Source organism: Zeugodacus cucurbitae, chromosome 4 (genome assembly GCF_028554725.1).
Source record: "Zeugodacus cucurbitae isolate PBARC_wt_2022May chromosome 4, idZeuCucr1.2, whole genome shotgun sequence".
In the NCBI taxonomy this organism is placed as follows: domain Eukaryota; kingdom Metazoa; phylum Arthropoda; class Insecta; order Diptera; family Tephritidae; genus Zeugodacus; species Zeugodacus cucurbitae.
The window spans coordinates 62,381,717-62,503,612 of record NC_071669.1 but is presented as its reverse complement, the minus strand read 5'-3'; the positions used below and the strand labels follow the sequence as shown (position 1 = coordinate 62,503,612).

Below are 121,896 nucleotides of genomic sequence, written 5' to 3'. Positions count from 1 at the left end.
AAATTTTATTTTAATAACTTTATTTATAGCTTAGTTATGGCACTTTATGTGTTTTCGGTTTTCGCCATTTTGTGGGCGTGGCAGTGGTCCGATTTTGCCATTTTCGAAACCACCCTTCCTATGGTGCCAAGAAATAAGTGTGCCAAGTTTCATCAAGATAACTTAATTTTTACTCAAGTTACAGCTTGCACAGACGGACGGACAGACAGACATTCGGATTTGAACTCCACTCTTCACCCTGATCACTTTGGTATATATAACCCTATATCTAACTCGTTTAGTTTTGGGTGTTACAAACAACCGTTATGTGAACAAAACTATAATACTCTCTTTAGCAACATTTGTTGCGAGAGTATAATAATAGTAATAAAATAAAAAAATATATCATTTGAGTAGCACCAACAGGGGCAACTTGATAAGCTTGTCACTTTTTATAGTCCAGATTTTGAGTAAAAATTTAAAAAAAAGTTTTCTTTGCAACATAAGACATTTTTTCAGCTCAATAAACTTCATTTATATTCTCACAATATTAAGAAAAAATCTAAATAGTTTTAGGATTAATTAATTAAATTAAAACAATAAATGTATTAAAAATTTATAAGTACAAAAAATTATAACGTTTTTCATTTCATAAAGATTGCTGAAACTCCTGTCTTGCTCAAAAATCGTAGTTATTTGAAAATGAAGAAAACTCAGTTAGCAGTTATGCTAAAAATAGTTTTACATATGCCCATGGAAAATAGGGTGTGGGTCTCTTTTAAAAAGTTTAATAGCATTTAAATGTATGAATGTTATATAATATGTAATATCAGCCAATATATTATATATTCCAATATAATTAAGTGCGTATGTTCTAGTTATCGTTAAAGGGTTCAATATGTTAAATGAGTACCATCGTTTCATACCTTGCAAATATTTATAATATGTCGCCCATATAACGGATAATATTAGATATATGATAAAGGACTTTTATACCTTATCTGAAAATCACTATGGTCCTCCAGTTGTCTTTATTCTATGTAGATTGGCGATTAGTCTTAAAAAAAAATACATCCGATAGTAATCTATCACATCCACGAAACACGGTATTTTTACAACTTCGTCTTATATGGAATATAAATATATAATTTCCTTTAACTCCCGTTGGAGCGTCGGGCCAAAATCCTCCTCGGGATTGTTATCTTGTCGCGATAAGAAAGCTCAGTTGGGTACAATGATCCTATGAGCTATGCAGGCGGGAACCTTGCTACCGGTAGGGCCCCCAAGCCGATAAGACCAAATCACCGAACAATCCATACAACCAAATTGTAGTCTGTCCACAGGTCAGTAGCGGCTACTTCGGACAATGCGGCTGGCTTTATAAATGTGATTGCAACGGTATGTCCATATGCCTGCCAATTGCATTGGACTAGGTGGGCTAATCACAATACCCGATTACTGAAACCATAAAAAAAATAAGAAAAATATTTCATGTTTGGTTGCTTCAAACTGGTTTTGAAAGTAAATATTTTTTCCTATGTCAAAGAAGCACTTGGGTATTAGTCGTACTTCCATTTTAATTTGCCTTATGTTATATTTGGTGATTAATGCCACATTAATTAAGTTCTTCTAAATACTGAACGATTTCGATACCAAGAAATCTAGTGATGCTAATAATTTTTTTTGGAGAATTTTCGATTTTTTTTTGTCTCATAAAAATTATATTATGTTTCCATTTTTAAACATATCTGCAAAAGAACTTGGTATTATTTAGTAGTGGACGTTACCTGCTCGACAAGTGAATATCCCTAATCGATTTTCCAGAGATTCTAGCTTTGTTATTGCATATATAAGTGTATCTATTTCTGGTAGATGCTCTCGAAAGCGCTATAAAATTTAAATTGTTCATTTAAGTTTTTATTCATAAACATAAAAATATTTTCAGAAAAATCTGAGCTATTCAGGAAAATAGTGGTAGAATTGAAGTTGCTGGTATTGGAAAAAGTAAAAGATATAATTTTTATTAAAACACATACCATTTCTGCTTTTTCAAATAAAATATTTTCTATAAATATATGCAAAGTTCAATAATTCACAGGAATGTATCTAAAAATATGCAACTTAAAAACATGAATAAAAATAATTTCGCAAAAAAATAATATCACGCTAAAAACCTGCCGTGCACCACTTTAAACAAGTGTAAAATAAAATTTAAGTGCCAACACAAAAAAAAAATAAATAAAATGCGGAAAAAAATGTGCAGAAAAAAAATATTTTGCAGCAACATTGGAGTGTTTAGGTTTATAAAATATTCAGTTCATTGCCACAGGATGCATGCGAAATGCAACAATTTATGTAAACTCGTGCCAGCGGAAGTTTACAGCAAACAAACACATACACGTCCACGTGCACATGTAATTGCAAACATTCACCTACCAGGTGCATATGTGGACTTGCATATACATATATATTTATTTGTGCGCGCTGCCGACACGTGTTTTTTTTTTTCTAAGTGCACAAAACACCCAAACCACCTATCGTGCATATAATATGAATATACAGTTTATACTATGTATGTGCTCAAATATTTATACAGCACATGGGCAGCGCCGTTTGAAAGCTTTCGCCAAAGGCCGCAGCTCAAATTGATTGGTTTTAGCTTACTTCACACTCTTTTTTTCTTTATTCAATTTTTTTTCTCTCACTTGAATGGTCATTTATTTATTCATCCTTGCATTCCTTTTGCCTGCAATTGCCTTGCACTTTGCAAAAAATTCACTTTGAGTGCACTTCTTCGAGTTATTTACACGGCTGTAGAGTCTACTAAAATGTGCGCTTCAATTGCATGGAATTTATTTATAATTTTTGGTAAAGCTGTAATTTGCAGAAAAGCCTTTTTGGAGCACTTGAAATAAATTTGAATCAAAAACTCGCATGCATTATTATTTTGAAATGCTGTGCTTCTGATTAGTTTTTGATGCTGGTATGAGTGGTTAAATTCAAAAAAGATGTAAATAACGCTAAAATTTTGAAGAAAAAAATTTCGCATGGCATTTTAAAGCTCGCTTAAAAATTTAAAAATCGCATGCAAATTTAAAAAATCGCATGAAAATTTAAAAATCTCATGATATATTAAAAGTCTTTCATATAAAAATTCAGAGATTATTTGAAATAAAGCACCCTATACCGCGATTTTGTCATATGTTTAAAAAAAATTATATTCAAAGCTGATTATAGAATTGTTTTTAGCACTACAACAACAACAACAAATATCGACCACTAATCTGAACTAAATTTCTTTCTGAAAAAAATATCGCGATAAAACCTTCATATAAAATATTACGTATACGCCCCATCGACTTACATGCTATGCACCTTGCCAGCAGTGTTTTAATAGCAAAAAAGAAAATAATTACTTACATATGACTCACACAAAAATACTTTTCAATAAAACAGGAACATTTTATTCATTTTCTTAATCATTTTATTTAGCCTTCATTTACAGTGGTTTAATTTTATTAATTTTTTTTTTTCATTTTCAATTTAACATATTTAATCTAAATTTAAGTTTATTATTATTATATCAATCTTATTATCCAGTTTACATATTTATAATATTTTTTCATTATACTATATATATGTACGCATATAAATCACTAGTTTTTCTTTTTATTTTAAGTAATGCTCTTTATCTTCGGTTGAAGCACGCGAATATAGTTTGGTTACATATACATATGCATATATACTTACGATTTATATCTATAATGTCATACTTTGATTTTGTAACAGTTTAGTTTTCAGTTCGTTTATGTTGATTTTTACAATTTTTTTTTTTTTTGCATTTGCTTTTTCTAAATTGAATAATATATTTTTTTAAACAGTAAAGTACAAATTTAAGAAACAAATGGTGCTGCCGTATTTTTCCAGTATTTCACTACCACCAATTCCATTGTTGCAACTTAGGAACATAAGAAATAACTTAAAAAAGTTACGGTAATTTTTGTTTAAAAAATATATTTTTTATTATTAAACTATACTTTGTATACACTTGATATAATTGCTGTATAAAATAAATTGAAAGCTTTCTATAAATACATATTTCCTATGTAATATTTAATATAAAATAGATAAATATTGAATAAATAGAAAAATAAAATGTAATATTAGGTTGGCAAATATCTCCCTTCCGCCTTTTTGTATCTGGTAACACTATACATCTTTGAAAGGTCTTGACATAACTTACAGTTATGAACGTGTAAACACGGAGTTCACTAACACCGAAATTTGCGCTTTTTTTAAGTTTTCCTTCGTTAAAGGCAAATCAGCTAGAGAAACGTTCATGAGATTAATGGTGTTTTGGTGGATAGTACTCGATCACTTCGAGCTGCGGAGGAATGGTTTCGATGATTCAGAGCGGATGAAAACGACACCATGGATAAGCGAGCCGGCGGAAGACCTGTGAAGACGAATACCGATCAAATCATGAAACACCATAACCAAACCATTTTAAACCATCTGCAGAAGGATGGATACACAAAAAAGCTTGATGTTTTTGATTTGACACAAAAAAGCCTTCTGGACCGAATCAACGCCTACGATATGCTGCTGAAACGGAACGAACTCGGGCATTTCTGAAGCGGATGGTGACTTGCGACGAAAAATGGATCGCATACGACAATATCAAACGAAAACGTTCGTGGTCGAACACCGATGAATTGTCCTAAACAGTGGCCAAGCCGGTATTAACGGTCAGGAAGGTTTTGCTGTGTGTTTGGTGGGATTGGAAGGGAATCATCCACTATGAACTGCTCCCATATGGCCAGTTGCTTAATTCTATCATCTACTGCGAATAACTGAACCGCTTGAAGCAAGCGATCGACCAGAAGCGTCCATAATTTGCCAACAGGAAGAGTGTAGTGTTCCAGCAGGATAACGCCAGACCATACACTTCGTTGATGACTCGTCAGAAGCTACGGGAGCTCGGATGGGAGGTAAATCCGATCACTGTAACACTTATTATAAAGCATTGAATAAAGAGCAAAAAAGCGAAAGGGAGATTTTTGCCAACCTAATATAATTAAAACTTAAAAAAAAATGTCCAACAAATGTTTACTGAAACTACTAAAATATTAATTTTTTTCTTCAGCAAGTCAATGTTTTTTTTAATTTTTTTTTTTAATTTTTTTCCACAACTTGTTAACACGAAATCTTAAAATAAATTTTTACTTTTAAGCTTTCCACTTTGCAGAAAATCAGATTTGATGTATTATGTGGTAGTTTGAAAAATGTAAAAACATATTCGATTGGATACTCAAAAAAAATGAAGAAATGCATTTCAATAAAAGCCTCTAAAGATCTCATTTTCAACACACAATCAGTTTTTTGGTTGCTGCCATAGTTATTTTTGTCAATGAATATTTATTAAATGCCACGTGAAATACTCAATGAAATACTCAATGAAATAATATCTTAATGAAATAATATCTTAATAATTTTACTACTAACACAGCGCAAAAATGGAAAAATATTTATAAATATACTCACTGTACATCAATGCCTTGCATGCCTTACATTATTAAATGCATAAAATACAACTTTGTTGTATTACTACTTACGCACACACTCTCATATATTTAAGTACAAACATCTGTGTGTATAATTAGTTGAAGCCTACTCTCGTTCTGTCTCTGAAGCCCGCCTCAACACAAATACACTTTGCTGTTTGTATTGCGCCACTTTTAACAGTTAAACAGTTAAATAGCTAATGCTTTTGTTTTCAATTATGTTCTTTCCTGCTTTTTGTATGCGTATTTATTTATAAGCATCTCACATTATGCCATTGTTTTATGGTTTGTGCTTTTATCTACATTGCAAATCTGATTTATCGCTTAAATTATATTATATATTTGCTTAACTTATTATCCTCAATTTGTTTTAATTTCAATACTTTTCGCTTTTGATCTTCCATTATTTATAGTTTAATTATTTATTTTTTCCTTTTTAATTTTTTGTCACTAAGTATTTGCTCATAAGCGCGCTAATATAATTTTCACGAAACTTTTTTTACATTTTCCTTTTTTCACACGCAGTATATCATTTATTGTACACCTGCTAATTTGCTATAAATGCTTTATTTATTCTTTTATTTTATTGATGATTGCAGCGTTGCGAATTTCAGTTTAATTTATTTATCTTAGCAATACAATTATTTACATTCGTTATCACTAAATATATTTACAAGTGTGTTTAGTATGTCAAGCAGGGTTTTGATAAACATTTAAATGAATATAAATTCAATTTGAACAGCTGAGCTTACAAAACTAATTGGCGTTAAAGCTGGTGAGCCTAAATGGATAAAGATAAATTTTGCTCTGCTTAGCTGAAGCTGATGCTCAGAGAGTCTGAAGTCATGGTCATCCAGTATTATCAGAAGGAACCACCACCAAACACCATGTATGAAATTATCATGAAGTTAATAAATGCCCAATATCATTTAAAAAATGTGCCTATTGAATCATGCGAAGGTATGGTGAAGACCTGATGGGATTTTCTTTATAAGATGCTTCACTTTCGAAAGTTCAGAAATGCTTTCAAGTTCAAACATAAGCTGATATGAATTTCAGAAATTGTTAAGTCAAGCAAGAGACTTAAGCTGGTAGATGAACTCATGAAAGTTAATGTTAAACACTATACTCCTATAGGAAATGTTGGATAGAACTGAATAATATTGATTATAATGTAATTTGGGTTATTAGGGGCGTTCATAACATTCATATTACCATTGTTCTAATTTAAAGAGTATTTTTTATAGTTAGGGGTTGTAAACAACATCAAGAGCCGGGTTGGGGTATGACTCTTAATACTCTTATGTTCTTAATATGATTGACCGATGTTGGAGAAATAAACTCTTGAACTTAGAGGAATTTTTCATGAAATATATTCCACAAAAAAAAAACTAAAAAACAAAAACAATAAATTCGCATTAATATAAATGTTCCATCTAAAAAAAACCGGATTTAATTGTCAAAAAATAAAAATTTCAAAAATAGCTACTTTTCTTATCCACTTTTCCCTCCAAGGAAATAAGTTTTTCCCTCACATTTTTGCTTTTATGTATTTGGAAATATTTATGTAAAGTATGTTCTTATCAATGTATTTATCCTACATCTTAGCAGCTAAATTACACTCATACATATATATAATTTCTTTGTAAATACTTATGCATATGCTATAAATATAACTGATAAGCTTTGCTTACATACATACATACATGTATATATAATATATATGCTAATAACATTTATGCCTTTTCAAAGTCTATATACAAAACATTTAATATATGCATGTAAAAAAATTCTTTACGAAATTAAGCGGCTTAAGAATAAATATCAAATACTGAGCAAATTAATTATTGCCATGCCTTGAGACCACGCAAAATGAGGTGGAGTTTAGGGAAAATCATTAGAGAGAATAGATTCAATAATATCAATCGATATAAAGGAATGATATTTTGTGAGTTGATATATAAAGCTGACCGACTAGATGAGCTTTGAAATATTGAAAACAAAGCTCGTACAAAGCTAAAGAATATTATATTTTGAATGCTACTGATCTAAATTCATTTCGAAATTATTTATTTCTCGTTCTTTGTCTGTGATTGGCTGTATTTTTTAATAAAATAAGCTACGGTTATCGGGTAGCCGGCAGTATAAAAGGCAAAAAATGGTTTCTCAATAAAAATTTTGACTGATCAATTAATTTGGCTGTCTAAAAACGATATTACATCTGCTGATTAAGTTATCGTAGCAGTAAATTTTTGAACTTTGGAAAGTACTAATATTGCGCAAGTCACAATTATTAGCTTTTTATAAAAAAGCACATAATGATTTTCCCTTTACCCAACTAATAGTTTTTTAGCAAACACTGCGGTCATAAAAAATATGATCATATATATCTTTACTATTTAATTAAATTATAACATAGCCAACTTTTCAACGCGTGTTTGCATATCTAAAACAATATAAATATTTAATATACCATATGTTACAATTATGTTATATCTAATGCTTTAATAATCTCATTCGTTATTTTTTATAATATTTAAATACCCTTAACACCATAAATTTTATGATTGATTTCTTAGTAGTAAGAATATTAACGCAAATCTACACAAGTAGAAGATACTTGGTGATTTATGTAAAGTGCCAGCTGGAAATTATTACAAGAAGGTAGGAAAACTTGAATAAAATTTTAATAACCAAATTGTATACATAATTTTCATTAACAATAATAAAAGTAATTAATAGTAATAATATAGTTTTTATGAATTATTCAAAATAAGTCTTGACTAGTACTAAAATCGTAAAAAAAAAATAATAAAATAGTTTGATCTTTCTATGAGATATTTAAAAAAAATAAAATTCAAAAAATTATTTTGTGTTTTAACTACTCACCCGCTGAACCATCCAATTCCTTCGGTGGCTGCTCTGTGTAGTACATACTTTTGCCAATGGCCAACGTGCCTTTTCGATCAATGGCATTTATACCGGAGCCTCCCAGCGCTGACAGACTATTACCATTTCCTCCAGACATAGATGCAGTGGCGGAGTGTGAAGAGGAAGCTGATGATGAGCCACTACCCAGTAAATCTGCTTTCATCAGCGATATATCCTTTTGTATAGCATTAAGTGAGTCGTTGCGTGTGGGTATGATGTTGTCTGGAAGCGTTGATTGAGAAAAGCATTAATATTAAATTAAAAATAAATGATTATGTATGACTTCTCACTAAATTAAAATATTTTCAGAAGGCGACAATATATATTTTTATATAATTATTTTTAGATAAGATATACTCACTTTCTCTGGTTTCAATTGTGGTATGTGTCACCTGCTTTGAGGGCGTTGATGGCAGTGGAATTTCTAAAATAAGGAATACAGATTGTTTTTATTAGTAAAATATTAAAATTTAGAACGGATCGTGTTGCATTCAATATTTTCATAATCCGCTAGATGGCGCTGTGATAGAAAATTTAATATTCCTTAATTTAAGAAAGCTAAGCAATATTTTGACTTGATTTTGAACAGAATTTTAAGTATATATACAAGGTCGTCGCTGCTGCCTTTTTTAGACTAAAAAGACTTTCTCTCGTTCCAATTTTGTACCTTTTTTTTTCTGCAAAACCGGTCTTATATTGTGAATAGCTGGACGAATATAGGTTTCCAATAGCACATTGATTTGAAGTATAATATTAAAATATTATTATTATTATTATTATTATTCTAAGTCAAATCACTTGACTATGGTGATTAATTGATAGAATATTTTACTGAGAATCTATATATGACTGCTTGATGTGAACTTCGAGAGATATACATTTTCATATAAATACATAAATATAAATATTCAGAACCCCAACAAGGACTTGTATCCTACAACAAAAGGTCAATTCAACGCCATTATTACAACATGTTGTATTTTGTTTTCTATCCCACACACACACAACATTTTATTACCACCAACACAAGCACAGCACAATTGCTCTCTTATAAAACTTGCAACAATTGCTATGTCCTTCTACATATGATTCTGCACTTACTGCTACACATTTTCTATGTAAATAAATGTGCATTTATTTATTTTTTTTTTTTTTTTTTGCTTACCGTAAACACGTATGGATCCTTCCGTTTCACCAAGCGAATTCTTAGATATGCATCGATAGTTGCCAAAGTCACCGTATTGTAAATTTCTTATTGTCAGTTTCATGTGAGCGCTGTGATGCAGTTATTTTTATTGTTGCACAGAATTTGTTTTGTTGCACATTGCATAAATGCATGTTTGAGTAAAAGAAACCAGAATAAAGCAATAATAATAAATAGTTTAGAGTTGATACCTATAAGGGTTGCGGTAGAAATAACTTTATTTAAAAATGAAAAGATATATTTTGCTCAGTTTCAGTTGAAGCGGAATGTGTATGCGTCTTTGAAATTACTAAAATATTTTTTGCAGTTATTTAAAATTATTTGGAAAAATTTAACTTAGATTGAATGCTTTAGTAAGTCCGAAATTTTTTATTTTTTAATATGAAATATATTTTATTTCAGAAACTTGAACTGGAGAAATTTTTTTTTATTTATCAATTGGGATATTTAATATTTTTAAATATTTATTTAAGCTTGAGCTTTCGGTAAGATTATAATGCGAACACCATTTAAAATATATTTTAATAAAATTTAATTATTTTTTGGTCAAAATTTCGAACAAAAAAATTTTTTTTTAACTCCTTTTTATCTGCACTTCCGAAGGAGCAAATCTTACTGTATAATTTCAAATAATCAACCTTGTTTAAAAAAATGATGTTCTATAATATTTTTTGAAAGCACCAAACTTACCGATAGGAATTCTCCGTATAGTCCGTTTTATACTTCTTACTTGGCAGAACCATGACTGAATTATATACCCAATAAATGATTGCTCTGTGGAGAAAAATAGTTTAAATTTTTTTATTGTTTTATTTCAAAATTTTTATTTACTCAGATATACAATTGGTGAATATAAACAGCTGCAAAATTAAAGACACAATTTCGGATTAAATAAGGTGTAACTGTGAGTAAAGTATTTATTAAATACAATCACTTATTCAAAAAAGTTCCTAATATTTATATACTTATACAGTTAGTCCAAATGATCCTTAAAACTATAGAAGAAAACAATAAGTAAAAAATTCCAAAGCCCGCAACATGGTTTAACATATATAAAATATGAATTTCTGATTTAAATAGTTCGTGGAAGCGGCACCCCCGCTCTCCGTTTTAGTTATATATCAAGCTAAATCTCCCTTTTTTGTTTTAAATTATTCAAAAGTACTAACAAATAACTGCAAAAAGGATAACTTTATTTTATGAACAAAAAATCTAAAATTAAAAAAAAAATGTTATAGTTATTTTTAGATAAATTATACACTTCTAACTTAGAGGAGAATTTTATTTTTAATAAACATTTCTAAATCATAAAATATTGCTAATTTACCAATATCAATTACCCATACTAGTTTTAAGAAAATGATATACCGTACTCATTTCTTGAGTAGATTCTATTTATTATTTATATGATTCATAAACTTACTTTGGATGTGCCTCCGTATGACAGTCAATTGTGACATCGGTACCAGCTGGTGCGCCAACAAGTTGATTTGGTACCCAAATCATAGGAGAAACTTTAAAGGAAAAAGTAAATAAAAATTAGAAGATTAGTTTATTTTTCATGTAGGCGAATGAGTGGGTTTCATTATTCAAAATATACTAAGAGTTATTTTATTAGTTCATGAATAATTCAAGTATATATTTTTATATTAATATTTGATTTTAGTTAATATATTTTTTATTATAAATATTATACATATAATCCGAAAAAAATCTATCAACAAATGCAAAAATATGCATATCTACTCACATTCAACATCCAGTATGATTCGTTTAGACACCGAGGGCGGTACACCATTTGTGGCAATGCATAGATACGCGCCCATTTCATTGCGACTAACTTTGGTCAAGGGTAAGACTTCGCCATCGTAGACCAAAACTAAGCGGTACAAAGAATGATAGGGAGAGAGAGATATAAAGATATTTTTTAAATCTTTTATAAAACAAAAAGCCCAAGGTTGTTGCTTAAACCTTTCTATTTATATAGTGCTTACCTTTCTTCTTCTTTTCCACGGCAATTTCCTCGCCATCTTCGCGACGCCAAATGATTTTCGGTGTTGGAAAGCCATCAGCACGGCAAGTCATATTAATATTTTGATTTTCACGCACAGCCACGGATGAGGGTGTGCTTTCGATGTCTAAGATATTCGGTGGTACTGTGAAGAGAGATAAACAAAAATAATATATTTCTCCAAATATTAGAATAACAATATTAGCCAACAAAGTAAATAAATATTAAATAATTTAATTATTTTTTAAACATTTTGCATTAAATAGTCAACAAAGGGAATCTGATAATTCCTTAGTAGACCATGTGGTATGAGTAACATAATATAAAAAAATACTGTATAAGGTACAATATGAGAAAAAAATATATTACATACATGCATAAATGAATGAGTAAATTTGAAAAAAACTAAATTACTTTCAATTATCTTTAAAATTTTAAATAATAGCAAATTTATGAACTATTTGGAACTCCACGTGGTATGAGCAATATATTATTAGTTGGTAGAGTATTTAATTTTAAAAAATAAATTAATATGAGTAAACTAAATAATAATAATACTAAAAGTAAATTTATAATGAAGACATAGTTTCATTAAAATATTATTTCAAATAAATTTCACCCACCCACAACCTGCAAGTAGCCCACTTGGCTAATCATTGGATTCGTATTTACTTGGCACATATAATAGCCGCGATCATCTTGATGCGCTTGATTTACATGCAACAACCATGTGTTGGCATTGTCATAGGTAATACTATAGCGTGGTATCCGTGAGATCACGTGCCGGTGTATTGTGAGTATCATTTGGCGATCGATATGTATCCAAGCGACCTAAAAAGAAGAAATTATAGAGATTATGATAAATTATAAGTTGCATGCTTAATTAAAAATACTTATGTATATTATATATATAAAAATACTATATGTATACACCAACTAACCTTATAGCCACCCAAGTGCTCAACAACACATGGCAAATTGGCGTCTCGTCCAACAGCAACTGTTACATTCGGTATCGGCTGTGCAAAGCGTGGCTCATCCATCATCACTGCAAGAAATTTAATTTTGTTTTTCAGACAGTGAATTATATTAATACGATCTATATGTGAAATGTGTACTTAATTGAAGCAAGCGCTCTTACTTTTGTGGCATGTGGCATGAGTTATACATATTTGAAGCAATTTGATATAATTTTATAAACTTCCATAAATTGTTTGTTTTGTATTATATTTTTGTTTTATATTATATTTTTTGATAAAAATTAATTCAATTAAGTGGTTATTCCACCCTGAACGCATGAAAATCTGATGGTTTCTTAGGAATTTTTTTTTGAGGTAAGACATTTATTGCGAATTTAATACATATTTTAAGCTTTATAAATATAAAATTGTTTTTTTTTTTTTTTTTAAATGGCAGAGATATAAGCATTGGCGTGGATCTTTTTTTCTGGAGCACTCCTTGATGATATACCAAAAATTGAAATTTGTATGAAACAAGTAGAGGGACGTGGCATTTTTTTAAAACACAAATATTTACGTAATTGGAAGCACTTCAAAAATTGATTTTATATTTTGGGCTGCAAATACCGTATAAAAAATTTGAAAAAAAAAATCAAATTATTCAATCAAAAAAATCCCACGTCACTCTGTGGAAATCTATTCAGAAAGATGTATTGTAATATTCAAGTCAATCGGTTGAATAGTTAAAAAAAAAACGAAGCACTAAATGTACTCCTCTCTGCCAACGCACTGACTTCTAATGATCATAACTTTATTGAGACATTGTTTTCGGAGACATCTCAATACTCGTTAGAATATAGACATTGAAATTAAGCAAAAAAATTAAATTTTTTGAAAATTTCAGGGTGGCGTATTTAACAATTATTGGTATTATTAACAATTTTAAATTTAAAGAAAAACTTAACGCAAGTATACATAATTATTCAAGATTGCTTGTAACCTATCTAATTACTATTGACTGCATTCCAAATAATTCTAACGTACTCACTTATGGTTTTTTTACCTCTAGAAGAGCTTTCACATAAGACTTTGAAAAAGCTTTCATAAAAACTTTTATCAATCCATCATTCTTAGCTTTCATATGAGCTTTTTAATTACTCTAGCGAACTCACTTATGGTTTTTTAACCTCTAAAAGAGCTTTCACATAAGATTTTGAAAAAGCTTTCATAAAAACTTTTATAAATCCATCATTCTTAGCTTTCATATGAGCTTTTTAATTACTCTAGCGAACTCACTTGAGATCACATTGTTTTTTTTTATCCTCAAAAAAGCTTTTGAAAAAGCTTTAATAAAAACTTTTATAAATCTATCATTCTTAGCTTTCATATAAAATTTTTAGAAAGCGCAAAAAAATTCCTATGGGACTTTTTCATTACTTTCCAGAATCTCATATTTCAGTCATATTATACTAATTATATTAAATTTAATTTTTTAGAGTAATCTATAAACCAATTATTTACAATACAAATGTATTTTTATATTAATGACAAAGAAATTTAATTTTCATTTACTTAAAAAATTGTATGCCTTACTATTGTGGGATATTTTTTAAATATAAATGTTGGAGAATAAAGTAAAAAAATATATAACAACTGTGTAAAATAATTTGATTATGATGTATTAATAACACAAACTATAATTTTTTTTAAGAGTTTGACCAAAACTATTTGTCGAGAGATTTAGTCATAAGTAAAAAATAATTTCACCTTTTTTCGAAGTTAGTATATATTAAAGTATTATTTGTCTAGAAATTTCGAAAATATGCGTATAGAAAAACCGTATTATTAATTACAAGATATAGTTATATTTTTCTTACGAAATAAAGTTTAAACATTATTTTGCATAATTGATATTCCTCGGCACACTATCTATTACAGAAGCATTTTTTTCTTAAATTTTTTAGGTCTTCATCAAGAGATTTTTTTTGGATCAAACCCGATTTTAAATGTAAATATTACATTTTCATATAAATACACATAAATATCTCAAAATTTTTGTCATATTACGTCAAAGTTACAAAAAAGTGTAATCACTCAAGCAATTAGCGCAACACCATAAAAAAAAAAAAAAACAAAGCAAACCATTTTGCATTTGATGCAAAATTTTTCATTTCGAACAAAACAACAAAAAAAACTGATACTAATTTGCCATGAAATTTCGCACTACTCACCATGTGTCACCAGATTTGTTAGATAGATGAGGAACATCACTTTCCGATTCGTCCAGCGGCTGGGGAAGAGGTTCAGCGCAATTAGCAGCAACTTAATGACCGTAATTATGAACATTTTAACAGCTGGCCGTCGTTGTGTTGCGTTGCGTTCAAATGCAATAGAAGCCAACTAATTTTGGGCTATGCAATTATTATTTTTTAAATTATTGTATAATTTTTTGTTGTTGCTTACGCAAGCGACCCGCATGCGTTTTGATATGCTTACTGTGGCGAGATAATGGCTTTGTTGCGCTAGGTCGCTTGCTGCTGATTATGTCGATTTGATATGTGTTGGAAGTGGTTGATATTGGTAATGAGCATGTTTTTATATTATTTCTTTTTTTTTTTAATGTCATTACATTCCGTGGCAGAAAATTATAATTTAGTTGGAGTTTTCATAAATATTTCATAATTAGTGCGTTGGAAATTGATATATCTGAAAAAAAAATGCACATTCATTTGATACTCTTACTCTATCATTATTATTAATTTTTAACTACACTTCAAAGCATTTCGGTTTTTATTGCAGCCACAGCATAACTTCGTTTCGCAAAATTTCACAACATTTTCAGTTTTTTATGCTTCTTTTGAAACATGATATACAATATTTACCATTTTTAATTATTTTAAAATCATTTTGTGCATTTTTTTGCTGATTTGCATATTTCTGTGCATTTATGGCTTATCATTATTTTAGTTTAAAAAATGCCTCTCTGTTTTTTTGGCATGGTTCGCAATATTTTTGGCATTCAGTATTTTGTTATTTTTTATTACCACTTTTTTTTGTATTCTTGTTTTTCCATCACTAAAATTATTTTCATGCTTATTCTACAAAATCAAAAAGTTTGTCGAAAAAATATTTTACGCGCTACCTCTAAAATTTTATTGAATTATTTTAAAATATTTTTTTATTGCTAAACGACCAACAGTTATTTTTCGTTAATTAAAAATTTTAAAGCTAATTTGCAAACCAAAACTTTTGGATAAATCCATGTATCTTTCTGCTTTAGTGCACCCGGTAAATGTAATTAATATTTGCTAACAAGCGAAGTTTTCAGAACTCCCCATTCATATAGTTAAAAAAAGCTAAATTATTTTGTTTTTAAAAACATAACTCACAGTTATAACATTTTTACTAATGAGAAACGTTTTACGTTTTTGTTTAACTCTATCATACGTTTATAAGATTACGAATGAATGTACATGATTGTTAGAAGCAAAAAGGAAATTGAAATACTAGGGAGATTATTGGTTGGAGCTTCTTCCGAACAATACTTAGACAAATGTTAAGTATTTAGTGTAAAATATCCAGTTCAATTGTAAAGAATCATCTTATTTGGTCCTTGAAAAAGGTCAATTTCAAATAAATCAAGTAAGGAAGGGCCAAGTTCGGGTGCAACCCAACTCTCACAGTTTTTTTATGTAATTCTATTATGACAATACCATATTTTCGGCATTAACCCATTTATTCACATTGTTATTCTGGTGGACTTAACCCATTCCCTCCCATTGTACTCACTTGGTTAAAAAAAAACACAATTTTTTTCTGTTCCCAAGCGAGTACAATGGGAGGGAATGGGTTAAGTCCATCAGAATAAGGAAACTCATTTTATATAAGTTAGAAGATCAGTATATCAGGTATAGGTAGTATTGAACCGATTTTATCCATTTTCAGCACAGAGACACAATATCATAAGGGAAAACTTCTATCGGAATATCTTTAGAATAGCTGAGAGTTTTACAGATATTTTAAGTAAAAAAGCACTGAGGTTCTCATGTTCGGTATATGTGGCCTTGAAAACGAATAGTCCGATTCCGGCGATTTTTGGGCGGGGATAGTAACTCTCTTCGAATTTTATTCAGTATGTGGTGTCTTAAACCACCATATCTCGTTTGTTTGTCGATTTCTTTTGTGGCAGTTCTTTGCTTCGAGTGTGATTATTTGATGATTAATGAGCGACACAACATTGCATGAAATATCGTGAGTTCGCGGTATGATTGTAGATTGATTTCAGTCGTATAATCTCAATGACCGTTGGAAAGTTCTATTCACATTAAACACTAATTTTTTGAAAATTGTTGATAAAATATTGTAATTATTGCTGGAGAGAACACATATGAAATGTATTTTACTTCAAAAGTATATAGAAGATAAAGAAAGTAAAACATGAGCATGAAAAAAAATTATAAGGAAACAACTATAAGAAAACATGTGTATATAGTCAAACAGAACTCACGCTTATTCTAGTTTGTTATTATTATGCTTAAAGAATATGAAGGCTTGGACGTGGTTCGGCCCACTTATGGGTAAAAAAACCCATACTACTCGACCAATTTCAATGAAATGCGGTGTGTAATATTTCCCTTACATCCCAATAATATTTTGTGAAAATTGGCCAAATCTCTTCACAACTACGCCTACTTCCTATATACCAGAACTTTGTAGACGATCTAAATCGTTTACTTTACAATATATAAAGTAAGCACTAGTGAAGATATCGGTGCAGAACTTTGCACAAATACTACATCGGCATCGCTCTTCTAAAAATCGCCAAAATCGGTCCATAAGAATTCAAGGCCTCATATATCGGAAATGAGGACCTCAGAGCTTCGAATAAATTTTTTAACGAAAATATAGGTGAGTCTCTCACATATTTTGAAGAAATTCAGAGGAAATTTTTTTCTTCTAATAATATGTATCTGTGCAATGAGTTAAATCAGATCATAACTACCCCCAGCTCCCATGTACCTAATGTTAGGGGTTTGAAATTTTCAATGGATTTTATACCATATACATATATGACGAATATGTGGGTCAATTGTGTGTTATATTAATAAAATTAAATAAATTAATTGCGAGAGTATAAAATGGTCGGTTACAACCCAACTTAGCCCTTCCTTACTTCTTAAATATCTAAATATCCAATACAATTGTTGGTCAATCAAATGGCAATTATTAATTGAAAAGATTCTTCTAAGTGTCAAAAAGAATGGTTATTCAAGCACCTTTTATAAATAATCTACATTGATGAGAAACATTGCTTACATTGCTTTGAGAGCTGTAGATATGAACTGTAAATTTTGCAAAACATTTTTCGGCAAACTTTGAGTTAGATATCATCTTAAAAATAGCTTGTAGTGTCTTTGGCAATGTGAAATTTAAATAAACAACATATCAATCTTTACTAAAAATAAAGCACGTTGAAGCATATCGATTCTAACGATTTGCTAGAATTAGATAAAGCATGTAAAAGCTATAAACTGTGCACAAAATGAAAGATGAAATTTAAAATGACGAAAGCAAACGACCGAAAAGCATGTTTTGGTCTTTGTCTATGTCAGCAACATATTGATTCGTTGAAGTCTCCATGTGCATGGCAAAACAAGCCAGTCAGTAAACAAGAATAAGCACAAACTGGATATTTGTATCGATACAACAGAATTGGAAATTCCACACAGTTTGCCAATGACAAACTACTGCAATACAAAAATCCATTTGTGACAAAGTAAACCACGAAATTGAGATAACAATGAACCGAAAATAATGTTTGATGGTAAACAAAAATTTACGACGGTTGGCTTTGTCTGCCTGCGCTAAGTGCGCTGACCGCATACATAAGCTCACTCTAACTCTCGCTCTGAAAGCACAAACAAAAGCAGTTAATCGTGTGTGTGTGTGTGACACACAAATTGTTGTCAACCCAACTCATGTAGGACACGTGAGTTTAAAAAAGGATACAGATTATGATATTTTAGGTCGACTGTGGGGCAAAAGGTTAACAGACAATATGTGCTTGGCTTTAAAATGCTTTGTTTTCAGGAATTTATGCAAACGTGCGCACTGTCAAACACATGTGAATACCGAGATATGCCGTTAAACGTTTGTCGTTTGTAGGCTTGTGTAAATAATATATGTAGGCATGCAAGGATTTTATTTCGGTTAGATACGAGCACGTCTGCTATGCAGACAACATTATGCAAACAAAGGCGAAGAATTTCAATTACCAAGTGTTGGATTTGATTCACTCATAAGACGCACGTTTTAACTGAATATTTCTAGCTGACATTTGAAATATTTGCCTATCTGATGTGTAAGGATTAATGATGAGGGGAAGAGACATATGTATGATATGTATGTGCCAACTATAAAGTTTCTTCCAGAGATATTCTCTAAGTGAAACGCGTTGCTATTTAACCGCTGTCCTGCTACTAAACATCTACTCCAATTGTCAGTCAATCGTTTGGGAATCATTAGAATGAGGAGTTTCTTCTAAGAATACCAAATAGTTTCGTGTTAAAAAAAGGCTAATGGTAATGACAATTTATTTCTGTATTTACTGCCTATAGACCTATTCTGTCGAAATCGGCACTCAGACTCAGAATCTTACCTACTATTCAGTTGCAACAAGGGACATTCTAATATACTCATATATTTCTCACAAATTTCACGGACTTTAGTAATCCTTTAGAAGTGAATCAAAATTCTGCCCTAAATATAGCATTCCTTTTGTAGAGAGGAGTGCAAGGTGGACTAAAATTGAGAGATAAGTATCCATACAGACAGATCCAAACCAGACAAAGGAGTGGGAATTTTCAAAAAAATTAGATATCAGTATCGGTTTCCGTCTACCGGCTTCCGGCTACTGGATGATTGCAGTGTCTTCCAACGAAGTTTACTGCAATAAAGCCTTCTCGTTCTGTCAAAGATAGTGTTAACTACTAGAAATATATTTACAAATATTCAAACAGTTTTCAAATCACCAAAGACTCTTAGAATATTCGTCGAAGATAGTGACAGAATTTTGAAGCTATTAGTGACACTTACTTCATATTTCACTATAAACCTGCCATGGAATATAGTATATTCCTGTAAACTGCGAAGCAGATGAACTAGCCATACTGGACACTACCTTACAGTTAGATGCCAATAAATAGGCAATTTACATACCTCTGGAGACGTGCAGACATTTCAGCGACAAATATGCTGTAGATATAGCTGAGTCTCGGTGGGAGTAAACACTGACATGCTCAATAAGCAGACAAACGTTGCCTGAGTGGAATACGAGACACGCATGCCGACTATTGAAATTTTACGGGGATTGGCAAAAGAACACTAGAAGGAGTGTCAACAGGTCACTATCTTATTTGAAGGCATATCAGTAGACAGGGGATGCCTTACACGCTGCCAAGAAGTAGAAGAAAAAGATGCTATAATACACAAAAAAGAATCGTAACTATCGGATTAAAACTTTGTGAGTTATTTTATTTTTTCAAGACCACAGTTAAGTGAGAACATAATAGTGTGAGGGGTTAAGCCTGCCAAAGGAATGGATACGTCGACAGACAATCACTAAACCTATCCTAACCTAATGATAATTTCAGAGGAGCTTTAAATATCACTGAAAAGTTTCAACTCAACTTTGAACAAAAGATCTTCTTGAAACTGACAAATGTCGGAGCTTTTCTCCTAATTCTAAGTTTCCACCTTAACCATAAAGTTGAAACTTAGACCGTTTCATTTTATGACAAAAAATTTCTTCTTTCCAAACAAAGAAACTGAAAAAAATTGAGACTACGTTTTGATTAATAATGAAATAATAACGCGATGTTTTTGTCCAATTCCTCAACATGCTAAGTATGCTTCGAAAATAATGTGACCCATCATTTCATTAATTACAAGGTAATTCGTCCCAGATATAATGATGATGGACGACATGGGAAGTTTTCTCTCTAATTCCCCTAGAGTTCTTCCAGCGCAGCTACAAAGACTCTGAAGAGACCTACTATATCAGCAACTCCTCCGATATCGTTTTAATAACTTTTTCCATATTTTCACTATTTTTTATAACAGTTAATTTATATATTGAGTTTTTAGAAAAGTATTACACGGTTTGAATCAAATCGCAGTACTCCTACGAAACATAAATATAAAATTATCTCCAAAACAGTATATAAATAATAATCACCAAATATAAATTATGCTTACAAAAGTCCTAAAACACGCGCTACCTATAAACAGCTTTATCTTGTGACAGTGACTAAGTGCCGCTGCGACTCTTTTAACAACTCAATATTACCGACAAAATTATGTGACACTTATGGCTAATTATTATGTCTACAGCAACAGCGAAAAGCGCAATAATTTGCATGTATTTAAAACAGGCTTTAAGCGCCTACAAGTATGCAATGAGCACATAAGTAAAGTTAAGTATGTAAATTGGCAGCAACAAACAAACACACCTGCGTCATATACCACACATACATATTTAGAGATGGAAACAAATATACATCCGAGTGTGTAAGTAGCGGTACAAACACTTGTAAGTAAAAGCAGCAACAAGTCGGTTAAGTACGGCTGTTGACTTTGACTTTTACGCTGCGAGCATAAGCAAGCACTCACAATCACTTCAGCTGTCATAATATGCCTAGCTCATGCATATACCAGTATTTCGTAGGCGAAGCGCTTTTCAGGCATTTTGGTTGGGCACAGTGGGGAGAGCAGTTGACTAGGATGTTACCAAAAGCAATGGAAGGTGGAAGGGAAATATTTTAAGAACATCGAAATTTTTGTTTTGTTGTGAAAAATCGACTGTCAAAGGATAGGAGATATACATTTTTGTAGAGCTAGCTATAAGGAAATATCCCAAAGAACTTTTGTACAGTAGTTTTCACTATAAATTTACGATTTTAGCTGAATTTTCAAAAAATACTTGAAATATATTTCCACAAAATTTTTGAACATTATTTCTGATTTTAATTCAGTATTATTATCACTTTTCATATAATTTGTATACTCTCGCAACAAAAGTTGCTAAGAGAGTATTATAGTTTTGCCCACATAACGGTTGTTTGTAAGTCATAAAACTAAACGAGTTAGATATAGAGTCATATATACCAAAGTGATCAGGGTGACGAGACGAGTCAAAATCCGAATGTCTGTCTGTCCGTCCGTCTGTTCAAACCAAACTTTCTGCAGTCGTTTCTTTTAGCCACTTCTTAATACAATCAAAAAATCGGATAATAACCACGCTCACCTCCCATACAAAGGTTAGGTTGAAAATTACTAAAAGTGAGTTAACTCACTAAAGGAAAATATCAGAAACACTAAATTTTACAGAAGAAATAGCAAAAAGAAGCTGCACACAGCTTTTTTACAAAATGGAAAATGGGCGTGGCATCGCCCACTTATGGGTCAAAAACCATATCTCAGGAAGTACTCGACAGATTTCAATGAAATCCGGTTTATAATATTTTCTTGACACACTGATGACACGTGTGGAAAATAAGTGAAATTGGTTCACAGACACGACGACTTCCAATTTAACTTAGTTTTGAATTCCATCAATATATAAGATATACATAAGGAACCAATGATGACAGCGAAATAAAACTTTACACAAATACTGTATATGATCCGTGGCATCACTTGTGAAAAAATTGTCGAAATTGGACTATAACTTTTCAATGCCCCGGATAGCGAATATGACGAACTCAGTGTCCCATGGTAATTTTTCACCGAAAATTTCGGTAAACCTCTCAGGTATCTTAATCTAATTCAAATGAAATCTGTTTCTTATAATAGTGTGTCTCTGTACCAGAAATGGTTGAAATCGGGCCAAAACTTCCCCTAGCTCTCATATACCTAATTATAGGATTTTCAAAAATACAAAGGGCTTAATAGTTTATAAATCGGTTAATATGTGAAAAATCTTAGCCAAATTAAGTGAACATATAATCTTAGATATAATGTTTGTTGGGGATGAAAATGAGTGAAACCGGTTCAGGAATTACATCAGCCCTCATATACCATTTATGATGATTTTCGTTATTCTATTGGACTTTATGCCGAATGTATGGGTCAAATTATGTGTTATCTTAATAAAAATATAGCAATATATTGCAAGAGTATAAAATGTGCGGTTGCAGCCGAACCTTTCTTTACTTGTTTATTTCTTATTTATTTTTTTTTTGTACCCAGAAACCTCTCAACCATCCCACTGTGCGAAAACCGTCAATGTGCAAAAGTCAACAACATAATGTATGCAACATACATCACCTCTTATGAGACATATTTTTCACATTTTTTCTGGTTCCACTCTTACACACCCCCATGCCGCTTTGCCACCACTTAACGACCAGCTCTCTCTCACACAACTCAGACTTCTTTTGCATTTTGTTACTTTGACTTGTGGTTGTGCTGCTGTCAACAACATAACGGCACACAGTCAACAGCTAACGGCTAACGACAATAAGAGCAACAACAATGAATTTTAAGGATGAACGGTACATTTGCCACAAAACGCTCACAGCTGTTGCACACAAAGCATGTCGTCTCGTCTCATTTATGTAAATTTGAACGAAGGCACTGTATGTATGTATGTTTTATAGTACATATACATACATATATATTATATATGAATATATATCTACTTTCCATTGCGTCCTTGCTGTTGCCACTGTTATTATGAATTGTTGTGCATATTTGCATTTCTTTTGTGTTTCTTTTACTTCAGTCATTTGCCTTACAAACACACACACACAGCGCAAGCTGCTCATGTGTTTAAGCACATGCATATGTACATATATCTATGCTCACACATGTTAAAAGCTTTGTTTGTATGCATAATCGTGATTTGCATTACTCGCTGTGTGTGTGTTTGCAGGTGTTGTTGTCATAACGTTGCAGTTTAGCAGTGCTGTGCTGTGTCCTTATTTACCCTTATTGCCCTCATTTTATTGCGCCTGCATCGTAAAATGCACTAATTGTTGTTTTTACCCGTCATTACATTGGCTTTATTGTTGTTGCTGTGCTGTGTTGTGTTGATTTTGTGGTTTCCATTTTATTTTACTTTCATTCTTTTTGTTGTTTACTTAATTTGCTTTTTTGCTCTCTTTTCCATATTTACCTGCAATTTAGCTCTTCACCTAATGCTTGTGTTCGTCTATACACATGTGTGTGTCTGTATGCCTGTGTGTTTGAATATGTAAATGCGTTGCAGTTATTATCGAAAGTACAATCTAACCGGTAATTTGCGGTGAAGCTTTTAATTGTTGTAAAAAAGAGCAGCTTTGGTTTTTTTTTCATACTAAAAATTTGTTTTTTTTTATTTCCAGCTCAAATTTTGTGGTTAAACTCATTTATCAAAATTGGTAATCAATTTAAATTTATTTTGAATGATAAAATATTATTTAGTTATGTGTAGTTGATAAAGCAGAGATATACTTTTAATTTCACAGAATTCATACTTCTTCAAATTTTAATTTTCTTTTTCGTGAAATGATATGGCAGCTGTATGTTAAATTAACTTTTATACTCAGCCATTTAAAACATTGCAACATTCATATAATAATAGAAAACAACAAGTAAGGACAGGCTAAGTTCGGGTGCAACCGAACATTTTATACTCTCGCAATTTATTGAATAAATTTTATTAAGATAACACACAATTTAACCCATATATTCGGCATAAAGTCCAATAGAAAAACGAAAATCATCATATATGGTATATAGGCTGAAGTAATTCTTGAACCGATTCCACTCATTTTCATCACCAACATACATTATATCTAAGATTATTCACATATAAGATATTTCACATATTAACCGATTTATAAGCTATTAAGCCCATCGTATTTTTGAAAAAGAGACATACTATTAGAAGAAAACGATTTCCTCTGAATTAAATTGAGATATCTAAGAGATAAGGCACTGAGTTCTTCATATTCGATATAAGGGGCATTGAAAAGTTATGGTCCGATTTCGACAATTTTTTCACAAGTGATGCCACGGATCATATACAGTATTTGTGTAATCTTTTATTTCGCTATCTTCATTGCTTCCTTATGTATATCTTATAAAGTGAAGGAATCAGATGGTATTCAAAATTGAGTTATATAGGAATTTGTCGTGATTGTGAACCGATTTCATCTATTTTCCACATGTGTCATCAGTGTGTCAAGAAACTATTATATACCGAATTTAATTGAAATCTGTCGAGTAGTTCCGGAGATATGGTTTTTGAACCATAAGTGGGCGATGCCACGCCCATTTTCCATTTTGTAAAAAAATCTGTGTGCAGCTTCTTTCTGCTATTTCTTCTGTAAAATTTAGTGTTTCTGACGTGTTTCGTTAGTGAGTTAACGCACTTTTAGTAATTTTCAACATAACCTTTATATGGGAGGTGGGCGTGGTTACTATCCGATTTCACTCATTTTCATGGGGTACTTAAAGTTTATATAGCTTTTCAAGATGTAGAAGTCTACAAACACCATATTAGGGGGCAGACCCCGACTACTTTAATTATGGCTCCCACAATATCAACATTCTTATGGTGCTAAGAAATATGAGTCCTAAACTATATTTCAGGAACCACTAGATCAATTTTCTTGACGTCGTGATGTTATATCAAAAAAATTGTTGAAATCGGTTCACAACCATATTTAATCTCCATATAAGACAATTTTCGATATCATTTCATTTCCCTTTGCATTATATAAATCAAGAAACAATAAAGTTATCGGAATAAAACTCTGCACTATTACTTCATTAAAAGTGTGGTATTGCTTGTCTAAAAATTGTCCAAATCGGATTAAAATTTTGAGGGACCCAGATACCGAACATGAGGGCCTCAGTGCCTATATACAATTATTTTTTATCGAAAATACCCAAATCGGAATCATAGACCATAACGACATTACTTGCATTGGGATTTGTCGACCGTAAAATTCCTATTAAGAAAAATTTCGTTCTTTGGAGTGATCTAATAAAAAACTTATTTTTATAAATTTTTGAAAGTTTCTAAAACAATTCTATATCCTATCCTTTCATACTTTTTAAAGCCTATTGAACCACTCATCATATATCTCAAGTTCCCTCTTTAACTGCAATACAAAATTTGCATAACTTATCAATTTAACACACTGAGTGTCGACAACCCTCCATTGCAAATAGTGTGCAAACGTATAAAAGGGGTTACCTAAATCCAAATGAGTTTGCACAAAGCGTTTAAGCCCGCATTTACATTCCCCACTAATGTTATTTTTGCATGAATTTCAAATCACTGCCACATTACAGCGAAGCATTACTTTGCATATTCATGTGCGGAAATTTGCATGTGTGTGTGTGTGTGAGTGAGTGAAGACCCAGCGTTTAATGGCGCAAATGTGCGTGACAAAGGGTAATTAAAAGGTTGTGTGTGTGTGCGCGTTTGTGTTTTAGATAAATTTTAATAAACGTTTATTATTTGATTATGTTGTGTGAAATGTTAAACACATGTAATGTTTATTTCCACATTTAGTAAACAGGCATTTTGATATTAATACAAAAGAGGTTAACTGGTTACAAAAACACAACTAAACTTTGAAAAAAAAATCGAACAGTTGTTTAATAAAAAAGTTAGAGGATTATGGTTAATGTAAATATTTATATTTATATATTTTGTTTTTAATTAGCGTATTTAATGCAAATATGAACAAAAAGTTAAAGTCTTGAAAAAATTAATACATTCATGGGTTGTTTTTTGAAATTATAGAATTTGTAGTTAAATTAAAAAACGGAAAAATAATTTAAATTGTTGATATTTGGCGCAATTAATTCGCAAATTATACGGAATTTAATTTAATCATGGTTTTCGGCCCCTTTTTTACCAGAGTGCCCTCTGATTGCCCCACGAGGCTAATAGACCGAACCTTTCCTTGGTTTTATTCGACAAAAAGTTAAAGTTTCTTCAAATAAAGTGGTGGACCCAAGAGCTATAAGACTTTTTACACAACCCTGATCAAAACATTCAGCACTTAGAAGATTGATATTGACTTGCAATCGCTTCCAAAAATATCAGAGATTCCTTGATTTTGCTATCAGAGTAATATTTACATGGCAATTGGAAACAATACTAAACACATGTATTAACTTTGTCAAACCAGCTGTCCTAACTTGTAAGAAGAATCAACTGGCAGCTAACCTATAAGAAAGTGCATACAGTGTTTGAAGATAGGTGTTATAAACGCAACTAACTATATAGTAGTTAAACTGAGTAAGCTGATGTTATTAATACACATAAAACCAAATTGTTGGATTTCTGTTGGAAGGGCAAAATCGTCTCAATTTGATGGAACTTCTTTTATCCCTTTTTAACCAACTGAAGGCAAGGCATTCTCAATGATAATGTTCTGGCGTATTATCATTACTCGCGTATACCCTGCAACCTACCGCTTCTAACACCAAGGTTTTTAGATGGAATCTTAGAGCTAAGTGCCCCGTGATGATCGTTACTACGTCTCTATTTTCTAGAAGCATGCGTTTTTTATGGTCCAGCTACTGTCAACATTACACCAAAGAAGTTTTGTGTTGCGCCTCGTGATACACATATTCTAAGACCAGACTTATTCCTTTAGAATCTGAAAGTTCTAGGGCACTTATGGGAACAGTGCTTCCGGCTACGCCTGAGTGGCGCCAACTCGTTCGCCTTTTACCCAAGTGATATTAACCGATTTTCCAATTGTTAGTCTATTTATTGCCACTTTGTCGTTAACTAACTTCGTGTTAGGGTTGCAGGCAGCCTTATTCTAAAACATATTAATTATGACAATAAGTGAGTTTCTGACCCAGTTCTTCAAATTAATATATATATACGTATATGATGGATTTAGTTTATATCCAAAACGTTCAAATTTTATTTAAAAAAAATTAAGATAAAGTTTTTCCTAAGATGAAAAACATGTTTTCAATTAATAAAATTTAGAATAATGAAACCCCCATAAACAACAAGTAAGGAAAGGCTAAGTTCGGATACAACCGAACATTTTATATTCCCGCAGTTTACTTCTTTAATTCTATTAAGATAACACCCAATTTTACCCATATATTCGGCATAAAGTCCAATAGAATAACGTAAATTATCATATATAGTATATGAGGGCTGAGGTAATTCCTGAACCAATTACACTAATTTTCTCCACCAAGATACACTACATCCAAGACTACACACTCCCTTAATTTGGCTATGATATTTACCAAATTTACCGATTTATAAGGTATAAAGCCCATCATATTTTTGAAATAATTAGATATATGGGAGGTATATATCCCGATTTTAACCACTAATACAAAAAAATATTACTTCTGAATTACATTAAAATAACTGAGATATTTACGGTTTTTTTTCGTAAAAATACCTTTAGGCCCAGAGTTTTTCTTATTCGATATCCGTGCCTTGAAAAGTTATATTCCGATTTCGACAATTTTTCCACAAGTGATGTCACTGCTCAAATACAGTATTGTGTAAAGTTTTATTACGTCATCTTCATTGGTTCTTAATGTATGTACTATAAAGTGAACGAATCATAGGGAATTTAAAATTGTCAGTATGTTGAAAAAATCGTATGTACCGAATTTCATTGAAATCGGTCTAGTAGTTTCGGAGATATGGTTTTCTACCCTCAATACGAAAAACCTATTTGGGGGCGGACCACGCACACTTTAAAAAAAAAAATTACTTCCAAATATACCTCTCCCTAGTGTGATTCTTGTACTAAATACTAATTTCATAAATTTATTTATGGCTTAGTTATAGCTTTTACGCAATATCAATACCTCCTCAGGATGCCAATGAATAATCTGTACCAAGTTCGTTCAAATATTTAAATTTTTACTAAAGTTGTCGCTTGCACGGACAGACAGAGAAAAGGACGGCGGACAAACTTCAGGATTTCTCTCCTAGTCATCATGATAATATAACCTTTTAGGTGACACAAACATCTACAACATTTACTTAAGGGTTAAAGTCCAATTCTTAACACTGAGATTTGTAAACATTAAGTTCTTTTGCAAACTTCAGGAGGATTGGACTGGATTACTATCTACGAATAAAGTACTACTCTAAGACAAGAACAGAGTTTTAATGTATTTTTATGTAACTTGATCTCACCTAGAATTCAAGTTACTTACATATAGTATTATCTTTTGTGCTATGAGTATTGTAAGATTTTAAAAGAAGTTTCTCAACACATCTATGATAAACACACCTGAAATTGCTTGAATTTTATTTGCTTTTAAAGTTTTTTCTCTGATCACCAAGCCAAAGTTGATAAACGCATTTTGTGATACATAAGAATAATTCAGTTATTAAGGTACTTAAGGCACATCATTGCTAAGAGAACTATTTTTGGTCAAAATTTTGCTACACACTTACTGATTCCCTGTGCAATCAGAAGCAAGTTCCTTCACTACTACTTTCGAAACTACATAAGTCATTTCTGCTAATTAATGTCAGTGTAAAGCCTTTCTATGATTTTTCTCCTATATCTGAACTTAAATTAAATTAACCTATTTACATCTTCCATAGTGCTCAAATCTTCTTCATGATACATATCAGTATTTAAAAGGAAAATAAGCCTGCCAGTTTTCATATTTTCACATGCTTTGCTTCGTTTCCTTTGATTTTTTGCTTTAACAACAACAGCAAATTGCAAAATTTTTCTTTTTATCAACTTTTCCTTCGCATACACTCAGTTGCCAGTAAATGTTGTTATTTACTGCCGGTTGCTTTTATTCCACCATTTATGTTTGCCCAACTCCCCCTACCGTTCGCTGTTTTATGTCTTTGTTATTTCAGTGCTCGCTTGTCGTGTCAAACTGTAAGCGATCGTTGCTTGCTTGCTTGCTTGTGGCGAAGTTGAGGTTTTTATTCAAAATTATGTTAGAGTATATACTTCCTTTTATGACATTCCCCCAACGCCTATTGGCCACAACAACAGCGCCAAAGTGAATGAGAAGCTGAGTGTTGCAAGTGTGGTGTTGTTACTGTTGTTGTAGACAAAAGAAAGCTGACGGCAACAAGCGAAGTCTGCATAGGCTGCTTGCCACCTTTGCTGTCATTTGTGTTGTTGTGGTGTGTGTGTGTGTAGTGTGCATTTAAGTGTAATTTATGTTGCAATTAAATAAACATGAGCTACTTTACACAACAACAACACGAACAAAGAATAAAGAAAAAAGAAAAGTGGCAACCACAACTGTTGTGACATGGCTGGCATGTTGCTTAAATTGAAAGCAATAAGTTATCATTATTTTTATGCACACACACTTCGTCTCTACCTCTCCCCTGGCATCCAGGCAATATGTATGCTTTCACTTTTACGGTGGTATTATATAAATGAATGTGTGGCAAGTGTCTATATGCCATCATACAAGCATTTCGGACATCACCGTTGGCTCAGCGCCCATAAACATAGTTATGCGGTTTTCATTTCATCCTTCTCACTAAACTCACTTTTCTCGTGCCCATAAAGCGTTGTGCTGCCGGTAGCAGCGCTTACGAATTGCCAGCTGGCGCATAAAATTAAGTGCACCGTTAGACCGACTAACGGCACTTTACTGCTTCACGTTGCAATGCGCTGCATGCATAAAACGGCACATATACACGGCTATTGGTGAGCACAACCATTACTGGGGCAGCTATGCATTTTCAAGCAGTAAACTCGTCTTTATTTGATTACCCTTCGGCTTTTGCCATTGCAGCGATGATATGCACTTGCCACACAGCTGCAACACATAAATATCACTCACATCAGAAGCAATCTCACTTTGACTTTTATTTAACTTTTATAATTTTATCACACACAGAATATTTACTATCGCCAGATATTACACAAACACAAACAACAAAAAAGTTATGCGCTTCACCGCAACGCTCGCCAAATCGCATACGCAAAAGCAATAAAAGTAGTCAAGCACTGCACCGCAATACCGTGTTAGACCGTAACGCAGCGTCTCTAGAGCACTTAAGCACTTAACGTTACTTAACTGACACACGTCTACTTCCGGCGCTAGTTGATTTTGAACTGAATTTGGCTTTTGCCGAGCCACGAAGCTGTAGCATCGTTAGCATGTTGTGCACCAATGCGACTGTTGCTGCTGACACGAGGCCGTCAAGGAGCAACACTCGCGCTCCAATTGGTTTAATTCGTTGTGAGTGGTTGAACTTCGGCTTTTCGACATTGGGAGTAAATGTAATGCGCTCCTGTCAAAGGAAGTTTGCAGCTTACTACAGAGCAAGAGTGAGCGCTCAGCAATTTAGTGTAACTGTAGTTAATATATGCATTTAGTCTTTTCGAAAATGCAATTTTTTACATTATGTCTTCGAAAATCGCATTTTGATTGCTCTATTCAACAGTGTTCGGCTTGAAGAGCGGCAATGAATTTGTCACTGATTTTTTAATCGTAATGTTGCCCTATTTTCGAAAAGTAAAATTTATGGTAAAATATCTACAAAGGAAGGATATATAAATACACAGATATACTAGCATTTTTCGAAATTGCACTAATAGTGATCAGATATTTAATTAATTACCAACCTACTCACTAAATTATTAAGAAAGGTTAAAGTTTTCTTTTGAAATGGAAGTAGTTGAGACTCTAAACAAAGACAAGCTATATTATTCCAAATATCTCTCTAAATATACCATATACACTAAATATATACTAAATATACTAAAAGACACCATGGTTAGCCTGCCTGATCCTAAAGTTTCAAGTGTTTAAACTACATTAGGATACTTTATAAGAAAAAGGCTCTCAAACATTCTCCAAATAAACGTACTATAAAGTATTACCATAAAATATGCCCTGTTACCAAAGTCCTTGTTTGCCATAAAATTAAAATTATAGCCATAATTTAGTACTAAGCTCTCGTGAAAAATTAGTAGCAGTCACACTCTTGAGTGAAATTCATATTAAATACTCATTTATGCTCTTCGCTCACTGCGCCTGCGCATTAATTCGATATCGAAATCGTATTATAGTCAAACAGCACGTGCTTCGCCACTAGCATTGTCATTCAATAAACAAAAGCAGATCTCGCAGATAAACAATTTTTAATGCCAGTTTTTAGTGTATAATATTCATGCATACTCATGCATACATATATGTATGTCATATGACAGCAATGTGAGCAACATGCAAAGGAAACTAATAACGGGAGAATAAAATTTATATCAATAAATTCTGTAAACCAAAGCATCGTACAAAGAAGAATATATTAAATACTTGAGTTGATTAATAAGCTGTTTATGCTGATCTTTAAATTTAATTTAGCAACTGAGATATCATAGACATGGGATTCATGTGATATCTTAATATTTTATTTTTTTGTGACACATTGTACAATTATTAAAAGCTTTTATCAAATCGAGGATGATTTTGTAAAAAAATTTACATATTCTTTGTCTTCTGTTCAGTTTTAGATTTATGAAAAATATAGAATTAAAATTATTTTTTTGAAATACTAATTTCTAACTATTAACTATTTCCTTAGAACCGTTTTAGAATATTCAAGTACCGAGAAACAGGGGATGGATGGCGGATTAAGCTTTTCAAAAGAGCGGTTATTTTATTAGAGATCTTAATATGTACTTGCACCTGACTATAGTAACAACACAAATTATTGAAGTCGCCATGTAACATGGGCAAAACAAGTTTTAACAATACATCAATTAATCTTCCCAGAACTCCAAAATTTCAATAATTGACTATGTAAAACTTTATAACGCTCAGTAAACTATTTTCGTTGCACTGACATTACAATTTGTAGTCTTAAAATCTCTGATCAATTGCCAATATTTTCCTACATGAATTTCATTTAAGCAATTTAACATATATTAAGGTACATATTTACATACAACAGTATTATATTTTTATTAAAAACATCCCAAAACTCAGCCGTTGGTAACGTGTACAATAAAAATTCTAGCCTGGACAGCAAACTCATCATTTATCCAAAATCAATAAACCAAAATTATTTCTATAGTAAGTTGATAAGTTTATTACTTTAAGGGGTTACATGGGTTTTGTCGCGTAAAAAATGGCCTTTTTTCAATATTTTCTTTTCAACGTAAAAAATTATTTATTTAATTCAAACTTTTTTCTGTCTTATAGATACATACTATTTAAAGAATAATTTCTGAAATTTACAAAAAAATAAAATTAAAACTCTTCCATTGTGACGTAATTTCTAGTGAACCCTCGGAAAAAAGGTGCGCCCGCGTTGTCAGTATAACTACTGACAGGATCAGCCAAAATGAAAAAGATAAGAATAACTGTGTTAGGTAAACTTGTGCCTAAACGAAAGAAAGTCAAAAAAAGTAAAAATTGGAATTTGGGCAGAAATTTTTTCAAAAAAATAATAATGTCAATCAAAATTGCTTGATATTTTTTTTTTAAATAGTTGTAATTGAAAAAAAAAATCCTTCATTCAAGCACGAGCACTCTATACATCATATATACAGCCGATCTTCCAACTGCTAATAATGTTTTGACATCAACTTTTGCGGATGACACAGCTTTAGTGAGTCGTAACAAATGCCCCATTATAGCATTAAAAATATTAGCGAAGCCCTTAAGTTCTGTCGAAGAGTGGCTAGCAAACTGGCGTATAAATGTAAATGAACAAAAGTGCAAGCATGTTACATTTTCCCTAAGACCAAAAACGTGCCCGGCAGTAAAAATGAACAATATTCTAGTGCCTCAAGCGAATGAAGTTACCTATCTTGGTATTCACCTAAATAGAAGGCTTACGTGGAGAAAACATATATCTAGTAAAATAAATTTAAATTGGCTTTTAAATAAAAACTCTAAACTAAGCTTAGACAACAAAGTGCTTTTATACAATGCGGTCATAAAGCCGATTTGGACGTATGGCATTCAACTGTGGGGTACGACCTGTGCAATAATACAAAGGTTCCAATCGAAAATGCTTAGATCAATCACGTGCTCACCATGGTACATGCGCAATGAAAATATCCATAAAGATCTTGGTATCCCTATGGTAAAGAAAGAAGTAGAGGACAGCAGATTGAAATATTTATCTAAACTCCGTGATCACCCAAACCCATTGGCTAATGCTTTAGTACATTCCTGCGATCAAACATGCCTAATAAGAAGGGATATGCCTGCATATTAAAGAGCAACGTTTCACCAATACAGCTCAATCACTTGGTTGAGCTTGTCTGGTTTTTAAATAGATTTAAGATTTTAAAACTTGTTGTTAGGCTTAAAAACAAGCAGATTCAATAAATAAGGAAATGCTGAAAAAAAGAACGAGTAAATTGTATTATCTCGAACACCTGTGCAAAATTTCATCAAGATCGGTTGAGTAGTTTTCGAAAAATTTGACAACCGACTTTCAAAACACGGTTCCGAGAAAATCGCTTTTAAAGTTTTGAGTAACAATAATACCTGACTTGGAGCGCACAATTTCCAAAAGCTGTATTTACGAAACTATTGTTCTGATCGACTTGAAAATTTAGGATAATATTCTTTCTTTGTTGTAGAAATTAATAAGCCAAAAAAAGCCATGTAACCCCATAGGTAGTTTTAAGAAAATAATAAATGGTCTATTTCTTCGAATTTTACCCGGATCAATTTCATGTTTTTCGATAATATTTTAATATTTTAAACAAATTGTACTATTTAATAAAACTAAAAAAAACTTAAAATTTTATAACATAAAAACTTATCGAATTCTTTTTTATGTAGTAACATAGACTACCCCTCATACAACGGTTATGTATTTAAACTACTTTTTTTAACACAGTTTTAACCTTAAAATTTGTATGTTTATACAATTGTATCTCTTTAAATTTAATTTTATCAAATCGTTCGAAAATTATGTTTTATTTAAAATTAGCCTAGTTTGGTAAATCACAATGCTTCAACATACCTTTAACATAATTCTCTGTTTGATAATCATAAAAACTGTTTCAACACCGCCTCAAGCGCATATAAATCATTTACACATAAAAGTTGAACATTATATTTATCCATCATTTGTATACACATACATATGTACATATGTATTTGTAAATTCCATAAATACATAAATAAGTGCAGTAAAAAAATGGATTTGTACAAATTGTACTATTGTTAAGTTACCGCTTAATTGCTAACACTTAATTGCTGAAATTGCGAACAATTGCAAAGCACGTACAATTCATTAGTTGTTGTTATTTATTGTATTCGTGTATGCGTGTTTGTGCGAGTGTGCGTGTGTGCGTTCGCAGCCCGCAAACTATGCCATGATTAATTATTGTTATTGGCCCAATTTGCCAACGCGTTAACCTGCTCCACCACAAAATGCATTATTATTATTATTTAAAATTAATGAATGCCGGTGAAAAGAGCGATAATGAAATATGGCATTTGTAAATAAAATAGAGTGAATTTTCAGTTTTATATTTTTTTGCAGAGCCAGAACAAGTGCACGCATACTATATTTATTTACCAATTTCCACACATTTAATAAATTATATTTACCGTGGATGTAAGTACAGGGGCGTTGGTGGAGTAAAAGAGATGATAGTTATCGACATTTGCCTAACGAAATACTAGTTTTGAGAAATTAATAACAGTAAAGTGAACTTTTAGATGATTTTCAAAACCTTTTAACCGTAAATATGTATATTCCAAAAGATAAAAAATATAAAAATATAGAAATTTTTTTTGTTAGAAAAAGAGTTTATTATATGCTTAGCTTCCTCTCGTAAATATAAATATCCACAAAATATTAAAAGAAAAATATTAAAAAAAAATGTCGGCCCAAATATTTCTTTCCCTCCATCCATATGAATGTGCTCCTGTATACCAGCATAATATACCGCCTCTGAATAAATGTTACAATTTAACTTGTTATTTACAGTAACTTCCTGTCATTTGTATTGATTTGATGCGGTAAATTGCATAATTAAATTTTGGTAATTTTATTCAACGGAAATGGTATTTATAAACAATTAGTGACTTTTTATGAAATGTAAACCGCTTACTAATACAATGTAATATGGGCGAATGCAATTTTGATGTGAAAAAATATTATGAAATATTCAATTGAGTTGCTTACTAAACGGATTATAGGATAATGCAAGGATAAACTGGTAGATTATGATAGTTTAATTACTGGTTTTTTAATTTAAATTGAAAAAAAATGATTTTTTATTTATTTAGCAAATTTTAAATATATTTGGATTTACTTTTACAGTGATATACTGACTTTTTGGGACCACCAGCATTATTAAATTGAATAAACCAAGAATTTATGTATATTTTATGAATGAAAAATTTAATATACTCTTAAATACAAATAATTATACTTATATTAAAGCATCACCTTTCATAGCACTCCTGCTATCAACGAAAGCAAACTCCACACAAAGTTTCTCAACAAAAAAGTCCTAGCTTCTAAATACATATACTTTTCTAATTAGTCTGAAACATTTTGCAATACATATGTACATACGCACATAATATCCATAAACAACAACGGTTTTTTTTCTACTTTATATTTCTTTAAACTCAATTAATTACCTTTGACTGTAAATAACATAAGAGTTTTAAATCGCTTGTGAAGTGGGAAGTGATTAATTTGAATTCTGCTGAATGCAGGATTAAAGGATCTTAATATAATTGAATTTGGTTACGTTTAAAAAATTACGAAATAATACATCATTAATTAAGAATGTCAATTTAATCAACTGAATTTGTGAGAAAATCATGAAAATCATCATATGAATTTGAAATTTTTATAAATTATCGCATTTGATCTTTTGAATGAAATTATGTTGTATGCAATTTTAACTTTATTTTATATCAACTACAACTACACAGATTTTGTCCTATGTTCATTTAACTAAATGTTCCTCATACGCCGTGTACAATAATTTAATGTAAGAGAATGCAATAAATTTAATTTTCAGAAAAAAATGTATTCAGTTCAGTGGCAATAAGATATTCGCGATTCATAATATGTATACGAATATTAAAATAACCGATTTTTAGTAAACGTATTTAATATATTTCATCCCACAAAATGTTACTCATACGACATACCCTATTGCTTAAGAGTATTTCGGAAAAATTGGTAGATGGGCAGAAGAAAGTGGATAAGGTTTTATAATAAAAATTTAATATTTGCTTAAGGGGCTATACCAGTGCGACATTTTCAAAAAATTGAATTTTTCAATTTTTGCTATATTTGATACTTTCAAAAATATCCTGTGAAAGTGGTAAGATCGTATATTGAATAGTTTTTGAATGGTATCGTTCTAAAAAGCGACCGTCAGCAGGTGTAAGCAGCTATAGTCGAAACTTTAAAGGCGTTTTACTCGAAACTACATTTCTTAAAAGTGCTGACATCATAACTCAAGGAGAAATTGACCGATCGACTTCAAGTTTAAACTGAGTATTCTTGACTATGTTTACTATACAATGACCTACGATCATTTTGATTGGTTGAAAATTGTCAATTTGGCATTTAAAAAAAGGCCAAAAAATTGAAATTTTGTTTTTCAAAACTACGCCATTTTGTAATTTTTTTATATTTTTCAAAAATCGTAGGTCATTGTATAGAAAATATATTTAACTTTAATATCCTTTTGAAATTTTTTGTTTCAGCAAATCATTCGGCCGGAATCATGCCAGCAGGTGGAGAACTTTTTTTTTGGCACCTCCGAAAATAGCATATAACTCCGTTATTTTGCAATATTTTTGTAAAAAAAAATTGAAATGTAGCTGAAAATGTACCTTATCATGTGCAAAAAAAATTCGAAACATTCGATCGAGTACTTTCTTAAAAACGAAAATCGCCTAATTTTTCATATGTTGCACTGGTATAGCCCCATAACGATTTTCGAAAACTTGCAAAAAAAAAAATTAACATCCCTTTGAGAAAATATTACTCATACGACATGGACCTTTAGTGAAGTTATGTATACCAAAGGTATTTCTTGTTAGAAGATATCAACTCTAGAAATATTTTTATTGTGTAACACTTTAATTCTTCCTCAAATAAAACACTCAACACCAAATTTCCTTTAATACGCTTATCTTTTATTTTAGTAGTCCCACTTCAACTCACATTGATATGCTTATGAGGTAATGAACAAATAATTTCCTTTTGAAATTAAACTTTTCACCTAGGTTATGTTACTCAATGTAAAAGCGATATCAAAATGTATTTTTGAACTCCTTAGCTGACGAAATTTCAGTGAAAGTGCATTCTACTCAGCGTCTCTCGAGTTAAAGTGCAATTTTCGGTATAATCTTAAAAGTTTTGAAGTACATCTTCATAAGGCACGCAATCAAGGCAAGTCCGAATGTACTTTTAAGTAGCTGATGTAAGATTTGTAGTCTGCGAAAAGAAAGTAAAAAAGGTGTTAAAAATGAAATACTTTCAAATGATTTTATGCATAATTTAAGTAAAATTTGAGTAATATATGTACTTATATAAGATGGGATCATGTGTAGAAGTTCACGCAAGTGAGGAAAGTTTTTGATTGTCATTCACTTGGGAGTGGCCAGAAACGATTCTTCTCCACATGGTTCAAGCAGCTCACGACTTCCGGTTTTAGACCAAGTATCCTCTGGGTAGCCAACAGACATCCGTTTGAAGGCGAGCTAAAGTGAGAAGGCGAAGCCCGCTTATGCGGTTGTGCGTAGGGCTTGGGACCCACCACATAAAAACTAAGTACCAATGAAAAACATCAAGCTACTTGGCTGTCTCCTGATCGAAACACGCGGAACCAAATCGATCACGTTGTGATAGACGGAAGACATGTCTCCTGTGTTTTAGACGTGCGTACGCTCCGAGGTCCAAATATAGACTCGGACCATTATCTGGTCGCAGCGAAGATACGCACCCGCCTCTGTGCAGCAAAGAATGCCCGTCAACAAACACAAGGAAGGTTCGACGTCGAAAAGCTGCAATCGCGACAGCCACGAAATACTCTACTCGACTTGCACTCCTGCTCTCTGAGAGCACTCATCAGCATCTCGGTATAAGGGAACTGTGGAACGGCATCTCAAACTCACTCCGTACCGCTGCAGCCGAAACAATTGGTTTTCGGCAACGACAAAAAACAAGCTGGTACGATGAGGAGTGCCGTCTCGCAGCGGAGAGAAAACAGACTGCCTACCTCGCAACGTTGCAAACGACCACAACACGTGCGGGATGGGATAGATACCGAGAGCTGAAGAGGGAAGCGAGACGCATCTGCAGACAAAAAAAGAAAGAGGCCGAAATGCGTGAGTACGAAGAGCTTGAGAAGCTGGCAGACAGAGGGAATGCTCGGAAATTTTATGAAAAAATGAAGCGACTTAACGAAGGTTTCAAGACCGGAGCATCCTCATGTAAAGACCAAGGTGGTAATCTGGTAACCGATGTCCAGGGCATACTGGGATTATGGAGGGAACACTTCTCCGACCTGCTGAATGGCAGTGAGAGTACAACACCAGGAGATGGCGAACCCGATCCCCCAATCGATGACGATGGAACAGATGTTCCATTACCCGACCATGAAGAAATTCGAATAGCAATTACCCGCTTGAAGAACAACAAAGCAGCGGGAGCCGATAGATTACCGGCAGAACTATTCAAATACGGCGGCTAAGAACTGATAAGGTGCATGCATCAGCTTCTTTGCAGAATATGGTCGGAAGAAAGCATGCCTGACGATTGGAATCTCAGTGTGCTCTGCCCAATCCATAAAAAGGGAGATCCCACAATCTGCGCCAATTACCGTGGGATCAGCCTCCTAAATATCGCATACAAGGTTCTATCGAGCGTATTGTGTGAAAGACTAAAGCCCACCGTCAACAAACTGATTGGACCTTATCAGTGTGGCTTTAGACCTGGAAAATCGACAACTGACCAGATATTCACCATGCGCCAAATCTTGGAAAAGACCCGAGAAAAGAGGATCGACACACACCACCTTTTTGTCGATTTTAAAGCTGCTTTCGACAGCACGAAAAGGAGTTGCCTTTACGCCGCGATGTCTGAATTTGGTATCCCCGCAAAACTAATACGCCTGTGTAAATTGACGTTGAGCAACACCAAAAGCTCCGTCATGATTGGGAAGGACCTCTCCGAGCCGTTCGATACCAAACGAGGTTTCAGACAAGGTGACTCACTATCGTGCGACTTCTTTAACCTGATGCTGGAAAAAATTATAAGAGCTGCAGAGCTAAACCGAGAAGGTACAATCTTCTACAAGAGTGTACAGCTCCTGGCGTACGCCGATGATATTGATATCATCGGAAGCAACAACCGCGCCGTTTGTTCTGCTTTTTCCCGCATGGATAAGGAGGCGAAGCGAATGGGTCTGGAGGTGAATGAGGACAAGACGAAATATCTCCTGTCATCAAACAAACAGTCGGCGCATTCCACGTCACTGTTGACAGTCATAACTTCGAGGTCGTAGATAATTTCGTATACCTGGGAACCAGCATCAACAACACGAACAATGTCAGCCTCGAAATCCAGCGCAGAATAACTTTTGCCAACAGGTGCTACTTTGGACTGAGTAGGCAATTGAACAGTAAAGTCCTCTCTCGACGAACCAAAATCAAGCTCTACAAGTCGCTTATAATTCCCGTCCTGCTTTACGGTGCAGAAGCTTGGACGATGTCAACATCAGATGAGACGACACTAGGAGTTTTCGAGAGGAAAATTTTGCGTAAGATTTATGGTCCTCAGAACATTGGCAACGGCGAATACTGCAGACGATGGAACGATGAGCTGTACGAGTTATACGACGACATTGACATAGTTCAGCGAATAAAAAGACAGCGGCTACGCTGGCTAGGTCATGTTGTCCGAATGGACGAAAACACTCCAGCCCTGAAAGTGTTCGATGCAGTACCCGCCGGAGGAATCCGAGGAAGGGGAAGGCCTCCACTCCGTTGGAGGGACCAGGTGGAGAGCGACCTGGTTAAACTTGGGATCTCCAACTGGCGCCGAATTGCGAAGGAGAGAGAGAGGTGGCGCACTATCGTCGATTCGGCTATAACCGGCTAAACGGTTGCAACGCCAATCACATACATACATATATTTCAGTTTAAGAAACTATAAATATTACTCTTTACAAGAAAAAATTTGCTCAATAACACTAAGAAATAATAAAGTTTTTTTTTTAAACATATTTCAAAATCTATTTTAAATTCCTTCGAACTTAGAAAAATTACTTAAACTTGAAATAAATGCCTCAACTTTACTTAGTACACTACCACATCTTGGTTTACTCTGGGCCAGAAGCCAAAGTGAATAGCACTGCTCATAAAGTAATTAAAAACTACTTAAGATAGAGAAAAATAATAACTCACACACACACACACTCACAGTACCAAATAAACGGTTTTATATGCTCGCACACTTACACACGCCCTTATAAACATATATACATTTAAATACACTCAACTGCGCAAAGTTATAGTTAGTTAGTATTCGCTGCTCATACCTGCGATAAAATGCACGCCGCTTCTGCAATTTATTATCATTATCCTTGAAGAAATAACGCCGTATACCACTTAGATATGAGCGAAAATATTCCCGCCAATTAATCGTGGCCATATTGAATTGCAATAAATTCCGCTCTTGTGTCTTGCAAACCATCGCATCCAATTCATCAATATTATTGTGGGCGAAACGCCAGTCCTTCAGACCAAACCAAGACATCATATAAATGACACGCGAGATTTTACGATACGCCTTTATATAGCTGATGATATAGTAATGGCGCACACAGGCGTAAGTAATAATGGAAGACAATAGAAGGTGCAGGAGATTAGTTGTGATGGTTGAGAGTTATTATGGTTTATATGTTTATATAAAAATATTTATAGATTTAAAGTAGAAAATCTTAAATAGTACAATTATCTCTTACAATTTCAGTATTATCAAAAATATATGCAACAAAAAATATTTACATTTTCTACCACAAAACAGGTAAATATTTCCAAATTTCAAATAAGTAATCTAAGCATAGTAAATATGGGCTCAACTTCTAATAAAATTCAAAAATAAGTAAATAAATGCTATTTCACAAATATTTTACAAACATCAGCAAACCACAGCCAAAACTGCCTCCTCACACCACCCACATACTTACATGCGTTTACGTCCCGTTAGCATGGCAATGAAATCTAACATATAAGCCGGTATATTGTGTAGGAAAAATGCAACGGCATAATGTAGTGGCTTTGATGGAATTATAACGTAAGAGAAACACCTGTGACAACAATAAAATTTTGCGCAAAGCCAAAGCGAACGACCATTGTACGTAGTGACCATATGGATGCCAGTTGAATTCGGTTCGAATGCGGTCAAGTCAATTTAAATGGCAGACCATGCCCGCACAATTGTTGTAAACACACACATACAAACACAAACACAGCCAGACAGACACACAGCATATACATGTAATTGCAGCGTGGTCGCATAGGTGAGTGCATAGAAGATAGATGATGGCAATGCGGTGGGTTAAATGTTGCTCATACGCCGAATACACCGCATAAAAGTGGTATTTGTTGTATTGTATTTTGTATTTGTATTTGCATTGTGTTTTGTTTCGTTGTTATTGTTTTTGGTGTCATTATTGCGAATTTCGTATTGTTTTTTTTTTGTATTTCCACCGACAGCAGCATTGCAGATAAAATATACATATACCATTATTTAGGTTATTTTTAGCAGCAGTTAAACAAAGCCATAAATGCAGCAGCGTCCATATGGGTATGCATGAAAAATATTTGAGGTATTAAAATTGAATTAAAAATGGTTTTCTGCTGCAGTTTAAGTGTGTTAGAATTGAAATGCATAAATAAGTGTTTTTTTTCTCTTCTTATTTTTATAATTTTAACATGAATTGTGCACTTATGGCAATATAGGAAATATAAGTGTGTGAATATAAATTTTGTATTTGCATATTTTAGTGGCGTAGCTAGAAGATGAAAGCAACTTAAGCTAACTGCATTGTTATTTGTGGACCTATATATATATATATGAGGCTTAATGAGCGCTTCATTGGGTATTTTAAATGATTTTTGGGGCTAAAGTTGTATTGGTATGTGACATGAGGTTATATATATTATGAACATCCGGCAATGTTGTGTAAATAATTATATTTGTTTGAATTTGGGTAACATATATTCATGGATCATCTTTTATTTAATATTTTTATGAAAAAATTCTTATTGGAAATATGATTCAAAATCAGCCTATCACATTCATTTCTGGATTTTTTTTCTGGAAATTTTTTTAATAATTTAAGCACGGGATCGAGTATAAAATCTTGAAAAAACTTCTCATTTATTATTCAGTTCTACAAATATCAATTTTTTATGCATTTAGTATTTCCTAAATAAATTTTTCAAAACTTATATTTTCGAACTTTCATAATAAATTTTATTATTATACTCTCGCAACAAAAGTTGGAGGAGGAGGTTGATTTCAAAGATGGGTAAAATCGAATCATTGCCACGCCCACAAAATGGCGAAACCGAAAACAGTGTCATAACTAAGCCATAAATTCTATAATTTAAAAATGAATCGCAAAATGTGTTGCTAAGCACATAACTCGAGAACTGCTGAACCGATTTCGCAAATTCTTTGTTTGGAATGTTTTACGGAGAGAAAAATTAGAAAAATTGCCTGAAAAAGTCTTAAATCCACAATTTTCTAATCACCCATACAAACAATTTGTGTCGTTAGTCTCGAAAAAAGTCGAGAAGGGCCAAACCGATCTGGCTAATTTTAGTTTTGAAATATTTATGGAAGGCCAGGAAAGGATTAGAAAGTAAGTATATATCGAAAAATAGTGAGGAAGATATCAAGAAGATGATTTTATTTGAATTGACAACAAAATTATAAAAAAAAAAAAAAAAACAAAAAATAATAATATTTTGAAAGTTGTCATTGTTGCTTTGCTAAAATATTTTTATCATTGTTTAATTGTATAAGGCTGTGTCGATAGCCCAAAACAATTTGTAACAAGTAGGGAAAGGCAACCGAACATTTTATACACTCGCAATTTATTGATGTAATTTTATTACACACAATTTGAAATAAAGTCCAATAGAATAACGAAAATCAGCATATATGTATAGTACATGAGGGTTGAGGTAATTCCTGAACAGATTTCACTCATTTTCAACGCCCAGTTATAATGGGAATAGGGGCAACTTGGCACCTGTTAGTAGGCAGACAAACGATACATTCGAACTTGAAATTACTCCTAAATTGCAAATGAACGAAACCCAAGTCTGCAAAATCGCCAAAAAAAAAGAGCTATAAAGAAGATTTTCTAGATATTCAACGACAACGAAAATATTTTTGGTGAAGCCATGATTCTGTTGGCAGGTGATTTTCGCCAGACTATTCCTGGATCAACGGTTGCTGACGTACTAATCATATTCCTAAAATCATCTAATTTGTGGCGACACATAAAGAATCGCCAATTAACAAATAACATACGAGTGTTTTTCCAACAATATCATACGGCGATTGTAGAAATAGTTAAAAATGGCAGCGACGCAGTTGACACCTCGATGGATTAATAGCATTTTTAACGGGTTTCTGTCACTTCATGGCCTAGGAAGAGGAGCTTATTCATCGTGTTTTTCCTGACATGAAACCATAATATAATAAACATAAATGGCTGATTGAATTACATATATTGGTGGTAAAAAAAGGATCTCTTTGATCTTAATGCGACAATTTAGAATTTCGTTAAAGGAGAGTTGACACAGCTGCAAACCAGGATGACGTATTCAATTATCCCACAGACTATTTTAAATTGCTGGACTATCCCCACTAACTTGCAATTAAAAGTAGTGTGAGTTGTCATCATGCTGCGTAACATAAATAGCATTTTTAACGGGTTTCTGTCACTTCATGGCCTAGGAAGAGGAGCTTATTCATCGTGTTTTTCCTGACATGAAACCATAATATAATAAACATAAATGGCTGATTGAATTACATATATTGGTGGTAAAAAAAAGGATCTCTTTGATCTTAATGCGACAATTTAGAATTTCGTTAAAGGAGAGTTGACACAGCTGCAAACCAGGATGACGTATTCAATTATCCCACAGACTATTTTAAATTGCTGGACTATCCCCACTAACTTGCAATTAAAAGTAGTGTGAGTTGTCATCATGCTGCGTAACATAAATCAACATGAAACTTTGCAAAAGAACAAAGCCTGTCTGTGAAGAAGGTAATCAATATGGTCACCCAAGCCAGGATAAAGCTAACTATGAAATTTGGTCATTTGTTACTTTCTCCAATATACGATTCAAAAAATCAAAAATTTACAAATTATGATGATTTATGCTTAACACAGATCTACAATAATGTCTATCAATCATTTTAAAATTTATCGGCTATAACGTTTTCGTCTTTATGCGTAAGAATTTTTTCTCTGCATTGAAAGATTTACTAATTTAATGTAGACCTTAGCCATAAAAACGTGTGGCCGGGTGTGCTAGTAAAGTTATAAAAGTAAAATTTGGTACGTGGCCCCGCCCTCACATAGTTATATATATATATATATATCTCGAAAACCAATAAAGCTATATAAACCAAACTAACTGTAGTCGGTTCCCTTACGTACTCTACCATACACCATGAGAATAATTGAAATCGGATATTAACCACGCCCATCTCCCATACAAAGATTTGGTTGAAAATGACTAAAAGTTAACTCACTAACGGAAAACGTCAGAAAAATTAAATTTTACAGAATCTTTACAAAATGGAAAATGGTCAGAAACCATATCTAAGGAAATACTCGACCGATTTCAATGAAATTCGGTATTCGGAAATCGGTTCACAACCACGACAACTTCCCATATAACTCAATTTTGAATTCCTTCTGATTCCTTCAATGAATAATGTGTACATAAGGAACCGATAAAGATAAAACTTTACACAAATGCTAAATATCATTTGTGGCTTCACTTCTGGAAAATTTGCCCTCAGCCCTCATATATGTTGATTTTCTATTTGACTTTATGCCGAATATATGGGCCGCATTGTGTGTTATCTGAATAAAATTACATTAATAAATTGCGAGAGTATGAAATGTTCGGTTGCACCCGAACTTAGCCTTTCCTTACTTGTTAATTTATAACAACGAACACTAAAATTCGCTAAAAAATTTCCTCATCTTTAAATATCAACTCATTTTTTTTCCCGTAAACAGTTTATAAATAAAGATCCTAAATTCCAGACACAAATCTTCACGCCAGCATTAGACTTCTCTACATGAAAATATCACCACCATTTGTCCAGCCAGCATACATGCTTTAAGTTGACTTGGCAGACAGTTCACAATGGACAGAAAAAAACGACTGTTAAACTTTAGCAGTAATACAGAGATGGCTAGCATGTCACTACTCAAACAAGCAATGCTCCTCCAATGCAATAGTAATTGTATCAAGATACACATACATACATAAATGCATACATATATATTTATCGATATATTTCCAGCTAGCCATGCATATACACTATGTGTTTTTGTTATTTTGCAATACTACTTGTAGGGTCTTGTGTGCTTCTTATTGTGTGCTGTGCGCAATCAAACTCACCACAATGCCTTGTCAAATGGCTCGTGAAATCCCTCACGCGACATGCGCATATATTGGCCCCATGTTAAATTGTTCCGATCGAAAATGTAATTGTAGACAGGTAATTCCTCCTTGGATTGTGTATCACTTTTGCGCAATAAAAATCTGTCCACCAAACGAGAAGATAGAGTAAAGTAAATAGAGTGAAGTCGAGTTGTAGAGAAATGTGGCAAAGGTTAAACACTGACAATGGCGTTGCGAAATTACTCGAGGGTAAATGTCCAATTGGCGTAAGTAAATGCAGCACTCAGTGTGCCTGTGAATGCGGGTGTGTGTGTGTGTGTGTAGCAAGTTGGCAGTTGTAGCAATAAATTTCACTAACTGATAGCAGACGTTGCAGCTTAATTTGTTGCATGTTACATGCTGTAAATGCACATAAGACAATTTGTTTGTGTTGATTTGTATGTATTGAACTGTGTGTTTGTAAGCAACTGGTATCCCAGCTTATTATGGGCTTACATATGTACATGAGCATAATAGGTTTGTACATTCATGTTTGAAATCTGCTGCTGAAATTTTCTGGATTTAATTTCAAAAGTATCTAGGAACTTTAAAAATACTTTGTTGCTCTCAGACTAAATTAGATTTTTCAATCAGCTACTCATTATCATACATGATGGTGGAAAGGTGTGTCTCTCACGAACTAACCTCAAATGTTGTTGTTAGGACTAGATTTTAAGTCATTCTTTCGAAGTTTAAGGCCATTTCCAGACAAAAGCAAATGATTGTTAACACCGCAGATACTTCAACGGCACTAAAGTGGTGTATTCTGAGACTACAACAACGGTTGTCTTGGATTCATTAATATGCTATGTTTGCTTTACTGTTTTATGTATATTCGTTTTAACTGAGTCGTTTGTTCGATTCGCCACTTTCCAAAAATGACGAATAGTATGAAGACAGCACTAAAAGGTGGATTGAAAATTCTGAATTTGAAAACATATCCGATTATTGATCAAAAATGTCTCAATACCTGTTGAACGGAATATACAATTCCGTCCACGCACTACCCTCATAGCAGACATCGAAACTAATACAATTTTATGTTTCCTTATATGAAAACCTTTTGTCAAAAGCGGAAATTTTGAAGAGTGTTTACCCGGATTTTTTTTCCTGAGAACCAGGAGAGAACTTAAAATTACTTCACAATAGCTAAACTCACGTTTTCAAGATCACACTGAACGTTTTTTGACTTCAACTATCTATAATGTAACTAGTCCCCAATAGACACACTGTAGTATTTGAGCCATCCCGTCCCTCCCTTGTGTTCGAATCCAGCATCATTTAACTCTATAACTCAAGTTTTTGGTGAATATCTCAACTTTATGAGAATAAATAGTTTCATTACTAAATTTATCGTTATTGCATAACATTAAAATTCAACCTTACAAATGAAATGTGACTTTGATACTCAAATAAGTACACTCCTTTTCATCTCTCTCTCCCAAAAAAAAAAATAAAAATCGCAGACTTTCCACATCCATACCTTCTAAATTGTGTCTACGTTTACCCGTTTACCCAAAACATTACACTTTAATAAACTAATGAATACAAATGAGTCACAAATGTGTGTGCATAAGCCTCGTTACGCTCACACTATTATTTACAGTTAATGCAACGGAAAATGCCCACTAGTTCACATACACTTGCGGACTAAAACTTCTTATCAGTTTTTGCAGAGTTTTTGTTATTCAACTACAGAGTATCTACATTTCATTCTTTGGCTATTTTTTTTGCAACTTTTATTATTTTCTTGCAAAACTTCGACATAGGCAATCAAGAATGAGAAGCCAATTTGCTGTCGCACACACAGACTCACACGCTCATATGCGCAGATATATATAATATATGCAAACTTGTGTTTGTATGTGTGTGTGGCATGCCGTTACACACAATCTCTACTATTTGCTCTTCAACTCGCAAGTACAAAACTCTTTAGTCGAAACTTCACCCTTTTGGCTTGCCTCCCACTCACCTTCTGGCTATGTCCCATGCACTGGCAATCATTGCATTGACACAGTAATCGGCCGGCACCATATTGGCCTTGCAATTCGCCCGACCGTAGATGCAGCGCACTAGACCGCGCGCCGACCAAGTGCACAAACCTGATGGTCCATACAAATTATCAGTCCAGCCGGGAAATGGATCCTTGTAGGTTGACATAACTGAAAATAAATGAGAATTAATGTTGTTGCTAAGAGTTTGCAAATATGTGAATGTATGTATGATAGTTATATATGAACTTCACCCAGGCTTACAAGGGTGTTCCACTTGTTCATATATTATAATAAGCTGCTGCGAGCTTATTTGGTCAATAAAGCTTTCAAAGCTCTTCTAAGTTTTGAAATTAATGACTTCATTTTGAAAAATTAGGGCGAGTTCTAGAGTGAAATTTTTTAAAAGTTCGTGATTTATTCAGACCCTTTCTTTCTTACGACTGCCAACCGAATATTAATAAAAATTTTTGGTGGAAAATTAAAGTTGTTAATTAAAATTTTTTTCCAGGTAATTAGAAGAAAACAAACGAATCAGCGAAAATTTATTGAAGCACTCTTATTTGCAGTCTGAGAAGAGATTTAAATAATATTTTACTCGTTCTCTCTTTTAAGCTCTCTTTTGCTCTCTGCCTTAGACCGATCTTATTGCATAATATTCAATGAGATGTCTTAACACCCTAATGTCTCTGTCACTTGAAGAACTTTTCATAGACAACAACAAAGTAGTTAACAATAGTGACAAACAAATCCAGACGTTGGAAGCTCAAGCACAGTACAGTTAATCGTTTATTTTTTGTTCTCCCAGCATTTTTCCCTCTCTCTCTCTCTCTCTCTCTCTCTCTCTTTAACATTTTTTGCTATTTAAATAAATATGTCTTTTCTTGCTTTACCTATTGATATTCTTTATCATTTAGTAGTAAAAAATAGTTAAACAACGCTCGGGGGAATCCACTTAGCGGGGCTGTGAGACAATAAAATGGCGCTCTCTACTGCACTGCTTGCACTCTGTACCGTTATTTGAGTATCAGTGATTTTTGTTACTGTAAATATACTACACACTTATAAACTGTGGTTACCACCTTTGCTGCCGCCGCCTTCACTTCGCTTCCGCAGTTCACAAAATTTGGCGCTTCGACTGTTTAGAATTTTGCAACTTTGTACTCTGTGTTTATCTCCGTTTATGTTTGAAGTAGTTTGTTGTGCATTACCTTGTCGATTATGTGTGTCGCTACAACTATTTGCAGATAATGCCAAACTCGCTCCTTATGGCAACGAATATCCGTGTGCTCACGAGCTTTACTGCTTTCCTTTTGTGCAGTTTTGCATTTGCGAATTTGTGCACTTTGAGATTTCGTATCTCTAACAAATGTGTCCTCTGGGACATTTATGCCATTGAAGAGTAAATGTACGAATGTTTTTGGAGGTTTCAGAGGTTTATTAAATACGAAAAAGGCTTTGTTGGAATCGAAGTAAAGAGGTATAAATATTAAATTTGTTTCTTTAAAGATGTGTGATACATTTATTTTTTAATATGACTAAGATCAATAGTTTTATTCGCTTGCCTGACATCTTAATTGACGGTTTAAAATCTTATAGCCTTTTCACACAGCCAAATTAATTGATCAATCAAAATTTGGATTGAGAAACCAATTTTTGCCCTTCACACTGCTGGCTACTCTATAATCAATCAGCTGTTATACATTTTTGTTTTTGCTTTTCATAAGAAGTTGGTAAGTTTCATCAGCTGATAGCTATTTTTAGCAGCGACATCTACCGTCGTGTAGCGTGAACAACAATTCACAGAAAAAGAACGTATATATAATTGCAGATACGGTTTTTGTCGTAGAGTTCCATTTCATTTTCAAGTCGATTAAAATTCACATAAAAATAATGTAAATTTTTATTTTTTATAGTAAATCGATCTTAATCAGCGTTTTAATCGAGCAGAGGCCTGTTAATTGATCAATAAGCTCCTGTGTGAAAAGGCTTTTAATGTGACAACAACTTTTGATTGGGTAAAATAGAATCACTTGAAATTGATAATAAGTAGACACTTAGTATATATTCTTGAACGAAGCATAAAACAAGTTAATGAAGATTGAAACTACAGTTGTTGTATCACCCCCATATCATGCTCAAAATTGTCGTTATCAAATAATTTAAAATTAGACAAAGTATCTCCACTATTCAAATAGGTGTAAAATCGTGCATATCTCAACTTCCGAAGTCCCGTTGAATACCTTCCAAAGTAAATACTAAATATGGTTTTAACTTAGACAAAGTTTAGAAGTTAAAATAGTAAAACACATGTAATAGCATTATGAGTGATATCTAAGACCTACTAAACCATAATTTGTTCTAAGGCAAGTCTTTTTTACTATCTATAATAACTCTATACGTAACTGTAATCAAATTCAAAAAAGGGGAGAATTATCTCCATATCTTATCATAATTTCCCGAAAGCTTCTATGGACAATCATTATTTTAAATCGCAGTAATGGCTAAGTTCTCAGACAAAAGCAGTGAAGAGCTAAAATGAATATGTATAGTCGATCACCATAAAAGATCGTATGACGATTGAACTAACAAGTTTTGTAAAGCCCTTCCATAAAACATTTCCTAATAACCGATATCGCTTGTCTATTGCAAGATCCACAGAAGATTACCCAGATCGACTAATCTGGTAATATAACAAAATAATAATGAATTTGCCGACATGTATGTCTTATGTACTTCATTTATATAAAGAAACAATCAAAGTAGTTGTCAAAACGATATATGTATATCGTCATATATAGTATCAAACTCACCTATAGGTGGTCGAAAAATACCCGCTGGCATATAGAAGGCACGATGATTTACCAAGTTCTCAGCACACTTTTTAGTCATCGTGTATGTGTTGGGCATATCACCGATTAGGCAATGGCGAAATTTTTCCAGCGTCTCATCATCGAAAATGCGAAAGATCTATAAAATAGAAATTATTTAAATTGTATTTTCAACACATCAAAAAAAACATTAGTAATAAAATACTATTTTTTGTTACTACTTCTGCAAACGAGTTTACATAACCAATATATTCAGATTTTAAACAAATTGTGCATTTTTCTAATAAAAGCAGCACAAGTGGCGCGCTTAATATTTTTTATAAATCATTTAAAAAATTTACGCAAGCGAAATTGATTACAAACGGCATTAAAAATAGCACGTGAAAAGCATTGAGAAGCGCTGTTATGAAATTTAAAAACATTATTGCTTTACTTCACACAAATATATGCATTTCTATTGAGCGCAAAACACCTCCAAATATTTCAATTAAATTTAGACACATGTCGCATACTTTTTCATTACAATTTTTTTCTAATTCGAGTGTTTTGTAAAATTTGTGATGAAATGTGATTTGATTTATCACAAAACCAATTAAAATTATGCAAATCCCCCACTCATTGCCATTTTTTCATTATCTTCTGTTTGCATTAACATTGACTAGCTGTGTGCACATATGTTCCCATGACAATTACCTGCATGATTTTTTCATAGCCAATATCATTTTCATATACCCGTTCCTTGATATATTTGCGATTGCAATTGCAGTAGAGCGTTGATATGTGCACAAGTGACTGAAAAGAGAAGAAAAATTATTAAATATTAATTCAATAATTTATTAATATTAAATTAAATATATGAGTGTAGGGAGATCAACGCTTAAGATATTATTTTCGAGACATTCTTTCGAATAAAAAGTCACTGAGTATTTTAAATTTAATTATAAGGATAGAAGGGCAGTGCAATCATTTGCATCAAATCTTAGTGGCAGTCTTTAACTGCAATATTGCTTTGAGAAACGCTGAAATGACAAGTTATCGGTTAAATTATAGGAAATGTATATGCAAGGGCTCCTCTTTGATCCGTTTTATTCCTGTAGTCTCCTCTGACTCTTACTGCTTATTTACGACTTTACGTCTACTTTGGAGTATCGTATTTGGAACTTTTGATGAGCGCAGCAGTACTAAAATGTAAGGAGACCAGGCTTCAATAACTACTAACCTTTAGTTTCTTCATTTCCATGGATAAATCGAGAATCTTTTTTGTACCCAAAACATTAATGTCAATTGCATCGCTGAGTTTTTCGTTGAACTTTACTGAAGCGACAACGTTGAAGATGATCTGAAATAGAAATTAGGAATAGTATATAGCTTTTGCATCACTTAATTGAAAAATATTCTTCGTTAAAGGTTCTACTAAAGACATTAAGATCATATATGTATACCATCGCATATATAGAACACTTCAAATCATATTTGCTATCTCGCTTTGTAAGAGCAAATTTGTATTTAGATCTACCAGCTCACATCTGTCTGTCTTCTTCTTTTTTTAAACATATGAGTGTCATTGAGACCACTAACGACGGCGAGCAATAAATATAATATCTCTTAGAGATGGTTTTGAGTATCCATACCTCAACCTCATCACATAAAATTTCACGGTCATCTGCAGAAATTCCCAAATCAATGGCACTGTAGTCCACGCGTACGGCATGCACTTTCTGAAAAAGCTCCGGCTGCTCCGAGCGTATAGTGTCAAAGATCTGTAAATATATATATATATTCCTCAATATACAAACCGAAAACAATATTTGCTTCATGCATTCACCGATTCCTTAAAAAAGTTCTCAAGTCGCTCCTCCACGCACATGTTGTCCTTGCAACGGATTAGCATATAAATCCTGCGCAATTCGAAAGCGCGCAACAACTTCTGTGTGAGCACCTTGCCAACGAAGCCGGTGCCGCCGGTGATAAGAATGGTGGCATTTTGATAGAAATCACTAATTGGTGTTGGTGTTGTTGTTGCAGTGGCGCTTGCCACGGCGGTTGCTGCTGTTGCTTCACTTGTTGTTGTTGCACTTAATACAGCTAATGATTCATTGCAATGTGGTGCTGTTTTGTTGTTGTGTATGTGGCTAACGCTAGTCATTGTTGTTGTTGTTGCTTTTATTGCACCACCGCTTTTATTAGCATCACATGCTGTGACCGAAACACTACGCTCCAAATTGTTTTCGGTTTCTTTGTGTGGCTGTGCCGTTTTATTGGCGGTTTGCTCGGTGCTATTGGTTGTGGCTACGATTGCCTTTGTATGGGTGTTGCACTCACCATTAGCATTGCAACCATTGCTGTATTTATTCTCATCGGTGGCATCGCTATTGAGCGCGTTAGTTAATGAGCTTGCTGAGTTTGTGTGGGTTTGCAGATTGGGTATTTCTAAAAAAATAAGTAAATGTATTGAATTCAATATTGAAGAACTTTCGAGGAAGAAAAATCTTCATTTTAGAAATTTTTAGGTAAATCATTCAACAAATTTATATAGATAACTAAACAGTAAGCACTTAAATGGATATAAAGACAAGTTACCAAACTATTCTGATAGCCAAAATGAAAATTATGAAGAAGCAGGAAGCAATAAAGATGTGTGTGTATAGAGTTTATGGGAATGACGTCGAGCAAAATAATACAAGTAACCATATATTTGTTTAGGCCTCGACTGAGATTCAATAAAATTTTATGGTTTCCCGATATGGATGTGTTTCGTAATTGAGAAGTACAAATTTCCCTTTCGGCTCCTCCTCTCCAATAGTTTTGTGAGAAACCAGGTCATTAGGAGTTGGTAATATGTTGACAACTGCGAATGAAAATGCTTCGAAATGTCTTTCTATATCCTCCGTCTTTTTTGATGTTGCTGTCGTAAATATAATTAGATAACCTTACAGACCTCTCTGGCGGTGAAATATATTTTCTTATTTCTTGGTATAGGATTCTATATTTAGTCTAGACATATTGACTATAAACTGTACTATACTGCAAGACACGTCAGACATGCCCTGCTAGACATTTTTTAAGCTTAATACAACATATTTTACTCAGGAGTACTCCCCAACCTATAGTAAATTCATTTTGTTATAATTTTATTTCAGTTCTCACTGATATACCTTTAAAATTATTTACACTGGACATTCTTTCAGCACTTTAAAACAATAATTTCCAATAACTTTCTGTTATAAAAATGTAAATTTAATACATCCGACGTGTATTGCGACCGTTTTGTAACTGAATATATTTAATTTTAGTTCTCATAATCGAGTTTAAGTGGTGGCCACACATTTCATATATCATTCGAGCGCTGAAATCAATAAATGGCAATGGATGTGTTTTTAAAATTTTCCCACCATTACAAAAGTTACTCGTATTTATTTTAAGTTCTTCCAAACCAACCCTCAATACCACCATACATTTATGCGCTCGATGTATGTATACCAGTAATTACACGTCTGTATGTACTTGAATATGGTATGTGTGGTTTGAAATTATGTAGGTGAATGGTGAAATGAAAGTGATACCCTTACTACTGAATTTGGAATACCTGATGAACCTTGTCGAACAGGAATACTTAATTGCATTTAACAAATATACATATATAATATGTATGTCTACTATACTTCCTTCGCTGTACTACATCTTAATTTAATATTCACTCATTAATAAGAATATGTATATTACATATAGTATGTGATATAAAATTTTATTGAGTTTCGATTTTCTTACATATTTTTAAATATACAATATTTAGACCACTGGCATTAACAATTAAGAAGCTCAAAAACTAACAAAAAAATTTAACTAATTTTCTTTAAGGTCGTTTTAATTCACATTCTCCCGTAATATTTTCTGATAGTGCAGATTTAAGACAGGGTATAATCACCAAATCATTATCAATCTAGTCGGTAAATAGCTTTTAATAGCAGAATGAGTCCTTAGTCTATTCGATAGTTATACTTTTGATACCAACTCGACAAAATATCAAGTAATTATCACAATAAAATGATATTAGAGAGCTTAGCAGAACAAATTAATAAATTCTAGTTAAAGTCACTTAAAGTGTTATGTTTAGTATTTTGATTCGGACGAGATTTAATTCTCATTTTTATGGCCAATTTCGGTTCAGTTGAAATATGAAAAATAAAACATGAAATATGTCTTAATAGTATTAGTTAATGATCTGTAAGTTCATACACTTTGCGAATATTTAATAGTCGGTAATTCCTAATTTCCATATTTTTTGTACGTACTCTATATGAGGAAAATTATCGTCAATATAAACCAGTACAATAAGAATGTAATTCGAATAAATAGCGCACAAATTATGAAATTTAAAAATTTTTATTTATATTGAAAGATACGTATTATACATTAAAACGTAAAATTTATTATATGTGGGAGATGACTTATGGGTCAAAAACCATATCTCAGGAACTACTAGATAGATTTCAATGAAATTTGGTATATAATATTTTCTTGACACCCTGATGACACGTGTGAAAAATTGATGAATTCGGTTTGCAACTACGACAGCTTCCCATATAACTCAATTTTGAATTCCATCTGATTCCTTCACTTTATAATATATACATAAGGAACCAATGAAGATAAGTAAATAAAAGTTTACATAAATTCTGTATATGATCCATGGCATCACTTGTGAAAAAAATTGTCGAAATCGGACTATAACTTTTCAAGGCCCCGGATATCGAATTTGAAGAACTCAGTGCCTTATGGTAATTTTTCACCGAAAATATCGAAAAATCTCTCAGATACATTAATTTAATTCAGAGGAAATCTTTTGCTTCTAATAGTGTGTCTCTGTATCAGAAATGGTTAAAATCGGGTCATAACTTCCCCTAGCTCTCATATAGCCAATTATAGGATTTTCAAAAATACGATGGGGTTAATAGCTTATATATCGGGTAATATATGAAATTTTTTAGCCAAATTAAATGAGCATATAATCTAAGATATAATGTATGTTGGTGATGAAAATAAGTTTAATCGGCTCAGCAATTACCTCAGTCCTCATGAACCTTGTATGATGATTTTCGTTTTTCTATTAGACATTATACCGTATATACGGTTATTTTAATAAAATTACATAATTAAATTGCGAGAGTATAAAATGTTCGGTCGCACCCGAATTTAGCCGTTCCTTACTTGTTTTAGTTTGGGTTTGCAAAGTTGTTATGCCAGTCTTTTGATTATATATTTACATCTATTAGCGAAAAATATTGAAAGAAAAAGAACAGATGCCGTTTGAATCACCCTATACGAGTATAAAGCATTTTGTAACAATATTTAATGTATTATAAATAATCTCATATCAAATACACAATACCGAGATACTGTAAGTAGTGTCACTCTTTTAGTAGAAAACAATACCAGTAACCATTCACAGCATTAAAGCTGCTATTGAATGTTCACGCAAGAATCTGAAAGCTTTTTTAATTCGGACTACAGCTCTCTGCAAATGCTGGTTAGAGCGAAGCTTTACGTGTTCAACTTGCGTTTACTATACATGCCTTGTCTCTTTCCGGTTACTGTATGTGTAATGCAAAAGCAGTTTTATGTGAAGCTTTTCAACGAACTTTAACTTTCATCTTCGCCTAAAGCATCGAAGTGAGCTTTTTATAGCAAGTTTGTGCAGCTTTTATAACAATAAAGTTAAAGAAATACTATACCGTATGTCTACTTATAAACGTGTTTGACAATAGTTTTGAACTGCAGTGTAACGGTACAAGTGTATTTAATAAATTTAATATAATTACACATTTTTATGAATTTAATGCAAATACGACTATAAAATGCCAAATTTATTATTGCAATGTGGATGTCTGTTTTTTAACTCCTGACTATGAGACCTGTAAAATTAAGATACAAGCATTATGTATAATACATACATATATATGGATAGGTCTTTAAAGTGGTTTAGATGCGGGGGACTAAACAATTTTAGGTGAATTTAGATGTACTGAATGGATAAAGTCATGCCTCATTTGTAAGCTTGAAATGTGCTAGATCCCTTTAAAAGATGTCTAAACCACATTTTTGATTCAAGAACTGTGTTAAAAAAGAGAACGCACACAAACCAGTGGACCCATTATATTTGAAAATATAAATACTTAAATATATATATTATTTTTTGGTCAAAATAAACGGAAGAATATCATTGTGGCCCTTTACTCCCCCGCGGAGTCATGAGATTCATATTTTTTTGGTGTCCAATTCTGTTCCGCCGATTATTATCTTTATGCAATTCAGTGAGATTATTATACTTACCATACTATTATTTGCTACTTAAACTGGCTGGAATCGATGATCTCCAGTGTGAAATTTCAATTTTATTTTCTTTTTTTCGTTTGACAGTTTGCGCTTGCACTGCTCAATCTCAACCTGAACGCCTTAAGGTTAAAGTATTACAAGAAATCTTTTCATTGCAACAGCGTTATTAAACGGTAGCGGTAACCGCAAAAACGCAAAATCGATAAATCAAAATACAAGCAAAAATGAATGAAATCATTCAGAAAAGGACTGTATCCACACATACATGCCTACACTTAAGCACGCATATCCGGAAAACATCATGAAACACCCAAAAAGCGAACACTTTAACAACCTTCACTTCTATTTATATACTCGTAAATATGAATTTATCATTTCGCACGTAACTTCAATCATAACGCCTAACTAGCTAAATTATTATTAGTGAGTGACATGTGATATACACGTGTCTCAATAAAATTTATCTGACGGGAATACATAAACCGATCAAAAACACTTTTGCCTGCACTTAACTAAATACAAGCACAGCGAAATTCGCACGCTACAAAGTGAAAGCGATAGCGATTTTGAGCAAGTCATATGCCTGTGTGTGCCAGTGTGTGAATGCTTGTAATTAGTCTTTGTCAGACAAGTTCGCTTGTGGCTTGTATTACGGCAAATGGCGCTAACAGATAATATTCTACCCCTCAGCAAGTTTCACACAACAAACCCAGTGATAGCAACATGAGTGTGTGTGCGTGTCTGTCCAGTTGCACATATTAACACATAGCGTCGTGCATTAACGCTCTCTTGTGGGCACATTGGATAATTAGAGTGAAACTTAGCCGCCTTATCAACATTTATTAACTGTAATAAAGACATGATGGTTTGCTAACTTTGACCCCCATGAGTGTGTGCATGTGTATGCAAGTGGGTGTATGTAAGTGAAAAAACAATGTTTCACTCATCTGTACATACATATTTGGACGTGAGTGCAATGAACGCAAACAAAATATAACAAGCGATCATATTTTATTGTGATAAAATTTATTTTATGCCAACACAGGGCACTCTGTTTGTTGATCTAATTGTTGTCAAGGGTAAACTAGCTTATTAAACATGATTTATATGGAATACAATTCCAATAATTTCAATTTATGCTAAGTTAGTTTCACCATTTAAGGAAACAAATAATAACGAGAATCACTATATATATTGTATGGGGGCTTGGATAATTCCTAGACCTTTTTTGCTGATTTTCACCATCCATCTTAATCATATCCAAGATTATATGTTCAGTTAATTTTGCTAAGATATGTCAAATATTAACCGATATCCACCGTATAAAGTCCAAAGTAAATCCGTATATGAGGTGTATGAGAGCTACAGGATGTATTGACCCGATTTTGCCTAATTTTGGTACAGAAGCACACTAGTAGAAAAAACAGAACGGTGATGATATTTGTACAAAGTTTTGTTGCGATTTCTTCACTTGTGCTTAATTTATAGTTTGCTGAGTGAACGAATCAGATGGACTACAAAATTGTGTTATAAGGAGAGTAAGCGTGGTTATTCCAAATTTCGCCCTTTTCCAAATTATACCATTGGGATGCCAAAAAAAAATGTTATGAACCGAATTTCGTCTAAAGAGGAGGAGTGTATGGTTTTTGACCTCACAACCATTTTTCAGGCTTTATACCAATATGAGTGCAGCACTTCTATACCATAGTTTCGGGTTTTTTTCGTTAATGGATTAACGTACTTTTTTAGTAGCTTTCAGCATGGGCGTGGTTATTATCTGATTTTACCGATAGTGATGATATATGATAGGACACTAAACAGAAATGTTTCCAATAAGTTTGGTCTGTATATATATAAGTTTCATAGTTCGGGAGATATATACAAAAAACTCATTAGGGGCAAAGCTATGCCCACTTTTCTACTAAATTTCATCCCTATATCATTTTATAGCTTTTCGCTTAATGCTATTGTGTGGACGTGGCAATAGAAATCCTCTCATTGTGTAAAGGAATATGTGAACCAAGTTTTCTCAAAATGTCTTAATTTTTACTCAAGTTAGTTAGTTCAAGTCATCTCATGGAAATTGGTTAACAATTTTTTTAATACACGCAAGTGTATTCACTCTTGAACTTTTGAAGATATGAACTGCATTTAATTTGCAATATCAAAAGGTCGATGTTGCAGAAACAAAAATGCTCACTTTAAATACTTTCTTATTTTTTTACGACAACTAAAACTTAACACACATGGGAACAGAAATCAAAAGTGAGATGAAGAAACTGAGGAGTGATCTCTGCTCAGAAGAGAAGAGTTTTGCAAGTGCAGTTTTCAGCGGCTTTCTGTGATTAACTCAACAAAAACTTTTGTATAGTTTCTTTCTTTAGAAATTTGTAAAATACGCTAGAGGTTCCTAAAGTTACGCAGTCGCACGTGCGCTCTGTTCTAGTGGAGTTTTCAATAATTATATTATATTTTCAAAAGCGAAACAGAAGCGTGATTTACCATGAACTCATTCCAACATTGTCGGATTTCACATTCCAGTGAAGAGCTCAACATTACTTTTTAGAATTACCATCTAACTCAAAGGTGCTTTTTCCCAGCGGGTTGTGGAGTATAAGCTCTGCTTTAGAGAAAAGCAAAAACTAAATTTTTTTGTAGCTCACAAAGTAAATAGTTTTCTTAAATTTAAATTTTTTGTTTTATTGTTGGCCAAAAATACTCCCATTCCTAAATGGGTAGCATGTAGGTAAATGTAATCTATAAATTATTCATCGCAGTAAGGCATTATATAATACAGAATATCAGAGCTCCGCTGTAGTGCCACTAAAATTTAAAATTTACAAAATTCTGCAAAACTTCAATAGAACTTGGTTGCTTAGTGCTATGTGCTCCCATATTAGAGTTCAAAAGCTGATGCTATGCCTTCGAGCAAAAATATAAACAAAGCATATAAAGAGATGTGTGTTGTGCTTTTTTCTCATCACATTCGTAGGAAATGTTTTTACCCTTTAGGAAGACCAGATATCGCTTGAAACTATTGGTAAATACTTGGACAATAGTGATGAGCGATTTTGCTATTTTTAAATCTTTGTGATCACATGAGAATTTGTACTTCACATTTTTATACTCTGGCAACATGTTGCACAGAGTATTATAGTTTTGTTCACGTAACGGTTGTTTGTGTCACCAAGAAATAAAAGAGTTAGATATGGGGTTATATATATATAAATGATCAGGATGACGAGTGGATTTGAAATCCGGATGTCTGTCCGTCCGTCTGTCTGTCTGTTCGTCTGTCCGTGCAAGCGATAACTTGAGTAAAAATTAAGATATCTTAATGAAACTTGGAACACATATTCCTTGGGCAAAATCGGTCCACTGCCACACCCACAAAATGGCGGAAACTGAAAACCTATACAGCATCATAACTATGCCATAAATAAAGTTATGAAAATAAAATTTGAAACATAGGATCGCATTAGGGAGGGGCACATTTGGATGTCATTTTTTTGTGGAAGTGGGCGTGGCCCCGCCCTCAAATAGGTTTTTTGTATTTATCTCGCAAATCAATAAAGCTATATAAACAAAACTTTCCGCAGTCGTTTCTTTTAGCCACTTCTTAATGCAGTCCAAAAATGCAAGAAATCGGATAATAACCACGCCCACCTCCCATACAAAGGTTAGGTTGAAAATTACTAAAAGTTACTCGCTAAGGAAAAACGTCAGAAACACTAAATTTCACATAAGCAATGGCAGATCGAAGCTGCACTCAGATTTTTTTATAAAATGGAAAAAGGGCGTGGCATCGCCCAGCAATGGGTCAAAAACCATATCTCAAGAACTACTCAACCGATTTCAATGAAACTTGGTTTGTAATAGGTTCCTTATATCCCAATGATATGTTGTGAAAATAGGCCAAATAGGTTCACAATCACGCCTACTTCCTATATACCAGCACTTTGAAGACGATCTGAATCATTTACTTTACAATATATAAAGTAAGCACTAGTGAAGATATCGGTGCAGAACTTTGCATAAATACTATGTTAATAGTGTGGCAGCCCCATTCTAAAAATCGCCGAAATCGGACCATTGATTTTTAAGGCCCCAAATATCGAACACGAGGACCTCAGTGTTCTAACCTAATATTATGGTTTCCAACTTTCAATGGACTTTATACAATATATATGACGAATATGTGGGTCAAAGTGTGTATTATATAATATAAATAAAATTAAATAAATAAATTGCGAGAGTATATAATGTTCGGTTACACCCGAACTTAACCCTTCCTTACTTGTTAAGATATCGTTTTGAATTTTTTTTTCTTTTTAAGAAGCTGTTCATTTGTTGGAACTACCGATATCGGACCACTATATCATATAGCTGCCATACAAACTGAACGATCGGAATCAAGGGCTTGTATGGAAAACTTCCGCATTTTACTACATATCTTCACGAAATTTGGTGTGAATTATTGTTCATAGAAATAAACACATAGTCACAAAAAGAAATGCACCTGTTTTTCTTGTTTTATAATATATTTAGAATATTTTTATAGATTTTTGGTGAACATTTCATAGCGATATCTCAACGGGAAGTATTTATGGTCGAGGCTTCATACAAGCGGACCCACTGTGCAGTGGTCGAATTAGAATGTATTGTAATCGAACAAAAGCACTGAACTTCTCTATAGCTACTGTGATCGAACTCAAATTATTGAACTGCCATAGCGATTGTAAATCACTGCTATTTACACAAATTTATCGCAGTTGCTATATGTAATTTTTCAATCACAGTGAAAAAATCACCGGTAGTGAAATATGGCTCATCACTATTGGACAACAGAGTGAATAAAAAGTGAATTTTGATTTATTTTCGGATAGACGGATATTTGTATGAAGAATATTCGCCTATTGGTTACATTATAAAAATCCAACCCAAATTTTATGCATATTGAAAATATATATGTAAATATATTCAAAATAAGTAGTGAAAATATAAAAAAGTAAAACACATAATTGAAAATACCAAAACAAATATGAAATGTGATCGGGAAAATAATAATTTAATTATTAAAATTGTTTAAAAACAAAATACTAAAACAAAAAATATACATATTACATGACTAATTTATTTATGTATAAAATCATTTGCGCAGCAAGAATGCCTCTTTATTTCTTTTTATTTTATTTCTTTTAATTTAAATGGAAAGCAATAAATTTATTAATATGCACTGTCAGTCATAAATTGGCACGCCAAACAACGACAACGACAACGAACGCATAAACTGTGTACAACTGATGCAAAAAAGAACAAAAATTAATGTTTATCACATTGATAAAGCCATTAATGTTGTGAAAATTAAGATTTTTTTTAAATAGACACATTTTCAATGCAAATCTAAATATTTGCACACACACACACAGGCGTAAATCGGCAACAGAAAGTCAAGCGCGCACATATGTTAAAACATCTGGCCACCGATTTTACGGGCAATTTCAGCAGCTGACGTTGGTAAATTCGTCCACTGCTATGCTAATACGCTTATCGTATTAGCGCCAGTAGCCAAAGCAGCAGCCGTAACACCAGCAACAGCCGAGCCAAAGGCATACACAGCGCAGATATATTAGTCGTTAAGGCGCTTTCACGTTGAGTGGGTTTCAAGTGAAACTTCTGGTGCAAATTACAGAGCTCTCAAACAAAAAATATCACCAGAAAAAAACTCTAAAACTTAAAAAAAATATCACTAAAACGAAAACGGTGCAAGGGTGGTGCATAAAGACGAAAACAAAGAGTAGCATTTCAACGTATGACATGGCGTATGAGTGACTTTATGACTCGTAAAAAAAAAAAATGCATTTGCGGCAAGGCTTATTATACTGATACGCGAAATGTTTGTGTATATTTGTGTGTCTCTTAAGGGTTTTAATTTAACAAAAACTGCATTGCTTCCAAGGTTTCATTTTGTATAGCATAAAGTTTGCCAATGCAAGAAATGTATAATTATACAAAAGTGTGGTTTTTGGTTTAAATTTTATTTAGCAGTGAGATTGATTACAATTAAATGTGTACTTTCGTGTGAACTTCTCATTTATTATTATTTTTTTTTTTTTTTGGTATAGTAAAGTATATGCTTAAGAGTTTGGCCTCAAATCAAAATTGTGTTTTGAAAATAATAAAAGATTTCTTAGTAGTGACATGCAATTAGAAAAAAAAAACAATGAAAACGATTAACAGAGAGGTTTTTCTGAAAACCTCACTTAAAAGAAACGCTGCTGATGCATAAAAGTAACAATACCACCGACGGACATGTTGTTGGTAACCAGTAGACGCTTCTGACAGTTTATACTAAGTGAAAATTTCACATGAAAACAATTGACAGTTTATGAACAGTGTTATACCACCTGTGGAAGTTTTGGGGAAATATATCTCTATTCCTGCCACAAACTAGCGGCTACTACAACTACTTTCCCAACCATAAATATAAAACCCTACAGGCGAATAATTTTGTTCCTTCTAATACTTATTAGATTATAAGAAATACATGAGAACATGGAATTTTCAGAGAAAAGCAATTTTACCTCCTTCCACTTGCAAGCAAAAAATAAAAAATAAAAAAAAGATGTTTTTATATTTTTTCAAATAATGGCACCAGGTCTCATAACACAAACAAAAGACGGTTATGTAGTCTACATGATTACAAAACTCAAAGGCTGCAGCAATTTCCTGGAAATATCTGTATTCTCATAATATTTTATGTGTTGACTTGATTATGAACGATACAGTCACATCACGCGCAGAATGTTAAATGTAAAAACAGAAACTTTGCTTGACTAATTGAACTTTCTTAGCTTAATTGTATAGCAAGAGAGTATAGCTTCAGATCGAAATTAAATAAAAGCAATGATTACCACATAGTTGCTCATTTAACACTTCGACTTTATATTATTAACCACGTCTTCAGCAAACAGATACATGAACTGTAACCTCGTAAAAAAATCATTATGCATTATAATCAAAAATAGCTCTCTGACAGAACTTTTTGGTTTTCTAAGTCAGTATCAATCGTTTAAGTGCTATATAGTGCTCCAAGAATGGCTTAAAAAGTCTTATAAGGTGTGACACCAACTCTTTATTGGAACCAACTTTTAGTAACCAAATACCAGTTGGCATTCATAGTCATGTTATTTTTAAGGGTTACATCCACAGAAATCTAGTTCTATTACAACTGAACTATTGAAAGCCAGAGATATGAATAAATTTTTCACTGCATTTTTCAACAAAAGAAAGACCTCTCAAAAAGTAAACCCTTTATTTATTTTCGACATCCATTTGCTGTTCAGATCTTTTGCTTCCATCACGTACACATTTTTCTGCTTTGCTGCCGGTTTTCCTTTGACAAACTTTAAATTAAATGCTACATATTAATAAGTTTATCACACAAAGGGAAGTTGCAAGGTGCAATTGAGGACAAATCACACAACAACAAACTAAATTGAAGCTACATGCTTGCCAATTAGTTTTCTAAATTTTTAATAACTGCAGAAAATATCACATATTTTATTTGCACAAAACAAATTAGAAAAACTTTACACATCATATTTCATTAATACAAACATGACCAAAAATAATTCGTGGTTATTCAAATTAAAAATATTTTTGCAAAGAGCACATTTTGCATATCAATTGAATATAGCGCTAATTGATTTGATATACAATCTGAATAATTTTAGTATACACATTAACATTCACATATGTATATAGAGAGTTATATATATATGTGTAACTATAGGTGTGCGCAACATTTGCAAATGTCGCGTCAATTAGCGTGTTATCAACATGCGGTAGCAAAAATAACAAAGCGCGCAGCGTATTATAATAATTGCAAACATTTTTATATATATAACTAGCGCTAACAATAATATTTAACTGGTGCTAAAATTTTCATGTTATTTATACATCACTGGATAGAGCCACAAAATATGCTCAAAGCAACAGAAAAAATAATTTATGCTTCTAATTACTAGTCAGTGCTTTGTGGCAAAAAATAAATAATTTTAAAATACATCAAAATAATTGAATTTACTAGTTACATTGTATTCAAAGTAATTCTGGGAATAATTATTAATTTACAAATAATTTATAATATTCACATTTTACATAGGAAGTGCTCCAAAATGCAACAGTTTTCCTCTAAAAAAAATATTAAAATGTTATGTTTTGTAATAATTATTATATACTGTTAATTTAATACATTTTTTATACTCTGGCAACACTAATAGTTTTAGGTATCTAACTATTGCTTGTAAGTCCTCAAGATAATAAAGAAAAATAATGTGATATGAAGACATTTAGTTTCAAAAAAATTTTCAGGATTGCTTTGTTTGTTCGGTTTTTAATAAATTAATTATATTCGGTTTCAATAAACCAAAAACAAAAATACAATAAAATTCGTAGACTGTGTCCAGAAAAGAATCGTTTAATAACAAACTAAAATAACGTAATGAAAACAAGTAAGGAAAGACTAAGTTCGGATGCAACCGAACATTTTATACTCTCGCAATTTATTGCTATAGTTTTATTTCTTACACCCAAATATGCCACTCCCTAATTTGATCCTCTGTACCAAATTTTACTTTCATAACTTTATTCATGGCTTAGTTATGACACTGTATAGGTTTTCGGTTTCCGCCACTTTGTGGACATGGCAATGGTCCGATTTTGCCCGTTATCAATACCAACCTCATCAGGGTGCCAAGGAATATGTGTACTATGTTTCATTAAGATATCTTAATTTTTACTCAAGTTATCGCTTGCATGGACAGACATATGGACGGACAGACAACCGGATTTCAAATCAACTCGACATCGTGATCATTTATATATATATATTACTATTTTATTTCTGGGTGATACAAACAGCCGTTATGTGTACAAAACTACTCGCATACCCGGACATAGGGCCAAGTGATTACCACCCTTGGTGGTGTAAAGTAGAACTCAAAAGAGGCTTGTGAAAAGTGGCTGTCCGAGGCGGGCTTCTACGAGGGGGTATTATGAAGTTGCCTAGTCAAGATGGAAACAGATTATCGAACGAAACGGCGCATATTTGAACTAAATCCGATCACTGTAACACTTTTTATAAAGCATTGAATAAAGAGCGGAAGGTAGATATTTGCCAACCTAATATTATGTTTCGTAATAATATTTTATTCTGTTAAAAATAACAAATTTTTTTATACTCTGGCAACACTAATGGTTTTTGTTATCTAACTATTGCTTGTAAAATCTCAAAATAATAAAGAAATATAATGCATGGAGATATTTTAATGAAACTATATTTTCAGGCATGCTATAGATGTTTGGTTTTTAATAAATTAATCAAATTCGGTTTTAATAAACAGTTCAACCAAAAACAAAATAAAATTCGTAGACAGGGTCCACCAAAGAATCATTTAAATATAAAAGTTTAACCTACAGAGCGGTTAGCGAATTTCTATGGAGTTGGCATACACCACTCTTAGATTAATTTTGGTACATTACAATCTCCTCGACCGATTGCAACAAAATTTAATATACAGCATTCCTTTCATAATTTCTTGTAACAGACTGAATATGGACAAGATCGGTTTACTTTTCCGTCAAATCCACATATTTAAATCTCATGAGTTCAGCGGCCAACAATTCCAACAAATGCAAATGGACCCAATCTGATTGTCATAATTCAGTTTCGCATGCTATCAAAATAAATTAAACCTTAAGCTCATACAATTTCTGGCGAAAGTCTTCTATATTCGGTTGCTCTCTTTCCATTTTATATTTTTTAACAAGTTTATAAAAATTAAAGAAATACATAGTTATAGTCTCATGAACTGCCAAATCAATTTAGTAATAATCCATTTCAAAGGCTTCGAAAAGGCTATACGAAAATGTCACTAAAATTGATTTTTCCTGAAAAATGAATGCATCTACAATATTCCCAGAATAAAACTAAGTTAATATGTCGTACGACAATTTCTGTAATGCATTCATAAAACCCAAAATTACCTAGAACAAAGCACAATTCACTGGATGCATGCTCTTGCATGTAAGACACAAGATTATATGTGTGTGTCTCTGTTAACAGTGAAATATTGATTTTCTAAAGCCTCTCACATAATATCAGAAAAAGTTCGTATGTATGCTAACAACACAGACAACATATAGTGAGATTGCAAAACTAGTTGCCATGACCTTTAAGAAGCTAAAGCCCGCACAGTTTTGTAGATTGTATAGCTGTACATAATCATAAACACACACACATACACATGTATATCATAACACTTGCGGAGAAGATAAGTTACTTTTATAGCGCTCGTTCATTTCCGTAGCGGCCCTTTTGATAGTGTTTGTGTTTAAACACCACTTGGCTTCCACTATAGCGTACAAATAGATCGCTTTTATTGACAAAACACGCTTCAGGTTAAATAGTAATGCTGCTGCTGCTGCTGCTGACTGTTTGTTTGTTTAATTTCTTTCTGCTACAACAACAAATGTGTGAATTATATTTGCTCAAGATACGCTAACATTTCAATGCATTTACCCGTATGTATGAGTACGTGTGTGAGTTGGTGGAATTCTACAAGCTGCTGGCCCAAGTTCGTTCGTTAAGTACAGTCTAATTAATAAATAAACCGAAGATAAACAGATTTTCGAGATACGCTGTAAATTTTGTAGTACGAATTAAATAAATATTTGCCTGTGGTATTTGCCTATTTAGATTTATTGTTAAAGAATTGCATGCGATGTATTCATGTTTGGTAACCGAGTGTATTTTCGGAAATATTTAGCGAGTAAGGGATATATATATTCGATCATAACTTTGTACTAAATAGTTTAGTAATTTTTTAGCACATTTCGGAATTTGAAATCGAGTAAATTGATCAACATATTCAATATATGTATAGCGGTAAAGAGTTTTTTTTTTGTAATGGAAAATGTGCGTGGGTTCCCACTTATAGGTCAAAGCCCATATCTCAGAAACTACTTGACCGATTTCAATGATATTTGGGACATACTCTTTTTTCGATATCCTGATATGGTATGATGGAAAATGGGCTAAATCCCATTGTAATCCCATGTAATACAATTTCGAATTTCATCTTATTCCTTTACTTCATAATGTATACATTATGAACCAATGAAGATATCGGAATAAAACTTCACACAAATACTGTATTTGAGGTGTGACATCACTTGTGGAAAAATTGTCGAAATCGTGCTATAACTTTTCAATGCCCAGGATATGGAATATGAAGAACTCAAGGCCTAAGGGTAAATTTTTACTGAAAATATCGCTAAATCTCTCACATATTTTACTGTAATTCAGAGGGAATCTTTGTGTCTCTGTACCAGAAATGGTTAAAATTGAGTCATAACTTCACCTAGCTCCCAAAAACCTAATTATAGATTTTTCAAAAACGCGGCGGACTTTATACATTATGAATCTTATCTTAGCCAAATTAAAGGAGCGTCTTTGATATAGTGTACCTCGGTGGTGAAAATATGTAAATGAAATGCAAAAGTAGAAAATGTTTGGTTGCACCCGAACTGAGCCTTTCCTTGCCTGTTGTAAACCATGTTTAGTGGCTCAGAAATTTTCATAGATCCAAACGTAAACACTATATTAGATCTAGGTGTGATTACTAACCGATTTCCAACATATTTAGGTGTGACAAAGAACAGCTATGTGAGCAAGTCAGTATAAAATTTTCAACAGCATAAAAATTGTTGTTAAAAATTTCTTAGAATATGAGTATAAATGGCCTTGTATATGTCTGTATGAGTATACTGAGTGAATAATTAATTTTGTGTACAATTAAGTTTTCAGAATTAATATAACCGAAGTTAAATATTGTTTACAGAACAATGTTACTTTGAATTTACCTTTCATTTATTATGCACAAACATTTTATTATGATTCCGCCATTGTTATTGTTTCACTTCCCAATTGTTATTGTTATGATTTCATATTATCAAATTGATATTAAAAAACAAAAAAAAAAACATTTAAGCTTACATAAACATTGTTTTACAGAATTTGCAGAATTTTAATGTCAAACATTATCACTGCTGCAGTATAAAATTGCAAATGTATATATCTACGAGTGAGTACATATAAAAACAAGGCAATATAATATTGTTTATGCTGTACTCAGCATGGATGAGTTTCCAGTTGTTCAAGTGCCAGTCGACGAAGTGCTGGAGGAAGCAGAATTTGGTAAGAACAAGTGTAGTTAAAAATAGAGCGCATAAAAACTGAAGAGAGTACCAATATTCATAAAAACTAATTCTCACATATGTGTATATAATCTCACTTTAATCTTCACAGAGCGACTTTATTCGGCACCCACTGAAATCATAGTATTACTGTCCATCTTCTATGGCACTATAAGTATATTGGCAGTTATCGGCAACTCGTTGGTTATTTGGGTGGTGGTGACAACACGTCAGATGCGCACAGTTACAAATATGTATATCGCCAATTTGGCATTTGCGGATGTCGTCATCGGTTTATTTTGCATACCATTTCAGGTAAAGGCCATTTTAGCCACAAATTTAGACATACATATATATGCTTAAAGTGGTTTTATCTGCTACTAACAGAACGTTGATAGTTAAGCACTTATCATGTCACATATAAATGTTTGTATTATGATTATTCGCACTTAAATAATTTAACATAATATACTATATATTTTACTTAACTTAAGAGGTTACATGGGATTTGTCGCGTAAAAAATGGCCTACTTTCAATACTTTTGTTTATGTAAAAAATTATTTATTTGATTTAAACTTTTTTCTGTCTTATAGATACATATTTAAAGAATAATTTCTGAAATTAAAAAAAAAAAAATTAAAACTCCTCCATTGTGGCGTCATTTCCGGTGACTGACAGGATTGTCCGAAATGAAAAAACAAAAATAAGTGTTTTAGGTAAGACTATAAACTCGTGCCTGAACGAAGAAAAGACAAAAAAGTAAAAATTTGAATTTTGGCAAACATTTTTCCAAAAAAAATAAAAATTTCGGTCAAATTTGCTTGACATTTTGTTTTTTTCTTTAATAGTTGTAATTGAATAAAAAAATAAAATCCTTCGTTCAAGCACAAGTAAATTGTATCTCGACCCACTGTGCAAAAGTTGAAGAAGATCGTTTGAGTAATTTTCGAGGAAATTTGACAACCGACTTTGAAAACACGGTTCCGAGAAAAACGTTTGAAGTTTAATGTTTTGAGTAACAGTAATACCTGACTTGGAGCGCACACCTTCCAAAGGCTGTATCTCCGAAACTATAATTCGGATCGACTTGAAAATTTAGCATAATATTCTTGAGGTGTTGAGAAAAAAGTTTGAATTAAGTAAATAATTTTAGTATAGTTTGATTTGGTATAATTAACTTATTTCATATATATATTTAAATCTAGTCTCCACTCAGTTTAGTGCCTATGTTAATTTGCTTCAGTTTGATTAAAATTCATTTTTATTACTTAATTTTATTACTTAATTTTATTTTATTTTATTTTATTTTATTTTTTTTTTTTATTTTTTTTTATTTTATTTTATTTTATTTTATTTTATTTTATTTTATTTATTTTATTTTATTTTATTTTATTTTATTTTATTTTATTTTATTTTATTTTATTTTATTTTATTTTTTTTTATTTTATTTTTTTTTATTTAATTTAATTTTATTTTATTTTATTTTATTTTATTTTATTTTATTTTATTTTATTTTATTTTATTTTATTTTATTTTATTTTTATTTTTAATTTAGCGTAAATTATTTAACTAAAAATTTTAATTTTTTCGCAGTTCCAAGCCGCTTTGTTGCAACGCTGGAATCTACCGTGGTTTATGTGTGGCTTTTGTCCTTTCATGCAGACATTAACTGTTAATGTGTCAGTTTTCACACTCACTGCAATCGCAATCGATAGGCATCGTGCCATTATAAATCCACTCAGGTGAGTGTTTTGATAAATACTGATGATTTATTTGAATAGAATGACAGAAAGTATTTAAATGAGTTGCTCTAACATAATTAATTGAGAATGTATTGCTCAGCATAAATTGATTTGTAATCACAAAATAAGCTACAAACAAATTATGGTTAATAATTTAAGCTTTTTTGTATTATCAAAATCCAATCTAATAGATTCGAATGAAAAACGTTGAATCCCTAAATTGTTCATTTCAAATGTTACGCTTATTTATAACTCGCATTAATAATATCACAACAATCCTTTATCACATATAATTGCCTCTATTTCCATTGTATATTTCTATTGTATTATTCCCCAGGGCGCGACCTACAAAATGGGTGTCCAAATTAATACTCATCGGCATTTGGCTGGCGGCATTTCTATTTGCAACACCCTGTGCCATCGCATTCCGTGTTGAATTGGAGCATGAGCGATACAGAGGTATGCAAGCGCTTTTACATTTGGTACCTTATTCATGCATATACAGGGTTGTCTATATGATGCTTGCTATTTTTGTACAAATTTAAAAAAAATCGCAGAAAAAATTTCATTTTATTTAAAATAGCGGAAGCGCAAAATGTTTTTTGCAATTTTTAGCTAACGCTTACATTCACTTTTAAGTACAGTACAGCTAACTACACCCATGGTGTTGCCTCTTAACGCTCAGTCATCGCCCAAATGGCTTACTCGCTATTTCGCTTGCGGGTCTCTATCGCTAATGGACTGTTTGCTTAAAATTGCTTGTCAACAATGCTCGCAGCTAATTCATATCACGGCAGCAGGCTGGTGATTAGCATGCCGCTTGACAGGCAAGCATTGATATAGGACACTGCGGGTTCTACTGTGGCAACCGCGGATTGTACAAATCTCTGCCTTCAATTTCCGCTCACGAAAAATTGTTTATCATGCCCGTGCACAGTACTTACCGTTGAGCTAAAGGCAACGCAAGCGGCAATTTTTGGCTTTTCGCAATAAATCGCCTTTTCGCTGTCAAACTAATGTATGCTCAAAAGCAACACTTTGTGTATACGAACCACCCTGTATATGAATGCATAAATGGCAAATTTGTTTAACATTTTTATTATTGCTAGCTATTTTAGTCATTGTATCGTTGTTTTTGCAGAGAACGGCATTATATACAATGTGACCCGACCATTTTGCATGAATAAAAACCTTTCCGAGGAACAATTACAAACATACCGTTACACTTTGGTGTTTATGCAGTACTTTGTACCGTTTTGCGTCATCAGTTTTGTGTACATTAAAATGGCGGTGAAATTGTGGGGCACACGAGCACCCGGTAATGCCCAAGACACGCGCGACATAACACTTCTGCGGAATAAAAAGAAAGTAAGCCGGTGGGGAAAAATAGAGCTGCACGTGTGTATGTATTTCTATGGATTTCATTGCGCTAAGTGCATGCGTAGTGCTCCGGTGGCTTAACACCGCCAATGGGGGTTCAGTTTTATTTGTTTTCGACTTTTATTTCATTTTTTTCCTATTTTCCATTACACCTCGTCATTTCCACACTTAATCTAGTTAAAATCTATTTTCTGTTTTTTTTTCTTTTTCTATTTCTTGCTTTCTTTCACTTGTTTTGTTCGTTTGTTGACAGGTCATAAAAATGCTTATTATCGTTGTTGTCGTATTCGGTCTGTGCTGGTTGCCGCTGCAATTGTATAATATCTTGTATGTGACATTCCCCGAAATTAATGAATACCATTTCATAAGTATTATTTGGTTTTGCTGCGATTGGCTGGCGATGAGCAACAGCTGCTACAATCCATTCATCTATGGCATTTACAATGTAAGTCAATTAATAAGGAAAACTATTAAATTACATGTGTTTGGCTGTGTGGCTGTTTGTAAATGTGTAAGTTTGTGGTTTCTTGTTAATTAGCAGGAAGTGAAATAAGAGGAAATGTGCTTTTAGTGAATGAGTATTTTGTTATTGTGACAGACAATGAATGACTTGATTTAATCAAATATCGCGTTCATCAGCCTAATTAATATTAAGTGGAAGAAGCTACTCTAACTTTACATAGAAATTTCATTAATTATCTGCGATATATACTAACAAAAATCAACAAACTGGTTACCAGTCACTTAATACTTACGGCAGTGGAGTGGATAATGGGTTAGCAATAAGTGCAGACACCTTAATCGGGCAAGGCCACAAATTTTGAAAATTTTTTTGTTTTTCGGTAGCGTCAGTCAAAATAAAAATACAACTTTCTTAGATTTTATTTTTTAATTTTTTTTTACTATTTATTTAAGAAAATATCTTTTGTGACAGATATGTTACATTGCCTGGAAAAGGAAAATTAAATTTATGTCAAATGGTATGCACGGTAACAGTTATTATGCTTGTTGTAGCACAATGCAATTCCGCATTTTTCACACATTGTTTGGGTAACTCCTTGGCAATTAGGCATCTTGCAATTTATCCTCTTTTCCGTCCATATTGGCCAATGACCAACTTGATCAAGTCGTAAAGCTTGTGGAGGGGCGTGCTGCGCTGGTGACAGAAATGTCCTGTTCCTGGCCATGTGACAGAAATGTTACAAACCCTTTTTTCGACTGTAATTTTACCATTCTTATTTGATATAGTCATATTGGTTTTTGTAACACAACTGGTACAAACTGTGAATAGTATAAAAGTAATAAGATAGAGCGAGACATCCCTATTGTAACGTATTTTTGTGCCAAAAGTGTAGTGCATTAAGTTTGGTGATTTCACAACAAGTGCTGAAATTGGTGACGAAAAGCGGTTTTTGTGAATGTGAAAAACGTGTTTATTTGTTTAAATACATTGGGTGAGCATGTAATTTAGTGATTTTACTAAGTGCAATCGAAAAAAAATTTCATTCGTCTTTTCTATATTGTATTTATTGTTTGTTACATATATGTCACATTGCCTTACAGCGCGAGTATATTTTTAGCAGAATGTCTAAAACTTTGCGCAAGGGTGAAATTCGAGAAATTCTTGACGAGAGTGAAGATGGACTCGATTTTGATGATGATGATGATGTGGATGATCCTAATTATAATGAAGAGTTGGTACATGCTGATTTTGATGAAGTGGTTGAGAATATATTAGAAGATATTGAAAATGAAAATATGGAATTGTGTGCAGATCCTTCGAACGATGTTCCGCCCATTTTGGCAGAGAGAGCACAACAAAAACAATGTTACAATGACATTCTCTGGAAAAAAAAAGAATTTAGTTTTGGAAGAGCACCAATTGCGTTTTACAGGCAATACATCATTGCCCGATGATATAAAGATTATCGAAGCGCCAATTGAATATTTCTTGTACTTATTTCCAAAAGAATTGATAAAGTGTATTGCCAATGAAACAAATTTGTATGTTGTCCAAAAGGACGTTAATGATCCATTTCGTGTATCAGAATATTCAGCAATTTATTGGAGTAGTTTATATGATGTCCTTAGTACAACTTCCTAATGTACCCAGTCACTGGAGCAAAATTGGTACATCCATGATACAAGAAGCGATGCCGCTGAAAAAATTTGAAAATTTACGACGTCGCATACACTTTAACGACAACAGCAAAAATTTGCCGTCGACTGATAAAAATATTGACAGAATGTACAAAATACGCCCGATCCTGGATGAGTTAAATAAGAATTTTGCAAAAGTGCCTCTTGAACAACATCTATGCGTCGATGAACAAATATGTTCCACAAAAGCCCGAAACCTTTTGAAACGCTACCTGCCAAACAAGCCTCATAAATGGGGCTACAAAATATTTGTTCTCTGCGGGACAACTGGATTTGCTTACAAAATTGAACCGGAAACTGGAAAAGAAAATATCGTTGGGGATAACGAGCCGGATTTGGGAGCCTCTTCCAATGTAGTCATGAGACTGTCACGTATGATTCCACGAAACCAAAATTTCAAACTTTATTTCGACAATTATTTTACTTCAATTCCACTGCTCGTATACTTGGCAAATGAAGGGATATTCAGTGTGGGAACAATTCGGAGGAATAGAATTCCCAATTGTAAACTACCAAGCGAAAAAGAAATAATGAAAAAAGAGAGAGGATCTGGCATAGAGTACGTGTGTCAGGCTGAAGGAATCGACATTTCAACAGTTTCGTGGAAAGATAGTAAGATTGTAAATCTCGCATCGACTTTCCTTGGTGAAATACCAAAACGTAAAGTAAAAAGGTACGATAAAATTCAAAAGAAGTACGTTGAAATTGATCGTCCGTCTATTGTTGGTGAATACAACGCGCATATGGGTGGTGTAGACCTTATTGATTCCATCATGGGAAGATATAAAATAAAACTTCGAAGTAAAAGATGGCAAGTTCGAGTATTTTACCACCTATTAGATTTAGTGATGGCAAACGCTTGGCTTCTATATAAAAAAAATCGACCCAATAACACAGAAAAGTTGTTGCCTGCGGCAGAGTTTCGCTTACAGATCGCGGAAACACTTTTAAAATACGGACAAAAAATCAACGTCAAGAACACTAGATCCCTCGAGCTACAAATACAAGCAAAAAAACGCAAAGGACCAGCGCAGCACGCCTCTCCACAAGCTTTACGACTTGATCAAGTTGGTCATTGGCCAATATGGACGGAAAAGAGGATAAGATGCAAGATGCCTAATTGCCAAGGAGTTACTGATACTGATGAAATTATGAAAGTACCTATTTTTAAGGTTAACGATTTATTTTACTGCCAACCACTGTATAAAAGGTAGGAAGATAGTAATTATTGTTTCCAAATAAGGTAAAAGTTGCTTCAAACTACGTTACTTTAAAAAGTCTATTACTTCATTATTTGATTATATGTTTTGAAAACAAGTAAGGAATGGCTAAGTTCGGGTGTAACCGAACATTTTATACTCTCGCAATTTATTTATTTTACTCATTTAAGATAACCCACATATTCAGCATAAAATCCTCTAGAATTGCGAAAACATTATTTATAGTATATGGAAGCTGGGATATTTCCTGGACCGATTTCAACTATTTTTGTCACCAAACTACATTGTACCCAAGATTTTACATTTACTTAATTGTATATCTCACATACTAAGCCATATATACAGTATAAACCGGAAGTTTGAAAATCCGAATATGAGGTATATGAGGCTAGAGAAAATATTGGGCTGATATTGCCCATTCTCCATTGAATTTCTTTAGAATATCTGAGAGATTTACCGATATTAAAAAAATAAAAAAATTATCCGCAAACTTCGAGGTCCTTATATTCGATATTCCGTGCCTTGTTAATTGTGTAAAGTTTTGTTCTGTTATCTTTACTGTTGCTGGACTTATGTATATATTGTAAAGTGAACGAATCAGTTGGACTTCAAAATTGTGGTATATGGGAAGTAGGCGTGGTTGTGAACGGATTTCGCCCATTTTCCATGCGTAATATCGTTACAATACAAATTTCATTGCAATTGGTCGAGTAGTTTCAGAGATATGGTTTTTGACCCATAAGTGGGCAGAGCCAGGCCCACTTCGAATTTTGTATACTCTTCTGTGCCATCTTTATCATCGAATTTTATGTTTCTGATATTTTTCATTACTGAATTAAAGTATTTTTAGTAGTTTTCAACATAACATTTGTATGGGAAGGGGGCGTGGTTATAATCCGATATCCTCCATATATAGACTGTATAAGGCAGTGACTTAGGGAAATGACTCTAGAGAGTTTGGTTGATATTACTTAAGTAGTTTGGAAGATATGTAGAAAATACATAGTAGATGGTGGAACCCAGCCCACTTTCACAAAAAAATTACATCCAAAAATGCCCCTTCATAGGGCGATCCTTTGTACCAAATTTTACTTATATAATTTTATGTATGGCTCAGTTATAACAATTGATACGTTTCCGGTCATATAATAACATATAATTGGTCCATGAATTAATTCTCGGTAAATATTTCATTCTCGCGCCACCTATCGGGGTTTTATTATGAATAAAAAACTTAAGTCAACTTATAAAATATTTGCAATAAATAAATTTTCAAAATTGGTTTATTCCGATTTTTTTCAATTTTTTTCATCGTGTAATATTAGATCATTTTTATATTATATGCTTTTCTCTATTGTCTTATAGAGCTTCAATCGCACGATATATAGCTACATAACCTTAATCCACTATATCTTCCCCTCTATCGATGTCAACTGGTTTTTTAATTAATTTTATAATATCTAGTATTTATACTAGATATGTGATATATTTGCATGTGAATATTTTTATCGGCGTTTATTAAAAGAATAACTCACTTGAAGAAAATCATAAAATAACTAACTTCCGATTATCGATAAGCTGAATGTGTGAAATTTTATATGCTAAACTACATTCACTATAACCTTATTCACTTCTCACTTCCATTCTCTACACATTTAACAGGAAAAATTCAAGCGCGAATTCAATAAACGCTTTGCCACATGCTTCTGCAAGACACACAAACTGCTCGACGCGCCGGAGCGCACGCTGTCCATGCACACACGCGTCAGCTCGATACGTTCCAGCAGCATACCCAACTCGTCTATGCGTGTGCGCAACAATTTATGTGGCGGCGGCGGTGGCGTTAACGGCGGAAACGCAGTGGCAACAAAAACTCAACAAACAATAACAACAACAAATAATAATGTGGCTTACAAAAGTGCCATTGCAAGCGAAATTGGACGTGTGAACAATGATAATGCTGTGTCATTAGATTTAACTAACATCGATGCACAAAACCCGAGTACTATTGAAAGTAATAACAGCAACAAGAACAGCGATATTACAAATCCATACAGCAACAATGTCAATAGCATGCAATTGCAACAAGTTGAAGTTATCAACGACGAGCCGCACGCATATGTGAGTGAATACGATGCATTGATAGAGCTTAAGACGCTGACACATAACGGAAATAATGCGAGTGCGACATAAGTGGTCGAAGTGGTCTCCAGCGCTAAGTGACAAGCATTATGTGCATCTGTGTGGGCGTGCGTACTTTGTATGATCGGATATGTAGAGCGGCAAATCCTCGCGTGCTTTAGCTAAGCTTTTAATCTGCAACAGTGTGGGAATTATGCATTTCGGCCAGCATTTAAGTATTATTACTGCGTTTATTGATAGTTTTAAAATAAATTTATATTATTTTTAAGTAATTTAGTGAGTAAAGCTGTAGCTAGTAATTCATTTAGAAGCGCATATTGATACACAAGTGATTTGTTTTTCATGCTACAGACGGCAGCTTTTTAAATATTAATATTATTAATAGCACTGTGATCAAAATAAAGTTTTTGTATACAATCATAAATGTTGTTTGTAATAAGAGAGGGTAAGTATATATGTATACGAGGGCTGCTATATATATTTCTGGCCTATTCATGAAAATAGGAATATTTATCAACGAAAATGGTTTTATTGTTTTTCAAAATATTCTCCATCAAGATTTATACACTTTTGCATGCGCTCAAACCAATTTTCGAAGACCTTCAAGGAATTCGTCTTTGAGCGAGCGTCGGCCACGATTGAATTCGTTGTACCAGTTTTTCACAGTGCATAGCCATACAAAGATTTTAGTTCATCGATGCACTCTTGTCGCGATAATCCAGTTCGAAAGTGGTGAATAATGATGCACGAAAATGTTCACGAGTTAATTCCATTTTTTGGCCGAGATGAATTTTTTAATTGCCTGTAAATAAAACAATTCACGATTAAATGACAAAACGTTCTGAGTGATGTTATGCCAAAAAATGTTAAACTTTCCAATGGAAATGTCAGATTGCCAGAAATATATATAGCAGCCCTCGTATTAGGTTGGCAAATATTTCCTTCTGCTATTTTATTCTTTATTCAATGCTTTATAAAAAGTTTTACAATGATCGGATTTAGTTCACATATGCGCCATTTCGTTCGATAATATGTTTCCATATAGACATAGCAAAACCTTCCTGGCCGCCAATCCCGGCTTGGTCACTATTTAGGACGATTACCAGCCTTCGACCACGACCGTTTTCGTGTTGATGTTGTCGTATGTGATCCATTTTTCTTCGCCAGTCAGCATCCTCTTTAAAAATGGGTCGAGTTCGTTCCGTTTCAGCAGCATATCGCATTGATTCGATCCAGAAGGTTTTTATGGGTCCAACCATGTGGCACCCAAACATCAAGCTTTTTTGTGTATGCTGCCTTCTGGGCGATGTCACGAGATGCCATATGCCGGTCTAACTCGATGTTTTCCAAGATTTGATCGGTATTCGTCGTCACAGGTCTTCCGCCGGATGGCTTATCCATAGTGTCGTTTTCATCCGCTCTGTATCGTCGAAACCATTCCTCCGCAGTTCGAAGTAATAGGGTACCACCCCTCAGAACACTATTCATCTCACGGAACGTTTCTGTAGCGGATTTGCCTTTAACGAAGGAAAACTTTAAAATAGCGCGAATTTCGGCGTTATGGAACTCCATGTTTACACGTCTATAACTGTTGAACGCAATATCCAAACATACCGTCGTGTTGTAGGTTATGTCAAGACCTTTCAAAGGGTATAATATTGCCAAATACGAGCTCTGTAGCGCTTTATACATAGACGCGAAATTCTAAAGACAAAAAGGCGGAAGAGATATTTGCCAACCTAATATATGATTTAAAAAAGCACCACTGCGTATGAGCAACTTCTTACCAATTTCGCAGAAACTTTAAAAATAAACCAATTTTAAATTCTCTCAACTCATATTTACTTAATAAAAATGTGACAGTGATTTAATAGGTCTACAACTTTGCTTCCGCCGTTTTTTTTAATTTAAGTTTTTTTTTTTTTTTGTATAAAAAAGGTTATAAATGTCGATGAGCCTCAGCCGCACTTTTCTTGGAATTAAAAGAGAGAAGCAAAATTTCCCGCAAATGTCGAGAATTCGGCTCAAAAAGTGACATTATCAGTTGAGAATAAGTTTGGGATGCAAACAGATCTCTACAAATATTTTGTTGGGTTAATGTTGATCGATCGATATAAAAAAAATCGATTTAATCGACCAGTGCTTGACCCTAGAGACATCTATTGGAAAACGGCGGAAGCAAAGTTGTAGAAATAGTGCACCTGATTTATAAAAAATGCAAAAAAATATATTTTTTCATTCCAATATAGAAAATTTAAAAAAGCACCACTGCGTATAAGTAACTTCGGGTTACACATCGACTTTAAACAATTTAAATTCTAAACCCTATCAACTACTATTTACTTAACAAAAATGTGTCAGTGATTTGTATATATTTGCATAAAATATTTACCAAAAATTGTATAAATTCCCATACAACAGCCCTTTGGGCAAGCATAAGTATGCCATTAGCGCAGTGCTATATAATTTGCATGCAAATAAGTGAATAACCAAAGCAATAATATTATATTGCGCAATACAAACAAGCATATGCTTGAAATAATATTTTATAAGTTATTCTTTAAATTCAGATATTCTCTTTTACTACGGCATTTGTTGCATTTAAGTTTCCACTAGTAAGTTTTTGTTCTTATAAGGGATCAGGGTAAGCACACTCTTCATTTCCGCTTATTTCAACGCATAATTCTCTACAAAGCACTAGTCATTCAAAACCGCAAGGAGTGAGATGAATGGCAGATAGTTCACTAGGACATTGGTTCAATAACTTTTACATTACGTAAGCTCGCACGAAGCGCTGAGGCATTTGATAAACGATAGAACTACCAAAAACAACATGTTTTTGTATTTTTTTTCGTTACCGTATTTTTCGGGCTGCTTTCATAGCTGCTACCAAATACTAGTACGTACCCACACTACAGCCGGCTCCACAATCACTACTACAAATATATATATTTTGTCAGTATGTACTTATGCAAACATACCCATTTTGATTTGCTCGCAAATTGAATAACGGCATACAATTTCTCATCATAAATGCGGTTATTTTCCGCGCAGCAAGTTCGAATGATAAATTATTTGGCTATCAATTTATTTACACTTTGCTTTTGTTTTTATTGTCTCCTTTTTTGTGTTGTAGCAACCTTTTCAATCCCTGAAAATTATGTAGCAATGCAAAATAAGAATAAAATATGTCTTACTCCATCCTTAAGACTTCTATTTCTCTTTTGCTTGGTACGTGAATTCCAATAACAATAACATATTAAAAGCCCAGTCAGTAATAAAATTGCAAAAGTTCAATGACACAACTGCCAAGTTTGAAATTTATCAAGAATTCAGTTTACTTACAAATTTATTGTATTTAAAGGGATTTTTATTTTCTAGAAGATGTCAAATCAAATTGGTTCTACGAATACTTTAAGCTGGCACGACATGCCGAACGGTGAATGTCTCACCATCTACGTGGAGTTGCCATATTGATCGATAAATTGTATCAAATAAATAAATAGTGAGGAATCATGTAAACATATCTACCAGCTTTAGGAGAAGAGTTATACTAGCGAGAGCTCATATTCTATACAACAGCAAATCGTTAGTCAGTTGCAGCAAAATAGCAAATAATATACCTGAAAAATATTGCATATATTTATTAATTAATCCCGGAAGCAAAGTAAACTCATATTTATGCATAATAATAATCTGCGCTCTTATTTCATATAATCTGCCCACAATTGTGGAAAATATGCAAATGTGCAAATTTCAATTTGTTAATTAACATTTCGAGCACAATATGCTACAAAGTGAATGGCTTTAGCAAATATGTGTTGTCGACTATTTTATTATGGATGAATAGCCAACGAATTTCACTCATTTAATTTCACAAACGGTATATAAATATACAGACATTACATATATGCAGTGTAATCAATTTTAAAGTACCTTTTACACCTACGTAAATTTAAGGTAGGCTGCCTAATAATACCCACATACGGAGTTTCAGTCATTCAGAAGTCAAAGCAGCATTTATCACTCCCACATACAACAAACAGCTGCTGTAATAAATGCGCCTAATTCATAACCTATAACTGCTTATTTAATTAGAAGTTTTAGCGAAATACCCACTGCTCCCCCGCATACAAAATAACTTTTGAAACAATGCCAAAGATATGTCAACTAGCACATTCCGCGAGTGTGATACTTCATGAAACTCATTTAATTAAAATTTTTACATTATATATTTACACATACATATATATATGAGTATAGCTCACCCAGAGCACATGAACAGTAGGTAATAAGGGATGAGTAAAAAATTTAATAATCATATTTAATGCTGACAGAATTAGATTTCATTGCCGCACTGTATGTAATGAAATTATCGCCGCTGGTAAGCTACCGGAAGGACACCTAGTATCGAGTATCTCCAAGCTATCACTTTGGTGTAGTGTTTTGTATGACTTTTTGGTATAAAGTGGCTTCATGTCATGACTTTGGACAACTAATTTCGATGTGTCTTTCAACGAAACATATTGTGGGCGTATTTTGTATAATTCTTAAGACCATTTAAAAATTATTTGTTTTTATACTACGTCGGTATCAACTGAATAATTCAAAAATTCAGCAATAATAATAGCGACAAAGTGCCTACTGAATGGATAATCAGCTTCATGTTAACATTCGCATTTCCTACGGAGTATATACAGCTAAAACATATACACATGCCTACCAAATATCGCACATATACATAAGCACCGAACTTTCTGCGCAACGAATTGGCCGCATTCATTACAAAATATATGAAATAATTAATATATTTGTGCGTTTGCTTGTTGTGCATCACACACATTTCTTAAAAAGCATCTTATTACAAATACGTTGCGCCGTTATAATTACTTTGTGCTGTTATATATTTTAAAGCTTGAGACGCTAAAATACGGTAGACAACAGTCTATGTAAATTTGGTTGAGTGTTTGAGTGTGAGTAACAATAACACGGCGGCAAACTTAAGCGCCATTAAGGCCCATAGAATTTGTGTGAGATCAACAGCTGTCACATGTTTAAAAGAATTTAATTGCTCGCTAGTGACATATTCAATTAGTATTAGATTAAATTGCTTTATGGCTTAGTAGTGGATGTCACTGTAGGAGAGTGTTTGCAATTAAAGCTAATGATGGTACTTTTTTTTTCTAAATACAGTTTAAATTAGCAAATAGAGCCATTTCATACAATTTAATAATAAAATATTTCACTAATATTCCAATGAGTATACGCCATGTTACGTATACGCCATGTAGGTCTCTACAAAATAAAGAATAAATATGAGAAAATTCCAAAAAAAAGTTTACAGTTATTTGCTAACAGTCTGCTTTTTAAATAAAGAACCGTTATATATTTACTATGCAAATATTCAATAATCTATAATTCCTGTCTGGTGATTTATTGTATTGCGATATCGTTATAAATACATAATAAAGGCGAGTTTTGCTTTAGTGACAGTGTTTGTGAATGCAAGTATATTTTCATTCAGTCATCGATTCCTCTTATTTATTTTGAGTAAATAGACACAAATCTGTAATAAAACAAGTAAGGAAAGGCTAAGTTCAGGTGCAACCGAACATTTTATACTCTCGCAATTTATTGATATAGTTTTATTAAGGGGTTAGGGGTAGTCAAAGACTCGAATAAATTAGAACTTTCAGTAATTTTTTTTGCTGTTAAATCATGTTATTTCACAAAAGTAATATTCGGGTTGATCTTAAAAAATCGAAATTAAAAAAAATCCTTCGATCAGGCCTGAGTTAATTATGTATTCTAAAAGCTGTATGAATTTCATCAAAATCTACTGAGCTGTTTTTGAGTTACATAGTTTTGAGGAAAACGCATTTAAAGTTACACCCGAGCGTTTTGGAGCGCCCGAGCGATCTTTATTATCGGATCAACTTAAATAAAAAAAATTAAATTTTCAGAGAATATTTGTAAGATATTACACTTAACAAAAATGCAAAAAAAAAAAAAAATTTTAATCCTGACTACCCCTAACCACACAATTTGACCAATATATTCGGCATAAAGTCCAATAACGAAAATCATATATGTATATATGAGTGCTGAAGTAATTCCTAAACCGATTTCACTCATTTTCACCACCAAGGTAAGCTGTATGCTAGACTACTCATGCTCACTTAATTTTGCTCAGATATCGCACATATTAACCGATTTATAAGCTATTAAGCCTATCGTATTTTTGAAAACCCTGCAATTAGGTATAAGGGATCTATGTTAGAAGTTATTACCCGATTTTAGCCATTTTTGGTACAGAGACCCACTAATAGAAGAAAAAGATTTCCTCTGAATTGAATTAAAATAACTGAGAGATTTACCGATATTTTCGATGAAAAATTACTCATAGGCACTGAGTTCTTCATGTTCGATATCCGGGGTCTTGAAAAGTTATAGTCCAGATTTCGACAATTTTTCCTCAAGTGGTGCCATACTTCAAATACAGTATATGTGTAAGGTCAAAATTTAGTTATATGGAAAGTTGGCGCTGTTGTCAACGGATTTCGCCCATTTTTCATACGTGTTATCAGGATGTCAAGAAAACATTATGTACTGAATTTCATTGAAATCGTTTGAATAGTATCTGAGACTTGGTTTTTGACCCATAACCTATTTGGAGGCGGACCCACATCTAAATATTCCCCTTCCTAGTGCGATCTTTTGTACATAATTTTATTTTTATAACTTTATTTACGGTTTAGTTATGACACCCTATATCTAACTCGTTTTGTTTATTGACTCACAAACAACCGTTATGTAAACAAAACTATAATACTCTTTTAGCAACTTTGTTACCATGCAACATTGTTGCGAGAATATAAAAAATAAAATTATGGTTCCATGAATATAAGTTACGTATACGCCATGTACACCCTGACCAACGCAGTGTATATGGAAATTATTTTGACTAATAAATAATAGTCTTACAATGTTTTTTTGCTAGTATTTACTTAGTTTATACAGCAGTTCCGTTCGAACATTGCCCTCCCATATTTCATTAATTATAGCTCACTTTTTATATTCCACTTTTAAAATTTCATAGCGCTACAATTAATAATACGCGTTATCAACTCGCTGCGTTATTAGTCACGTATCAAGAGCTATTTAGCTAAGCACTGCAACGCTTATATATACATACATACTATCTAGCAAAGCAAATACCACGCCTCGCAAAGAGCTATCTCTGGACAAAAGGAATGCAGCATTTTTATAGCTTGCAGCGAAAAGCAAACGCGTGAAAGCGAAATAATTTTTATTTTCTCTGCCAAACACAACTGTGACTATATGTTGACATAAATATATATTTCATTTATATGCAGTGTTTAGTTGTTTGGATTTCTTAAGAGAATGGTAGCCACAGTATATGGATATGGACATACATACAATCAAATCAACTCTGCCTCTTTATATTAATGATTGTGCTTTTTATGCAGTTCAACTGACATATGTATGTATATATAATGCTGTTTATGCGTCCTCACTCATTTGTCTTGCCACGACCCTATTTCAATTCGCTTATTATGCTGACAGGTCATGAAGACAATCATTTCTGTTGAGTCAATATAAATAAAAGTGTGTGCGTGAGTAGCCACTTTGTTGGTAAATACATGATTAATGATGGCCATTTTGCCCACACTAATATGCCATAAAAGACCTGCTGACTAGTTGCTCTGTAGGCAATGCGGCTTCTGGCAGATTCTAGTGTCATATTAGCGGCGCATAAAGGCTCGCTACAATCTCATCAGCGTGAATGTCGGTATTTTATGAAAATCCACAACATTATGAGGTATTTACAGGATTTCTTTGTTACAACAAAATATATTTCTTCACTCATTTCTGTTGCTTGGTTTCCTTCAATTTAGCGCAGACTCAAAGGAACGGCGAAGTCCCACAAGTATCAGCTGTGTTATATAATTTCTTGTTATTAGCCTCTATGCACTTTAATGTAATTTGTAGGAAAATTTGTGAAAAAATATTTACCAAACAGAATTAATAATATTTATTTTTTACTTCAATTTCTACAGAAATGATTTCGATTACTTGTATGGCGCGTAACTACAAGCCTTAAGTAGCCTCATTAATTTACTAAACCATTTAACGTATCACCAAAATGTGATTTATGTGTTTCCCTTTTTCACATTTTCTTATCTGAAATGTCACGGTGGCTTTGCGTTGGCGCGTTTACCCAAAGGTTCTTTCGTTATTGCTATTCCCATCAGGTTTGCGCATCAGCTTTAAGTCAAAACGTTGAAAAATGTGTGTAATGTGCTCACCTTTTCGCTTCCTACTCCTACTCCTACGCCCACTTCCGTTTTTCGGGTTGCTCCCACAGTGTATAAATGATTAGCGAGATTATTTATATTTTACGGTAAACGCGGATTGGAGAAAAGGATTGTTTACAACTTTCGCAGCGGATAAATACATGCAAGTGGAAAAATTCTTGGAATATTTGTTGCATTTAGGTCATTTATGGTATATGAAACGATAATATGAAATCGATATTAATGAGCATATAAATTAAATCTAAAAAGTAGCATTATTGAGGTTGGGGCTACACCAAGCGTATTGGGAAAAATTAGGTACAAAAGAAATGAGAAAGAGTTAGGATCGCATACAACCGAACATTTTATACTCCAGCAATTTACATGTTTAATATTATTAAGATTACACACAACTCAAATTCGAATATAGGATTCGGCATAATGGCCACTAGAATAATGAAAATCATTATATATCGTATATGGGGTATACTGGTATAATTTCTGTACAGATTTCAACAATTTTTGCCACCAAGTTACATTATATCCAAGATTATATGTTCAACTAATTTTGACATATCTCACATATTAACCGATAAAGTCCGTCGGATGTTTGAAAAACTGTACTTCAGGTATATTGAGGCTAGACGAACCCTATTTACCTCATAGTTGGAGGCAGAGTATTTTAAGAAATCATCTTCTCTGAATTTCTTGAAAATATCTGAGAGATTTACCTATAATCACAAACACTCAGGTCCTCACTCAGGTCATATATAGTTATAATCCTATTGGGGGGATTTTTAGACGGGCTTAATTTATATATTGTAAAATGAACGAATCAGATGGACTTCAAAATTGTATTATAAGGAAAGTAAGCGTGGTTGTGAGCCGATATCAAGCATTTTCAAACTGTGGTATTCGGATGTTAAGAAAAGTTTACAAACTGAATTCCTCTGAAATTGATCGAGTAGTTCTTGAGATATGGTTTTCGACCCATAAGCTGACAATGCCACGCCTATACCATACTCTATACCAGTCTGAGTGCAGACCTGTACCATCTATATTTTAAAATTTCTGGCGTTTTGATTATATAATAAAGTAAAAAAATATAAAGATATATCAAAGTTCTGACCTTTTCCAAACTTTGATAAAATGAAATATGTGATATATATGTATATTTTGCAATAATGTTGACTTATATCCAGGGCCACATATTGAGGACCACAATAGGTCCGTGAATGTATTATTGAACGCTTTTTACGAGGGTGAATTGTAACTCAGTAAAGACAAAGGGTTCCTGCTGGAGGGATCATAGAAAAGGGGACTGTCAGTTATCACTGAAGTGGATTTACCAAGCCAAGTCATGTTTTAGTTATGAGCTCAGTCGTTAGAGAATCGGTAGTAATGATTCATTTAGCATAGACAACGAAATTTTTTTATCCATTCTCGTTATGAAGTTTTACGAACTTTTAAACTTATTTTGGAACCAGCTCAAAAATCTTCCGGGACTATCCCTTTTACAGCATTTACTATTACTGTTTTCCATTATAAGTTTTGTATTAGCGCAAAAAAGGGATTATTAAAGACTAGCTTATATACGTACGTATGCCAATAGATTTCGCTTAATATTAGCTAATTGCAACTCAGTGCTTCAGGTTTCTGGGAACTCTACTCAGATTTTCATAAAGCCTTCCTGATTTAATTTCTATCCGCAAACGCTAATTAATAAGCATACATATATTAGCTGTAAACTATTAGTTTTAGCCCCATTAGCAGGTTTGTAACTCTTCCACGCTTACTTACCACAGTTTACATTTATTTAAATAAGCTTTAACCTACTTAAATGTTATTATAAGCAAAATATATGTTTGCTGTCAACTTTTTATAGCTTAAAATAGGCGAATAGAGCAAGTAAAAATAATCACTTAAGAAATGAAAACACACAGGATGGTTGCAAAAAGCGCATTATAGCATCCACCATAGTTGCCACTTAGTGAGCTGCGTATTTTAAATGCTTTGAATTATCCGCTTTAAATCATAATGAAGCGCAGTTTTAACCATCGGATGTACCTATCTGCTTGCTCCTATTTATTGCGGATGTTAGTAAACAAAGTGCATACGTGATTATCTGTAGAATTACAGACTAAAAGCTTGTTAAAAAGGTTTGAAATAATAGTGTTGCACTTAATGTTGATGCCTGCATATTTAGAGGGTGTCTTTTTTTGTAGATGAAGCAATTTTTCATTAAATTTTTTTCATCGTGACAAACTTTATCCAATCGTTCAACCGTCCAACCGTTTGCTGATTTCCAAGTTGTCATCCGTAACTGATTTATCAGCTTAGATCAAAGTAGTGTAATGCAATTTTATTTAATGTCAAAAACATGTGTTCAATTTGACAGCTGGTTTGACTGTTAGAATATTCTATACCTCCAAATATCTACCCTATATCAAAAATATTGTATTATACTTGTAGTAACTGAAAATTTACTACCACAAAGCTGTTAAATTTAAAAACTTTGATGAAGTATTATACAATTGAACGAAGCATTTTCCAACATTTTATTAAATCTGTATATTTCTAAGATCTTAAATAGCTACTTAATAATAATTGTTTAAGTCATAAGGTTGAAGTACTACTTGTCAACGTTGCATATTCCGTGGTCAATTTCAGCATCCCACATAGTAAATCCATAGCAACACGAAGCAGAGCACACACAAAAGAAGAAGCACTTTAAGTCAAACTAAAGCAAACGTTTTTTTTATTCTCTCTTCTCTTTCATCAGCTTTTACTTCCTCTTTCGTATGCTACGAACCGAAATTTAATATACTTCAACATTTTTTATACTCTCGCAACATGTTGCACAGAGTATTATAGTTTTGTTCACATAACGGTTGTTTGTGTCGCCAAGAAATAAGAGAGTTAGATATGGGGTTATATATACATATATAAATGATCAGGATGACGAGTGGAGTTGAAATCCGGATGTCTGTCCGTCCGTCTGTCCCTCCGTCCGCCCGTCCGTGCAAGCGATAACTTGAGTAAAAATTGAGATATCTTAATGAAACTTGGAACACGTGTTCCTTGGCACCATAAGAAAGTTCAGTTGGAAGATGGGCAAAATCGGTCCACTGCCACGCCCACAAAATGACGAAAACCAAAAACACATAAAGTGTCATAACTAAGCCATAAATAAAGTTATAACAGCAAATAAAACTGTTTGGGATAAAAGATCGCACTAGGAAGGGGCATATTTGGATGTAATTTCTTTGGGGATGTGGGCAAGGCCCCACCCCCAAATCGGTTATTTGTATATATCTCGCAAACCAATGAAGCTATATAAACCAAACTTTCTGCAATCGATTCTCTTACGTACCCCACCAAACACTATGAAAATAGTTGAAATCGGATAATAACCACGCCCACCTCCCATACAAAAGTTAGGTTGAAAATTACTAAAAGTGGGTTAACTCACTAACGAAAAACGTCAGAAACACTAAATTTTACAGAAGAAATGGCAGATAGAAGCTGCACTCAGATTTTTTTATAAAACGGAAAATGGGCGTGGCATCGCCTACTTATGGGTCAAAAACCATATCTCAGGAACTACTCGACCGATTTCAATGAAACTTGGTTTGTAATAATTTCCTTACATCCCAATGATATGTTGTGAAAATAGGCCAAATCGCTTCACAACCACGCCTACTTCCTATATACCAGAACTTTGAAGACAATCTGAATCGTTTACTTTACAATATATAAAGTAAGCACGAATGAAGATATCGGTGCAGAACTTTGCACAAATACTACGTTTATAGTGTGGCAGCCCCATTCTAAAAATCGCCAAAATCGGATCATAGGTTTTCAAGGTCCCATATATCGAACATGAGGACCTCATTGCTTCTAGCCTAATATTAGGGTTTCCTACTTTCAATGGACTTTATACAATATATATGACGAATATGTGGGTCAAATTGTGTATTATATAATATAAATAAAGTTAAATAAATAAATTGCGAGAGTATAAAATGTTCGGTTACACCCGAACTTAGCCCTTCCTTACTTGTTTTTTATCAAATTCTCTGCTCTTCAACATTTTATACGACACGTCCACTGCTAAAAGCAATTTGTATGCTGTGTAATAGGGAAATATTTGCTTTAGTCAGCATTCGCTGCTTACTATCTGCTTTAAAATAAGCTTATATCCTACTTTGCTTAGTGTATTTAAGCTTTTGCAAAATGGCTATCAAGTAGTCAGAAGTCAAAAAGAAAGCAGCAGCACTAATTTGAATTTTCGTGTATTTGCTTGCCTTCGACCATTTGCTTTGTAGCTGAATGCGCCTTACAAAAAGTACTCGCAATAAAAGGAATTAAAGCTTAAATGAATGAATAGTATTTGGACACGGAGTGACTGTCGGCAGGCGATACTTGTTATACTTGCTTGTGTGGGCTTCCAGTTGGATTGTCTGCAAATCATTTGTGAAAGCGAAAGAGAGAAAAAAGCCCTCAGCAAAATTTTGAATAATTAGTTTAACAAGAATTGCTACAGGGTACAACTGTTACAGCGTCAATATGGTTTGATATGAAATTTATTGTTAAATTTGTAATATTCACATTCGACACTGTTTGCTAGAGTGACGTCACTAAATAGCTTATACTATCAGTATGGAATTTCTAATTCACAACTCTTTTTAAACTGCTACTGTGACCGTTGAATTTCCATGTCAAATAGGTTTGATAACAAAACCCTTTTCGAAAAGTTGTTGAAAAGCTCAATGTGCAAATCCCAAATAAACATAATCTCTTCAAAGATTCCATCACCGAAACACAAATATCTTCATAGTAGAGTGTACTAAGTGTAAGTCTCATGTTTAACAGATAAAATTGCTATAAGAACTAATAAGCCAGCGCTAAAACCATGTACTACTTGACACCCATGTGGCACTCTAAAATATTAAACACCTCCAATACTGGAATTATTTACACCCGAAAACGTTTCAGCTTCCTACCATATTCGACATGGAGATCAATCAAGCTTTTCGGCTCTGCTGAGCGATAACCCTAATCACTGTGAAAGCAACAAGTGTCCGAAATTTCGAACTTTCGTTCCGCCTATTTATTTACCAACATATAAATAAATTGCATTTCAATATCTGATTAAAAAGAGCTCGCCTTCGCAATAAATCTTCACATAAATCATTGAGGCATTAGGAAAAAATTTGTATAATGGGATTTTTTTGATTTCTATGCAAATATGTATTGTATTAACACGGTGATAGGCTTCGCTAATGGCCCATACCCAGTAAGCAATATTAGAAATTAGTTTTTCGATCAATTTATCGGATAGTTATTTATTAAGTGTTGTAAGAGTAGAGAGTATGACAGAACTGAATGTATATCGAAGCTGACAGTTGTCGATTGATCAGTCCTCAGAGAGTGCCAAGTGGAATATAGCAATGTAATGAGGCATCTACATACTCTCTTGTATTGAGCTCAACTGAGCAAATATGACATTGCTCTCACAAGCGTTACAAGAGCGTAGAGTACGAACTAAACGAGCAGTTAAGTGGCGAAACGAAGACGACTATACTGTTTAATATTGATGCAGGTCAAGCCAGTGTTCTCAAATTTAGAATCTGAAGGGTTCTTGATATTACCGATTGAAGAAAATATATATATTTTGTATAAATAATTTTATTTAAGAACTCTTTATCAAATCCATTTTATACAATTCGTACTGTCACCTATTGATTGCTCGTTGGGTAAGCACGAAAAAATAAGTATATGCCCGAAATTTTCGGCAGCAAATAAACCTTGAAGACGTAAATAAATACAATACATAAATAACATTTACATGCTCAAACCGAATACAAATAAACATAATATATTAGATATTAAATAGCTCATATTAATAGTAAAAAAAAAGAGTAGAAATGTGATTATTGTGAATTAGCTGTAGTGGCATAAAAAATGTAATGAATAGAACGGCATATCAATTCACTAGAGAGTGTATAGAGATTATCCACGGTCAGTAAATTCAAATACTCGCAAAAATATACACATGTATACTCGTATGTTGAACTATCCCTAAGAAAATAATATATAAATGTAATCGATAATACGTTAACAACTGAGCAGTCCAAAGGTTGTCAAGGAAGTCATGTGCACTTGAGAAACTAAATAAACAAATAACAACAAACTCGTATATAAGTTATTGAGCCTTTGCCGCTTTTACTCGCAAAGAAAAATGTATAACCTTTGCCATAGTTTGGGAACGGTATGCTTGAATTGCTATGCTTTGCCTGTAATTCAACACACGATATGAAGACTGTTAGAAAAAAGTATGTATTATTATATATAAAACGTGTATGTAATAAAATAAACAAGCGTTGAGGCATAAATAATCTTAAATGGAAGTAATGCACACAAATTCAAAGATGAATGTTTGTGAAGTGTAAAAAAACATGATAACGAAACTTAAATTTCATTATAAAAATTGGAGAGACCAAAAAAGTACGAGCGAGAGAGAGGTAAATAATATTATTGTATATGAGTGCGGATAGTTAGTAAAAAGGAAAAGCAAGTGAAAATTCTACAAGGATATTCAATAACTGAGAACGTAGCTTTGCGCCTCTTTTAGTCTTTGAGGCTGCACTGGGAAATACAAACAGTACAGGGTAGGGTTAGATGAATGCTAAGTATCAGAACATGAAACATTAAAGATTCTTTTAAAATTTTGTAAGTTTACAGTTAGCATAAGTTTTTATACAATTTGAGAATCGATAACTGGCGCCATATTCGATATTGTTATCGAAAACATTATGTTCCGATTAACACTTTCTGTTGGGAACTTTCGCTATGTGACGCATTCTGTATACATATTTTATTTATTCTCCGATATTGTTCATATTGTAGATTCAGCATATTCAAAAGAAGTGAAGATCAAAATATTTTAACGAGTTCGACATTTTGCGCTGTAGCGACTATAAAAAACAATAATAATATTCAAAGAATATTTGAGAAGATAATATCCAAGCATGCTTGTTCATGAAAACCTCTGCCTTAAATAAGTTTGTCACACCTGATAATCGATGACTCTAAAAAAATCCATAATTTCTTACTTAAAATGAATATCACAAAGGCTATACAATTAAATGGCTTAAATTGCAAAGAAAAAAATAATATTTGTGGTTAAGTACATTATTATATAGTACTAGCAGACCCGGCCACACGTTTTTGTGGCTAAGGTATACATTAAATTAAGTTGGTCCAATCTTGGCTTCGGCGACGATATTGATTACTCGAGGTTGATTTATGTTACGCAGCATGATTACAACTCACACTACTTTTAATTGCAAAGTACAGGCAATTTGAAATAGTTTGGGATAATTGACTACGTCATCCTGGTTTGTAGCTGTGTCAACTCTCTTGGACCAAAATTCTAAATTGTCGCATTAAGATCATCGATATCTTTGTTTTTATCACCAATATAGGTCATTCAATCAGTCATTTATGGTTATCATATTGAGGTTTCATGTCAGGAAAACTTCCCTTTCGAGTCAATGAAGTGACAGGAATCTGTTGGAAATGCTATTAGTCCATAGAGGTGTCAACTGTCAACTACTTCTACAATCGCAATTTGATATTGTTGCAAAAACACTCATATGTTAGTTGTTAACTGGCGATTCTTTATATGTCGCTACAAATTAAATAATTTTAGGCATGCGATTAGCCCGTCAGTAACAGTTGATCCAGGAATAATTGGAAGAGTATGGCGTAAATCACCTGCTAACAGAACCCTGGCTCCACCAAAAACGTTCATCGACAATCAAGATCTTTTAAAGTCCTGTGCAATACCTCCAGCGACTTCTTGAATATTTGGAAAATCTTCGTTATAGCTCTATTTTTGACGATTTTGCCGACTGGTGTTTCGTTCATTTGCAATTTAGGAGTAATTTCAAGGCCGAATGTGCCGTTTGTTTGCCTACTAACAGGTGCCAAGTTGCCCCTATTCTCGTTAACCTTGGTGGTGAAAATGAGTGAAATTGGTTCTGGAATTACATCAGCCCCCATATACTATATATGATGATTTTCTATTGGACTTTATGTCGAATATATAGGTCAAATTGTGTGTTATCTTAATAAAATTACATAAATAAATTGCGAGAGTATAAAATGTTCGGTTGGGCCCGAACTTAGTCTTTCCTTATTTGTTACAAATTGTTTTGGGCTATCGACACAACCTTGTACAATTGAACTATAACAAAAATATTTTAACAAAGCAACAATGATAACCTTCAAAATATAATTTTTTTGTTTTCTCTTTTTATATTTTTCTTGTCAACTCGAATAAAATTCTCTTATTATTATCTTCCTCGCAATTTTTTTCATATTTACTCACTTTCTAATCTTTTTCTGGCCTTCCACGAATATTTCAAGATTAAAATTAGCCAGATCGGTTTGGCCGTTCCCGTTTTTTTGCGGCACAAACAAACAGCAATTCATTTTTATATTACATTATTATCAAGCGACAATTTTTTTTAATTCCGCACAGGACCATTCAGTAGGGAATCGACCGCGCGAGTGATTTTAACCCCCCTCCCGTACTACCCGAGTGACGCCTACAACTCTACAACGCATAGTTAGCGGCTTTTCAAAATTTTTAACTCGTAATATCTTTTGAATGGAATGCCAGGTTTTGAAGCGATGTTAAATAATAAATCATTTATTTCGATAAGGATTAATACTAAGGTATAAATAAAGAGCCTATTCAAGTAGTGGTATTTTAATTAATTTTTTTATATAAAATCGCTTATTGTGACAAAACTATAATAGTTACAGATATGATGTCGCGACGTTTTATGTAGATATTGATAAGTTCTACAAAATTGTAGTACATCACTTTGTTATTTCTTCAATCGTTTTCGCAGCATTCGCGATTAAAGAAAGTTTTTTGGTATTTTTTTACATTATAGGAGTTTTGGTAAGGAACCCTATTTTTTTTTTTAATTAAATATAGCCTATGTCACTCAGGGATAGTATAGCTTTCCAACGGTGAAAGAATTTTTCAAATCGGTTCAGTCAAACAAACAAAAAAACAAACCTTTCCTCTTTATAATATTAGTATAGATTATGCAATTATAATATGAAGAAAAAATAATAAAACAATTAATTGCGTAATTATGCAATCAGATGCGTGTACTTATGAAACACTTCACTCCACTTTTCCACTTTCTGCACATATCATTTATGGCTGTTTAAATTCTCTCCCCTTAATGGTGAACCACATAATTTTCGAAATATTTTTTAATATGAGCACAGGTAATTTCGCAAACTTTTCAGCCAGTACTTATGTACATTACTGCCAACACACATATATATTCATATGTTTGTAATTCACAGCTGTGTGTTGTACGCAGGCACCTTATGCAAACAACAACAACAATATAAACATGTTATGTTTGAGCACACATGTATGTTTAAAAGTTGATTTTGATGACTGGCGTGGAAATTCAAAATATTTTGTTTCCTCCGTGTAATTTGCAATTTTGCGCAACAGGCCGAATTCCACATAAGTGTGTGTGCACTCACTTGAAAATCGACCCCAACCACACTTTAACGGCAATTTATAATGCACGTCTGTGTGGGTGGAAAATGTGCTTCTCTCACTGACTTTCCAAGCATATTTACTTCCATATTAATGTATATTAAGGTGTTTGAATTATTTATGTAATCATTTTTCGCAACTTCACCTAATTTATGACACCAGAAATATCTCAATGAAAGTAATGCTTAAAATATATGTTAAGTGTTGGCCTGAAAAGAATAAATTTTCTTGCTATGTCCCAACTTTAACATTTCTACTGTGTACATAGCTTAAGTTCTTCATATAAGTTTACCAGCAATGATTCCGACGTAACAACAGCATTGTGTAAAATAATAATATCCTATTAAATTCATCACTTGACAGCGAACGAACTGTTCTTACATGCACAACAGAGAGTATGAGCATGAAATATGTCAGAAAGTTGTCTACACGTCATTACATGTTCAACAGAAAATTCTTAAAAAGCCACAGAGTATTAATTATAAATTGAATTTAAGGCTTTCAACAGAAACACAGTTAATTTTCGATTTGATGCAAACACAATCCACTTACACAGAAGTACATACACACGTTTGAGCTTACTACATATACATTTTACTTTGTATAATTAAACCATTATATGCATATTCAAGTGTTCAAATTGGAAGGGTGTTAAAGCTTCACAGCCTCAGAAACTCAGAAATTTTCATATATTCATTATTTTAATTTTGTTAACTTCTAATTAATCACTTACAGGAAAATAAATTTAAGACAATATTTCTTCCAATCAGTCCGAAGAGGTTCTGACAAGTACATGTCATTCATATACTCTTTACAATTTTTCCACTTTTTACTGCACAACTTTCAGAACCAGGTTTAGAACCATGAAAATATCGTATTAATGACTTTTCTTCAATTCTGACACCTTGGAACAAACCATAATCCTTAGTTGAAAAAAAAATTTACTCAAATAACTTCCATGACATCATGACAATTCATACATATACCCACATCACAAACTTTTTAAACGCACTTACTGACTAACTTCACTGACACTGTCACTATAAACTTCTAAAACACTTTAGAATACTTCGAAATAGTTATGGTTGTGTTCCGATATAGCTTGTTTCAAACCGTACTAAAAATACGATATCGAATTCGCTTAAATTGAACAAAGAATATACAAAATAAAAAAACACCAAGAAGTATTAATTGTCACACGATTATTAAAACACCATCAGTCATCAGCGGTCACTGCAGATGACAAAAAGCATTTAATATGAAACCACTCAACTTCCTCATGTCTATGTAAATCAATCTTCCGTAACAAACCAATGTGACAGCGTTAAAAATGTCTACCTGACAGAGTGGTATTTATGGAATCCCCAGTGAGAGAACAGTGAACTGCGACGTAAATAGGTCAAAACTAATTGTTCCAGGAAATGGACATGAATTGGTTTTTGCTTGCAGAGATTGTGCCGTAAGAGGATTTGAAACATTTTTGTAGGATTTTTTTTAAACAAGTACCATTATTAAAATTGAAAAATGTATGATTGGTACTCTAGACATATAAATATTGCAGAAGCAATCAATGACGTACTCAGAATATGGTTTATAACATTTAACTTATCTTATTAATATCAAATTCTATAATACTTTTTATACTCTGGCAACAAAAGTTGCTAAATAGAGTATTATAGTTTTGTTCACATAACGGTTGTTTGTAAGTCATAAAACTAAACGTGTTAGATATAGGGTTACATATATCAAAATGATCAAGGTGACGAGACGAGTCAAAATCCGAATGTCTGTCTGTCCGTCCGTACGTCCGCAAAACGGATAACTTGAGTAAAAATTGAGATATCTTAATGAAATTTAGAACACATGTTCCTTGGGACCGTGAGAGGGTTGCAATGGGCAAAATCGGACCACTGACACGCCCACAAAATGGCGAAAACCGAAAACACATAAAGTGTCACAACTAAGCCATAAATAAAGTTATAAAAGTAAAATTTGAAACAAAGGATCGCACTAGGAAGGGCTTATTTGGATGTAACTTTTTTGGGAAAGTGTATCCTTTTTTATGAAGAAAACTAGACTTCTTTTATGGGAACCAAATATAATATGAACTAAATCGGTTAGCGATTACGATTTTAAAGATAAATTTCAACTCAACGCCATCAATTATGTGAATTTGAAATTACCTCTAAGTAAGACAATATATGCTCGAAAATATTATGAAAAAATGAAGCGACTTAACAAAGGTTTCAAGACCGGAGCATCCTCATGTAGATACCAAAGTTACCACCTTTAATCTGGTAACCGATGTCCAGGGCATACTGGGATTGTGGAGGGAACACTTCTCCGAGCTTCTGAATGGCAGTGAAAGTACAACATCAGGAGATGGCGAACTCGATTCCCCAATCGATGACGATGGAACAGATGTTCCATTACCCGACCATGAAGAAATTCGAATAGCAATTGCCTGAAGAACAACAAAGCGGCGGGGGCCTATGGATTGTCGGCCGAGCTATTGAAATACGACGGTAAAGAACTGATAGGGTGCATCCATCAGCTTCTTTGCGAAATATGGTCGGAAGAAAACATGCCCGACGATTGGAATCTCAGTGTACTCTGCCCAATCCATAAAAAGGGTGATCCCACAATCTGCGCCAACTATCGTGGGATAACCTCCTAAATATCGCCTATAAGGTTCTATCGAGCGTACTGTGTGAAAGACTAAAGCCCACCGTCAACAAACTGATTGGACCTTATCAGTGTGGCTTTAGACCTGGAAAATCCACAACTGACCAGATATTCACCATGCTCCAAACCTTGGAGAAGACCCGTGAAAAGAGAATCGACACTCACCATCTCTTTGTCGATTTTAAAGCTGCTTTCGACAGCACGAAAAGGAGCTGCCTTTACGGCACGATGTCTGAATTTGGTATCCCCGCAAAACTAATACGGCTGTGTAAATTGACGTTGAGCAACACCAAAAGCTCCGTCATGATTGGGAAGGACCTCTCCGAGCCGTTCGATACCAAACGATGTTTCAGACAAGATGACTCACTATCGTATGACTTCTTTAATTTGATGCTGCTGATACAGCTGCTGGCGTACGCCGATGATATTGATATCATCGGAAGCAACAACCGCGCCGTTAGTTCTGTTTTTTCCTGCATTCGCGGCTTGGCTCCCACGTCACTGTTGATAGTCATAACTTCGAAGTCGTAGATAATTTCGTATACCTGGAAACCATCATCAACAACACCAACAATGTCAGCCTCTGAAATCCAGCGCCGAATCACGCTTGCCAACAGGTGCTACTTTGGACTGAGTAGGCAATTGAAAAGTAAAGTCCGAAGACGAAAGACGAACCAAAATCAAACTTTATAAGGCGCTTATCATTCCCGTCCTGCTTTACGGTGCAGAAGCGTGGACGATGTCAACATCAGATGGAACGACACTAGGCATTTTCGAACTGCGAGGGAAAGAGAGGAGAGGAGAGGGAGAGCGCGCCTCATCGATTCGGCTATAACCGGCTAAATGGTTTCAACGCCAATCACAATCACAAAACAATATGTACTTACCCGTTTTCATTTTAATAGAATAAGTATCGAAATAGTATTAATATTTAATTTGTTTCAATAAAGTTTAAAATTTTTATTTATTTTTTCTTTGAGAATTTTAATCATTATTATCACACTTGAAAATTGTTTTAGCTCAAAACAAAATTTGTCATTTTATAAACAACAAATCCGTTTTGAGAACACACATAAAACCACATAGAGATATGTATATTATGAATATAAACATATAATTGCTTTTTACTACCGCCATATTCACACAGCACTGCCTAGAAGCTGCCAAGGTTTCATCAGTAAGATGCCACGGTTTCTTCGCATTCATTTTTGGCGAACTGTAAATTAAAGACTACAAATTATTAACGGTTATGGTTTTTATGAAAAAATAGTATTTACATTGCTTGCCCGAACCAACGCTGGCCAACGCATACGCGTCTCTTCTCGATACCAGGAATTTATTGTCAAAAAACGGCAAATTCTACCAGCAACAATAGCCACACGAATATGAGCACAAGTGCCCCGAAAGCCCGAACTTGGCGTTGCCCCAACGGCACATACGCTCAATTGTTGCTTGCGTTCATTTCCATTTTGAGATTTCACAAGGATGTTATGCAACTCTGTTAGCACGGCAGAGTTCCTGGCTATCCTACAATGTGCAGCAATAAAGAAAACAAATATACAGTTAAACGAAAATGCTCTGCAAGTCACACTTTCACACTTACTTTTCCCATTGGCCTTGAATATGAAACCCGGCCCGGCGCTCACATTTCCCTTACCGTTTCCCGCCGAGTTGGAATTCGGCTCCTCCGACGAGGGTGTCGAATGCATCAGCGTATCCAAGTCATCTTCGCATTCAATTACATCCGGATAGAGTGGCTTAAAGTTGTTGCGTCGCCACTGTGGCACATTTTGACCAGCATTGCCCGCCACAACAGCATTATGCAACTCTGCGCCATTTTTGTTATATTCAAGCAACTGCGACGTTTTCTGCGGGTATGGAATTATATTGTATGTCGTTGCGTTATTGCCATTCCGGCTTTGACGTGGCATATGCGCCAAACGGTATGTATAGTAGATATCTGATCTATTTTGACCAGCAGTCGCCTCGGCATACAGGTTACTGCGTATACGCATTGACGAATTGGCGAAGTTCGAGCGCAGCGAGGTGGCTCTCGTATGCATTGATAGAGTGCGTTCATGTGGCTCGTTATTGGTGCGAAATTTGCAGAAGCATAAATTGAAGCGTTTATTGAATTCTCGTTTGAATTTTTCCTAAAATTTAGTGATTGCATTGGAGATTGGTTATTACGAACAGTTAGGAGGAAAACAGTTAGAAAAATTTAGTTCTTTAGCATATTTCTGCAAAATATCATCGTTAATTCAGCTATTTGAATTGTATTGTTATTAGCGAAATTTCAAATAAGGAAAATATTTTTTCTTTACTAAGGGCAATAAAATATTCAAAATGACCTGGCAATTTTTCAAGCACAACACGAAAATTATAACATATAATGCTACCATAATTGAACATTAATTTCCCAAAAATGCATAATCATTGTCGGACATAGATGACTGACGGATTTAGAGCTTTACGCCACTTCAACAAACAAATCACACTCACAGGTGTGCCATACCTGCTTTGTTTACTTTGGTTCGACCGATATTAAAACATATTTTCTCATTATTTTTAGTTTTTTCAAGCTGTCACCTTTCACGGTTTATCACCTTGTATTAACAGTAATGTCGCGGCGCAATTTATCAACATAAAAACATGTTTATTTACGCTGACCAGGGCTACCAGCGTATGCTTGAGGCAGCTGCTAATTATTTACAGCGAAAATGTCGGATATAGTATATATATACAATGCATGTTAATGAATTCACTCTAATGGCAACATTAATGCATGAAGTGAAATTATATTACTGAGAAGAGCGAAATTGTTACGTATACGCCATGGTAACCCACTATTTAGCTTATGAGTTCTAAAAACTGTTGGTGTTATGTTTCCAGAAAATTGGATTACTATTAAATAACAGTGCCGGAAATTTTGGATTATCTTCTTTAAACTTTACAGTTCTCTAGTATATGGTGAGTTAAAAATATATATTCAAGTAATGAATATTATGTTTAAAAGAGTCCAATTTTTCTCTTATTTTCTCCAAAAAAAAAGTGTACTATTTTTAAATCAAACTTTCTCAAATGCTACAAAAAAATGCTATAATATTATATTTATAGTTATATATATTCGCTTGAAATACTCACATTGTAAATGCCATAAATGAAGGGATTGTAACAGCTATTGCTCATCGCCAGCCAATCGCAACAAAACCATATTATGCTGATAAAATGATATTCATTTATTTCCGGTATGGTCACATACAGTATATTATATAACTGTAAGGGTAGCCAGCAGATGCCAAATACAATTACAACAACAATCAGCATTTTTATGACCTGATAACAAAGAAATACAATACATATATAAATTTAGATTTATTTACACACACAAAAATAAAATAAATATGATTTATTTATACAAAAATATTTGCAGAAAAACACGCAAATATCCAGAGCAGTTATTTATGTGACAGCATTCATTGTCAGCAGCAAAATAAGATATATATATATGCACGTAATTAGACCTAAATGAGCGTTGTTGCATGCCAAAACAGGGAGAATGTAGAAAAACAGTGTTTTAATTGAGCAAAAAGCCTTCACTTGCTGGTTATGAACTATTGTTTGCTTAGCCGTAGGCAAGGCTTTGCAAAAAGCTGTTTAATTAGAGCCAGCATGCAGGCAGGTATTTGTGTAAGGCATAAACAGCTTAATTAGAGGTTAAGTCGCCTCTTGGTCAACATTAAGATGTATGCCCGTTAACCAATACATATCTACTGAACAAACAAACCATTGTATATCGTATAATAAAGGAGCACAATAGACAAATCGTGATTTTAATTATTGTCCAACTTACTTTCTTCTTATTTCGCATCAATGCCATGTCTCTTGTATCCTCAGCATTGCCCGGTGTTTCGGTGAGCCACAATTTGACAGCCATTTGTACGTAGACGAAGGAGATGACACAGCAGGGCACACAATATTGTACGATTACAAGCGCATAACGGTAAGCCTTTAGTTGTTCGTCCGTGAGATTGACATTCGTGCAGAAGGGTCGCGTGACATTATAGATGATACCATCCTCTTAATTTGTGGAATTTCATATAGATTGTAGGGTGTAAGTAAATTAAATGTATATGTTAAAAAAAACGAAATAAGTTGTGGAATATCACGCTGGTTATATGGAAATATATGTTTGTAAAGGGTGATTTTTTTGAGGTTAGGATTTTCATGCATTAGTATTTGACAGATCACGTGGGATTTCAGACATGGTGTCAAAGAGAAAGATGCTCAGTATGCTTTGACATTTCATCATGAATAGACTTACTAACGAGCAACGCTTGCAAATCATTGAATTTTATTACCAAAATCAGTGTTCGGTTCGAAATGTGTTTCGCGCTTTACGTCCGATTTATGGTCTACATAATCGACCAAGTGAGCAAACAATTAATGCGATTGTGACCAAGTTTCGCACTCAGTTTACTTTATTGGACATTAAACCAACCACACGAATGCGTACAGTGCGTACAGAAGAGAATATTGCGTCTGTTTCTGAGAGTGTGGCTGAAGACCGTGAAATGTCGATTCGTCGCCGTTCGCAGCAATTGGGTTTGTGTTATTCGACCACATGGAAGATTTTACGCAAAGATCTTGGTGTAAAACCGTATAAAATACAGCTCGTGCAAGAACTGAAGCCGAACGATCTGCCACAACGTCGAATTTTCAGTGAATGGGCCCTAGAAAAGTTGGCAGAAAATCCGCTTTTTTATCGACAAATTTTGTTCAGCGATGAGGCTCATTTCTGGTTGAATGGCTACGTAAATAAGCAAAATTGCCGCATTTGGGGTGAAGAGCAACCAGAAGCCGTTCAAGAACTGCCCATGCATCCCGAAAAATGCACTGTTTGGTGTGGTTTGTACGCTGGTGGAATCATTGGACCGTATTTTTTCAAAGATGCTGTTGGACGCAACGTTACGGTGAATGGCGATCGCTATCGTTCGATGCTAACAAACTTTTTGTTGCCAAAAATGGAAGAACTGAACTTGGTTGACATGTGGTTTCAACAAGATGGCGCTACATGCCACACAGCTCGCGATTCTATGGCCATTTTGAGGGAAAACTTCGGAGAACAATTCATCTCAAGAAATGGACCCGTAAGTTGGCCACCAAGATCATGCGATTTAACGCCTTTAGACTATTTTTTGTGGGGCTACGTCAAGTCTAAAGTCTACAGAAATAAGCCAGCAACTATTCCAGCTTTGGAAGACAACATTTCCGAAGAAATTCGGGCTATTCCGGCCGAAATGCTCGAAAAAGTTGCCCAAAATTGGACTTTCCGAATGGACCACCTAAGACGCAGCCGCGGTCAACATTTAAATGAAATTATCTTCAAAAAGTAAATGTCATGAACCAATCTAACGTTTCAAATAAAGAACCGATGAGATTTTGCAAATTTTATGCGTTTTTTTTTTTAAAAAAGTTATCAAGCTCTTAAAAAATCACCCTTTATATACGAGTATATATTCTTTTTGCTTACCTCTGTAACGTTCATGCATCACTTCGACGCGAAATGCGATAGCTATTGGGCTGGCGAATATGAATGCTGATAACCAAATGCCAAACAGTATAAATTTCGAAATATATTTCGAAGGACGTGCTCTGAAAGCGTAAAATTGTATAATGAAAATCGTAAGCATTCCATGCGCTAGAATTTAATAAAATATTTCAGCAGTTTTTGCATTCGTATGACATTTTTTGCATTAATTGACGAAATATGATATTAACGAATTTATCATTTGATATTGACGAATTTATATTAAAATAAAAAAATACAAAATTAACATTGAAATCAACGGAATAATTTAAATTTTTGGATTACTTTGTTTTTATTGGAATATTTATTAATATTTAATTTTTCTAATAAAAAATAAGTTCCCACAGTAAAAAGAAATCCATTATTTTTGCAATAGCTGATTTTAAAGCTCGTACTAAAAAAATTCTGAAATCATTAATTTCTTGTTTCAATATCTCAGAACAACGCCAGGCATAACACGCCGATAGTGACTCGCTCATAAACTTCGAGAGCTAGGTTAATTGATTTTTTCTATGGAGAATGGTTTTTCCGATGAAAAATTCGCCTCAAGTAATAAAGGCAAAAGGTTTTGCTTACAAGTATTAAAATTCTTACATTATTATGACGCTCCAATTATAGGTTTTACATGAATTTTTCTCTTTTTTTTAATTTTTTAATTTTAAAAATATGTTTGAATAAAAGATCATAATAATTATATTTTTGTTTGAAGGTATTGAAATAATCTACCAAAATTTTTTGAAGATTTTCCCATTAAATAAAAAATATCGGCATTTACATAATCTTATACCTAGTGTCCAATTATACGTTTGAGCCACTGTAAATAACCCTATATCGAACTCGTTAAGTTTTATGACTTACAATCAACCGTTATGTGAACAAACTATACTACTCAATTTTTGTTGCGAGAGTATAAAAATCCTATTGAAAAATTCTGGTTCAAAAAAATTTACTTAAAACCAAAATTTATAAATTTATAAATATGAAAAAGTTAAAAATTCGGGTGTAACCTAACATTTTATTAAAAAATACACAGATGTTACTTTTAAGAAATGTACTTTAAATTTAATTCGCTAATGTTATAGTTAAGAAAATTCACTTCATATGACACCAAGATTATCAAAATCGGATTTATGACTTTTCAAAGTTGTGCTTCACACTGATCTACTTTGATCGGTTACTGGAACCGGAATTGTGGCAACCGGAACCGGATATGGGGTGACCGGATATAATTATTATGTACGTAACCGGAAATAATTTACCGGTAGACGGGAACCCGGATATGGAGTGATATGGGGTGTTGCAGGAACCGGAAATGGAACAACTGGAACCGGATGTGGGGTGACCTGATATGAAACACTCGGAACCGGATATGGGGTAACAGAAATTGAGCAACCGGAACCAGATTTGAGGTGGACAGATATGTGGGTGATCGGAACCGGAAATGAGGTATCCGGTACTGGATATGGTGTAATGATGTTACCGGAACCGGATATCGGGAAACTATGAGGTGGCCGGACATGGGGTACGGTGTTACCGATGGAACCGGAAATGGGACAACCGGAACTAAATACCGGTTACAGGGACCGGATATCGGGTGGGCCATCCGGAGCCGGATATTGGGTAACTAAAGTATAAAACTTGGGAGCCTAGATTATATCATTCCATACTAAATTAAATATTAAATTTAGCACAATTTAACGTTATCTTACCTTAAAGGATTGATAATCGCACGATGTCGATCAATCGCAATGGCGGTCAGTGTAAATACGGAAACATTGACGCTCAACGTTTGAACGAAAGGACAAAAGGCACACATAAACCAAGGTAAGTTCCAACGTTGTAAAAGAGCTGCTTGAAACTGAAAATAAATTTTAAATTTTATTAAAATATTTAAAATTTTATTAAATTTATTAATGAAAATGTCGGTAATAGTGAAACCATTGTCTAACTCTCTAGAACAACGTATACACCTCATAAAAGGCACCCTATATAAGTATATTCAATGGAAATCTGAGCACATTATGACAGAAACCACTTCAAATTGGCTTCGCCTGCATGACTATGCAAATATTATGTTTTCTCATCGGTGTTCTAACACTGCCTAACGGCACTTCTCATATGTTATATGTGTATGAGTAATATAAATACATATTTAATGTAATTGCACTATGTACCCACCTGAAATGGTATACAGAAAAGTCCAATGATGACATCGGCAACAGCCAAATTTGCTATATATGTATTGGTGACGGTGCGCATTTGTCGTGCTGTTATTACGACCCAAATGACTAAAGAGTTGCCAATAATTGCTAAAATGCTTATGCCACCGTAAAATATGGAGAGTATTATTACAATTTCTATTGGAGCGGAGTACAAACGTTCTGGAATTAAAGTAAATATTTTTTGTAATAAGAAATGTTTTTAAATTTTTCACACAAGAAATTATTAATTTTTTTATAAGTGGGCAGCTTAAACACAGCTTGTCACTTACCGAATTCCTCCTCTTCGAGTACTTCATCTTCTGGTATCTGTACGACGGGGAATTCATCCATGGTGCTATAGGTATAATTGAAGCCTAAAACTTTGGTATATAGTACTCCACTCTTCCAGTCAATGATTTAAACTTTTATCTGTGAAATAAAAATTTATAGAATTATTTTTATACAAATACCTGATATTTTGAATTAAATAATATAATTTTCAATAAAGAGAATTATAATCAGATGGTAACTATTAATTACTATAAAACCATTCATCGATTCTCCAACAGTTTGAGAATGCCGAATCGTACAAGCTACAGAATAGTTCAAAGTCACTGGCATTGCGGTGCAACCTTGCGTTAACGTGTACTCTAGCGGATGCTTAATTGTTTCTCCCTTCCTTTTTGGCAGAAAAATGTTTCTCTTTGCACCACTCTTTTCTAGACGCAAAGAATTTCATCAACTGCTTTGCACTCCACTGCACACAACACGAATTTAACAAACTTGATAAATTAAAAAGCAGCGCCACTACAGAGGAGCTGCCGATTTCATGGATCATTTGGCGGTGGCAATGCAACTTAAGCACAATTCCACTATTCACGTGATTGACTATGTAATTAAATATACTTGCAATTTGCAATAAATTACCTTCACACAAATTGCACACAGAAATCAGCAACATTTTGCGTAAACTCCTACCAACCGCCGAAAATGTGGCTTATTAATCTTTGCATTCACTAAATAATTAATTACTAACATAATTGGATTGATGACTGTGCTTAGGCGCAATACAGACCGGTGCCACATAGCACGAATAATCATTCAACTCTCTGATTACAACAACAGCAAAAATAGAGGGAGAAATATATTACTTTCTATTGCAAATAATGTGAACGATTAAATCACAGTTGCATGTAAGGGTACTTAGTAAGATAAATCTAAATTTCCTGCATTTAATATTTACCAATTGTATCAATGAAAGGAGCACAAAGTAGCACAAATGTATAGAATATTTGTTATCTTCGTATGCAATTCAATGAAGTCATGGCAAGAAAAATTCCATTCCATTCCATATGTAATCATTCTCAATTATCTAAGTGAAGTGCACGTCGCAGAGAGCGTATATATGGTATGTGCGCTTTGATACACATTAGCTAGAGATACGCTTGTTTAACTAACGGTTGCTTTTAACAGCATAAAATGTTCTAAATAGTATTTAATTCACATCTACTACATACATATATGGATTCTTCATTAACTAAAAGAGATTGATTGAGGAGATTCTGCATGCAAAAGGTCACCTATAGTGGTCTAATTGATCTCCCCCTCCACCTTTCCTGCAGACTGCAGACTGTGAGATATAGACTGAGATATTTCTTTAACCGATTTCACTAATTTTCATCACCAATTTTCCACACGATTTTCCACACGTGCCATCAGGTTGTTAAGAAAATTTCATTGAAATCGGTGTAATAGTTCCTGAGATATGATTTTCGATACATAAGTGGGCGACGCCACGCCCATTTTCATTTTTTTTTTAAATCTGAGTACAGCTTCCTTCTGTCAATTCCTTTGTAAAATTTAATGTTTCTGACGTTTTTCGTTTTTCCCTCCTTTGTATGGGAGGTGGGCGTGGTTATTATCCGATTGCGTAAGGGAGGCGACTGCAGAAAGTTTGGTTTATATTGCTTTACTGGCTTGCGAGATATTATATCGTATATACAGAATACCTATTTGGGGGAACGATTTCTCCCATCTAAAAGCAACCCTCCTACGGTCCCAAGCAACATGTGTACCAAGTTTCTTCAAAATATCTTAATTTTTACTTAAGGACAGACAGACATCCGAATTTCAACTCGTCTCGTCATACAGATCATTTTGATATACATATATAACCCTATATCTAACTCGTATACTTTTATGAATTAGAAACAACCGTTATGTGAACAAAACTATAATACTCTCTTAGCAACTTTGCGAGAGTATAAAAATATCAGAAATTAGGTGCATCGATTTCAATCATAATTATCGAATAATGTTGGCTACATAAACGGAACACCACAAATACGAATCACCAAGACTCAAATCTGATTATCAACCCTCGTATTGAGCAATATGTAGGGTAGCAGTAAACTCATTATAATCCTTTTGTTTTAAGAAAATTTCATTTATGCTATGCAAACATATTTCATTTAGTTTAACTCCATTTTAGATAAAATACTAGAAATATTCGAGGGAGACCGAATACATTTTTCACTAAAATGAATTATTATTTTAACTAATAGCTTTCAATACAATGAAAATAAATTGTTACACAAAAGCTTACAAACAACAAATGGCAAGTATATCCGATGCATTAAAAAGAAGAAGAAGAAATTTGATTTGATGATTGAAAAATGTAAATTTTAATTTGTATGTATGTAGAATGCGAACAGAGTGCTGGTAGAGCGAATTACAGATTGAGAGGAGATTTTCTCATGTTATGTTAAGTTAATAATACCTTCAGAAACGCTTAAAGTTACATTTGAATACTTCATTACTGTGTGGGTATGTATGTATATTGTGATATTTAATGCACATTAGACGTTATTTTTAGGTGCTAGATGTATGGCCTGAGTTCTTCAAAATGTAAATAAAAATTTTTTAAATTTTATTATCTAAAATATAAATTCAATTATACCTTTCTTCACGATATCACAATGGAAAATCACCAAGACAATTCCCAACCTTAATTATTTTATTAATTTATTACACTCTTGTTAGTGATTTAATTGTTGAAAAAGTGTATTCTTATCAAATTTGGGGGTTGGGTCGATAAAGGGTTAATGTTATTTCGCAATGTCAACTTTTTTTTTTTGTTTTATTTTTTACATAACTGCAATTAAGTTGCGTGATTTTCAACTTTCGCGCATATTACAAGTGTACGCACAAAATCTGTCTGAGCTTAAAGTGGAAGCAAACTTTTAAAAAGTTACATATCCGGAAAGCTGATGAAACGCATATTTATAAAAGTGGTGCACTTCAACTTTACAGTGAGATAATCCGCTTTATGACAACAGAGGAGCTGTGATAATGAAAAATTCAAAATAAAACAAGTAAGGAAGGGCTAAGTTCGGGTATAACCGAACATTTTATACTCTCGTAATTTATTTATTTAACTTTACTTATATTATATAATACACAATTTGACCCACATATTCGTCATACATATTGTATAAAGTCCATTGAAAGTTGGAAACCATAATATTAGGTTAGAAGCACCGAGGCCCTCGTGTTCGATATATGGGGCCTTAAAAACCTGTGGTCCGATTTCGGCGATTTTTAGAATGGGGCTGCCACACTATAAACATAGTATTTGTGCAAAGTTCTGCACCGATATCTTCACTAGTGCTTACTTTATATATTGTAAAGTAAGCGATTTAAATCGTCTTCAAAGTTCTGGTATATAGGAAGTAGGCGTGGTTGTGAAGCGATTTGGCCTATTTTCACAACATATCATTGGGATGTAAGGAAACTATTACAAACCAAGTTTCATTGAAATCGGTCGAGTAGTTCCTGAGATATAGTTTTTCAAGTGGGTGACGCCACGCCCATTTTCCATTTTGTAAAAAAAAATCTGAGTGCAGCTTCCATCTACCATTTCTTATGTGGAATTTAGTGTTTCTGACATTTTTCGTTAGTGAGTTAACCCACTTTTAGTAATTTTCAACCTAACTTTTGTAAGGGAGGTGGGCGTGGTTATGATCCGATTTCTTTCATTTTTGGACTGTATTAGGAAGTGGCTAAAAAAACGACTGCAGAAAGTTTGGTTTATATAGCTCTATTGGTTTACGAGATATATACAAAAAACTTAGTAAGGGGCGTGACCACGCCCACTTCCCCAAAAAAATTACATCCAAATATGCCCCTTAGTAGTACTATCCTTCATACCAAATTTTATTTCCATAGCTTTATTTATGGCTTAGTTATGGCACTTTATGTGTTTTCGGTCCGATTTTGCTCATTTTCGAAAGCAACCTTCCTATGGTGCCAAGAAATAAGTGTGCCAAGTTTCATCAAGATATCTTAATTTTTACTCAAGTTACAGCTTGCACAGACGGACGGACGGAACACATGAACTCCACTCTTCACCCTGATCACTTTGGTATATATAACCCTATATCTAACTCGTTTAGTTTTGGGTGTTACAAACAACCGTTATGTGAACAAAACTATAATACTCTCTTTAGCAACATTTGTTGCGAGAGTATAAATATCAACTTCAAGTCAGTTTTCATGGCGAAGGGGACAGAGGGTTTCGATCACCGATTTTGAATACAAAAAGACAAACATTTATTAGCCTATTTTTGGAGTAAAGAGAAAATGGGATTTCAGCATACTCTGAATATGCTGAAACCTCACCACCATTTTTCGAATAACAACAAAATGCATACCACAAATACCAAAAAAAAACTCTGCCAAACAACCAACAACACTTAACTGTATAATCAAGTATATAATTACTTTCATGCCGAAATCGTCTGGGATTTTTCTTAGAAATTTTGCTTTATGTTCATTGTTAGAGCTAGTTTTCTTTATCAAATTTACTTATGCACACATATTATACTGGGTTAATTCTTATGAATTGGTAGCCATAGATCCCTTTCTATATACCCACATATGTAGATTATTTGTGAATGTTTTTCAGAAAACAAATTTTTATACCTATATAGATTTTAACTACCGCTTGAGTAGGCGGCACATGCGGGCCAATAATAGATACTCGTATAAACAATTTTGTAAGCTTAAGGCGGCCGTTGTTGGTGTTTGTCAGCTGCTGTACTTCTTCAAAAGGATTTATATGTAAAATCATGGAAAATTCTCTGAAATATACTCAAAATTTTCAAAGGCTTAAAATATTTCCCAGTACCTGAATATTTATGTAGGCGCAACACAAGACAAGATCTGCTTTTAACGAAGCACCAAAGAACAGAAAATTTAGTGCGAAAATTAGAGTATGCTAGGGAATTGACAGTATTATTAGAAAATAAAAGGAGAATGAAGATGCATTATAGGGTGTATAATAATATAAATAGATCTAAAAATAATATGTGGGGTAACATCTATCTCTCTTATAAGGTTTTCGTTCCAAACTACTATAAATGCAATAATAATTCTTTGAAGAATAACTTTAGAAACGAAAAATAAGGTACCAAATATGACAGAAGAGGTTTTGTACAGTTTTGAATGGGATAGCAAACACACGTCGTGAGGTCATTTAGTGCTAAGCAGAAATAAAATCGGTCCCTCCAAACTCCAAATGGCCCTAACAAAGATTATTTGGTTCCAAGGCTCTATATATTTATACCCTGAACAGGGTATATTAAGTTTGTCACGAAGTTTATAACACCAAGAAGGAAGCGTCGGAGGCCCTATAAAGTATATATATAAATGATCAGTATGTTGGACTGAGTCGATTTCGCCATGCCCGTCTGTCTGTCTGTATGTATACGAACTAGTCCTTCAGTTTTCAAGATATCGTTTTGAAATTTTAAAGATGTTATTTTCTCTTCAAGAAGCTGCTCATTTGTCGGGACTGTCGATATCGGACCACTATATCATATAGCTGCCATAGAAACTGAACGATCGGAATCAAGGGCTTGTATCGAAAACTTCCGCATATCTTCACGAAATTTGGTGTGAGTTATTGTTCATAGAAATAATTTAATCTCCGAAAAAATTCTTCAGATCGGTTCACTATAGCATATAGCTGCCTTACAAACTGAACGATCGGAATCAAGGGCTTGTATGGAAAACTTCCGCATTTAACTACATATCTTCCCGAAAGTTGGTGTGAGTTATTGTTCATAGAAATAATTTAATCTCCGAGAAACTTGTTCAGATCGGTTCACTATAGCATATAGCTGCCATACAAACCGAACGATCGGAATCAATGGCTTGTATGGAAAATTTTCGCATTTGACGTGGTATCTTCACGAAATTTGACATTGCTCTACTTTCTTTATTAAACAACCTTAATGTTTCTAGCAAACAACCCGGCTAAAAAGAATTAGTAAAATTTGTTCTTTTTTTTTACTTACTTTTTCTTACGTCTTTAAATTTGCTTAAACACATAGTTACTAAAAGAAATGCACCTGTGAAGGGTATATTAGCTTCGGTACAGCCGCAGTTAACATTTTTTCTTATTTGTAAACAAATTTACTGGTATTTCAAGAGATTTCACGGCCTTTACTATAAAAAAAATAATAAAAAGTTGATTTCAGTTTCATGCAAACTGCGCCATTTCTTACTTGTTTTTTTTTTTTCTTTCTTAAATTAATTGTACTAAAAAGCTTAAAATATTATTGCTGTTTTCCGTGAACTCTTTTTTGTTTCGCTTTCAAATTCAAGTGAATACGTTTTTTGCCAGCATAATTTTGCATTGAACAATCAAATTAATTACACCTCATATGTTCGCGGAAATTTAATTTCCACCTACTAAGCTATTCAGCTAAGAAACCGCAAGATGTTTAAAAACAAAAAAAAAATGTTAAATGAAATTTCATATCTGCTAGTACATACATACATACATTTATGAAAGTATGTGTGCACAAGCTTACGCAGAATTTTTTTGCATATTTTCTGTTTTGCTCACCAAACGGTTGTTAATAACAACTTTTAATATCGAGATATGTAGGTATTTATATTTTCTACACCTGTGATTGGAATAACTATACTAATTGGATTTGTCATGTTTATCCCTCCGTACGTGTCAACAACTATCTCTCTTGTCGCTGAGTTGAACAACACCTGATTTGGACTGATGATACTTGGCTCACGTGTTCGTTGGCACACCCTGTAGAGGTAGGTATGTATTTCAAATGAGCAGGACGAATGTTATCAAGATCATGAAATGATTCAAATATATGTATGAATATAATAGAGGACGTTGCTCACAAGATTATAGCTAACTTACTCATATTTAACGTATTTTATTAATTTTTTTTTCTGTAAATCCCCAACAAATCACTCATCAATGCATAAATATTTTAATAACAAAATCCCTCTACTACATTACCGTTGAAAATTTTCGCATATAAAAATCCTGAAATTTTTATTTTCTTGGCTTTATTGTTTACGGAAGCAGTAAAAATCACATTCAATAGCAATTAACCAATATTATTTATATATTTTTTCACACTTTACACTTGTATATATATTGTGTACGTTTGTATGTGCGTTGCGCACCATGAAATCTCACCGGTAGTATTAAATATTTATGTTTGTTTGCAGCGTCATTATCCAATAATCCAATTGCAACGGGTGGCGTCAAAGCGCAAAACCGCAATAAAGCGAATTAATTAATTACAACAAACGCAGCACTTCAAAGCACCATTAACTGAAGGAAATATGACGAAGTAGCGCAACCGCGATTTTACGCTGCACTGCTGCGTTTAATTTTGTGGTATTTATAAAATAAATAATTTTTTATATTTTCATAAATTTATTTTCAATTTTTTTTTTATATTTTTTTTCAATTTTTTTTTTAAATCTGCTTAAATTTTTACTTCATTGGAATGCACATTATTTATTAATTTTAATTTTTTTAAATTTATTAATTTTAATTTTTTATTTTTTAATATTTATTTTCTAAAATTTTTTTTTTTTTTAATTTGTTTTAAAAATTTAGTTTTAATATTTTTTTTCCTTTTGACAATTATTGTTAGTTTTAATTTTTTGATCAATTTTCCAGTCGTATTTCTTTTTTTAATAAATTTTTTTGTACTATTAACTTTTTTCTTTTATAATTGAATCCAACTATTATCCAGCATTATACACTCATTTCAACCATTTTCACTTTTCAAATTTATTTCTTTATAATTTTCAGCCTTTTTGGCTTGCTTAGCACAACTTAACACCACGACTATGCGTTATCAACTGAATTTCATTTTGCTTTGCTATTTCGCCTAACAGTGTTTTCGGCAGCAGTTGCCGCTGCCGCTGTTCAGACACACAACAAATGCTGTTTACAACACGTTATAATTACACACCCACTGCTTTTCTGCCCAGCGCTGCTTATCTATCAAGCTACATACATACATACATATATACTAAGATATTTAATACCTGTTTGTATCAAGTACTTGCAAGGTTTTATGAAAGAAGTTCAGGCAAACTTTTACCGGAAAGAAGTTTTTCATTTTGTAAAAATAACAGTAAAGTTTGTGACAAGAATCTCGTAAATTGGCGAACAATGTTAATCAATGTTGTTGATGTATGGGAAGACCAAATAAAATAGTTTCATTTCGATTGGTATCAAAATGGTCAAAAAATTTAGACAGTTCTAAACCTTAAAAGTAATGGGATGTTGAGAGTTGAAAGATTACGAGTGTGAAAGTTTTTACTAACATAAAATCCAAGAGTGTTTGCATAGTAAAAATACATAACATTAAAAAAAAAAATAATTCCTAATATTTGCTAAAATTAATGTAAATAAGCCAAATTTTTTAGGATTTTCCAAATATTTATTTGTACAAACATTTTTAATATGATTGTATATGAAATATTATTAATATTATTTAGATTATCTAAGCAATTTAAATATAAGGTATCCATTATCGGCAAAAATTTTGATTTCTTTTCCATTTTTTTTTTCTTTTATTTCAATTTTTTTTTAATATATTTTGTTTCCATTACCACCCTAATGTTGTTTTGACCAAAATACATATTCGACGTAACCAACCAAAAACAAGTTGCAACGAACATGCAACCTTTGTAATCACTGGTTTGATAACATAGACGAGCCATACAACATGTTCGTCACGAACGCGGTTGCAAATATTTTCCGCGCATGCACAAACAAAATACAATAGTTTTAATATATTTTCATTCATAAAACTTCAGCAGCGCGCTAAACGTAAATATGCAAAAAGAAGAATATGCAATATATAGCCCATTCAGGTATCAGCTCAACTTTCATACATATGTAGCAAACATACTTGACTACACAGATCTACATAGACACAAGCACATTTGTATATAGTAATAGTGATTTTATGCGCTTTACTATGTGTTCTACTAGTAAGTGGCCGTTAAATAACTTTTTATAGCCACGCACTGATTCGTTAAAACTCACACACACACATGCGCATAAGAACTTCAAGTAGGTTGTAAACCTAAGTATGTTATTGTCAAGCGGTTTCGAAATAAAATTACAGATTGGCAATTATGATTTTAGCTTCAATTTTACTATTTGGGAAATAAAAACTTCAACTTAAGAGTAATATGGTGGCACTAAAAGGAAGTAGAAAACTGGCGTAAAACGCTAGCTATCAAAGCCAGAGTACTCTATCATATTTAAGTATATATCTACTCATATATACATATTATACATTTAAGTTTATCTTTCCTATAACATTCATGATCTACCTGCAACTTCAATCAAATAGCATATAATGGAATAATACAAGTACTTAGTGAGGAAATTGAATTTCCTTCTGCCCAGAAATTCTACTGATTTTGCTCTCTTCTTTTATTTCTTATTTCCTTTTTTCTTTTCTTCAGCTTTTTGCTGTCATATTTTCATTTAAACTTGTCCGAAATTGAATGAAGGCAATAAAATCGCAAGCATGAACTTGTATATTGTAAATGTGTGTGCATAAATCATTATCGCCTCGAGTGTAACCGCACAAAATATAAAAGAAAACTCATAAAAGTCAGCATTCACATTATTTATTTTGGTCACAGATTTCATCTTTTGCGCATTCACACAAATTAGGTTGTGCGAAAATGCTTACAAATATGAAATGTTTGGCGTTAAAATTACATGCTTAACCGTACCTTTTAATCTATACTCGTACAATTCGACGGTTGAATTTATCTGTGGATATGTCTATTTATTTTTTGTTTATTTATTCTTTGTTTATTTATTTAAGGAATTTTTTAAATAAAAATTGAAATTGTGCTCTACTCGGCGAACTCATTCAAACCGAAAAATAATGTTATCGCAATCAGATACGTTGAGCCTGCTTTAGATCAGACGAGTTCCCAGAAAAGGTTCCAACAAAGTTAACCTTAAACAAATTAATAAAATTCCGCTAAGGTTTGGAAAAATCTTGAATTTAGTAAATGTTAATAAAGTATATAAACATAGTATTCTAGATTTACAACAAAGTATTTGCTCATAAGTACCGTATCATTCCAAAATCAGAAGATAGAGCGTAATATATTAAACCGACTCAAATCATATCTCTCCAAGAAGCCCATACTGTAATCACCGTGGTACGAATATTTCTTGGTCATTTATAAACCAATATAATGATTATCGTCATATGTTAGAATATCGATAGTTTTCTACCATCCCTATACTAATATATTTAAAAATATTTTTCATTTTAATAAATATCAAAAGCGTCAAACAATATTATACGTCAGTTACAAGTGACAATATTTATATTTTAATTCATTTTATTCGATTTAACAAAACGTTTGGAAATGCCATTATTAAAATTAAAATTCCATCATTATCCAATACATTATACTTATCTGTAACGATTAAATTAGCACATAGTTTCCTAATAAACTATATTGGCAATTAATTCTGAGCAAAAATATTACGTTTCATACTTAATTAATTTGACATGAAGTGCACGTTAATGGAATATTGCCGTAAAACAGTTGTAAATTGATGATTATCGAATTTGCAAATAAATTTAAGTGCTTGGTAAAACCCAGCAAAAAATTCGGTTTGTATTTATGCTACCAACATCTGTCGCTCAACTAAAAAGTATCGAAAAAATCGTAGCATAATTTTTGAAGGCCCCAGGTATCGTATATCAGAACCACAATGCCTGTGAATAATATTTTATGGAAAATATCGATAAATCTTTCATATATTATACTGAAATTCAGAAATTTGGTTTTCTTCAAATAATATGCCTCTGTGTCCAAAGTAGGTAAAATCGGTTCATTACGTTCCTTAGTACCCATATACCTGATACAATGATTTTCAAACTATCGATAAACTTTATACCATATATTAGGTTGGCAAATATCTCCCTTCCGCCTTTTTGTCTTTTGAATTTCGCGACTATGTATAAAGCGATGCAGAGCTCGGATCTGACAATACTACACATCTTTTTGAAAGGTCTTGACATAACCTACAGTTATAGACATGTAAACATGGAGTTCACTAACGCCGAAATTCGCGCTATTTTAAAATTTCCTCTCGTTAGAGGTAAATCAGCTAGAGAAACGTTCCGTGAGATAAATGGTGATTTGGGGGTTGGTACTCCATCACTTCGAACTGCGGAGGAATGGTTTCGACGATTCAGAGCGGATAAAAACGATACTATGGATAAGCCAGCCGGCGGAATACCAATCAAATCATGGAAAACATCGAGTTAGACCTGTATGTGGCATCTCGTGACATCGCCCAACTATCTGCAGAAGGCTGGTTACACAAAAAAGCTTGATGTTTGGGTGCCGCATGATTTGACGCAAAAAAACCTTCTTGACCGAATCAACGCCTGCGATATGCTGCTAAAACGGAACGAACTCGACCCATTTTTGAAGCGGATGGTGACTGGCGTCGAAAAATTGATCACATACGACAATATTAAGCGAAAACGGTAGTGGTCGAAGACCGGTAACCGGTCCCAAATAGTGGTCAAGCCGGGATTTACGTCCAGAAAGGTTTTGCTGTATGTCTGGTGGGATTGGAAGGAAATCATCCACTATGAACTGCTCACATGTGGACGGTTAATTCTACCATCAACTGCGAACAACTGGACCGCTTGAACCAGGCGATCGACCACAAACACACTTCGTTGAGGACTCGTCAGAAGCTACGGGAGATCGGATGGGAGGTTTTACCGCATCCACCATATAGCCCGGACATAGCGCCAAGTGATTACCACCAGTTCCTGTCCATGGCGAACGCCCTTGGTGGTGTAAAGTTGAACTCAAAAGAGTCATGTGAAAAGTGACAGTCCGAGTTCTATGAGGGTGGCTTCAACGAGGGGGGTATTATGAAGTTGCCATTTAGATGGAAACAGATTATCGAGCACTTTTTATAAAGCCTTGAATAAAGAGCAAACAAACGGAAGGGAGATAGACATAGATACCTAATATATTGTTATATATTTTAACAAAATTAAAATTAAGTAAATCGGTCAAGGGATTAGCCCATCCCTCATATAGTATAATTTATGATTTTCATTTATCTAGTGGCTTTTATGCCGTATATTTAGATCAAATTGTGTGTTACCTTTATTTTATCAATAAAATATAAAGTGCGAGAGTATTAAATTATCCATTATCCCTTCCTTATTTATTTATTGTTATTTAGTAACTAAAAAATAAAAAAAACACTTAAATTTCAATTAAGTCATCCACCAAAAAAATTTCCTCGAATATAACAACAATAGTATTCAATTTCATACACGCATTTCATCAACCACTGGGTAATCATTAACTATAACTCACCAATAACATTGTATTTGTTGTATTCTAACACTCATATATCGCGCACACTTACTATATGTTGTCAAGGACATCTGTATATATTTAGCTTACGAGAGCCAAGTGACTTTGGACAATCAACTAATTGATGTAATTCATTGATCAATTATGTTATTGAATAGCTAACTCGAAAACAAAAACAACAGCGTCCTCTTCAATGTAAACATTTGTTAAACTATTGAAATAACATGAAAGAGGACTGTAAGCAAATAGTAATTGTGTAATTGAGTAAACATTAACATATATCCTCAGGTGTATCGCATATAAAAGAGTAACGAAATTGTGTTCATGAGGTCATTGGACGCAAGGAATGTAAATATTTGGTTTATGCGATTAAATGTGTTTGTTGTTGTTATTGAAAAGTTTAATTTTAATACAATTTGGATTTCTTACATAAAAATTTACAATTTAATGTACATACAAGGAAGACTTTATGCGGTGCAACGTTGCGTATGAGTAACATTCTAAGTTTATTATTTACTATGACAGGCATTTAGCATTTCCTGCCGAACAAATGTCAATGTCAAAACTTTTATTTGCAACTTTACTGAAGATTTTAGTTGCAATGTACAAAAAACTTGTACTAATAAATCTTTTGCCAAAGTTGAGTAACATAAATCACTATTAAATATATACATAAAATCGAGGAAGTAGAGAAAATGAATGCAGATTGTCTTAAGTAATTTCGGTAATATTGAGTAAGGTTTTCCCGTTTATTACAACATCATTCCAAACATAGTTCTGAAACAAAAAAATTCAGTTAATTTTTATATGAATTCATACAAAATTTCAGACTAATTTTAAATATAAAATAAATGTATTTTTTGAACTACCTACACATTTAAGTTTTCCATTTATTTACATTAAATTTTATTAAAGCTTCAGCGCTCTACAACAATTACAATTATAACAGCTTCCCTATTTGATCATAGCACTAAAAAATATGCAGAACTTTTTCTGTTGAGAGCAGTCAAGCAGTGACTAACTTTAAACTTACATATATTAATAGTACTACCCATAGCAGCCATAGCGAGTACGAAAGTTATGTAGTTCACTTCCTGAGCAACACACACGCACATACACACAACAACCCATACCCGTGCTGAAACAGCCAACTTTTCAAGCTAAAAAACGGGTGATTATATTACAAAGCAAAAATTACTTAATTTCGTTTATATTTACAGCTTTACAAATATACATACATACGCATACATAGAATGAAATAGGAGCATAAGGTATGTAATAATAAATTGAAAGCAATATACCAAGCAGAAATACGCAAATCCATTTTTAGCATTGTTTTCCGTTTATTTGCATATTCAACGCCCTAAAAGCCAGCGGGACTTCTAAAAGTACCACACTCGAGTGCAGTTTCTCGTATCAGAACAATAGACTCATACTAAACAAATTATTGTGCTCTCCAATGCGTTGGTGTAACTTTAGAAACTGTCAAATACAATATTTGTGAATGTAAGGCATTTCGACGTGCCTAAATTAGTAAAGGCCAAGTCCTAATTTTTACATTTTAATTGGCATGACAATGTTCTGTGTGCCTCTCTTCGAACGAGTTCAAATTAAAGCCCAAAATTGTAGTTCTAATATTGTATTTTTCTGACCAGTGAAATTTCGATTCAAAATTAGACTAGTATATTGATAAAGTAGTGTGTTTTGGACTAGTGCCAGTCCAATGTCGAAATTTAGTTATTTTTATGTAAAAAGTCGTTTTCTAAACGTTCACTTGTCGTTTTCAATTAGTTCAAAGTAGGAGTACCACCGCGCCTACTGCCAATATAATGCCACTCTTAACACCATCAGCTTTCTTGACCTCATATATCCAATATGAGATCCTCAGACCTTTCTGCTGACCTTCTACTGTATATATGTATATAATTATCTATATTTCAAATAATATCTAAAAAGAGTGAACTAATCTGTACAACACGCCACTGTATATTGAATCAAACTACTTTTTTCGGAAGATTTAGACATGCATATGTAAGTCTAAAAGTACATTCTCCGATTTTCGAATTTTCCCTCCAAAATCGAAATTTTTGACTTCGAAGTTCGAAAAAAGGCTTTTTAAATAATTATTCTTAATTACGGAATATAGTTACTAAAAAATCCGATATATGGAAATAATCTAAAATTTCCTCTTAATTTATTGGAGTATGAAATTTCTGGCTCATCTAACAGATGATATATTACATCTTCGAAAAAAATAATAGAATTTGTCATATAAGCTTGACCGTAAATATTATATAGAGTGTGGAAACGGGATGATATCAGTCT

General features: G+C 33.2%; 4 protein-coding genes across 14 annotated transcripts; 1 reads left to right on the top strand and 3 right to left on the bottom strand.

The window, feature by feature from the left end:
* Positions 1-6,439: 6,439 nt before the first annotated feature.
* Positions 6,440-30,823, bottom strand: LOC105212530 (lachesin). Its single transcript, XM_011184542.3, has 12 exons — positions 30,185-30,823; positions 14,880-15,354; positions 12,631-12,737; positions 12,313-12,520; positions 11,673-11,834; positions 11,429-11,557; positions 11,102-11,192; positions 10,369-10,452; positions 9,640-9,749; positions 8,836-8,898; positions 8,433-8,696; positions 6,440-8,187 (listed from the first exon to the last, which is right to left on the bottom strand). Exons 2-12 carry the CDS (start codon positions 14,992-14,994, stop codon positions 8,105-8,107), a joined length of 1,416 nt encoding a protein of 471 aa, XP_011182844.1. The 5' UTR covers positions 14,995-15,354; positions 30,185-30,823; the 3' UTR covers positions 6,440-8,104.
* Positions 30,824-37,772: 6,949 nt separating this feature from the next.
* On the bottom strand, positions 37,773-54,464 carry LOC105212529 (fatty acyl-CoA reductase wat). The gene is made up of 11 exons (XM_011184540.3): positions 54,346-54,464; positions 53,016-53,620; positions 52,822-52,950; positions 52,410-52,529; positions 51,884-51,982; positions 51,173-51,329; positions 48,341-48,530; positions 46,327-46,470; positions 41,847-41,966; positions 41,196-41,456; positions 37,773-38,089 (listed from the first exon to the last, which is right to left on the bottom strand). The coding sequence occupies exons 1-11, from the start codon at positions 54,368-54,370 to the stop codon at positions 37,978-37,980; spliced, it is 1,962 nt and encodes a 653-aa protein (XP_011182842.1). The 5' UTR covers positions 54,371-54,464; the 3' UTR covers positions 37,773-37,977.
* Positions 54,465-63,136: 8,672 nt separating this feature from the next.
* LOC105212528 (RYamide receptor) lies at positions 63,137-78,854 on the top strand. 10 transcript variants are annotated; one of them, XM_054229288.1, is made up of 8 exons: positions 63,137-63,286; positions 69,612-69,785; positions 69,897-70,099; positions 71,379-71,527; positions 71,865-71,986; positions 72,669-72,895; positions 73,161-73,352; positions 77,950-78,854. In XM_054229288.1, the coding sequence occupies exons 2-8, from the start codon at positions 69,725-69,727 to the stop codon at positions 78,478-78,480; spliced, it is 1,485 nt and encodes a 494-aa protein (XP_054085263.1). In that variant the 5' UTR covers positions 63,137-63,286; positions 69,612-69,724; the 3' UTR covers positions 78,481-78,854. The 10 variants fall into 10 exon arrangements, with proteins under 10 accessions (XP_054085263.1, XP_054085262.1, XP_054085265.1 ...); XM_054229287.1 differs by having other exon boundaries at positions 63,144-63,333; XM_054229290.1 differs by having other exon boundaries at positions 63,144-63,333; positions 69,603-69,785.
* A 21,160-nt stretch (positions 78,855-100,014) lies between these two features.
* LOC105212513 (RYamide receptor) lies at positions 100,015-114,719 on the bottom strand. Of its 2 annotated transcripts, none has more exons than XM_011184522.3 (10): positions 114,347-114,719; positions 107,118-107,256; positions 106,805-107,007; positions 106,336-106,484; positions 104,570-104,691; positions 102,890-103,116; positions 102,181-102,372; positions 100,640-101,189; positions 100,314-100,563; positions 100,015-100,266 (listed from the first exon to the last, which is right to left on the bottom strand). In XM_011184522.3, the coding sequence occupies exons 2-9, from the start codon at positions 107,176-107,178 to the stop codon at positions 100,559-100,561; spliced, it is 1,509 nt and encodes a 502-aa protein (XP_011182824.2). In that variant the 5' UTR covers positions 107,179-107,256; positions 114,347-114,719; the 3' UTR covers positions 100,015-100,266; positions 100,314-100,558. The 2 variants fall into 2 exon arrangements, with proteins under 2 accessions (XP_011182824.2, XP_011182823.2); XM_011184521.3 differs by having other exon boundaries at positions 100,015-100,252.
* Positions 114,720-121,896: the final 7,177 nt, after the last annotated feature.

What these genes read in the sequence shown, in the direction of transcription:
- LOC105212530 (XM_011184542.3), bottom strand. Translation starts at nt 14,994, where the DNA reads ATGTTCATAATTACGGTCATTAAGTTGCTGCTAATTGCGCTGAACCTC. An exon ending in AACAAATCTGGTGACACATG is followed by an intron (nt 12,738 to 14,879) that starts GTGAGTAGTGCG and finishes AATTTCTTGCAG; the next exon opens with TGATGATGGATGAGCCACGC. An exon ending in CACAATTGAAACCAGAGAAA is followed by an intron (nt 8,697 to 8,835) that starts GTGAGTATATCT and finishes CAACGCTTCCAG; the next exon opens with ACAACATCATACCCACACGC.
- LOC105212529 (XM_011184540.3), bottom strand. Translation starts at nt 54,370, where the DNA reads ATGTCCAGTGTAAATAATTTTAAAG. An exon ending in TTTTATGTGATGAGGTTGAG is followed by an intron (nt 52,530 to 52,821) that starts GTATGGATACTC and finishes TTTCTATTTCAG; the next exon opens with ATCATCTTCAACGTTGTCGC. An exon ending in GCTATGAAAAAATCATGCAG is followed by an intron (nt 51,330 to 51,883) that starts GTAATTGTCATG and finishes TCTATTTTATAG; the next exon opens with ATCTTTCGCATTTTCGATGA.
- LOC105212528 (XM_054229288.1), top strand. Translation starts at nt 69,725, where the DNA reads ATGGATGAGTTTCCAGTTGTTCAAGTGCCAGTCGACGAAGTGCTGGAG. An exon ending in GGAGCATGAGCGATACAGAG is followed by an intron (nt 71,987 to 72,668) that starts GTATGCAAGCGC and finishes TTGTTTTTGCAG; the next exon opens with AGAACGGCATTATATACAAT. An exon ending in TCATCTATGGCATTTACAAT is followed by an intron (nt 73,353 to 77,949) that starts GTAAGTCAATTA and finishes CACATTTAACAG; the next exon opens with GAAAAATTCAAGCGCGAATT.
- LOC105212513 (XM_011184522.3), bottom strand. Translation starts at nt 107,178, where the DNA reads ATGGATGAATTCCCCGTCGTACAGATACCAGAAGATGAAGTACTCGAA. An exon ending in ACTCGAAGAGGAGGAATTCG is followed by an intron (nt 107,008 to 107,117) that starts GTAAGTGACAAG and finishes CTTTAATTCCAG; the next exon opens with AACGTTTGTACTCCGCTCCA. An exon ending in GATGCATGAACGTTACAGAG is followed by an intron (nt 103,117 to 104,569) that starts GTAAGCAAAAAG and finishes CCACAAATTAAG; the next exon opens with AGGATGGTATCATCTATAAT.